The sequence below is a fragment of the Rhododendron vialii genome, chromosome 4a (genome assembly GCF_030253575.1).
Source record: "Rhododendron vialii isolate Sample 1 chromosome 4a, ASM3025357v1".
NCBI lineage: Eukaryota > Viridiplantae > Streptophyta > Magnoliopsida > Ericales > Ericaceae > Rhododendron > Rhododendron vialii.
This window is the reverse complement of record NC_080560.1, coordinates 18,036,091-18,144,235: the sequence shown is the minus strand read 5'-3', so window position 1 is coordinate 18,144,235 and position 108,145 is coordinate 18,036,091. Positions and strand designations below refer to the sequence as shown.

At 37.0% G+C, this 108,145-nt stretch overlaps 7 protein-coding genes, 4 long non-coding RNA genes and 1 other non-coding gene across 25 annotated transcripts; 4 read left to right on the top strand and 8 right to left on the bottom strand.

Annotated features, from left to right (window-relative positions):
- Positions 1–3,508: 3,508 nt before the first annotated feature.
- Positions 3,509–16,247, bottom strand: LOC131322751 (probable protein S-acyltransferase 1). 4 transcript variants are annotated; one of them, XR_009198943.1, is made up of 6 exons: positions 15,742–16,247; positions 13,243–13,425; positions 11,093–11,458; positions 7,659–7,880; positions 4,672–5,206; positions 3,509–3,965 (listed from the first exon to the last, which is right to left on the bottom strand). XR_009198943.1 is itself a non-coding variant. In XM_058354198.1 (6 exons), the coding sequence occupies exons 1-5, from the start codon at positions 15,856–15,858 to the stop codon at positions 4,727–4,729; spliced, it is 1,368 nt and encodes a 455-aa protein (XP_058210181.1). In that variant the 5' UTR covers positions 15,859–16,246; the 3' UTR covers positions 3,509–3,965; positions 4,725–4,726. The 4 variants fall into 4 exon arrangements, 3 of the variants coding, with proteins under 3 accessions (XP_058210181.1, XP_058210183.1, XP_058210182.1); XM_058354198.1 differs by having other exon boundaries at positions 4,725–5,206; positions 15,742–16,246; XM_058354199.1 differs by lacking the exon at positions 3,509–3,965 and adding an exon at positions 4,042–4,248 and having other exon boundaries at positions 4,725–5,206.
- On the bottom strand, positions 10,135–10,242 carry LOC131324914 (small nucleolar RNA snoR100). Its single transcript, XR_009199499.1, has one exon. It is a non-coding gene; the product is annotated as a small nucleolar RNA snoR100 (small nucleolar RNA).
- Positions 16,248–25,556: 9,309 nt separating the features above from the next.
- Positions 25,557–28,684, bottom strand: LOC131323760 (protein FAR-RED IMPAIRED RESPONSE 1-like). Its single transcript, XM_058355605.1, has 4 exons — positions 28,537–28,684; positions 27,263–28,446; positions 25,997–27,152; positions 25,557–25,589 (listed from the first exon to the last, which is right to left on the bottom strand). Exons 1-4 carry the CDS (start codon positions 28,651–28,653, stop codon positions 25,557–25,559), a joined length of 2,490 nt encoding a protein of 829 aa, XP_058211588.1. The 5' UTR covers positions 28,654–28,684.
- A 6,188-nt stretch (positions 28,685–34,872) lies between these two features.
- On the bottom strand, positions 34,873–40,030 carry LOC131322757 (uncharacterized). The gene is made up of 2 exons (XR_009198952.1): positions 39,777–40,030; positions 34,873–35,738 (listed from the first exon to the last, which is right to left on the bottom strand). It is a non-coding gene; the product is annotated as an uncharacterized LOC131322757 (long non-coding RNA).
- Positions 40,031–41,125: 1,095 nt separating this feature from the next.
- LOC131322758 (uncharacterized) lies at positions 41,126–42,438 on the top strand. The gene is made up of 2 exons (XR_009198953.1): positions 41,126–41,287; positions 41,860–42,438. It is a non-coding gene; the product is annotated as an uncharacterized LOC131322758 (long non-coding RNA).
- Positions 42,439–47,567: 5,129 nt separating this feature from the next.
- On the bottom strand, positions 47,568–56,004 carry LOC131322752 (probable protein S-acyltransferase 1). 4 transcript variants are annotated; one of them, XM_058354204.1, is made up of 6 exons: positions 55,561–55,999; positions 53,869–53,975; positions 53,470–53,778; positions 51,411–51,632; positions 49,900–50,382; positions 47,568–48,038 (listed from the first exon to the last, which is right to left on the bottom strand). In XM_058354204.1, the coding sequence occupies exons 2-5, from the start codon at positions 53,944–53,946 to the stop codon at positions 49,945–49,947; spliced, it is 1,047 nt and encodes a 348-aa protein (XP_058210187.1). In that variant the 5' UTR covers positions 53,947–53,975; positions 55,561–55,999; the 3' UTR covers positions 47,568–48,038; positions 49,900–49,944. The 4 variants fall into 4 exon arrangements, with proteins under 4 accessions (XP_058210187.1, XP_058210185.1, XP_058210184.1 ...); XM_058354202.1 differs by having other exon boundaries at positions 47,568–48,075; positions 53,869–54,048; positions 55,561–55,997; XM_058354201.1 differs by having other exon boundaries at positions 53,869–54,048; positions 55,561–55,995.
- Positions 56,005–61,037: 5,033 nt separating this feature from the next.
- Positions 61,038–72,651, top strand: LOC131322750 (alpha-L-arabinofuranosidase 1-like). 2 transcript variants are annotated; one of them, XM_058354197.1, is made up of 18 exons: positions 61,038–61,340; positions 61,983–62,152; positions 62,782–62,836; positions 63,030–63,241; positions 64,640–64,761; positions 64,868–65,015; positions 66,155–66,224; positions 67,753–67,898; positions 67,986–68,031; positions 68,139–68,191; positions 68,896–69,040; positions 69,388–69,506; positions 69,641–69,712; positions 69,822–69,925; positions 70,298–70,354; positions 70,454–70,652; positions 71,428–71,574; positions 72,178–72,651. In XM_058354197.1, exons 2-18 carry the CDS (start codon positions 61,985–61,987, stop codon positions 72,325–72,327), a joined length of 2,013 nt encoding a protein of 670 aa, XP_058210180.1. In that variant the 5' UTR covers positions 61,038–61,340; positions 61,983–61,984; the 3' UTR covers positions 72,328–72,651. The 2 variants fall into 2 exon arrangements, with proteins under 2 accessions (XP_058210180.1, XP_058210179.1); XM_058354196.1 differs by lacking the exon at positions 61,038–61,340 and adding an exon at positions 61,715–61,867.
- Positions 72,312–73,425, bottom strand: LOC131322756 (uncharacterized). Its single transcript, XR_009198951.1, has 2 exons — positions 72,519–73,425; positions 72,312–72,479 (listed from the first exon to the last, which is right to left on the bottom strand). It is a non-coding gene; the product is annotated as an uncharacterized LOC131322756 (long non-coding RNA).
- A 2,364-nt stretch (positions 73,426–75,789) lies between these two features.
- On the top strand, positions 75,790–82,461 carry LOC131322753 (E3 ubiquitin-protein ligase At1g12760-like). The gene is made up of 4 exons (XM_058354206.1): positions 75,790–76,418; positions 78,903–79,022; positions 80,772–81,072; positions 82,013–82,461. The coding sequence occupies exons 1-4, from the start codon at positions 75,979–75,981 to the stop codon at positions 82,172–82,174; spliced, it is 1,023 nt and encodes a 340-aa protein (XP_058210189.1). The 5' UTR covers positions 75,790–75,978; the 3' UTR covers positions 82,175–82,461.
- Positions 82,462–84,810: 2,349 nt separating this feature from the next.
- LOC131322754 (large ribosomal subunit protein cL37) lies at positions 84,811–91,604 on the bottom strand. Its single transcript, XM_058354208.1, has 2 exons — positions 91,444–91,604; positions 84,811–85,344 (listed from the first exon to the last, which is right to left on the bottom strand). Exons 1-2 carry the CDS (start codon positions 91,535–91,537, stop codon positions 84,989–84,991), a joined length of 450 nt encoding a protein of 149 aa, XP_058210191.1. The 5' UTR covers positions 91,538–91,604; the 3' UTR covers positions 84,811–84,988.
- A 3,975-nt stretch (positions 91,605–95,579) lies between these two features.
- Positions 95,580–100,575, top strand: LOC131322755 (uncharacterized). Of its 7 annotated transcripts, XR_009198950.1 has the most exons (4): positions 95,695–96,734; positions 97,010–97,062; positions 97,348–97,404; positions 97,535–100,575. It is a non-coding gene; the product is annotated as an uncharacterized LOC131322755 (long non-coding RNA). The 7 variants fall into 7 exon arrangements; XR_009198945.1 differs by adding an exon at positions 95,580–95,682 and having other exon boundaries at positions 96,417–97,404; XR_009198946.1 differs by having other exon boundaries at positions 95,695–96,579; positions 96,660–97,404.
- Positions 100,576–104,840: 4,265 nt separating this feature from the next.
- Positions 104,841–106,715, bottom strand: LOC131323759 (uncharacterized). Its single transcript, XM_058355604.1, has 2 exons — positions 106,587–106,715; positions 104,841–105,605 (listed from the first exon to the last, which is right to left on the bottom strand). The coding sequence occupies exons 1-2, from the start codon at positions 106,713–106,715 to the stop codon at positions 104,841–104,843; spliced, it is 894 nt and encodes a 297-aa protein (XP_058211587.1).
- Between the last annotated feature and the right edge of the window lie 1,430 nt (positions 106,716–108,145).

Sequence of the window (108,145 nt, the reverse complement as noted above, 5' to 3'; positions counted from 1 at the left end):
ATGTTTTGAATATGTATATATGTAGATATAGAGGTTATGGGAATGCTATTCGGAGGCAGAAAATCACAAATTTTGAAAGATTTGATGAAGGTTTTGATGAAGAAAACGGTGAAAAAATAAAGCTCGATCCCCTATGGCCTCATCAACATTCAACTTGGGATTCAAAGAGCGACTGAAAACAAGGATAATGGTAGCATGATATGTGAACATATAATGTTATTTTTTGAGATATATAATATTGTTGGAAAGATATGATGTTGTTTTGAGAACATATAATTTTATATGTCATATTTTGTGAGACTTAGAGCTACAGAAACTCATATATAATGTTATATATTCTGTTTTTTTGTGAGATTTAGAACTACAGAAGCTCACATATAATGTTATATGTTCTGTTCTATTTTTTTGTGAGATTCAGAGTTGCAGAAGCTCAAATATAATATATATGTTCTATTTTTTTTTTTTGCGATATTTAGATATTCAAAAACTCACATATAATGTAATATGTTTTGTATGAACCAGCATATAACATTAAAAACTAAAAACAAGAAAAACCAAAAAAGAAATGTTGTATGTTAGAAAATTTTTGCCACACATATAATGTTGTATGTTAGGAAATTTTTATCACTCATATAATGTTAAAAAATCAATACAAGAAAAATAGAAAAAATAAAAAGAGAAATTTATCACATATATAACGTTAAATGTTAAGTGTAGCAGGTTCAATAAAAAAATCAAGAAAAATGAAAAATACGTTTTTTGTTACACATATAACGTTATATGTGGTGTGAAGGCAATGACGACGGTGGCGGCGGCAGTGGTGGTGGCGGCGGCGGCTGCTTAATTGCAACAAAAACGAAAAAAAATAGAAAAAAATATATTTTCGGGTTAGCCAGACAAGACCCTTATTTCTTAAGTGGGGTATTTTAGTCATTAAAATTATTAGTGGACTTAATGGGTTATGAAATTTATAAGTGGACTAGATGGGTTTGGAAAGTGCTATAGTGGACTTATGAAAAATTCTCCCATTTTTAAAGATCCAATGCAAAAGCCAAAAAGAGGGCCTGATGTCCTTTTTTTTTTTGGAAGGGCAAGAGGGCCTGATGTCCTTTTCAATTTCTCTTTTCTTAACCATTTTTTGTAAAGACAATCTTGCCCTCCACATATTTGTGTAATACCCAAATTACCACTGAGTAATGTTATCCGTTTCTCTTCCAGATCTGTTATCCCCAACACACATTTATTGGAGAGAGAGAGAGAGAAGGGAAGAGAACTAGACGAAAGGGAGAAGCCGATCAATAAGCAAGTCGGAAATCCAACTAGTACCATCTCTAACCTCATCGGACGTCCTTTGTTCAGACCATAAATGGAAGTTTCTTAACCTTCGTACATTTTGAACCATAACTGGTACCATCTCTAAACCCCGTTTTTTCTTAACCTTCGTAAATTTCAGACTATAAATGGAAGTTTCTTGCAGTAAGAAATGCGTAACTTACCTAGAAATTTTACATCATCAATTCAACCATTATTTATACACATTATATCCTATAATAATCAAGGACATTATAGTAAAAAAATCAACTATTAATTTATTTTCATCACATATATTCCAAACACTACTCTTATTGCAAAATGCATTCTATACTATTATCCAAACATTTTACCAGATTCAAACATACATTCTAACCATAATCCAAAAATCCAAAAAATAAAAAGTCAAAAAATAGGCCTCCAAACACCCGTACTCTCCAATCACGAGTGCTAGTATTTTGCTACAAAATAACCAAAAGAATGCATATAATATATAAATATTCCAAACTAATTACTATACAAAAAGTAAAATTGTAAGTACCTTTTGATCTCCACTGTTTGATTGACCCCATGTTACTTCATTAGCTACGTTTACTTGTTGCTCATGGGCTATGGCACTATATGACTATTGACTACGAATAGGAAAATGGCTTACGTGATGCCAAAAGACAATGGAAGGTGAAAGGAAAAAGAAAAAGGGAAAAGAAAAAAAAAAAAACCCCGGCCCTTAATAGGGAGTAGCTATTTTTATAAGGGGTATTTTGGTCTCCACAAATAAATTTTACTCTTTATCCAATATTTCAACTACTTTCACTACTTTTCATAATAGTGGAGTTTAATTGATCTCATTTAATGAACATTATCATGCGCCTTAAGAACACATATTAAATTATTAGGTCTTGATAAGAACAAGAGAATGAAAAGTTAATATTTGAGTAATAATTTTCTAATGTTGCATTAATAGGAGGAATGCAAAAGATATTTAAAAAATCAAGAGTGATAACATAAAAGTAAATTTAAGTCATTCATCAACCGATTTCAAGCAAAAGCTAGATAATTGGCAAGCCAACAAAGCAACAACATTATTGAAGCCAAAAGATTTACGGGACAAAATCAAGTACTATTAGGCTCCGTTTAGTTGTCAAATATGATGTATGAGAGATATATTCTCAAAAAAAGTGAAGTGAAGTGAAATAAAAAAAATTATTTTTTCTGTGTGTGTTCTTTTGAAGAGAATCTTGTTGAAAAACTAAAATTTCTTTATTTTGGAAAGACCTATTTTGTAGAAAAATATTTTCTAGTGAAAAAGTAGAAATTATGAATCTTGCAATTTTTCTAGTAACTGAACAAACAGAAGTTACAAGAAAATTTATTTCATTATTTCCGTGCAATTGACCGGGACCTAAACGTGCATAGCTTCAAGGAATCATACAACCATCCAAAGCATTCCACCAAGAGTGTCCTATCAAGTTATTGTCAGGAGCATTTGATCTTCCAGTCTCAATCAATTTAGTTTAAGACGGCAGTGTCTGATAGACTATTATCACAATCACAAATTCTTTACTCTCTCTCTCTCTCCCTCTTTCTATTCATTTATTTATTTGAGTTGACCTATGACTTGGCATATTTTACAGTCAGCGGAGGTTAGCGGGATAGTTAGATTAGCAGAAGGAGAGTCTAGTAGCTATCCATAGTTCTGGGTCCCAACCGCCTCCAAGAGGGCCCGAACCTCTGCCTCCTGGATGGAGGAGAGGCAAGGTTACCAACTGCACAAGGCAGTGGAACCTGTTGACCTGCGACTTACCTTAGCTCGCTTGTTTAAAAACCTGTTTTTTAAACTCAGGAGGATGAACATTAAAAGTCTACCTGCAACAGGTAGAACACTGAATGGTTAGAATCCATCAATCCAAACAAGTATTTCGGCAACAGCTCTAGATCCTGAGAAGTTATGTTTCGAACTCCAGTACAAAAGCTAGCTTTTAGAACTAGTAATCTTTTGTTCAAGTGTAAGCTTTTTAAACCTTAAAATGTCGAATTCTACGTGATCAACAAGACATAGTACGGAAACCAAAAAGGTCGATTGGTATTATGACTTAGAGCTTAGTTTTTCTTTCTCCTTCTCGTAACTTTAGACACTTTTAGACAGGAAAGGCGGTAAAAACACGACAGGAAAAAGCCATGGGGATGAGAGAACGGATCATCGCAATATTTTCACAATTTTCCACTAAAGAGTAAAGAGAAAAACATGGTAATCAACACATGATTTCATCTAATATATCCTTCAAAGAACCATCAGTCTCTACATTATCCTACATTTTCTATAGAAACAGGAAAAGAAGAAGAAGAAGAAGAAGTGAAAGCAAAAGTTGGGGGAAGAACCCGTCGAGAAAAGAAAAAAAAGAGTTACACAGCATAATCAGTTAATCACCCTAACAAGATTGCTCACTTTTGTTGAACACGAGACGGCTATGTACAAGCAGCACGAGTCTTAAATACATGAACATAAGTTTTCTTCGAGAAATTACTTTGCATGCATTCATCTTCCATTTGAGAGCTGATAGAGCTTTACACACCGCCAAGTACAAAGAAGAGATCCTTCACATACCACAACACGGTATACCATTCCTAAAAGAGATGCCCAAACCAAACCAACCCTGTTCAAAAAGCAAAGGATTTCATTGTTGTTTCACAATGAATGAATAGTACTGTCATTTCAAGCCAGTTTATTTCCTTCACAAAAATCAGGAGGGTAAAAGCAACATAAGAACACAGCAATTGGAAAGAAAAGCCCATATCACAAAGATTGCTGAATAACCATGCTTACTAAAGGATTGAAAAACCACATTGAATGAAGGGTTGCCTTTCTCGTTCTCATATTACGTCTCATCATTTTCATAGAATTCAGAATGAGCCAATTGTCTTATAGAAGGGACGAGCCTGCATGCATACAGGGAATCACCATGAGACTCCACAGTCCATGCTAACCATTGGGACCACTCCATATACGCACTTGTTATGCACTTGTTATATACTGATCACACTAGCAAAATATGTTTACTTTCTCATCCTAATGATATGCAGATCATTTCTCGTAAGCCAACATATTAGTTATTCACATTAATAAAATCTACTCGTAGTTTTCTCCTATAATAAAACTCCAAGGCGTTATGCACAGTTACTACTTTTGAAATGTCCTATAGGAGATTGTTGTTGAACCTTCTGTCAGCTCTCCTATTCAAATAGTTAATCTTTGCATGATTATTTTCATCAAGATATTAAATATGCATCGTTAGACTCCACACAGTTAGGTCTAGGATCACAAAAATGAAAGAGGAAAAAACTGTATTGGAAGACACATACCAAATATGTACAGCCATGCTGGTATAACTTTTACAACTGAACAATAATAATACCTCTATATTCGATGAACCTCATTTTGAATAATTGAGCTCCCTTTGCTAGTTTTCCCATGAGCCTCATCTTCCGCATTGGAGCTCTGAATAAAGTCTATTGGTTCTTCTTCTATATCTATATTAAGGAAAAATAGGTCAGAATCTAGCCTTCCATTTCCCTCTCTACTTCTAACATTGTGATTGTCCTCTACGTCATTGTAATCCAAATTCCGCAAAATTTCAGGAAGTGAAAAGCCACTCATCTCAGCAAGCTTAGTTTCCATTTCAGTATCAATCTTGTCCTTCAAGCTACTATGACTTCCCTCAAGGTTTGGGTTCCTGAGCTCTATCCCCACGTTTTCGCATTCTTGCACTAACGCTCTGAAGTCAATCAATGAAGGTGGAATCTTAGAGAAAAAGGTTTCTCTGAGGTTGTCTAGAATCCCCTTGTTATATGGGTTCTCCTTCTTGTCATATCGATAACGGAAGTTCTCATAAGTCGTCTGTTCAATAGCAAAAGCCAAACCACTTCAATAGATATTGATGTACAAACCCAAACAATTATTCAGCTTAGATGTAATTCAATTTATACAAGAACAATGAACTAATTTCACAATGTAGTGCAAATTGGCAGGGCTAAAGATAATAGTAAAAGGCACGTTCTTTAGACTAATGTTCTTATATTTCATACAAACCTGAACACTTACAGCTAGAAAATAGTAATAGGAAAAGGCTAACGTCCTTTATGCTGACAGACTCGGGCACTTTTCTTAACATATTTAACTGTTACTCCCTCCGTCCCATAATCCTTGTCATGTATTGGGAATCCAACTTTTTAAGGGGACATGCAATTAATGCATGTCTCCCTAGAAAGTTTGATTAGATTTAATGTTACCCCTTATTCCCTTCCTGGAAAACTATTTTAATCGCTAATGAGGGGTGGTTTGTGTAAAATTTACACACTTATTGGTTTGACTTTTTAAAGAGGACAAACATTTTGGGACATTCCAAAATAGAATATATGACCAGCAATATGGGACGGAGGGAGTATAACTTATAACTCACAATCCATGGTGTCTTCAACTAGTCCATCTGTCCCATCTGGTGGTTCAAACAGGACATTTCGCAGTTGTTTATTGAATGAGATCCAAGTCACAATTAAACTTCCAAAGACATGGTCTAGGAAAAACATATCAATTCTACATGACTACTTTTGAAGAATCTATTTGCATGAAAACCATTTTAATCATAATTTTTGCCAACTATTAGAAGCTTTGAAATACTTGTTTTCAACCCAACACAGGTTCCATTTAGTATAATTTGATATCACTTTACAATATGCATATGCTGCAAGAACCATTACAAAAAATGAGTCTAGCAGAGAGTTGGATTGATCCAGGAATTTTCTGCTGCAAGTCATGGATCAGAGAAAAAGATGCTTCTCGCACAAACAGAAATTGATTTTTTGGGAATGCATATTTCTAAGGGTCAATATACAGGTTGAGATATGGGAGGATAAGTGGGAAAGCTTTGCTGGGAGGAAGAGATTATATCAAAGGAGCTTTGTGGCTGAGAATGTTGTTGCGCCTGAAGGAACTGATTTTTGAAAATTGATTTCTCCTTTTTCAAACGAGATAAAAAATCTGGAAGAATATTTGTTTTCCCGTTGATATGGACCGCATCAAAACTTCAATTTGAAAATCAATTTGCCCACCTAAGCAATTGTGCCTTTGGAAGATGCTTTTGCTTGAATTTGAGCATATTTGAAAAGCTCATCATGTCAGTTTCAATTAAAAAGTGATGACCAATTGAACTGGACCTCCAATCAAATACTACTTTCAACCATCTGGTCTTCCAGTATACTATTTTCTGCATTCCGAGACAGGTCATAAATATTTTGATATTTGTGACTGAGAAGAAACTTGAACTTAAATGTCAAGTGCAAAAGAAAGAGGATAAATATCTCTTGACATCCTAAACCTATATCCACGTGTAAAATAATGCTGACTTGCTTCAAATGGAGTCATGAGATTTGCCATGGATGGCATAAGGAATAATCTTCATCTAAAGCAGTGGGAAAGAGCTCCTTAGTCCTAACGTATAGCAGAAAGTATTGGACTCATTTCAAAATGGGATACTAATGATCAAAGAAATTACACAGTGGACCTAGTGGCAGTGCAGCCGTAAGACAAGTGATGGCAAGTGTGACCCTAATAAAAAGCACAAACCAAGCGTAGAAGAATTTTTTTCTAAATTTTTGGGCAACTGGACAGGGTTCAAATGATTGGGGAGACACTTGGCCGTCACTAATTTTATAAAGAGATTAATACTATCCATCATGTTTCAGACTTATAACTTTCAGATTCTAAATGCCAAAAGCTTGGATTAGTAATTCAACTAGGTCATGTAAGACATTTTCTTTACACATCTTTTCCTACATGTAGAATGTGGGAAATGATGTCTAACTGTATTGATATCGTGTAATATGAACGTTAATTATAACTGGCACATACACATTGTTTGGCGTAGCATCCATTAGGATAAAGAATAAAACTGAGTGTTGATACTTGATACTCCAATCATCTTGCAAACAACTTGTAGTAGTGCAAGAAGTAACTAGGATGGCCAATCCAGCAACATATGGATGCTAAACAAAAGCTAAATTCCCTACGTAATAAGATAATACATTTGCATGTACGCTACTAGACATAGCACCATTTAATTATATTATCAGTATTCTATCACCTGATCAGACATGTATTATACCAAGGAAAACTTCATTGACCAATGAGTTCACATGGTGATCTAAAACTGTAAAATCAACCCAAGACAATTGTACATGGACATAAAAATTCCCGACAGTGGACATTTGACATTGGGCACTTGCATGAATGCGTCCAGTAAGTAAAGAGATGTTAACATGAAGTACTACATCTTGAGGGAAAAGAAGGTCACCTGGTTTTTGCAAGTTAGATAAAGATGGAAAACTGTAAGGCCGCCCACGAACCAAACAGCAATGAAGCAGTACATTATTAGAAAATCTGATAAGATATCTTCCGACAAAGCCTCCATAACACTGGCTTCATGCCGGATAATGTTTATCCACGAAAACACGAAGACATACACACACAAGATGGTTGATGTTAATATGAACATGTAGAAGAACCGATAGTTGCGCTGCAATCACATCAACAGGAAATATTATGTCAGCTCTGGTAAGAAAAAAAAGAATATCTAATTTCCGGAGATGGCTCCTCTGCAGTAGCTAATCTGAACTGGATTGTCCAGTCCTTCTAGTGTGTCCACTTCAGGGCTCCTCTTTGATAGTCCGAGCCGCTCATATTTTAGGATTCTTTGAGTCCATTGACTATGCAAAAATCAAGTTGATCGGATGATAAGACACTTTTGGATACGCTTTTTGTGAAAGAAATGAATGGTAGAAAATAAAACCAAATTGGTTGTCTATAGTGTTTTGTACAATCAAAAGGGAATATATCTCAATTGTAAGTTTGTAACTGAATCAGATTTCCAAAAATTATAATACTAATTGGCTGAGGACTGTGAAAAAAAAGAAAAGAAAAAAGAATCACATGGTATAGGATAAAACCTTAGTCCTTTTCCCATTTTGTATGGAGACTAAAAATGGGTCTATGATATTGTGTTGGACAAAATACGACTACAGGAATACTTCCTGGGTACAGAAATGGACACCAACATCTGTGACTTGCTGTGTGAATCACATACTCAACCAGTTGGATGCCCAGAATGATGTGTCCTATCTAGAGCTTATCAAGGCTTGTTCAGTTGAGTTAACGAGTGGTATCTTTGTGGTGCACCATCGACAAGCACATAAACAAGAGTATGTGCAACCTTGTATTGGGAGTGCCATGAGAGAACTAAAATTTATTATCCTAATGCAGAGGATAATTTTTTCTTTGTTGCATTTTGATGCTTATACACCAACATTCAAAACCCGTACCTTGGCAATGCAACAGATTTCTATACCATTCTTATGATCCATGATTTTACGGAGTATTCAAGTATTCTTTCCAAAAGAGGAGTAAAAGGAAATAAAAGAAATCCTAGAAAATTCTTCATTGGGATAAAAACATACTCAACGGATTTGCATCAGTGAACAACATAGACAATTCCTGACCCATGTTTTCTTGGTCAGGGCATCCTAATCAAACAACTAAGAGATTGCTATTCGAATTTCAACTTCCACACACGTAACAGATAATCAAAATGGAGACTAAGATCCCAAAAAGTGCAATTTTAAAAATTACTGCAGCAAGTTGACAAAATCTACGAGAAGATAAATAGCACAATAAACAAAAATGGGACATAAAATGAAATGTTAAGACCATCAAGAAACCCAGTTTCTTTTGCTTCAGACCAATCCAGCCAACAGAAAACACATGGAGCCCCTAACTAGTTCCGCAAATGTGCTACAAACAACTGGTGGCATGTACAATACTACCGGCCTATACTTATCTACCTACAGCATCCGCAACACCCCATTTTTCTCACTCTTGGTTTATACAAACATGAGTGTTGATAAAATGAGGCACACATAAGGAAGGACAAATCGAAATTGGAGCCTGGCGCAAAAAAGCACAAAGCACAAAAAACGTAGAATGGCAAAGGATCTCTAATGCATAACAAAAATATATACAAAAACAAAATAGCAATATGTAAGCCTTTAACTATAGTGGTGAGAGTCATGCAATCATATTAAGATTAGAGGGAAAAACCTTACATATGCTTGTCCCATTTCTTGAAAATCTACGGGCAAAAATGATAAGTATTGTTAACGTACAATCAAGTGACCTACTAATGATATACCATTCAAAATAGCTTTTGCATAGTCTTTGGTGTGCTTTACGAGATAATTGCAACCATAATGTTGGATAGCCATGACCAACGTAAAGTACTAAAATCAAAAGGGCGGGGATAAACTTGCTTATTCACAAGCCCATTGCAACCCCCCCCCCCCCCCCCCCCCAAAAAAAAAAAAAAAAAAGTAGAAGAAGAAGAAGAAAAAGAAAAGAAAAAAAGACCCTATAGTGCTAGAATGCGAAGGTTCATGGTCCCTAGTCGTGTTTTTGCTGAGCCTAATTTTCAGTGGTATGGAAGTCATTGATGGGATGGAAACAGATTTATAGAAAGAGTGTAGCAAGGGGTATTTCGTTGTGGCCAGTCTTTGCTTAACTCCACCCACCTCGACAAACCCGGAACTCTAGTCAATAAATGAACCGAGGGATTAACCGGATTTGAATTCTAACCAAAGGACAACAACAACAACAGAACCCATGTAGTCCCCAATCATTGGGGGTATGGACGGGGGAGGATTGGAGACAGACCTAATCTTTGGCAATATGCACAAAGTGGTTGCTCTCAGAATACCACTGAAACAGTGGCCCCCTATACCTGTTTTGCTGTGGAATCATGCCCCTAAATCAAAGCCAAATGGCATCAGAGAGGGCAGGCCTGGAGACCCAATTCAATTTATGTGCATATTACCATGCTTCCTTCATTGATAATCAAGAGCATCGGTATGCACAATAATTCTAACCAAAGGACAAGAACAAAAAAACATTTTGGAAAGGGAAGTAGTGGCTTCAATGCCTAACATAGGGAATGCAATCCTAAAGTGTATTATCATCATCCATATAAAGCATATGACAATTACCAGATTGTCATAGGCTGTTCTGAGTCAGATAGGTCACAGTCCAGTAGGATAACTTGCAGGGAACGTTTTCAAAGGTATCTATTTTAATAAATAAGGGAGAAGGCTTTTTGGTGTGACCTATTTCTTGAAGCTGTGTCACAAAAGTGATTTCCGTAATTGTCCCCCAAAAGAAAGGATTTTACTGCTCTTTAAACACCGGAAGCATTAACTGTCAGGGTAATTCTGTAAAATCAGTCTCACCCAACTGCCATACCCACGTTCCCCTCAAATTTTCAATTAAGTCGGAATTCACTTTCCCAGTGGAACCAGACGCCTTTCTTCTCTCTTTCTATGAATTAATGGCGTACTCTGTGTATACCTACTAACTGAACGAATTGTGAATGTAATAAGAAGATGAAGTACCTGGGCCACATCTGTCTTCTACAAGGTTATCTTTTTCGCTCTTCCTTTATTTACGTTTTTAGTACTTTTTGTTTTCTTTTAACTTCACAAGTAGGACTGTAGGAGTAATTGGTTCTGGGTTTTGTTTGATGTTTTATTTTGCTGTTGTCTAATACCACATTACAGAAGAATTTAAAAACAAACTGAAAATTATTTGTGCACATCATAACAAAAAAAATTGACTTGCACACACATCGTGTGTGCCTCAACCTCTAGTTCTAATTATTGAGGATAATAACTTCTGCAGATTACTTACTCTTCCAATGCACTGACCGACCCATGGACAGTGATGGTCGAATCTCTGAATACAGTTGTTGCATGTGGCACAATGAGAAACACGAGGAGGACGATAAAGCAAGCAAGTGTCGCAGTACTTCACTTTAACTGCATGACCATTGACAATTACATCCTTCATTCGGGGTCCTTTTAAATGAGGGGTTGTACCATTGACCCATTCCATCGAAGGGGTACCCAAGCTATATGCTTCATCTGATTCAGGAGGCCTTGAGTTTCTAATAGAAGGGGTACCTACGCCATATCCTTCATCTGATTCAGGAGGCCTTGAGTTTCTAGGCACTATTCCAGGGTCTCTACTGGATGTCAAGAAGAGAAATGTTAAATCCTGCATCAAGATCTAGAAACATTAGATTTCATCTTTTGCTGACCGCAACAATCTATCAATTGACAAAAGTCAGTTCGGATGATGGGAACCTTGAGGAGGAACGGGAATGTGATGTTCCATCCCCATGATTCATACGTTCATAATATCCAACCCTGAATCACATTTCCAAGCTAAGTAGGAATATGATCCCTCCCTTCCCCCTGAAACCTTAGATTCTAGGCTCAATCCATATTTAAGGAAATTGTGACTCTAGTCTAATGAATTTCCTAGAAAATGTTTCCTATATAAGATTCCGGACCTAATCTAAATATTGAAATGGGATTATTGCTAATTTGCTATATGGTCTGTTTCTATAGTCCGACTCCCAACCTCCGATCCAGTTGGCCCTCAATGTGGCAAGCCACATAAGCTGAAATAAGCAAAAACATTGATAAATTAAGAATTAGGGATCAATCAAGAAGTGTTTTTAAAGAATGGTAATCGAACCTAAGAAATCCAGACTATGCGGCTCGTTATGGCATTGATTGAGGAATGAAACCTTACTTTAGAAGAGTTTGGAAGAGAAAACCCAATCAAAAATCAAACAAAAATTGAAGGTACTTCAAATCTTGTCAGTTAACAAAATATTTGGAGATAGAACTTGGAAGAACGTTTTGCACAAGTATCAAGAACAGAGAGCCGAGAATCAGAGAGATTAGCGATATATTTTCAGGCTTCTTTATTCCACCCAGATTTCTCAATGAAATGAAATGAGGTGAGAGAGAGGATACGGGATGACAGAATCATAGAGCTCAATAGGTTTTTCTGATTTCTTTCTTCGTTTTTGGATTCACATTTTCCATCATGAACTGATGGAGGGAGTGAGGGAGAAGATAAAAGGGTTTTATTCTTGAAAGAGAATATATATAAAGATTTCCTTTATCTATCTATCTATACAGGTGACATGACACGAAGCCCAGGCCAAACGGCAATCCACTTCAGTTGGATTTTAGAAAACCGGAGAGCTTGATCGGAGGATATAACATTTTGCTTGCCACAGGGATTAAATTACTAGATCATTGGTTTCTGGTAATCAAATCTTCCATTCTTACTCTAAAGTAGTTTATTCTTTTTATAATGCAAAGGGATGTTGAGAACTCTATAAACCACCATCCCGCGTGAAGAAAATCTTAGCAACCAGAAAAATAGAAAATTAAAATGGAAGCATTCCAACATGTTTCAACACCCTTTCAACAAGAGAGATAGGAACCTAGAGACGGAATATTTAACCAATGAAAAAAAAAAAAAGGCACCAGAGAAAGACACCATTTTTGACTCAACATCATCTTTGTTTTCTTTTCTTTTGGAGCACCAGAAACCATTGAAGACCTAAGTAGGAACCTATACGATCAACCAATGGATTACCTATTAGTTTATTGAAATTATACTTGTTATAAGTGCTGTTTAGGATAAGTGAGAACATTTCCAGGTAAGAGTTAAGTTGCATCCTCTTTAGCAATCTACATACTCACCCCTTCCATTTGTATCTCATACATGGTTTTTCCACCTACGAAAATCCACTCTCTTGGCTTTTTGATAATTTTCAACCTCTGAAAATTTCCCATTGTTTGAAATGAAAAGAGGTTGTGAAAGAGAGTGGTCTGGAAGTATGAAAAGCGCTGCATCTAGGAAACGTGTCTCAATCTTCATGAAAGCTTAACATGTTCTTTCTGCTTTATTGCTTTCTTTTGGCAAATGAGGACTAACTGAAATGCAAGAAGCCAGAATGACATTAATTTACTTACCAAAATAGTGAGGATAGATCCCACAACCATTACAACATACCCCCAACTGTCATCTTTGCCTTTATTGACATTGCAGTAGATTTTTGTGCAAAAAGCTATTGCAGGGCCAGCAATTAGGAATGTGGTTAAAAACAGGGACTCCGCATCAGGACCAAAGATCAATCTTCCCCCGCATAGAAATTTCTGACAACATTAAAAAAGGAGTAAAATAACCGAGAGAGAGCAGTATAATTCCACATGTCCAAGTACTTGAACGAAGAGCTTAACTCTTTCTATGTAAACCAACAAATTAACAGTTGTGTCCAGATGACATATCCCTATGTGTCAAAATGTGAACCTAGGACAGACCATAACAGTTCAACTCTTAACTCGCCCACATACATATCAAAAAAATACCAAAATGTTAACTTATGCATGCTAAACGCATAAGCATTTGATTGAGGTATTTATTTTCATTTTGGGGTGTAAGTATTTCAGTGTTCTAAAAGGCGGGATTAATTGCCGATTAATGGGCGATTAATCGGAAATTTGGGCTGACCGATGAGATTAATGGCTAAAAGGTTGAATTAGGCGGCTAGAAGATTAATCGGACTTTGGCGGCGATTAATCGCCGCTTAATTGGTTGGCGTGTAGGCGGCGATAGGCGATTAATCGATTCATGGGCGATTAGGCAAGGTAAATCTGAATTTTTAGAAAACGAAGGGGGTAACTGTTATACTCATACTAGGTTATTTAGGGCTTCGAATTACTGTGTTAGGGCTCTCATTCGATCAGCCTCTCATCGATTTGGGTCTGGGAAGAAACCCAGTCATCGCCTACTGCTGATGCCAGTACATTGATGATCGCCTCTCATCACCGACACCGGTCATCGCCGACGCTAGTCATCGCCCACGCCTTTCATCACCATTCACCGCCACTGCGCCTCATTGTTGACTGCTGTAACTCTCGATCCCTCTCTCTTGATCCCCCTCTCTCTTTGTAATCTCTCTGTCTCTCTCTCTCTCTCTCTCTCTCTCTCTCTCTCTCTGTAATTTCTTGATCCCCCCTCTTTGTAGTGAGTAGTATTTTTTTTTACAAAATTTAACACTTGAGTCTGAGTAGCAGAGTAGTGTAGTATTGTAAATTTATGGTTTGGACCGTTTGGTGTAGGCCGTAGCCGTGTAGTAACTAGTAAGTATTGATGGTAGAGAAGATATATCACATCAACTAGAAAAACTGTGATTATTGATGGTAGGGAGGTTGTAGAATATTTAAAAAAAAAAAACCGACTAATTGCTAAAAGGCGATTAATGGCCGATTAATAGGTCTCCAAGCTTGAAGGTGGTCGGCCGCCCGCCTAGCGCCGAGCGCTTTTTAGAACATTGAAGTATTTGCATACAATTAAACTTTTATGTTCATTGATATACTCAAGGCTTCGCCGTGCTTGAGAACTTCATAAGAAACAAGAGGGAGGGAGAGAGAGAGAGAGAGAGAGAGAGAGAGAGAGAGAGAGAATGATTCAAGCCAAGAGTGAAATATGAACAAAAGAAAAACATGAACACTACATATGAAGAGAGAGAGAGAGAGAGAGAGAGAGAGAGAGAGAGAGAGAGAGAGAGAGAATGATTCAAGCCAAGAGTGAAATATGAACAAAAGAAAAACATGAACACTACATATGATCATAACAAAAATCAACCAAACATACAATTCATTTCCAGCAAAACAGGCAACCAAGCAGCGTGTAGCAAAGTGAGTTGTATCGAGTAGTTATATAAAAGTAAAATCAAAACAAGTGTTAAATCATGGCAGTCAGGAAAACTCATTGTTGTTAACAAATCAATATCATATCATAAGATAGATTACAAACCAAACCGAGTCTTAAGTCCCAACCAATTGAGGTCGGCTACATGAATCCGTTGTTACTATTGAGCTCTATCGAGGTCATCATATTATCTGATATCATCACATCGTTCAAACAAACTAAAAAGGGTAGCCTTCAAACCACAAAGTTTAGTTTGACATGTTGAAAGTTTATTTGAAGAAATATGCTCACCACGTAAATGACCACAGCCGGAATTAGTAAACTAACTAGTTCGTCGTAACTACAGTCGTGAGAGTCATATATGTGCAATCTACAAAACCACTTATGAAGAAACTAATTGAGATGAGAAATTGCTTAAAAATTGTGACCACATTTGACGTACCAGTTAATATATAGTTTCAACTAAATAGATTAGGAATATATCTATTCATTCCATGATCAAACAATCAGATGAGGATATAAGGTTTAGAAGAATTAAAGAGAGAGATAACCCCGAGGGGTTGGCCTCTTGGCCTGGGATTTAGGCTTTTCCTATCTCCTAAGCTCTCAGATTTAATTTCTGTTGCCAACAACTCTTAAGGCCACCTCACCCCACGCAAAAACGTGAAACTGCTGTGCGAAAGGCTATAGCGCACAAATTGGCTCGAGATACACTGCATTACAAAAAAGGAAAAAATTGAACACAGAGAGAGACTTACGTTATTGCCCTTCCAGGCTTGATAGACCCTCTTTGATTCCAGTTTGATTTGGGCCATACCTTTGTTGGTAGAAGAAGATGGACCCCCAAAATCTGGAATATTGCTATCTCCAATCATAACTCCCTCCTTCTTCTTCTCTGGGTTTTTGTGTAACCATGGGACAAAAAAAAAAATCGAATAAAAAACCTAAACCAATTGTTATTATCCTTTGACTAATCTAAAGCTATACAAATATAGGTCCTATGGAATTTGTAGACTGAATGAGAATGTTGGTGGGTTTTGGCTCCTCTCTTGGAAATCAAAATCAAAACCAAACCCAAAGCTCTCTCTCTCACTCTCTCTCTCTCTCTCTCTCTCTCTCTCTCGTTTTATGCAGACGGATTAACCCAGAAAGGAGGAATTGTTCCTCTCTCTCTCTCTCTCTCTCTCTCTCTCTCTCTCCTTAATTCGTTCCAGAAAGGAGGAATTGTTCCTAGATATCTCTCTCCCCCTTCGTTGTATTTGTGTCTCTATAATCTATATTCCAATTTTGTAGCGGGATTTCCGCGGGTAGTTTAATAACAGAAGGAGGGCTGCTACTCCCCCCCCCCCCCCCCCCCCCCCGACACCCCCCCCCCCCCCCCGGCCCCGCCCGCCCCACACTCCATTCCCCATTTTACCCCCTCCCCTCCCCCTTCTCCTGTTCCTCCCACTTTCATTAAAAAAAAATTTTTCTTCTTTTTTCTTCTTTATTTCCTTTTGTTTCTTTTTTGTTAGAATTTTTTTTTTGTTTTTTTCTCTCTATTTCCTTTTGTTTCCTTCCACTTTGAACCTTTTTTTTATTATTTTAATAATCTTTTCTATTTTCTTTATTTGTTTCTTTTCCCATTTACATCCATTCTTTTTTTTTTTTTAGTCTTAACAATGAATAATAAAAATAACTTGTAATGAACAATAATAAATTGAAATAAAATTTCATTTTATTATAATTGAGTACATATTGTCAAAACATGAAAATACAAAAAAACACAAATTTTAATCAATATCTCCTCCAAATGCTGCTCCCGGCATGTTTATACCCATTGTTACCCAAATTATGCAACCTAGAGGGGGGGTGAATAGGATTGCTAGTAATAATTACCAATAAAAATTTATCTCTAACAATATATGCAAACAATAAGTATGCAATCAAAATAGAGAGATAGAGAGATAGAACCCGTTTATAGTGGTTCGGTCCGGATTTGTCCACGGTCCGGCCCTACTCCACTTCTCCTCAAGCAATTACTTGAAGGTTAGACTAATCTTTAAAAGATTACAACTTGTAAGTCTTGCGGGTGCTTACAAGAACCGAATGCCTCTAGCTTTCCCGAGGAGCTAGCACAACCGCAAGAATTTTCTCCGAAAACTTCTCAAAAACAATAACACCCAAATTCCAACCCGAATTTGGTCTTCTAAGCTTTCAAGTGTTTGACTCAAACACTCACTTAGGAAATACAAGTATGTGAAGAAGGTATGAAAATTATCGCTCACGACTTGTACAAATTTTCTCTCAAGAATAATATGAAAGTGGAAGAACAATGAGAATTTTTGGCTTTGATCTTTTGAGAATTTGCTCTTGCAATAATATGGAATGTTGTAGCTTGTGTATGTACTCATTAATGAGTTCTTGATGCCTTATATAGCCATCCATATGCTTCCTAGCCGTTGGAAACTAGCCGTTGGAACTAGCCGTTGGAAACTAGCCGTTGGAAACTAGCCGTTTGAAACTAGCCGTTGGAACTAGCCGTTGGAACTAGCCGTTGGGAACTAGCCGTTGGAAACTAGCCGTTGGAACTAGCCGTTGGCAGAGTGGTCATCCGGGTGGTCGTCCGGTGGTTTCCGGTTGTCACGGCTTTCTGTTCAGACAGCCGGCTTGTCAGCCGGTTGGTCAACCTGTGGCTCACAATTTCATCTAAATAAATCCGTTAAAGCATGTATTGAGCTCAATAAAGTCTTTGTAAATATAAATCATGAATCCAAGAGACTTTATGCTATATTTCAAGGTCACGAAAATATTTAATTCGGGAATCGACTTTTCGATAATTTTGTTTTTGCCGAATAAAAATATCATTGAATTAATCATCAAAATAATTAATAGAGATGCATATAAATTTTCACAAATTATAATGCATACATTTTTCAACAATCTCCCCCTTTTTGATGATGACACAAAATGATAGTTTTTATTCAAGTAGGAGTTATGCCAATCTCCCCCTTAATACATGCACCAAAGCAGTTATCTATGATCAACGAGTAATAGCAATAATCATCAGATCATAGCAAGCAATTTTTTAAATTTGCCCAAAATGGCAAGATAGATCAATTAAAACTTGGCTTTTTCTCCCCCTGTGACATCATAAAAAAAACTAAAAAGAGAAAAACAATAGGGCCATGGTTCCAGCACCATGCCGCTCTTGCCCTGTAGCACTCTATCTTCGTTCATTGAGAGCTTGGCGTCCTTGATTTTCGTATTCTCGAATAATGGCTGCTACAACGGCAGCTACAATGCCAATCCAATACCACAGAGTATCCACATTTACATTCCACCCGAACCATGGTGGTATTCTTATTGTAAGTAACGCACACAGCAGAATGAAGATAAAGAGTTGCATCCAAATGGTTTGGATAAACAACCTGAACTCTGCTCGTTCGGCATCTCTTTCGTAAAACTCAATCGGTAACCCTTGCGGTAAGTTTGCCATTGCTCGATTTGGAAGGATAGAGATTTGGAGAGATTTAGGCCGAGAGAGAAGGAGAGATAGATAGATGAGGAGATAGAGATTGTGTTGTTGAATTTATAGAGTATGAGATTGCCGAAATGTTTGAAATGCTGCGCCGAATTGTTTGAAATGGTGCGCCGAATTGATTGAATTGCTGCGCCGAAAGAGAGATAATAGGGGATGCGGCACCGAATAGAGATAGGATAGGGGATGCGGCGCCGAATAGGACAAGAATAGGGGAAGAAAATTGTGTTCGGGTGTTTATTGTTGTGTCCCCTTAATACATGCTCCCCCTAAAAGAGAGCTTTTTAAAGAATGCGAGGGGTATTACCGAGAATGATTATCCCTGCAAGCTTAGAGACAAGAAATTCATATCGGCGAAGTATATAAGAGACAATTTAAGCACTAAGCCATGAAGTTCATACAAACTAAGTGTAACAGACTTAATAAATCAGAGTTAGCAACGCAAAAGCTTGAATAAGTCTCAACCTCACGGTTGTCCGGTTGGACATCCGCTTGGACATCCGACTGACTGTCACGACCCTGACCCGCCCCTTGAGGTCTTAATCATGACAAATGCCAGTGATTTCTAGCAGAGGGCTCCCAAAAGACAGATTTCCAAAACCCACGAAATTATCAGCATATAACAGATTTGTTCAAGACTCAAAATAAATGATCAAACTTGATTCTTGTACATCTAACCAACACTTAAACATGTAAAGAAGGTAGGAGATCCCTACCTCGAGGGTTAGAAGCAAGCCCGAACATGGAGGAAACCTCAAAGTGCTCCGATCATGATTCTTCTTCGATCAATAGGAAGATCTCGTCGCGTAGAACAACTTTAGTACTTGGGATTTTTCTGAAATCTCATTCTAAGGCGATGAAATCGAAGAGAGAAGTTTGGAGGAGAGGTGAGAAAGAGAGAGAGTCGGTCGAGGGAGTAGAGAGAGAGAAACGTGTGTGTGTCTGCCCGGAAAAGAAAAGAAATATATGTGGGGGAGAATTATCCCCTACACACACCTTCACTTATACACCCATGCATATTACACTTGCATCCCGAACTTCTAAATTCTAGCACATTCGACATCCGAACTCATTCTCCATTTTATATCACAACTCATGCCTTAATAAAACATAAAGAATTATGGAAATAAAATACGGGTCTCTACACTGACAAATGCAGGTTAAGTCCAGAAAACGTTTAAGAGGAGTAGCATTAAAGACCATAAAACTGTTTTTCTGCATACCAAACACAGGAAAATGAATCATATGATAAAATGTTTGGAGGGTGATTTCTTTATCAAGATCATTTGTACTCTCCATCAAGTATGATATTTACGAATTCAATCAACTCAACATTGAATCCAAAAAAAAACTTTTGACATCAAGAACACAACTTTTTCATAAATGATTAGACATGCCGAGTTCTCGTCGAATGAAACAAAATTGTTCTTCACCAAGGGGTTTTGTGAAAATGTCTGCCAATTGCTTGTCGGTACTAATAAAGTTAAGTTCAATATCCCCTTTTTGAACATGATCTCTTATAAAATGATGTCTAATCTCAATATGTTTTGTTCGAGAATGTTGAATTGGATTCTTGGTTAAGCTAATTGCACTAGTATTATCACATTTAATAGGAATATGATCATATTGCAAATTGAAATCCTCCATTTGTTGTTTGATCCACAATATTTGGGCACAACAACTTCCGGCCGCTACATATTCCGCCTCGGCGGTAGATAGAGCTACGGAATTTTGTTTCTTGCTATGCCAAGACACTAGAGAGTGCCCTAGAAATTGGCAAGTCCCACTTGTACTTTTACGATCAACTTTGAAACCTCCAAAATCCGCATCCGAATAACCAATTAAATCAAATGCAACTCCACTTGGATAAAACAATCCTAAGTCATGAGAACCGCCAACATATTTAAAGATACGTTTAATAGCTTTTAAATGCGATTCTTTAGGACATGATTGAAATCTAGCACACATGCAAACACTAAACATTATATCCGGTCTACTTGCAGTGAGATAAAGTAATGAGCCGATCATACCTCGATACATCTTTTCATTGACGGCCTTACCATTCTCATCTTTGTCTAGCTTAGTTGATGTGCTCATTGGTGTGCTCGTTGGCTTTGATCCTTCCATGCCAAACTTCTTAATAAGTTCTTTCGCATACTTGGCTTGGTTGATTAGGATCCCCTCATTAGTTTGCTTGATTTGAAGTCCGAGGAAGAAGTTAAGCTCCCCCATCATACTCATTTCAAATTCACCTTGCATACACTTAGCAAACTCTTTGCACATATTATCATTAGTGGCACCAAAGACAATATCATCAACATATATTTGAATAATGAGCATATCTTTACCTTTGGCTTTAATGAAAAGAGTAGTATCAATTTTTCCACGAGTAAAGCCATTGTCAAGCAAGAATGAACTAAGTCTATCATACCATGCACGTGGTGCTTGCTTCAAACCATATAAAGCTTTTGAGAGTTTAAAAACATGATCGGGGTATACATGATCTTCAAAGCCGGGAGGTTGTTTGACATAAACTTCTTCATTTATGAACCCATTCAAAAATGCACTTTTCACATCCATTTGATAAAGCTTGAAATTTTTGAAAGATGCAAAGGCAAGTAATATGCGAATAGCCTCTAATCTAGCTACCGGTGCAAAAGTTTCTTCAAAATCAATACCTTCTTCTTGATTATAACCTTGAGCAACAAGTCTAGCTTTATTCCTAACAATATTTCCGGATTCATCTAGCTTGTTACGAAAAACCCATTTAGTACCTATAATAGTGTGATCAAGAGGCTTAGGTACTAATGCCCAAACTTTATTCCTTTCAAATTGATTTAACTCATCTTGCATGGCCAAAATCCAATTTTCATCATCTTGAGCTTCCGGAAAGTTTTTAGGCTCAATTTGAGAAACAAAAGCTTGATTTTCACAAAAATTTCTATGAGACGAGCGAGTGGTTACCCCTTTCGAAACTTCTCCAAGAATCAAGTCCTTTGGATGGTTTTGCACGAATCTCCAATCCTTGGAAAGATCTTGGTTGTCTCCCATGGCATCTTGAGGTTGATTAATAACTTCATCTTCTTTGATTTGAGAGCTTTCTACTTGAGTATCACCATCAACTTTTTCTTGAATTGTCAAGCCATGAATCTTATGTGTAATCTCTAAGTCATCATTATCAACAACATCCTTAGTAGCACAAGGATTAGATTCATCAAAGGAAACGTGAATAGATTCTTCAACAAGATTAGTGCGCTTATTATAAATTCTATATGCTTTGCTAGTAAGAGAGTAACCAATAAAGATGCCTTCATCCGATTTTGAATCAAATTTACCCAAGTTATCTTTTCCATTGTTTAATACATAACATTTACAACCGAAGGCATGAAAGTAATTAATGTTGGGTATTCTACCATTCCAAAGCTCATAAGGAGTTTTCTTGAGGATAGGCCTAATTAAAACTCGATTCAAAATATAGCATGAGGTATTAACGGCTTCCGCCCAAAAATATTTTGGCAAAGAGTTTTCACAAAGCATAGTGCGGGCCATTTCTTCCAGAGTACGATTTTTTCTCTCTACTACTCCATTTTGTTGAGGAGTACGAGGTACGGAAAAGTTATGACCAATACCATGTTCATCACAAAACTTTTCATATAAAGAATTGTCAAGTTCTTTTCCATGATCCGTACGAATGTTAGAAATAACAAATCCTTTTTCATTTTGAACTCTTCTACAAAGTTTAGTGAAATTAGGATAAGCCTCATTCTTATGAGCTAGGAACATCACCCATGTATATCTAGAGAAATCATCAACAACAACAAGACAATAATAGTTTCCACAAAGACTTGGAGAGCGAGTTGGTCCAAACAAATCCATATGAAGTAATTGCAAAGGTCTAGTAGTTGAAACAACATTTTTGGACTTAAAAGAAACCTTGGTTTGTTTTCCTTGTTGGCAAGGACCACAAAGTCTATCTTTTTCAAATTTGATTTTAGGAAGACCTTTTACCAAATTTTTTCTAGAGAGTTTTGAAATAGCATCCATACTTGCATGTCCTAGGCGCCTATGCCAAAGCCAACTATTTTCACTCAAAGCGGAAAAACATTTTATATCACAATTACTTAAATCATTGAGATTAAAAACATATACATTTTCAAGTCTTTGTCCAACGAAGAGTGTCTTGTTGCTTTTGACATTTTCAATGATACATTTAGATTTTTCAAAGATAACACGATTTCCTCTATCACATAATTGACTTATGCTAAGAAGATTGTGTTTTAAACCATTAACAAGTAAAACATCTTCAATAATAGGAGAATTACCTATATTGCCGATTCCTATGATTTCACCTTTGTTGTTGTCTCCAAATGTGACATGTCCACCATCTTTAGACGAAAGAGAATTGAAAGCCCTCTTGTCACCGGTCATGTGTCTTGAACATCCACTATCAAGGTACCAACTTCCTTCCTTGAGAGAACTTTTGAAGCATACCTACAATAGCACATCAATTCTTGACTTTTGGTACCCAAATCATCTTGGGTCCTTGAAGGTTAGCATTGATACGGTTCTTAGGAACCCAAACCTTTTTTGCATTAGAAGATGAGTATCCTTTCATAGGACATGTAGGAGAAATATGACCAATTTTACCACAATAATGACATGTCAATTTAGAATGGCTAGAAGGAGGAACATCTTTTTCAAAAAGATTTTTGTGTTGAGTGGGATTATAACCAATTCCGGCCTTGTGAAAAGAAACCATTTGTTTTCCAAGAAGAATGTCTAAACTTTCTTTTCCATTAGTGAGTTTTGAAAGAGAATTAGTTAAATCATCAATTTGTTTTTCTAAAGATTCGTTTTTGGAAGTATCCTTCAAATACTCTTTTTCTTTTTCCAAAGAGGTTCTTAAACTTTCATTTTCTTCCTCCAAAATATCTTTCTCTTCAATTAAATCATCTATTTCTAGTGAAAGATCTTTAGCAACCTTTTTAAGAAATTTGTTTTTAGAAACAACCTTTTCAAATTCTACTTTCAACTCTTTATAGGCAATAAATAATTCATCAAAGGAATAGGATGAGTCGAGATCTACCTCGTTTTCTTCGATGGCCATGAAACACAAGTTAGCGACCTCTTGTTGCTCATCGTCCTCATCGGAGCTACTATCGTCACTATTGTCCCATGCGGCCATCATAGCTCTCTTTTTGTCCTTCTTTGAATATTTTTTTTGCATATGGACATTCACTTTTGATGTGGCCGGGCTTTTTGCACTCGTAGCAAATGATTGGATCCTTTTTACTATTTTCTTCTTTGCCTCCATCTTTTCTTGAAAATCCTCTGCCTTGTGAGATGCTCTATTTTTGAGGAGTTTCTTGAACGTTTTTGTGATGAGCGCCATTTCATCATCCTCACTTTCGTTGCTTGAATCCTTCTTGCTTTTTGATTTGCTTGTTGTACTTTTGAAGGCAAGATCCTTAACTTTCTTCTCTTTTTCACCCTTGAGGTTGTGATGCATTTCCTCCGTCATGAGAGATCCCATGAGCTTGTCCATCGTGTATGTTGAGAAATCTTTGGATTGTAGGATGATGGAGGTGGTAGTGTCCCAATTGGTTGGCATGGAACGGAGCACCTTCCTTGTCATTTCGGATTGACTGTAAATCTTTCCAAGAGCTTTTAAACCGTTAGTAATACTAGCAAATCTAGCAAACATTTGAGATATAGATTCATCCGGTTTCATTTTGAAGAGCTCATAGCTATGCACAAGAATATCAATTTTGGACTCCTTAACTTGACTATCTCCTTCATGTGACATTTCTAACTTATCCCATATTTCTTTAGCCGATTCACATGCGGAAACACAATCATATTCATTGGGAGTAATAGCACAAAAAAGAAGGTTCATAGCTCTATAGTTCTTTTCTATTGAAGCCTTTTCCAAATGACTCCACTCATAATCTGGTTTAGGCATAGTCTCTTCTCCAATTTTCTTAGTAGGAATAATGGGACCATTTTTGATAATTTTCCATAGATCATAATCCGTGGATTGAATAAAGATCATCATTCTATTTTTCCAATGAGAGTAATTTTCTCCGGTGAACAAGGGAGGTCTATTGGACGATTGACCTTCGATACAAGAAACATTACTAGTGGTTGCCATGGATCTTAACTCTTAGATGGTTAAATCTACAAACAAGAGCCGAGGCTCTGATACCAATTGTTACCCAAATTATGCAACCTAGAGGGGGGGTGAATAGGATTGCTAGTAATAATTACCAATAAAAATTTATCTCTAACAATATATGCAAACAATAAGTATGCAATCAAAATAGAGAGATAGAGAGATAGAACCCGTTTAAAGTGGTTCGGTCCGGATTTGTCCACGGTCCGGCCCTACTCCACTTCTCCTCAAGCAATTACTTGAAGGTTAGACTAATCTTTAAAAGATTACAACTTGTAAGTCTTGCGGGTGCTTACAAGAACCGAATGCCTCTAGCTTTCCCGAGGAGCTAGCACAACCGCAAGAATTTTCTCCGAAAACTTCTCAAAAACAATAACACCCAAATTCCAACCCGAATTTGGTCTTCTAAGCTTTCAAGTGTTTGACTCAAACACTCACTTAGGAAATACAAGTATGTGAAGAAGGTATGAAAATTATCGCTCACGACTTGTACAAATTTTCTCTCAAGAATAATATGAAAGTGGAAGAACAATGAGAATTTTTGGCTTTGATCTTTTGAGAATTTGCTCTTGCAATAATATGGAATGTTGTAGCTTGTGTATGTACTCATTAATGAGTTCTTGATGCCTTATATAGCCATCCATATGCTTCCTAGCCGTTGGAAACTAGCCGTTGGAACTAGCCGTTGGAAACTAGCCGTTGGAAACTAGCCGTTTGAAACTAGCCGTTGGAAACTAGCCGTTTGAAACTAGCCGTTGGAACTAGCCGTTGGAACTAGCCGTTGGGAACTAGCCGTTGGAAACTAGCCGTTGGAACTAGCCGTTGGCAGAGTGGTCATCCGGGTGGTCGTCCGGTGGTTTCCGGTTGTCACGGCTTTCTGTTCAGACAGCCGGCTTGTCAGCCGGTTGGTCAACCTGTGACTCACAATTTCATCTAAATAAATCCGTTAAAGCATGTATTGAGCTCAATAAAGTCTTTGTAAATATAAATCATGAATCCAAGAGACTTTATGCTATATTTCAAGGTCACGAAAATATTTAATTCGGGAATCGACTTTTCGATAATTTTGTTTTTGCCGAATAAAAATATCATTGAATTAATCATCAAAATAATTAATAGAGATGCATATAAATTTTCACAAATTATAATGCATACATTTTTCAACAATACCCATTACTTCGTACCACAATAGCAAACGTGTTTCATAACTGGCAGCCCATCCTTTAGCTTCATCCGATGAATTCTTCTCCCACCATGTTGGGATGGGTGGTACAGGGTAATGAGGTTCTAAGAAAATTTGCACGAAGTGATTGTTGTGAACACGGGCAATAGCAATTTCCCGGCGGTATTCGACTGGAACTGGAGGGGACCTCAATGGCAAATGAGTAAAACAACCGTAAACATCCTCATCAAATGTATGCAGTACAAGGTTGTACCTTGTTGCGATGACAACTCCCAAAGTCATAGCCTCCATCCAATGATTTTGTGGTGCTGTAGGCTCGAACCAATTCAGTAAAATTAGTAGACGATTTGGCCAATCATTGACTGGATAAATCACACTGTATAGATAAAAATTTTGTCGAATCTCTTCAATAAGCTCCTCTCGTACTCGACTCCAATCATTTTCACCATACCCGATTAGTGCAGCTATCGCCCTGAATCCACAATGACCATCACCAAGCACGTCAACAGTGTGGGAAACATAACGCTGATAAGCCTGAGGTAATCGTTGAATGTAGCGATCAGTGATGGATGGAACTATAAATTGAGTGTTGCTAGCCCCAAAACCCCTCCCACGTCTCCCTCTCCCTCTCACTCGCGATGTTGCAGTCTTTGATCTTGAAGTGGATGCTTCTGAGAAAGAAGGTATGCGACGTGTTCTTTGCTCATCTCTACCTGTAGGTCGACCTCTATGTTCTGTGTTGTACGATGGAGGTCGAACTATGCTACAAGATGGATCTGCCATATCGATAATCCTGTCTATGATATGCTCTCGCATAGGTGGATCCATCCCATCTAATATCTCAACGACCTGAGATGTCCTGTCAGGTCGTGCTCCCTCTTCATTAAACTCGGTTGCGTGCATAGACAACCTAGTCCAATGAGCGTGAATACTCCATAGCGGAATTGGAGTGGAAATGGAACGATAATATGCAAGATCGTGCATGCATGGCAATCCGTGTGTGATTTTGATCGTACAGTTGCAATAGCCAACAATGTGGGGGGATACTTCTAAAGCGGTTTCTAGCTGATCATGTATGAACTCCATTGCCTCTAATGAAATGCGACACCTAACCTGATCAAAAATGTCGTCACGCAATTGTTTGTGGCGTGGAATGTTCAATGATTTCTCGAACGACTTCTTAATTTCCCCGAACTGATTTTTCAACATCTTTTCTATTTTATCAAAAGATGTTTGTAGCGATGACATAGTATCCCCCAAATATAGCTTTAGCCTCGCATGTGCAGACTCTGCCCTGTAATAGAATAATGTACTGTGTTTAAATAGGAAAGTATCAAAAAGTATTTCTTCGTGTAGTAGAGAAATGCACAAAATTTTAATAGTAAAGTCAAAAAGCGATTTTACCTTTGACTTGAATTGCTTCCGAGGTGCATACATGTATCTGTCCATGCTGAAACAAACCGCTCTTTGTACGACCTTAACCATGTTTGCCACAGGTAAGTTATGACATACGGGAACTGGCGAAAATCGTCGCACATGGCTTGCCACTTATGTTCGAAAGACGAAGGTGTAGATGAATTGATAAGCGAGTGCCATGACTTGATGAAGCGCTTCCATTCCGGACCAAGCACACGACTGCAGTTCTTCATGACGCACTGATTTATGTGCCAAATACACAAGATGTGACGTGCTGTAGGGAAACATGCTTCAATGGCGTTCATAAGCGCTAAATCCCGATCTGAAACAAACACCAATGACATCGACGCCCCCTTTTGAAGCATCCAGTTTTTTAAGTTATCCAATGCCCATGTCAATGTCTCTTCTCTCTCATTAATAAGATAAGCGAACATAAGCGAGTAAGTTCGCCATGTGGATGTGATACCAACAACCTCCAATAGTGGTTTTCGATACTCATTGGTCTTGTACGTGGCATCAATGATCAGTACAGACGGAAAGTTGACAGATAGCTCTAGACTCATAGGATGAACCCAAATAATATCTGTGATTTCGTTAGTATCCGGATTTGTAAGAAATTGATGGAGGTAATGTTTCTTAAGTAATTGACGTATGACATACTGAATAGGAGTTAGACCCTCCAGTTTGACTGCTTTGTTTGAAAAAATGGTGTTATAAATGCTCTTGATTCCCGTAGTGTTTGACGGGTCTTTTTGCTTCAAAATATTAAGAATCTCACGAGGCGCAGTGCTGTTGGCCATGTCGACCACAAATTGTTTCTCTATTGGTTTTAGCCTTGACGGGTACTCGTGGCCCTCAATATGTTTTGCTATTTCATGGTTATGGACACCACTAATAACCTCTAAACCCCACCTGATACCGTATGGATGTTGTGGTATACCTCGCAGTTGAAATGGGCAATCGCATTTTCTAGTCCCAGTGTTTCTTTGCAAGGATTGCCCTTCAACATGATTTCGTGGCGGTTCGTACTTTCCTCCTCTTTCACAACCAAGAATGCATTTCGGCAATTTGCCGCCTTTTAACTTAGCAGAATTTAAAATAACCACCACAATACCATATTTTAGACCAACGCTCCGTGCCCAAGCTAACATATCTTCTCTACTTTCAAAAATCTATATAAAAAAAAGAATATGTATAAATACAACATTAACTAGTCTTAACATAAATAACGAATATGCAAAACAATAACAGTAAAAACTAACCTGGTCGGTGGTAAATTCTAGTGTATAATCGCGACTATTGTGGGAGATACTCTCCTCACTACGAACATCATTCTCAAATGACCAACTATCTGAAATTGAAAAGTTGTAGTCATCCATTATTCCGTCCCGAATTCTCCGCTGCGGCGTTCCTAAAAAATTTGACAAATACACAGTCTGTGAAGAAAGCCTAAGTAACCATGCTAAATTTTCACCGAAAATCATTATTCTAAATTTTGTGGACTATGTTTGACATAGAAATAACCAGGAAAGTCCCAGGTCGGATGGTCGGACAAGTCCAGTTAGAATCACCATTCTTTCCTTAGTCGGTACGAAGCCAGACTTGTTGACAAACTTTCGAGGGTGTTAGCCTCGGGTTACTCCACAATTGTAAAAATGATCATAAAGCATAGTGTCACATGGACGGACACCTTTGGAGTGAAAACCACTTATGCTTTAGACTAGTAATTGTAGTAGAATAAGTTTGCTAGTTATCTTTAGTACTTTAACTTAATATGCATTTTTAAACACAAAAATAAAATATAACAGAAGGTTACGGTAGCTTACGGAAGATGAATGTGGCTATCGAACAAAGTGACTTCTTACGGTAAGCTTACGGTAGCTTTGAAAGAGAAAAGTAAATATTGACTAAACTACTAAATTTTTTGGATCAAGAGGCTGGTCGGGTAGTGGTTTGGTGGCGGCCTTGGGTTGAGTTTCTTGAAGAACTCAAGAAGAAATTCAATAATACCAAGAACAAAATAAGAACAAAGAGCAAACACAAAGTTTCTAGAGAGAAAATTTGGAGAGGTTCAAGATGTGAATTGAATGGTTTCACAAAGGGTTCTATTTATAGGAAAATGAGGACCTCTCTCCTCACCCCATATGGCCCCCCCCCCCCTATATTTGCTTTATGGTTGAAGTCTAATTCTAGGTTCAAGTCTAATAAAAATATAATTACAAAAATAAATGTTTCAATTTTCAATCTGTTTGAACCGGTGCAAAGATGTTATTTTTCTGATCATTTCATCCTAAATGGTCGTAATAAATTTTTGCCTCCAAGGCCTTTCAATGAACACCTTAAAAGAGTCTTGAAACTAAAAAATGAGTTTTAGGGTGTTTGTTGAAAGGTCTTAGAGCAAAAAATTCATTATGACCATTTAAAATAAAATGATAAAAAAAATACGATTTTTGACCCGGTGTATTTGTAGAAATTAAATAAATAAGATAAAATTAATTAAATAAAAATTAAATTTAAAAGGTGAAGGTGTTTTAAGAGGGGAGGGGGGGCCGGGGGATAATCCGGGTTTTAAGGAAGTCTGGGGTTTGATAAAATAAAAATTAAATTTAAAAAGTGAAGGTGTTTTAAGAGGGGAGGGGGGCCGGATGTTTTTTGGGTGGGGGGCCGGGGGATAATCCGGATTTTAAGGAAATTTGGGGTTTGATAAAAAAAAAAGAAAACAAAAAGGAATGGCTGGCTGGGGGGGGCCGGGGGTAAGGGGTAAAGAGGGAAATGGGGGGGGGGGGGGGGGGGGGGGGTGGGGTGTCAGGGGGGGGAGTAGCAATTTACTAACAGAAATGGAAAAATTAGACAAGCAATAATCACGCTGACACACTGTCATGGTCTCATGTTTTGAAATCACCGAAACATGGTAAGTGCCAGTGCAGCTAGTGCCTTATACTGTTACAGAAATGCTACTGGCACAGCAGTTGCTCACAGATCCTTTTTGTGTCCGTTTTGGGTCTCGCAAAGATAATCGGAGCCGCTCATTTTGTTCAAAATACTTCGTTTAAAGTCTCTGTAAAAAATCATCTCAATCCGATATCGGGAAGGGTGTTTACGAATCATCCAACTTTGCTTCAAAATGTAGGCTAAATTTTGAAGCAAAGTTGGATGATTCGTAAACACCCTTCCCGATATTGAATTGAGGTGATTTTTTACAGGGACCTTAAACGAAGTATTTTGAACAAAATGAGCGACTTCGATTATTTTTGCGAGACCCGAAACGGACACAAAAGGGATCTGTGCGCAGCTGCTGTGCCAATAGCACCGTTCATACTGTTATCAAAAAGTCTGTCCACACAGATATTACATGTACAGATTGTGCGTAAGTTTTTTTTGTAAGGCCTACCAAAGGTCCCATACAAACGATCCAAGTTGTTCATTGAATGTAAAACACTTTGTTCACACAGATATTACATGTACAAATTCTGCACAATTTTTTTTGTAGGGCCTACCAAAGGTCCCATACAAACGATCCAAGTTGTTCATTGAATGTAAAACACTTTTTAAAGGGTCATTGACAAAAATCAGGTTAATACGATACTTATAGGTGCTCGATCCAATTATTTAACTTTTCATTTTCTTGAAATCTCAATAAAAAGTTAGATAATTGGGTTGAGAACTTATATGTATAGGATTGGGCTACTTTTTCATAGGGACCCTTGAAAAAATGTTTTACATTTAATGAACGGCTCGGATCATTTTTGTGGGACCCGTAGTGGACCCACAAAAAAATCTGTGCACAATCTGTACACTTTTGTCTGTGTGGGTAGACTGGTTCTACTATTATGTATATGGGTAATGTTCGATTTTTGTAAATACCTATTCCCTTCAAAAATCTCTTAAAATAGAGTTGATTAAATTTAACGAATAGAAAAATAAAAAAATAAATCATCAAAACATGGAATAATTTTCTTCACCCTCTTTAATTACCCTTGAGTGAGTCACACACTACATACTAACTCATTATTACAAAAATTAATTTAGTAGGTCATACACAATTTCCATTAGTCATATGGAGGATAATATTGACCCTCTTTGAAAGCGGGTTGGTACTGGAAAAAAATTAGTGATTTTTTTTTTTTACTTTTGTGTAGCCTATTTTCGGATCTTATAAGAGCATTCCACAGTGGAATAAGCAAAACAAAAAATTGTTAAAGTTAACAATGTTGGATTAAAAAAGTGCTCACATTGGAATAACTAAACCTAGCAACCTCTTAACAACTCATCAAATTTTAGCTCTTCAATAATCAAAGCTAGTAATATTTTGTCAATAACCAAATTTTATCTCTCAATCAAGTACACCAACATTACACAAAAACAGTCTCTCTCTCTCTCTCTCTCTCTCTCTCTCTCTCAACAATGTTTTCAAAAAATAATTTAAAAAAATGTAACTTTCAGATTTTTTTTTCCTATTTTTTTCATAAACTCTTTTTTTTACAAAAAACATTTTTTTTCAAAATTTTTAAATAACTATAAGTAAATAAAGTGTGTTTTTCAAAAGGAAATTGACTTTTACACTCCTCATTTTATCACATACACTCTTTTTTTTGTCTTTATTTGGTATGAATTTACTCTATTGCCTTTAATGTATAAAAAAGTAAACTTATGAAAGGGTAAAAAGGTAAATTCAAAATATTTTTTTATAGAAAACTGTTTTAAAAAAACTGTATTTATAGTTTTTAAAATTTCAAAACTATTTGTGTAAATATAATTCTTTCAAAATTTCTCAAAATTGTATTTACAGTTTTTAAGTGACCAAAGTGTGTTTTTTGAAAAACTGTTTTTTGTTTCGAAAAACTTTGTTTTTAACTGTTTCTAACATAAACAGTTTTTTTTTCCTTCAAAAAATGCTTTTTCAAAAAATATGCATGAAATGAAGGAAAAAAGTTTGGAGAGCCCATTGGTTTTGATTATAGGCAAAGAATAACCAATGTGGGATTTGACATTGCTAACTTTAGTAACCTTTAAACGAATAATCAAAATCTGATGTGGTATGTTTTGATTATTCACATTTGATTATTCCACTGTTGATGCTCTAAAGATGATTCAAACAATTAGGTATCTTAAAATAAATTTTTATGAGTTCCTGAAAAAAATTAGCACAATCTGATATCGGTAAGAACATTTGTAGGGCGCCATACAAATTCTGAAACAGCCGTTACTAATATCAGGTTGAGCTAATTTTTTTCAGGAAGCCATAAAAATATTTTAAGATACCTTACGATTTGAATCATTTTAGTAGGACATGTAACAGGCCTCACAAAAATTTATGAATTTCTTGCATTTATGCCATGCCTATTACGGGTCCTACAAAAATAATTCAAACCACAAGTTAATCTTAAAATATTTTTTTATCGGTTCCTAAAAAAAATTAGCTCAATCGGATATCAGTAAGGGCTGCTTCAGAATTTGAAAGGTGTTTCAGAATTCGTAGGGTGCCCTACAAATTCTGAAACAACCCTTATCGATATTGGATTGAGCTAATTTTTTTTAGATTCACATAACAAAATATTTTAAGAATACCTTGCGGTTTGAATCATCTTTGTAGAACCCGTAATGGGTTCCACAAAATTTTAAAAAAAAAATCATTAATTTTTTGTCGGTACCAAACATGGCATAAAAGCGTAAAAGGGTGGAATAGAAGTGGACGCCAAAACTACGCCATTTTGGGTCACAACACCCAAGTGGTGACCCAAGTCACCACAAGCCCCCGCTTCTTTGAAAGAGCGTGAACAAAATTATTCTCCAAAATCTTGGTTGAACTATAGTGTTGTTCTCCTTAGCTTTTTGTGTTGGTTTTTAACTTTTTTGTGCTATTTGGATTTTGTAATTATCCAGGAAAAATCGCATTTATTAATAAAGTCAAAATTTTTAATTTTTACTCAATTTTTTTTTTATAAAAACATACAAGGAAAAGCCAAAAAGGCAAACTTTATATTGATGGAAAAAAGCACCACAAAAAAGAGAGGAAATGAGCTAATGAGCTGGAGTCATAGTAAAGCGTTTCTGTGATAACAAAGCCATAGTGATTAGAACAACAGTAAATTTAGGGTGGTAAATGAACCAAACCATTCGTGCGGTAAATGAACCAAACCATTCGTGAACGGCTCGGCATTTGGCTCGTTTTGGGCTCATTCGAGTTCGATTTGTTAAGTTTTTATTGAGTTTGAGCTCTCAAAAAAATTAATAAACAAGCATGAACATTAGCATGCTCAGCTTGGCTCGAGCTCACAAAAAATTACTTCCACCATCCCAAATTGGATATCAATTTTTGATATCCGTGCCAATTTCAATTCCTTATATCTTTCAATATGGATCTCAAAAAATATGCAATATGAATCTTGTTTAATAATTCTCGATTAGTTCTATTATACAAAGTTGCTTGGCTCAGCTTAGCTCCATAAGACTCTTTTTCTTTTAATGGGAGGAGATTACATTGGAGTACTTCTTATTAATTCAAAAGTAATATGTTATATGCAATACTCAAAACTTTATTAAATTGTATCACTAGCTATTTCAAACTATAGGCTTTTTTTTTTTTTTTTTGCAGTATAGATATAGATATAAAACAAATGCACATGCACAATAAAAAATTCCTCTACTATGCAAATATAAATATATGTTTGTGGTTGGCTCATTAAAACTTTTGAACAAGCTCAAACTCGAGTCAAGTTTCGACTGTCTCGGCTCGTTAAGTTTTCATTATGTTTGAGCTCGAGCTCGCCAAAAATTTAATAATCAAACTTGAACGTGGCACAACTCAACTCGGCTCGACTCATTTATAGTCCTAACATGAAATTATATGAAATTGGCCGAGCATGCTTCTTTAATTCTACCTAACGATTTTGTTAAGTATATTATTTGGGGAATGCTGGTACAAAGAAAATTTACCCCGAAAGTACTCCGAAAACAGCAATCAATGGTTGAGAATCACTTTGATGATTATGTCACACACATCAAAGTGAATCTCAACCACTAGTTGATCTTTTCGAGGTACTTTCGGGGTAAATTTTCTTTGTCCCTAGCATTTATGATATTATTTACTTTTCAAGTATACTAGTGTTGAGCTAAATACACTATCCGATCCTATTTTATTTAGAGAAACAATCATCAACCGGTTTTTATAGGAAGTTTTTATGCACGTACGCAGTTATTTTATAGTTTTTTGATGAAACATACAATTACTACCGATTTGTATATTATATTATTATTATATAATATGTTTGTCCAATAATTCATCAAATCTTCTTTATAAGTATTATAACTTTAGTATATCTTGTATATCTTCTATTTTATGGTATAGCTCGTATTTTTAATTTAACTAGTTGAGTAGCACGTGCGTTGCACGTGGAAAGGTACCAGGTAGGGGTAATATGGGGCCAGTACTTCATTGAAGTCTTGCGACTACATTGTCTAGCGGCAACAAATCAGGTAGCCCAATAACAAGGATGACGCATTGATTCCCAATATGACAAAAGTCAAGATTATTATTATTTTCTTGTAAAAAATAAGCTCATCCCATTAAACCAAAAATTTACATAAGACAACAAAGCTGCTTTATCAACATTGTGAGCACCCTTAAAATCATGTCTTGACACTTTACCAACTTTAACAAAATCCATCAGAACCATTTGACTATTTAAGTTAGTTACGATTGGGTTCCAAGCCGTTGCACAAAACTGCACAGCCCAAACACATATTCAATTGTCTTTGGCATCTCTGTACGTAGTGGACAACTCGGATTGATATCAATCTTCCTTCTCAACGGAGCATCCTTAACCACCAAAATGTGATGTATCACCTTCCAAATGAATAGTTGAAACTTTGGACGAAGACCTAAACCCCAACCTTTACCCCACAAATTAAAGCAAAACTTCTCATTCCTCAAAATCTCTCCACTCCTCTTCCACCATATGGGTTATCCACATTGAGAATCCATTTATCCTTAAAACACTAATCTTAGTTACATCCCCAATCCACCATATCATATATTTTTCCAGCAGATCCTTTCCCAACATAATGCTTCTCCAGATGCATTAGAAGGTGCAGTTGCATCAAGAAACTGCGGTCTCCAACAATATTTCCGTAGAAAAACAGAAGAAAGCAATGAACCCGGATTTTTGAGAATTCGCCAGGCTACTTTGGCCAGAAGAGCTTGATTTAAGCAAGCCACATCTCTCAAAGATCTCTTTGCTCTTTGGTGAACAACAGATGCTCTGATTTCATCGAACCAATCCGTTATCCTTCTCTCAAAACCATAAAAACTCTGTTAGCCTTTCTCCACGATCTCACATGCATCACAGATGTCCCAACTATTATCTCTTGTTGCTGCCTTTAGGCCCCTTACGGTTTAAGTTCATTTTGATCTCTTTCCAAAAACTTAGTTAGCAACTCATCCAGTCAAAAGAGTGTCCCAACCCTGCAACATGGCAATGAGGACAATGTACAAGAAGACAAATAGTTTAGAAAACCTTTATCAAACTATACTATTAGCCTCTCACACTCTCTTAACTGTCGAGAAAAGAATTGAGTATGAAACATTGAAAGTGGAGTGTCAAATCTTATACTGAACTCCTTCCATTAATGTCCAAACGGACTGTAATGAAATTAAACAGTAGTAAAACTTTTCATCCTAATCAACAAAATTCTGGAGATAGAAAATAGGAGTTTTTAAATATTCATCCTCAAACCTCATCCCACATAAGTATTCATCCAGGTCATTTTGAACAGTTATGTTTTCATCCTTTTAGACGGCGAATTACCTATCTTACCCTTTTAATAAGATATTCATATGTATATGTATATTGCCTTCCTAAATTAGTGGAATTCAACAATTTCCTAATTTGGTGGAATTTAACCATTTCCTAATTTAGTGGGATTCAATTACATTAATTACAAAATGATTACAAAAGAATCATCCCACAATTTTAAAAATTTGTAATAACCAAATTCTATCAATTTTTTTTATTAATTTAAATTATGAAACATATATTTTGGAATATGGTGGATAGTCAAATCAATCATGTTTTTTATGGATCATTTTTTCATTATAAAACATATTTCAAAACATGGTGGATATATCAAAATCAACCATGTTTTTATGAATTATTTATGCGAAATCTCCATGAAAATTGGGACTAAAATTAGAACATGACCTATTTCAAAAAATGGTGGATATATCAAAATCGACTATGTTTTTATGGATTATTTATGCGAAATCACCATGAAAATTGAGACTAAAATTAAAACATGACCTATTTAGAACACGACGTAATTCCAAACAATGAACCTGACAACTATTCCATTCTTGAACATGAAATCATGATTTATAGATCATGAAAATATGAACATCACCAATTTTGTGGAAACCCAGTAAGTTGCCATGTTAAAGACATGGCATATTTAGAACATGTTTTCATGATTTCATGAAAACTTGACTTCCCGATCTTATACCAAAAAAGAGGGATTTCCCACATCAATCTTCCACCACAGTGCATCGAAGAAGGGAGATTAAGCATAATAGGGATTGGAAAATGTTCATGAAGAATCTACAATTGTACTCAAACCCATGGTTGCATGTGAGATTGGTAAGCGAGAGGAAGGCGAGAGGAAGATCAGATTGACGACAGTGGGGCAACGATGCCATGACTGAATTGAATTGGCGATGAAAAATAGATCGTCGAAGGGTCGATCGATTTCGACGGCGGTGATGGCGACTAGTTGATCGGCGACGGTGAGACACATGTTACATATGGACGTTCTATTGGAGACCGGAGGGGACATTCCAAGGTTGCAAAGTGACAACAGAGGGACCTTTGGTACGTCTGTTGCAAATCGGAGTCCAAGGTTGCATATAGACAGCGGTATGTGCAACGGAGGGTGGTTGCACACGGAGGGGGCCACAGAAGGAGGGGGCGACGGCGATGGAATATCGAGAATCAGAGAGGAGAACTGGGTAGAGTTTAAGCATAGCAAGAAGTAGCAATTATGGTTGACAATGGACTGCAATGTTTTTCAAACATTTGGGACTGAAATGGTAGCGTAAATTAAGGGACTTAATTACGTAAATTAAGGAATTTAATTAGTAAGCTAAGGGATTTAGTTGTTTCGGGATTGGAAAGTTAAGTTGTCATCCCAAAATTCTGTTATATATATAATAGACATAGAGAAATGATGAAAACATAAGTGGAAAAAAAGTCAAGGATGAAAACTTACGAGAATTGGCACATGAGGATGATTATTTAAGTCTCCCGACAAGAAAAGATGTTAGTGACTCTCAAGATTAATGGGAAATGGCCATAAAAGCAAGGGAAATGATATTGGCACTCCAAAAATTGATGCAGTCACTCCAAAAACAAAAGAAAATGGCTTTGGAATTACATTGATTTTGGAGTGCCTGCATCAATTTTTGGAGTGCCAATATCATTTCCCAAAAGCAATCTCTCTTTTATTAGTTACTGTTTATTCTTGCTAACAAGGTGTTCCCACGCCAAGGGAGGTAAGAGGATCTTGCAAAAGAGTCTTCAACTTGGCCCATATGAACCTGAAAATGTAGGGATAATTGTCTTCGCAAGCCCACCAATACCAACTATTCTTCTCAATAAAGAGAACTGAAACACCAAACTCGATCAAAATGCAATGTCTGTCAGACAAAGTTATTAAAAATGGAAGTGCTAAAAGAAACTGAAACTGATCTATGGTTCCTACACTCTCTTAGACATATACCTCTACTGGAATAATCTACTACCAAAAATCCAACTGGCAATCATCAACATGGACAATTTACCTAGAAAGTGCAACCCTGAGGGGGCATCCATGCTTCAATCTCTTGATCACAAATCCAGTATATATGTCTTCTCCTCTAATAAGATTAATTTAAAGGATGACTTCAACATGAATACCAACAAACCATTACAACATTATATCCTCTTCAAAGGCCATGTAAACTTTTTATAACTGGGCCTTTTTGGCTAAATAAGCTAATTGGCTTATTTTTTTGTCATCATTTTTTTTTTCGCATTTGTTAGTTATAAGTCATTTTTTATGGATTATTGTTTTGTCATGACAAGAGAAATCTAAAAGTAAAAAATCACAATCGGAACCTAATTTTTTTGAATAAAGACAAAAATAAGCCATTTTTTGTCTTTATTCCAAAAAAAAAAAGGTTTGGACCATAAATTTTTACTTTTCTGATTCCTCTAGTTGAGTCAAACCAATAATTCACAAAAATTTGACGCGAAACTAACAAATGTGAAAAAATTTTGAGTACCAAAAAAAAAAGAAGCCAATTGGCTTATTTAGCCAAAAAAGACCAAGTCACCACCATCTATAGGTCTACAAGTTTTTAGTACTGGTATATTTGAAGAAATGCAGTTCACAACAGACATAGAATTGTTGAACCCCATTCATGTGTTATCCCCACAATTTATCCACATTTGTATAAACAGTACATCCCCACTTTCAATAAACTCAAGTACTCAAATAAGATTAAACCGTTGCAAAAATAACAAAGATCCCCCATTTGGCGCATCAAAACATCATTTCTTCTCCAAAAATCCTATGTATGATAGAGACTCAGAGAGAGGATTCTTAGTGTCACAATTTTGTACTGTACCGGTGAGTGTAATACAATGGCCTGAGCATTTTTCTTTACAAAAATAAGGATTGCGAAATTGTGTCGAACAATTTGCGCACACAATGTTTCATTGAAGACACTGAACCCAAGCCCTAACCCCTTGATCTTAAACCCTGAGCCATAGGTAAGTAGACGTTAGCAGGCAGTGCGACCCATATCTAAAGCTACGGAATGAGTTCATGTTCTGGCTAATAAGGATTTGTACTGTAATACGTGTACGTTTTGTAGAGGAATATACTCAGCAACTGGCGTATTAAATAGTTGCATTGTACAGGCAGGAACCATAAACAGTTTCGATTAAGTTGTAGACTTGTAGTACACATATAACTCATATATGGACGAGGAAGAAGCCAACGGAAGCAGTGAATATGTTAGTGAGAAGTGAGAACATACAAATGAAAAAAAACTGGTAAAAATGCTCCATAAGTTCTAGTATCATTTTAATCCATATATAGATGTTGCTATCGAAATCCACCATGATTGATCATGTAACTTTTGAAATGTGTCAATATGACTACATGTAGAACATAAGACATACAAAGAAGAAAAAGAATAGGAGAACCATGGTTCCTACAAAGCCACTGACATTCAATATGGAAAAGGCATTTTGTCGAACACGTTAAAAGCATTTCCACCAATACAAAACATGGGTGTGGCTGGGATATTTTGTGGGTTTTCCCACTCGGAAAAGATCCGCAATGTGGGAATATGAATATAGTATTATGAACAAATGTTCATCATGATTGGTATTAGTATTATCTCTGTTTCTTCCGGGAGGAGAGAGAGAGAGAGAGAGAGAGGAGGAGGAGGAGGTTGACTCACCTTCGCGGCCCTGCGAGGAAAAGTGTCATCCTCGTCATCCATCCTACCCTTTCCCGTCTCAAATTCTACGTTGAGTCACCTACACGAGAATGCCTTTGATTGGGAGGGGTGCCTACTGCGTGAATAGATTGCAAAGGGAACTCATATTCGAGAGAGAGTGTGGAGAAGAAGACAATTCCAAATCCTGTTGGGCAAATATGTTTTGCCATTGTATGCGGTTCAAACCGAAGGGACCTTAGGGACGTACCGGCAGTTGTGATCAATGTTATTAATACCGTTTCGTACCGGTAGGTACATACCGTTTTTGACAGAATCCGGTATTCTACGCCTCTAATTCCTTTCTAGCTCAAATACCGGTCGGTACCGGCCGGTGCCGGGCATACCGGTCAGTACCGGCCAATACCGGATAGTACCGGACTACTTTTAAATTTATTTTTTTCTTCAAGTACCGGACAATACCGGATGGTACCGGGCAAATACTAGATGGTACCGACACAAATACCGGATTTTTTATTTATTTTAAGAAAGTGTATATTATACTATAAATTCTTTTAAGTAGGAAAATAACACTAATATCAATCAATCCAAAACGGTACCCGTTATTTGATCGATACCGGTACGTATCGTACCAGTAGAAAAATCGGTACCCTGACCGGTACAATATTCAGAACATTAGTTGTGTGATAGATAACAAAGGGTGCCACCACGATCGGAGGATGGAGCACAACGGAAGATGGTTCAGATGGGGCAGGTATTAAGGGTATTTTTTGGGAAACAATAAGTAAAAAATACGTTGTTACATTTACATATAAAAAAAGCAGTATAGATTCACGACATGTCTTCTTTTATTTGAATGGTACTAAAAGTTGATACTCATCCATTTCGATTTGTTTACATTTTGTAATTTATGTTGTGTTCTCTTTCCATTTCAAAAAATTTCTCCAAGATTTTTTCTACTTTCAGCATTTTTCTCTTTATTTCTTTTTATTTATTATTCATACTATTTTTCAAAAAAAAATTCAAATACCAAACCAAACACAACATTAAACACTTGAGAATATAAATATCAAGGCCTTTTCGCTCACAAAATAAATTAATGGTCTTGCTATTGTCAGCCCAATGGGCTGACGATAAACACATTATAAGACAAGAAAAACACGCATTTCTATGTATTTTTTATACCCTTTAATACACATTCACACTCTCACTGTTATCAGCCCACTAAACTGATTTTAGAATTTTCCATAAATTAATAGGGCACTCAATCTTCGCCTTTGCTTTGTACGGCTGAGATTAGATCCACAACACTAAGTTGTCAACTCACGTGCTCTCTCCAAACTCAGACGTCGACCTCTGCTCTCTCCCTCTCTGTCCGTTCAGAGCTCCGGCGAGCAATCGAAGCCCTAAACGCCGGCGGACGAACACCTCCCTCACGCTGTGCCGGCGAACGAACGAAGCTTCAAGGGCCCGTTCTAGGGGTTTGCTGCACGTTCTGGGGTTTTGATTTCGAGGTGAATGAAGGGCTCGTTAGAACCAAGTCCGCCACTTTCCGCCGTCAACTGTTTGATAATATTACTCTAAAAGATTGCTGCTTCTTTTTCTTTCTCTTTTTGTGTGTGTCCCCTTACTGGGTTTTCTTAGTGTATTGTTTGCCTATTAAATGGGAATGTTCTCTGTGTGAAAGTATTTGTAGCTGCCCATGAAAATCTCTTGCTTTTAGTAATGAAAACCCACAGAAGCCCTCACTTGTGCAGTTGTGCTTGTGCTTGCAGCTTCACTGTAATGACAGTCAACTGTTTGATAATATTACTCTGAAAGATTGCTTCTTCTATTCCTTTTTCCCTTGATGGGTTTTGTTGGATAGGAAAATTGTTTGTTCGAAAATATATGATACTGTCCCTGAATATCTCTTGCTTTCAGTAATGGAAAACCCATAGAAGCCCTCACTTTTTCGTTAGTAAAACACCATCTTTCCCTCTGAAATTCAGATATTCATATGTTCCTTGTTAACTAACACTTTGACAATTCTAGAGCTGTTAATTTTTTGTTTTCTAAGTAAAACCACTGGTTAATTTTAGTACAGGTTAAACACTAAGGAAGTAGAAAATGCAAATCCAATGAAGTAGAAAATCTGCCTTGATGGAGCTGTCTTGATGGAACTGCTGCTGTTCTCAAAACAGAATTTCAGGAACAGAATTTTGGAAATTCACTAAAGCTTTTCAAGTGATGTTGTGAAATTGGTCTGCTGATGTTGGACACCTCTATTTTGAGCATCAAAAGGAACAAGATTGGTGCAGATCATCAAAAGGAACACCAATCTGATTGCTCGGGTTTAAGGCAATAAGGCTTTTACTAATCTGGTATAAGGCTGTTACTCCTTGATTCAATATCACTTCTTGGGGATGTTCTGGTGCTTCAGGACTTCTACTGGATTGATCACTTTTTTGGAAGTACACCAAATAGTAAGAGCTCTTTTTTCTGGACGGTTTGCTAGGCTGGTGTATTGTATACTGCTAAAACATTGCAGTGGTTGTAGTTTTTGTTCTTCTTCTTTGGGTTGGCTTCTGGCCAGCCCTCTTCTTCTTTGTATTTTTGTTCCCTTTAGTCTTTGTAATCCTTTTTCAAAGATTAATAAAATTTCTTTGCCGTTCAAAAAAAAAAAGATTAATAAAGGGTGAATGCAGTACTTTGAGTGCTACTTTGGGGCAGCTCTTTTCGAGCTTTTTTTTTTTTTACCGGTTGTACACTGTGGTGCTGATATTGGTCTTAGTTTCAAATACAGTTACGTGCATGGCGTGTCCCTTGTCATGTTTGTATCCCTGTTTTTTCAGAATTCTAGTGTCCATGTTTGTGTCCGTGTATGTGTCTCTGCTACTTGGGCCGCTACTCCCATGACCCGTACTTTTTTTTTGGGTACCTTTTATATATAAAGCCCAAACTAATGTACAACCAGTGCAACGAATGAAAAAATCAAGACAGTCTTAGCAGGTCACACTACCAGTACATAATGCAAAATCATGCAAAACAGCAGGCATAAGACTAACATCAAAACTCTAAGCTATGTACAGCAAACCGTACAGTAAGAACTAAAAGAATGCACTGGTGAAGATTCCAAGCTCTGCATCTCTCTTTGTTGTCTTGAGTGGCATTCACATTCCTCCAGGACCATGAGAATTGAAATGGACCTTCAGAATTTTTAAGTGGATAATTGGCTATTATAATTGCCTGCTCGAATCATATTTCCGTCAAGAGAATGGACCATGAGAATTGAAATGCACTTTCAGAATTTTTATCTCGTACAAACATTGTTTATTGAGATGACTATTGATATACATATATAACTTGATTTATTGTATAAATATTTTACACATCGCGACCTTCAAAATTAGCTATTTGGATAATCAACATACTACCATAATATAGATTTCATTTTCATTCCATGAGGATCGCTCGAAAGAATCCAATCTCGTAATATTCATATATGTTTGCATTTATATGCCGCAAATAAATGGATGTGTTTTTTTCCAAGTTATATTCTGCTTGGCAAGTATGAGCGACCCATACCAGTAATCACTCTATTTGATACTGGCGCAACAGCCTCTGTCTTAAATCCAGCCATCCTATCCAGGTTAGGGATGACAAAGTGAACTGAACCGATGGGTACCCGAACCGTAACCGAAGTTTTTCTCCGAACCATAACCGAAAAATTCCCTGTGGGTATGGGTATGGGTAAGGCATTAGATAACCGAACGGGTATCGGTTCAGTTATGGTTTAACTCTTACCCGAATTGAACCGAATATTGAAATTACAAAAATACCTTTTGTATATATATAAGTATAAGTGGCGTGTAGGGTTTTCAGAATTCTCTCACCTCTGGCACCCCCCCTCCCTCCCTCCCTCCCTCCCTCCCTCCCTCCCTCTCTCTCTCTCTCTCTCTCTCTCTCTCTCTCTCTCTCTTATAATCACCTCTCCGATCATCTTCTCTCTCTTCGTCGCTGTACCGATCCTCTCTCTCTAGCAACCAGGATTGTTTCTCTCTCTATATAGGTGTACATACATCTATCATCTGACCTCATCGTGGGTTTCCTCATTCAATCGTGGAGTTGACTAATAAAGTTGCTTCTCCGATTGGCGATTCCACAGCCCAAGCAGAAAGCTCCTGCTCAAGGAAAGGTTAAAATCAATTGTGATGCCTGGTGGAAGAAGGAAGTTGCTCAAGGTTCAGATTACTAGATCCTAGGTTAGGTCACAGATTGTTTCTTGATGCAAAAAAGTGAAGAATAAAAGCTACGTATGAACTAAGATTTGGGTTTTCTTTTTCCGATTTGGTAATCCTGTGAAGAATAATAGCCATGAACTTCTTGTTTTCACTTGTTCTTCGTTTGGTTCAGCTTGTTTCATTTGATTCGTAGCTTGTTTCATTTGATTCACAGTTTGTTTCGGTTATCCATTCGGTTCGGGGAATAACAAAAACCCGTTTGGTTTGGTTATGGTTCACCACTCCTCTCCCCGTTCGGGTTTCGGGGCGGATTTGGCCAGCCATTCAGTTTCGGGGATCGGGTACGGATTTGCCAATATCCACCCCGAATGCCATCCCTAATCTATGTCCTATTGGCAATCCTATTTTAGACCTTTCACTGCAGTCAGTGGAGAAACTTTCCTCATCGAGATTAAATTCTTTCCATCGGCGGTGGAAAACCCCACTTTTCCACCACCACCTTTTTCGGTCCTACCGTATGTTTTTTGTTGATCTGAACTGTTCATCTTGTAGACCCCACATAATAGTGTATCTATGCAAAAAATAAACTTGATCGGATATCGATAGGAGTATCAAAAATATAATTTTGTTTTGTAAAATGGACAATTTATCTTTATTATTATTGACAAAAATCAAATCATCCATTTTATAAACCAAAATTCACAAATTTTGATATATCTATCGACTTTCGATAAAGCTGATTTTTTGCATGGCAATACTATACCACGAGTCTTATAATATGAACGGTTTAGATTACATTAATAGACGCTCAATGGGGCCCATAATGAACGGTGGTGGAAAAGTGGGGTTTTTACACCGGCGGTGGAAAGAATTTATTTTCTTTGTCATAATCCTGATCAATATAAGTCTATTTCTATCCAACGTTTCCCAGGTCATACCATAATGTTTCCCAGGTTATACCATAATGTTCTACTGTTTGGATTATTGTGTGCAATAAGTATGAAATGAAATAAAGTTAAAGTGGCATGAATAATTGTTGTTTTACTTTCAGTCATTTCTCTTCTATAGAAAATATAACATTTGGTATTTGCCTGTAAGGAACTTTTCCAGGGAATCCATGTGTAATAATGAAGTATGCTTTCTAGGAAGATGGGTGTAGACACCCCAATTTGGAAATTCCGGACACCTTTTAATTCCCCAATGATGATAAACAAAGAATGATTTAAACCTTTGGATTGATATAAACCTTTTGAAGTGCTACCTTTCGAAAACCGTAAACAAGTGGCTGATAAGCTTCCCAATGATGAAAACGTGCCTTTAAAGCTTCAAACAATGCCCTTTGCACTCAAAGGAGTGAGGAAACACCTTAAGAATTAGGTATGAGAGTGCCAAGTGACACTTAGAGTGAGTGAGTACGTGTTTTGGCCATCGTGGCACCAACGATTTTCGGTTTAGTCTGCTTTTAGCCCATTTTTCATAAACCAAACTTTCTTATTTTTATATTTGGATTCCACCATCTTCTAGTACATTCAAAACCCTCTCTATCGTTATATAATAAGCCTTAATCCGATTTGAAATGAGGGAGATACAAGGATTTTGCCTAAACAACTTCTTTTTCGACCACCTGAGGGTAAAATCGTCATATCTTTTGATGTACAAAATTATTTTAGCCAAACCACTTGGGTTAGAAAGTAGACTTAACGAGCTTTCCAATGGTTCAGAGAACACCTAAAACCGAGTTCGGGAGTGTCCGGGGCGGCCTTTCGAAGTTTGGCCTGTTGAGCAGTCACTTGTACCGTACGGCGGTCAACTGTGCCGTATGGTGGTCAACTGTGCCGTACGGTAGACATATTTTTACCGTACGGTAGAGTTTTTAACCTCCTAAACTTAAGTTGGTTGCGATGTGCCGTACGGTGGACACAATGTCGGTCAAAAATGCGTGCAAACCAAGTTTGCTTCATTTCCAAGCCATTTTCACTCTATAAATACCTCCCCCTTCATTGGACAGGGTACAACGTTTTTTTGAAGGAAAAGAGAGTGAGAGAGGACATTTTTCTTTGGAGAAGAAAAAAGAAAATCAGTTTTATCAATCAAAAATAGTTCCAAAATGCTCTGAAAAATTCGTACTTCTTTTCATACTTCTTTCAAACACCAAAAGCATCATCCTCGTTCAAAAGCCAAGTCCAAAACCATTTTCAAAAAGCAACCCACAATCCAAAGACAAAGACCCACACCCTTTTTGCCGTAGTATACCAAAGCTTACGAACCCGGTCGTTCGAAACCGTGCCAAAGACATTGCTATATCTTCAATCGTCCAAAGAAGGCTTGCACTCCAAAAGGTATGATTTTCTGCTTTGTATTCTGAGGGGTACACCATTAATCTCAAGCTAGTTCCTCATACCAGTTCTCGGCATAAATGGTTCAAACAATGCTAGAAAATCAAAGTTAGTACCCCATACACCTCTATCGTGCGGCACATGAGACCACCGTACGGCCGAGGTCCGTTAGGGGACAGTTTTTGTTAAATCTCTCTTTTATGCTTCTTTGCATACGTAAAGTACTATTTTTCCTGTCATGCATCCAGAAGTTGTTTTTTGATTCAAATAATGATTTATGCCATGATAATCCATTTCTAGAATTACTTTGCATATTAGTCTTGTTTTTAACTTCAGACATGTATCATAGTGCATCTATTCCACAAGCATGAATGCCTGTTAAGATCATTGGATGTTAAAATAGCTTTATTTTTAAAAAAAAAACTGCATCCCAAAGCCCATGTACCGTACGGGACAAACATCTACCGTGCGGTGGAGTTGTTTTGCGTGGAATAGAATGTTGTTTTGTTATCTTCTGCGATTAAATGTTTGTATTCCTGTCATGCCTGTTTCCTATTTGTGCTTACATATTTCGGCAACTTAAGTTATGTATGTGATATAACTGTTTATGTGACAAAAAAGTTAAGCAATAAAATGATTTTAAATCCCACAAATATTAGTAGAGACCGATTTTATTAGGCAAAAGGGATGCTTTTTCAAACAAAACCTTCCCCCCTCGTAACCTGGCTCCCGAACCCAAAACTCTTTATTTTTTAGAACAAACCCCTTTTCAAAGGACGAAAAGAGTCATATTTTTCTCGAATACGGTTTCTCGCGGACAATCCTTTTCAAAACCCGGGTGGCGACTCTCAAAAGGAAAAAACCATTTTTCCGGACTGGTAGCCCACAATGGGTTGTTTGTCATCATGGTTATAAGATTCCTCCTATCAAAAGATATAGCCCCCTTTAAAGGCCTATAAAAGAGGAGGCCTTTCGTTGTATTGATCAGACTTGTGCAATAGGAGATTTGAATGTGCGGTGGTAAATATTGGTTTTTTTTTATTTTATAATCATAAATGATTGTTGTGCACAAAATTGATCGTAATTTTCGTAGTTCTTGTTTACTACACACAAATTATCCACTTCAATACTCAGAAACAAATTAAAAGAATATCCATTCCATCAATCATAGTACTGGTTAGGATTTTGCATAACTAGTTGTTGTCTAAACATTTGTTTAAACATTCACAACTGTATTTCCTCAAAACTACAGTACTTTTCATTTGCATTTTTCAACAGATAACAACATATGTACAAGAGTTGAATAAATAGTAGTATTACCAAACAAGCCCTCAACGTGCTTATTTGGGCAGGCCCTTCCACGATTAAAAATTCCCGGCATAGTGGTGGGTAATAATATTATCAAGGCTTGGGTCCGCTGTCGTGTACGTTCAAGTCCGCCCAATAAACTTTTTTTGGTTATGGCTCTTGAGTACACCCACTGCATACCTTTGAAAGTTTTGGTCAATTTGTGCTTAACTACCCAAAAAAAAAAAACCCCCGCAAAGTTCATAGCACGGTACAGAAACCATCACATCTTATCACTTGCTTGAAAAAATGTTATCTTACAAATACATTGTAGCCAAACAATTCCGATAGACAACTATTGATTAACCTTTGTTGAAGCCCAAACTGATTGTAGTAAGTGTTTCACATAATCACCTGACCTGCAGTGTAGAAATTGGCAAGGAGAGTGGCAAACATCTATAAGAAAAACAATAACAAAGAAGCAACACATCACAACATCCCCAAGTTCTTATCAAAAAACTGCAGTGTAAAAATTGGTAAGGAGAGTGGCAAGCATCTATAAGAAAAACAATAACAAAGAAGCAACACATCACAACATCCCCAAGTTCTTATCAAAAAAAATTCAATTAATAAGCATCTGTCTACTTGCAAACTAATAACATGTTTTGATTTTTAACATAAAGAAGGCAGCCATGATATTACACATGCACGCATCCATATATCATATATGTATCATTTAATCAGAGCTCTTATCCATTTTTCAGCAAATTCATAAAATTAAAAACATCGAGATTCGAGCGTCAATTCTACTCAACAATCAACTAATTTATATCATCAACAAATCAAATCCTATCCTACCACCCTCGATCTCAATCTGAAAAGAAGAAGTGATAGTACATATGATATATTTAAAAGACGACACAACTATATTAAAAAAAACAACACAACTCCATGCAAGGCATACTTCAAGTTGGGATAGGACCTAGATTGCCAATCGTGACCATCACGGAGGGCCTGTGACTTGGAGGCTAGAATTGAGGATTTCAACCCTGCTCAGGGGGTTGACTCCACGTTGCTAGTTAGTCTAAGGATAAAGGGGCGTATGACAAAAACTCCTGACACCTTCAAACTCGTATCATTGCATGACCGTGACATCGGACTATCACTGTCATCCCAACATACCACCTACAGGATAACAGGTAGACAACCATCCCTAAATGAGATGAACAAAGCGCAAATCACATGTTCAATTCGAGTTGTCCACCTTCCATGGTTCACCTTTATTGGTGAAGACACACCATTGCTTTAGTGTTCTCCCTCTCTGCAATAGGTATTACCACCCTCTTTCTCTTTAGAGTGCTCAACTCTTTCCTCCACCACTTTCAATGGTTTCAAGCGCTCACCATCTTTCAGACTACTCCATCCATCTCATCCACATACCTCCACAAAACATAGATACATATCTTCAAACTTCCAGGACTAGTCTTAGTGCTCTTGAGCTAACATACATAGGCAACCAAAACAAGAATGGAGCAAAAATGAAGAGGTCAAGAAAGAGATCAATTGCCTTTGAGCAAGTGTTTGACACGTCAAAACGTCTAGGATTAGAAGAAAGTTAAAGATAAAGAACAGAAAAATGATTGTCAAGCTTCAAGGGATGAGAAGAAAGATAATGTTGGAAAAGGAAGGTCCATAGGTTTAGAAAGGCTCATGAAAAAACTATAGTTAGTCTCTCCATAAGCCTAAGGAAGTCATCTGTTTGATCTACCATATATGCTCTTTATTGAGCAAAAGTAAAGCGACGGATGGCTCCCAAAAAGCACTCCTTGGTCTATAACTTTTCATTATGATACTAGTTCCTATCTAAAAAAAAAAGAAAAAGAGTACTAACCATAAGTGGTAGAAGTGTATGCATTCATTTAATACCTTTTTATGGTTAAATTATCCATTTTTTCCTGCTCCATCGCAGTATGTGGAATGTAGTGTGTGTTATGTTGTGTAGTGTAGTGGTACATCTTGAGTTTAGATTCTTTAGAATATGGTAGGATAAATATGAGTGATAGAGGGTAGAACAGAGACTGATTCTCTCTCTCTCTCTCTCTCTCTCTCTCTCTCTCTCTCTCTCTCTCTCTCTCTCTCTCTCATGGAACTAGCTATAAGCATTATGGGCCTCCACACAATACCAATTGATTTTGGTTGGATACTTTAACAGGCCATTTTTAAGTGAAAGCAAAATGTAATATGGTCAGAAACATAGAGAAATCATTGGAAAATTATCACCTTCACCAGTCAAGAATCACTGATTAACTTCAATGGGAGCTACCATCAATTTGTTTTGTCATTTGCAGTTGTGCTATGGCCGTTGTTACTGAATGTACAGTCTGAGTCGCTTTGTTCTTGTTTGGTAGGAAAGAAGAATGGATCGAGCATATTTTCGTCTCCCTCCTTCTTCTTCTTCAAATCATCATCGATCCCACCATAATCCAAATTTCGTAAAATATTTGGAAGTGGAATACCACCATCCTTGCTAAGCATACCTCCCATTTCTAAGTCGACGTTCTCTTTTGAGCCTCTCATACCTCTTCCAAATTTTTGGTTTATGGATTCTATGATTGGATCATCATCTTCCACCACCCACTCTCTGAAATTGATTGTCGAAGGAGCAGTTTTAGAGAATAAGATCTCTTTAAGGTTCTTCATTATCCCATCATTATAAGGGTTTTCTTTTTTGTCATAGCGGTACCGAAAGTTCTCATAAGTCGTCTGCAGATAAGCAAAGGCCAGCAAAGAATTTGCATTATGTAGGGAAAAATAATAAAACAACCCTGAAAATCATATACACTTATAGATATGTAAATCATACACACTTGTAGACATGTAGAACTAATAGACTAGAATATTACTTATAAAAAAAAATAGACTAGAATATCATGCACTTAGTGATTTTTAGAATGTCAAATCAAGTGATGTTAGCAGGTACTACCTTAGATGTTATCACAAACACTTTGCAGTTTGCACATCATGAACTCAACGACATCAGGTGGCAACCTCACTTACCTAGTTATCAGGATCAAAATGAGCTACAAAATCACTAGATGAGCACAAAAAAAGCATATTACAGCAAATGGATATTACTGTCAATGATCACTTCTGAAATAGCATCGTTTGGTCCGGTACTCTGTTTCATATCTTCTGTCTATTGCTTTGTTCCACAATCTGAGGTGATATAGTTTTAAAATTTGCAAATTCATCTCTTTTTGGTACATTAATCAAAACGTTAAAGATGTTTTTAATAGAGCAAGTTTAGTATCATGTTCAATATTTCCTGCCGAGCTATAGACAAATAGTTAAACATAGACCAACTAATACAAGAGCTACACCTATCAAAACCCAGAGATGGGCTAGAAGACATCATAAAGAAAGAGATAATAGCCAAGTTAGCACATAATACATTCAGGTTAAAGGGAATGTCTTTTGTTTTTCACTATTTGTGGGTAATTATACGAAATCATGTATCCCAAGTGCATCTTGAAAAGTTAATTCGCTAAAAACAACATAGTTGAGAGTGAGAAGACCGGATATATGTAAATATAGATGTGTATGTATGTGTGTATGTATTCTTTTTTCTCTTTGTCCAAATGTTGAACTACATAAACTTTGCATGGGGGACTTTCAGTGTTGGACAAAGCTATTTTGAACAGTATGGACATGGTTTATCAGCCCATTTGATATTGTGTTTCCCAAAGCTAATTTCGAATTACATAGATGCATTTTAAGAGTAAGACGATCACCTGGTTTGTGCACATAAGATAAAAATGGAAAACAGTGAGCCCTCCGACGAACCAGACCGCTATGAAGCAATATACAATTAGAGCAACTGATACAATATCTTGAGACATAATGTGCCATAAGTGGTTCTTCTGTTGTAGAAGATTCAACAATGAGAACGTGAAAACATAAATGCACAGCAAGGTTGAGGTTGATATAAACAAGATGAAGAATCGATAATTGCGCTGCAACCACAACAAAATGGAAGAGATGGGTTAGTCTAATGCCAACTATTTATAACATTTTCCTTTAGTGCAATTAAAATGTTGAGCATTACATAGGCCCAAAGAGTAGTTCATGTTTAATTGTGAGTGAAAGTATATACTTCGATGTTAGTGATTCTAGTGAATAGTGATGGCATGCATTATTCATTTGTTGGAATTCATTGTAAAATGGTTTAAAGCTTCAACAAGCATATCTAAACAGACTCTTGTCCAAGATAATATTTAAGTAGAAACAGTAGACTCGATCTGTTTTCTTCAGCCTAAGGTTTAGATTGGTAATCGTAAAATGAAAAAAACAAATTTCTTGTCCTCTAATATCAATAGAGAAGCATCATTAAATGCTTTCCAGATCACCATTGCAAACGTAATTCACCATCTTTTAAGGGGTGTTTGCATTGAAGATATCAAAGAAAGAATGCATAGTGTGAGCCCAACATTTAGCCTTTTAGGGTCCAATGATTCCATATGCAAAAAAGAAAAGCCTACCTGGTTATTAGATATGAGCAAACAATTTGATACTCCTACAAATTATACAAGTCCCCGTGTTTGAGATTTGAGAGGTCCTAGCAAATTGTTGACCCATAAAGCCTCGAAATGATTAGAACCTAGGTTTCATGTGCAGCACACCTTCAACCCCACTTTGGTTGCCACAAACAGGAGCCCAAGGCTCAAGCATTCACTAGTTTGGAAACAATGGTGAATCCTGTTTTGCTTCTTTATCTATACTTTTCACATAAGGCTCTTAACCTGGTTTAAGAATCATCTGAGAATTAAGATAATTATACCCCAATATGAATACAAATGGACTTTATCAAGTTAAGAGAACTGAACTTCAATGAGACAAAGAGGAATAATGAACCTACTCTGAGTTCAACCATGATTACAAATTGCATTACGCTCAAAGAGAATAAACTTCGTTTGACACAAGATGAGCAATTGTTTAACTTGGTTTATGAAACTTGTATAATATTTCCTAATGCCAAAGAGTATAAAATAGTTGAGCTACTTGTTTTGACGAATGTGGTTGAGTGTTTGAGATTTTTTTGATGACTAAGTGTTCGACACAGCTTGCGCGCATCTTGACTAATCCTGAGGCCCTAAAGTTAATGACCGGGCAAACCTCTAGTGGCCCCAAGGTTTGGAATATTTGGCTTTCAAGAGATTCAACCTTTCGACCTCTTAGCGACAGCAACTTTGGTTGCTGTTTCATTGCCACTCGGTCAAACCCCTTGGGGCTTTGAGTGATTAAGATCTGCACACAAGATATCTATAAATTTGTCATCATGCTTTCCACTAAATCAATTTTTCTAGTGTTAAGCCAATGTTTAGTCTTGAGGGGTGAGAGAAGTGTTAGCCAGCAGGGTGCTACTGACCGGTCATTGCATGTAGGGGTTGGGGTAGTGACACCTGTAGCCATCACCTCTTACCTTACCCCTGTACTTGACTTAAAGAAAAACATAAAAAGTCAAAAACTGCAATATTGAAACATTACAGTCACCATCGATCATTTAACAACTAGACATTTTAAGAGGAAGTGTGTGGATTTGGACTTCTTTGAGTAAGTAGGTTGAGTAAGCACTAATTTCCTTAAGAACAAAGGAATATACAAAGTATATCTATGTATATAACATAAATGTGCTCAGTTATTTACTGGTCATAAGTAGAATCATCATAGGCAAATGGGGGTGAACAAAAAAATGCATAATCAGCTCATTTGATCGCATCTGAAAACAAAAGTAGATTTTTTCAAAACTTTTGCAATAATGCTTAAACAAAAAACATGTGTATAATGACTTACTATTCCAATACACTGACCCACCCAGGGACAATGGTGATCAAACCTCTCTACGCAGTTGTTGCAAATGGAGCAGTGAGAAGCACGTGGCGGACGATACAACAAACAAGTGTCACAATACTTGACTTTAATTGTGTGGCCATTGACAATCAAATCCTTTGTTCTGGGTAGCTTCAAATTGAGAGTCGCACTGTGAACCCATTCCATAGATGGGGTATTGGAAATCGAGGCTTCATCGATTTCAGGCGGCCGTGAGTTTCTCATTACTATTCCAGGATTTCTTCCAGATGTCAGGAAAAGGAAAGTCAAATCCTAAATAAAAAACCAACAGATAGTATTCAATCATCAGTGATCAGTCAGTAACCCTTTTTTTTTAACCAACAAATAACTCACTTTACTTACCAAAACCGTGAGGACACATCCCAGTATCAGTATAGTATGTCCATACAAAGGTTCAGTTTCTGTAATCTTCAAAAGCATTTTTATGCAGAAAGTTATTGCCGGCCCCCCTATTAGGAATGTCGATAAAAACAGTGAAGCCGCATCAGGACCAAATATCAACCTCCCACCACACAGAAATTTCTGCCATAGATACAAGGAAAAAAGGTGTGTTCCATTAGTGTACTTATTACGTTTTCGTTTGGCATTTTCAGCACCCATACTTAAAATAAATCATGAGATAACAGGTTCACTAAATTGTTCCACTAGGAATGGAATGATTCATTCCACTTTGTCGATCAAAAACAGTATTAAAGTCTTTTGTTGAACCGGAAGGCCTGGGACTAGTGATGTCAAAAAGCATTGTAATATGGTTGAATGGAATTAACAGTGTATTATGTTGATTTCATTTTGTATCGTTCGAGATGAATGGAATTAAATTTTGCCTATCAAAAGAAAAGGCATTGTAATATGAATTTTGAATTTGCTTTCTTTACTTTTCATGCAAGCAAGGCAATACTTTAAAGGAGTTGACTTCAAATAACTCCAAAATGGTATTCCAAATAACTCAAAAGCTAAACATTGTGCACATTCAGTTGACTATCAAAGTGAGCCTACTGTTACATATGCTCAAAGTATAATTTCAATTCGCTGAAAATAATTGAATACATTTTACGTATGTTATTTTTTTGTCTGTCAGCTAGAAATAATTTGACATGTAAGAAGCACACTGTAACATTAATATGAAGACAAACTAAGAGTGTTGAGTCTAGGAAAAAAATTGCGATGTTTTTTAGGCATGCACTGTCATTTCATTTTGTAGGAGCAAACTGAAATTTCCACAATAATAAAAAATCTGCATTTTATTTTATTTAAAAGACACAAAGGGTACTATCTCCTACTTAGATCTTAAGCTCGTCCCAATCCTCACAAAGCAAGTAAATATAATTTCGCATTTTCAAAGGTGAAGATGCCTCCATCGAACTGGGCAGTACAGGCTTGAAACACCAGTATGATTTGCATGCATGAAGGGTAAGGTGGCATAAATCAAACCTTCACAGTAATGGGAGAGTCATGCACTAGGTTGCTCCTATTCATACAAATCCTATTTCAACATATACAGTATTTCTTTCCACCGAAAGTCAATCTAATCATTTTAGGAGTAATAAAAAGGGAAACCTAAAGAGAGCTTAAATTGTCACCCAACAAATCTGATCATCATGAGAAAATACAAACAAACAAAAAAAGTTCATTGGGACATTCGTATTTTTCCTCAAGCTTTCTTTAAAAATAATCTAAATTGGGCACTATAGATTTATCTGATAGTTAACTTCAGAAACCTAGATTATCATTCTCTCTAGAATTCAAATGGGCCGGAATTGGATAGTTGGCAAAATGGGGTAACTGGAGCTGCATACTTATCACGGAGAGAGAGAAAGAGATCATAATAGGCCAATGCTGAAAACTATAAAGTTAGGTTAAGCAAGGAAAATTAGTATTGAAAATGTAAGTCTTGATAAACTAAATCAAACCAAATCAAGCCTTAAGTCTCAATCAATTGAGTCGGCATTGTTTCAAATGAACAATGTGAGTGTTCCATGATATCTAAGAAACAGAAGGGCAAAATGAATTGATAAATTAGAAAAGAGAGCTTACATTACGTCCCTTCCAAACTTGATAGAGCCTCCTGGATTTGGGAAGATCAATGGTACCTTTGGAGGGAGGGTTACCCCAGTTCTGGTTCTTATTTTCACTCATAATTCTTTAACCCTTTTGTGTTTTCTGTTACCCAGATGTAATTAATTAATGTACTCTTTTGGAGAGAGAAGGAAAATGAAAGATGAATCAAAGAAAGAGAGGAAGAGAAGTCTCTCTCTCTCTATCCTTTTTGAATCAAAAAATCAAATTCCCTAGCCGCTATACATTCTCTTCCCCAAATTCAACCCCAAACCATTTTGCCCTTTTTGTTCTCCCTCCTCTCCCCACTTTTCTCTCTCACCGATTCTCACCCCTCAATAGATTTCTCTCTTTCTCTCTCTTGAAAAATGCTGACGAAAGTTTCCTACTCTCTCTCTCTCTCTCTGTCCACAGAAAAACTCCCCATGGAACTTCCAATGGTTAGCGCGTGATTTGAGCGGACTTTTCGCGGGGAAGATGGAAAGAGAAGGACATTTCACATGCTATTTTTTCTTCTGGTAATTTTAAGGGGGAAAAACCCAAGAGTTTTTTATATGCTCTTAAATTATGTTCCATTTGTCTAAAGTCATTCTTAAACTGTAAAAATCACCTAATTCATCCCTTAACTTTTTTATTGTAACCAATTTGGTCTGATAGTTTACAAAATTGACAAACGGATCATAGTTTAAGAATGAAATAATTACTAACACAATGTTTAGTACATTCCAGAGTAATTATTCACTGTGGCTGTGTCCCAGACCTTTCTCTACCACACATTGGAGTGGAGTTCATACATTTTCTAGTGAAGAAATGGCATGGGGCACCACGTGGCATTGTCCCATGGGTATAGAATAAATTTTCTACATTCTAGGGTACTTCTTGTTAGAGATGCAAATCAATCGAGTTGTTCATGAACTGAGACTTGATTCGGTAAAGGTTCGTTTGAGTTCGATTCAGGTACTAAATGAACTGAACCTGTACTTCAATTTTAAGCTCGTTTAATGCATGAGCTGAACTTGAACCTGATAGTATTTGGCTCGATTAAGCCCAGGAACCTAGAGTATATGTTTATATATCTCACGAAATTCTATGTATACAACGGTGCTATTGGTATAGATATGATTTCTTGTACTAGCGCACACAGACCTATTTTTGACTTGTTTCGGACCCCTAAAAATAATCGAAGCCGCTCATTTAATTTAAAATGCTTTAAAGTCTCTACCCAAAATCAGCCCAATCTGATATCGGTAAGAGCGTTTGCGAAACGTCCAACTTCGTCCTAGAATTCAGGCTTGAATTCTAAAGCAAAGTTGGATGTTTCCTAAACATCCTTAGCGATATCACATTGAGCTGATTTTTGGTAAGGACCATAAACAAACTATTTTGAATGTAATGAGCGGCTCCGGTTGTTTTTTGGGACCCGAAACGAGTCTAGAATGGGTCTGTGCGCTGGTACAGATCAAATCTGTACCAGTATCCTTTCTTCTATGTATAACCTTGAATATGGATGGAATTTTACATGTACATAATGAAAATTTTGCAACTTGTACATGTAGAAACTTTTTAAAAGTACTATAAACTTAAATTACATTATGTTTTTACAATTTTTTATATGTAAGAACTCATTTATGTTCAAAATAAGAATTCTATTTACAGTTCTAGACTTGTATGAGAGTATAAATATATATAATATTTCCGACTCGTACGTGAACGAGCTCGAGTTTGACTCAAACTTAGGGAAGCTCGGCTCAATAAATTCAATTGAGCTCGAGTTCCCTTAAAAACTTAATGAACAAACCTAAACATTTTGAAACTCGGCTCGATTTGGCTCGTTTTAGCCCTACTTCTTGCTATGTTTTTATGGGGTGTTTCCACTAACCAACAAAGTGTGGACCACAACTTTTTTGTTTTATCCTCATTCAAATTTTTTTTGAATTTATTAGTTTTGCGCCAAACTTTTATGTAATATTGATCGTCTCGATGAGAGGAATCGAAAAAGTAAAAAATTATGACTTTTATACAAGTATTTGGAGAAATATCCAAGCAAAAGCTGAAAAAGTCAATTTTTTGGACTTTTATTTTATACGAGGAAAAATGAAAATAAATTGTTAAGTTAAACCTGCATGTGCAAGTTAATGAAAACAGTTTTATCTCTACAAATGTTTTTATCATAAATTTTTGTTTTTACATTATTTTGGTCAAGAAAAAACTTGAGCAAAAATCAAAATAATGATGAGTTAAAGTTGATATCGTTCATCTAAGCCACCTAAACTGACTAAAATATATTCAAAAGCTACTCAACTAATAGCCAATTGATTTTAGGTTGGAATGCTTCAAGAAATTTAACATGGTATCAAAGTTAGTTTTGGGTGGTCACACCTCGCATGGTTATGTACCTTCCGTCACCCAAGTGAAATCTCCTCGTCTCTGCAATTTGAACCTTCACGTGAGGATGAGTGTTAGATTTTATCGCATGTCGCTCGTCTAAGTCACTCAAGCAAGCTTAGTTGTTATATTCTAGAGGTTATTCCACCTATTGCCAATTAATTTGAGGTTGGAACCCTTATCAAGTAAAATTTAAGTCGGACTCTGCATTGTAAATTTTGGTGAGTATTAAAAATTTGGGAAGGATGGAAGAGTAGTTTAGCGGTGATTTATATGGTTTATATGTATACTAAATAACATCGAACGCAAGCAGAGTGGCCGGAGTGCAGTTGGTGCCTCCTTTATATTCCGATACACATGGGCATGGTTTGATTCCAGTAAGCACCCATCTCCCTCCTCAAGTTCCCTAAAATAGAGTAGATTATATAAGTTTAACGAATGGCAAAAAAAAATCAAACACTCTATTAGAATAGTTTCCATACGGGATGGATGTATAGTTATATATTATAGAATTTAACAATATTACAACCACATAAAATTAGAACGAAATAGATTTATTTACTAGCATTTCCCTATTTACTAATATCATTGACTAAGCAATTTTTATACTAATAATACCCTCACCTACCTGACAATTCTTCCCCTACCTGAAAATTCATAAAGCTTCCCTGAATGTCCAATTTTAAATCTGTTAGGACCGTTACTGCCAAACAAAAGACTGAAAAAAGGGATATTCAAGTTAAAGAGCATACCCGTCATCAATGCATTTCTATCATTTTGCAAAAAAAAAAGTTAAAGAGCATACAAATAGTATTCTCAAATTACTAAGTCACGCACAATATAAAAAAGAAATGTCTAAAATATATATGATAGTAAAATCCGAAATGAAAGTATTATTTTGGGTATGAATCTCGAACAAAAAAAAAGTGAACAAAAATTGTATTAAAACAAGATATTGAGTGAGGGGTGCATATCACAAAAAAAAGTAGTCCAAAAACACGAACTAGAAATGCTTCTTCTCTTTCGAACCCTTTCAAATACCTAGTAAAATTCTTCTCTCCTAAAAAGAACGTCTCATATACTAAGATTTTAAAAATTAAAAAAAAAAAACCCCTCTGAAATTGTAAGAATTTTGATATCTCATGTTCTTGTTTCTTTTAATATTGGGTCATGAATTTTACTAACGAGATTTAGAATATTCAATTATAAATATATTTTATTTTGCACTTCGAACAACGAAATTTAGTTGTATTGGATCTAATTTTGCACGCCTTTGCAAGCAGCCCATTCACTAGTAGTCTATAAAATAGCGTAAGCATGATTTCATGCGTGGAAGCAAAAATGCACCAGATGTGACAGATAAACTACTTGGGTGGAAAGTTCAAAATATTCGATCAATAATGTACAAATCGTGACAGCTGATAAGCACTTTGATCTTGGAGTAAACGCAATGCAACACCATCTCATCTTCATTCAAAATGCAACAGCGGTTAATTAGTTATCGGTGTCGGATTAACTTGAATTTTTATGGGGCTATGCACTCAATAAACTAAACAAATAGGCCGATTTTGATCAAATAACGAGATACATAATGAGCCCCACGACGAGATATATGTTATTCACCAATGCACACCACACATCCTTGTCTCCATGTAAAGTGACTCTAGATGATGAGTAATATTTAATGGTACGTCTTGAAGTACTGAGACGTGGTACCCCAACACTCTTTTTCTCTACCAGACATTCTTGTGTTTTGGAGCCCACCACGTGCTCTCTTAGCACTCGTGGCGGTGCTCCAATGTCACCAGATAATCAAAACATTGGGGAAAATTTCAAAATATCCCCCAACCTTTATTCTAATTTCAATTAGACTCCTAACCTTTTAAAAAAATCAATTTTACTCCTAATGTCATCTTCCGTTAATCAAAACACCCCCTTCCGTCTGAATGACTAACGGATTTCGTTAAAGGCTCCGTTAAATAGCATCTCGATCGAATTTCGATGATCTTGCTGCTCAATGTGATTAGAATGCGATTTTAAGGGTATCCGCGAGTAATCAACAAAAAAAATGACCGGGAAGGGTTTCATCTGAACAATTTTTTATTGAATAGTTCAATAAAAAACTGCTCAAATCAAGCCATTTCCGGTTAATTTTTTTGCTGATTTCTCGCGGGTACCCTTAAAATCGCGTTTTAATCACATTGAGTGGCTCGAATAATTGAAATTCGATCGGAAAAGGGGAGGTGCGGACAGAAGCAAAATCCGAACGTCCTGACTTAAACAAAATCCGGATCGGTCTGCACCTCCCCTTTCTCAATCGAATTTCTACGATCTGAGTCGCTCAATGTGATTCGAACGTGATTTCAAAGATACCCGCGAGAAATCAGCAAAAAAAATGATCGGGAAGGGCTTGATTTGATCAGTTTTTTATTGAACTATTCAATAAAAAACTGTTTAGATGAAGCTCTTTTCGGTCATTTTTTTTGCTGATTTCTTGCGGATACCTGTGTTCGAATTATCGGAAGTTGATCGGAAAAGGGGAGGTGCGGACTGAAGCAAAATCTGGCGTCCTAACTTGAACAACATTCGGATCGGTCCGCACCTCCCCTTTGCCGATCGAATTTTTATAATTTGAGCCGCTTAATATGTTCAGAACGTGATTTTAAGGGTACCAAATGAGAAATCAGTAAAAAAAGACTGGGAAGTGCTTCATCTGTACAGTTTTTTATTGAATAGTTTACTAAAAAACTGCTCAAATCAAACCCTTTTCGATCATTTTTTTTTGGCTGATTTCTTCGATGTACCCTTAAAATCATGTTCTGAACACATTGAGCGGCTCGGATCATCGAAATTCGATCGGGACGCTATTTAACGGAGCCTTTAACGATATCCGTTAGTCATTCAAACTGAAGGAGGCGCTTTGATTAACGAAAGATAATGTTGGGAGTAAAATTGATCTTTTTAAAAGGTTATGAGTCTAATTGAAATTTAGAGTAAAGATTGGGAGTATTTTGAAATTTTTCATTTTTCATTAGATAAGAACACAGTCCAACAAGAAGTAGAAAAAAAAACAAGAAGTTGAAAAAGAAAGAAACTTTAAAGAAACAGTTCCCCCCAAGCTACAGCTGCTTCCGTGAAAGCAAGGTTAAAGCGGGATGAGGAGGTTCCGCCTCCTCGATTGGGAACATTATCTCGGCGCCAAGCAACAGAATTAACACACTTTATGGGCTTATGGAAATCTTGTATATATGTGTATATATATCTACTCAATTCAATCATAAATGCATATAAATAATAAACCCAGTTCACCAGCCACAACCCCAACTCTCTTCTCTCTCTAGCCGGTCGTCTCCGAAGACTATTGGGTCTTTCAGGTAAATGCTGTTCACTCAATTCCATTTTATAGTAGGAAAATTTGTGATCTTTGTATCAAATATCAAAACCCTTGCCGGCTTTTCTATGATGGGTATTTCTCTATAATCTAATGGTTAATTGATCCGAGTTGCTTTATAATCATATTGGGTTTGTGCTATTGATTGCATATATGGTCAACTTCTTAACAGTAATAGGGATACACACAGTTAGCATCCATAGAACTTTGCAAGACTTTACTCCCTCTTTGTCCCCCTATTTGACCAGTTTCAATACAAATTGGGCAATATTTTCCACAAGTTTTATGAACAGAAGCTCTTACTTTCGTATTGATCATTCCTTACCTTAATTTTGAAACTCCTTCTTGGAAAAAAAAAAAAACTAAAGTGAAATTTTGAATCTTGAATGGTCTTCTCTTCAAAGGAATGTCATGTTCACTCTCTATGCCATTATATTACAGTTCTCTCATCTTATTTGGATGGTTTCAGCTCACCTTATGAAGACTAAATTTTGATGATGATAATAGGAGGTTGTAACAGTTTGTGATGTTTGTGCTTTCTTCTTTGATCAGAATATTTCTGAATGGACTTTTTTTTGTTATATCAGCGAATTGACTTTTTTTGTCCCTCATTTGTTTTTTGAAGCAATGAGTTGTTTCAGTCGAGTCATCCCAGGGTTCATTATTGGGCTCTGTGTCTTGTATCAATGTTCTGCATTTGAGGTTGATACTAATCAGACAGCTTGGCTGTTCGTAAATGCTTCTGAAGCTTCTGGACGTAAGATACCCGAAACTCTGTTTGGCGTTTTCTTTGAGGTGAGATTACTAACTCATTCTGATCCGTCTTTTGTGCATATTACGTGTTTGTTACAATTACGGCTGTCTTTGGCACGTTGTTGATCTCCTAACTTTGTTAGTTATACTCAAATTCAGTATTGTTTTCAATACTGTTTCGACTGCTATTTGTACAACCCTCGATCCACCCTTTGTCTTCCCATCTTTGGTCAAGGTGTCACTCGGATTGATGCCCTGCAGTTTCCAGAATTATCTTTGCAGAAAACTTTTCAACAATTATTTCTGAAAATCTAAATGCTCATCATTCGCATTCGAGCTTGCCAGAGTTTTTATAAGTACACGTTATGAACAAGCTTCCCCCCATATCACCACTCACAAATCCATCTCACAGTTTCTATGAACATGTTAAGGAGAAAACATGTAAGTTTTAGATTTGAAGTTGCACAAATCAGATCTACTTAAACCATGTGAATGGTTTGAATGTATTAAACTATGAGGATTGTTAAATCATGTGAATGGGATTGGCAAGGTATGCATCCCTTGCAAAAGTACACGGCATCCATGCCAGATGTAGAGTTACTCACCAGATGTTATTTTGCTGTATATACATTTGATGGTGGACGACAACAGTTCTTTGAAATGCTATGCAGGAAATCAACCATGCTGGGGCTGGAGGGTTATGGGCTGAGCTCGTCAGCAACAGAGGTCAAATCTAATTCCTCTGGAGAATTCATTTGCATTCTTTTTCCCTTTCCTTCTTTGCAAAGGGGGAAGGTTCTCTAAAATTTTATTGTGCTTAAGCCCAAATTTTCTTTAGTTGAAAAAATGCGTGTCTCCATTTGACATCCTTGTGGATACATGGAAATAACAGATTCTTTTTGCGAAATTTGAGTTTCAGGTTTTGAAGCGGGGGGCCCTAATACTCCCTCCAATATTGATCCTTGGTCTATCATTGGGAATGAGTCATCTCTTGTTGTATCAACTGACCGTTCATCATGCTTTGATCGAAACAAAGTTGCTCTTCGAATGGATGTGCTTTGTGACAGAGACGGCTCCAATGTATGTCCAGATGGAGGGGTTGGTGTTTATAACCCTGGATTCTGGGGCATGGTAAGAACTTACCATCCATTTTAGAAGACTTCCAGTAACCCTTTTCCCCTCGGCGTATATGTAGCACGGAAACTTGTTAAGACTTCGATATCCATTTCTAACATGACTTTTTTTTTACATTTACTGATCGCTTGACATATATGTCTAGCAGGTCATAGTCACCTCAAAATATCTAAGTTCCTAAGAGTACATAGTTAAGAAATGAATAAGTAGCTATTGTGATATATAAGGTGTATGGATCTTATGCGTAGGATATCAGGCTGCATCTTCTATCGATCTCAGAAGCAAATAGTGTGGTGGAAATAAATTTGTTATCCTTTTTTTTTTGGGATAACTTAGGTGTTTGGGCCAGCTTACGTGCACCTCGACTAATCCTGGGGGACCAATTCCACCGTCCACTACTGGGACTCCAATTAAAGCCAAAGCAAAGCTTTATATGCACTAGCCAAAAGGAGTTGATAGCATGTGACAGGTTTCGAACATGAGACCTTAGGAAGGAGCAAACCCCTAAGTCCTAGGCTGCGAACGCAGCACCTGTCTTCTTTATGCTTTTTACAGCTATATTTTTTGATTTCGTCATGCTTTGTCCTGTAGTTCAGTCTCCCATTTCCCGTGCACAAATAAACATAATCTTGTTTTCTATCTTATGTGACATGGAATGGGTATCTGTTTTTTGCTTAGCTCGGAACATGGTCTGATGGGGTGGGCTTATAGAGATTGTGAGTCTTGTATAGATTTCTCAAGGAGAAGGTAGAATGTGATGTGTATTGAACTAGTTTTCGTAGAAACTGTACACAATGCACAAGTTTTACTTTTACTTTCAGATGTATGTTTGATAAGAATTCACCACCGCAAAAAGGCCAGAAAGTCCTGAATCGTATCATATCAGTTTTTGCCTCGTTATCACATCCAGTAAATGCATCTGTTATTCCTGAAACATACATTGTTTGTTGGATTTTTCTTTTAAGTGCCATGTTTTAGGGCCGCCAAAAGGGGCTTAGTCAATTGTGGATAATAGCCACATGCAAATCTTCAGCACTCCTGCAAATCCTCCAGTCTGAAACATGCAGCTCATCCTATATAAGCCTGTTGCCCCATTATAGACCATATAACCATACTAAACAAGCCCTTTTTCTTTTCTTTTTTTCTGTTGATAGATAATTGTCTAATCCAGTGCCGATAGCTCATAGAATTCAGTTTCATGCTACACTTAATAGTTCTTTTTTTGATAGGCTACACTTAATAGTTCTTAAGAAAGAGAACCATATTGATGACAGTTTTTGCTCTCATCCTACTATCTGGCCTGTTTTTTCTTTTAGTTTTGGTTTTGAAAATTTTCTCAACTGATAACTCACTGATTTGTTTCCATCTGGATCATTTTTCTTTCTGTTTTCTCAGAATGTTGAACAAGGGAAGAAGTACAAAGTCGTTCTGTATATCCGTTCATTACAGTCAGTTAATATATCGATATCATTGACCGGCTCCAGTGGGTTGCAAATGCTGGCTACTGCAAACATTATGTGAGCTACATTTGGGCAGTAACTACCTTTAGCAAATGTTTAATGTTTTGTCATGTATGTTTAACCTGCATTTTGGATAGTCAGAGTGCTTATGTTGTTCTGACAGAGCTGCTGATGTTTCAAACTGGACAAAGACTGAGATTCTTTTGGAAGCGAAAGAAACCAATCATAATGCAAGACTGCAATTAACTACAAGCAGAAGAGGAGTTGTATGGTTTGACCAAGTGTCAGCTATGCCCTTGGACACATACAAGGTTTGTGATTCTTGTATAAGTCATCTTGTTTCTAGTAGTTGAAAACTTGGAATACTTGTTCCTGAAAGAGGTTAGTAGTCGTAAATATGTTAGTGTTCTTTGTTTGCATATGCTTAATCTTTGTAATTAATTTCTCATATGATGTGTGGCTTTATATATTTTTCTTCCTATATCTTCAAGTAACAAATTAAAGAATTGTAGATGATCTATGCATCTCCTGAAATATTACGTTTTCTAATGATCAATTGGGAGTGACGTTTGGCAATATTATAGATTGCTTTTGTTGTTAGCTTTAGATTTTCCCTGGGATAAGGATTCTATCTGTACAATCTGGTTTAAGAAGGGGATTTTGCATTGAGAACTACCATTCTTTTCTCCCCAGAAACAGCCTATTTTACCCAATAAATACCCCTGCAATGTATTGAAGTGCGACATCCTGGAGTAATTGTTGATTATCATAATGTTGCATGGCTAAACAAAGAGTGCAGGGTGTCACTTACCTAAAGTGGTTTCCATGTGATTATTTAGTTTTCAGTCATTTCTATTTACCAATTGCGCGTCCACGGATTCCTTTCCCCCACCCACCACCACCCCCACACAAAAGGTCATTTTGCAGAAGATTAATCCTTGATAGGAGGAAACTATGTTGTCTAGTTTCTAAAATTCTGTGCATATGTGTTTTACTGATATTGACAACTAAAAGAAGTCGTTTGTATGAATGAGATGTGACCAATGTGCCGTTTGAAGTTTTCCGTGGAAGCTAATTCAATGGCTTTCCATACGTAAGCTTTATGCATATTTCATGTCTGCAACCATGGTAAACTATTCTTTGGATCTTTGAATTTATTTTCAATGTAACTGGAATTAGCTTTTCATCTTGTCATGTAATTCTATGACTTTTGGACTTCAAATTCTTTAATATTCAAGTCCAGTTCATTTACTTGAAAATTTCCCTATCTACAGAATCTACTTTTAGGTTTGGTTTCCATGGAGGAAGAATTAATTGGGGAAAGGATTAGAGGTCAAACATATAATTGTAGTACATTCTCTCTAAGGAATTAAGTTAATTTTTGGTAGCTATGGGGTTTAGTTCTCCATGACCTATTTTTATCCTTTTGACAACTTTTATCTTGCTACAGGGACATGGTTTCCGAGAAGATCTTTCTACCATGCTTGCAGATTTGAAACCCAGATTCATCAGATTCCCAGGTACTTGTGTCTTTTTGTTCTGAGGGCTGTGAAACTTGGGTTGTTTCGTGTACTTGTATAATTGGAGTTCATATTTTAGTTTATATGGTTTACCATTTGTGACCATAAGTTTCATTATTGCTCATCATGTTTTTGTTGTTATCTGTGAGGATCTTGTGAGGGTTTTAATGAGAGGGTGCCACCTATTAAGCGAAGATATCCAACGGAGCGAAACTTGAAAATGTGGGTTGCTTGCAATTTTGTGCTCAAATGATGTCAATTTTTATTTTTTATTTTAGAACAGCAAACGATGTCATTTAGATGGACGGAACCCAAACGGCCAGAAAATCTGAGTCTTCACTTTTGTTTCAGTTCCCATTTCAGCCCAAAACCTTGTTCTCAACCAGGACAGCTATGGCCATCCGCCAAAACTTCACCAAATTCACCCAACAAAAGTTTTTATCCATTTAAAAATTCATAAATTTCTACAAATGAGTTACAATAGGAAGACACGCACCATTCCATCGCCATCTTACAAAGTCCAAAGAATAACAGGGACTAAAACAGAGCTTGGCTTGTAGAGTCTCCCCTCGATGCCATGAGCCGTACAAATCGTCCAATGCATTAAAATATACCTTGATTTGGAGTTTGGCTTGTCATCTGGTTCTATTTCTATCAATACAATAGAAACATGAAAGAAAATGAGAAACTATTATCTAGGAATTTGCCAACCCCTAACTCAGCTATTTTATAGAAACATAACCCACATTTGATTAAATATCTCAACAAAAAATCGAAACAAAGAGAGGAGAGAGAGATACTACAAGATAATAGTGTACATTGAACCACCCATCATTGTCTCTGCCCACCGTTGTCAACCTCGGATGAATCAAAACGGGGAACTAACGGAGAAGACTCCGTTAAAGAAAGAGTGTTGTAACCAACAATTTTTATGAGCTGGCAGAATTTCTTTGTTCTGGACTGTTGGATATCTTGGCTTATTGGGTGGCACCCTCTCATTAAAATCCTCACAAGATCCTCACATAGGATTCGAATCCGTCTTAAATGCATCTTCTGATTTGCATATTAGACCTTTTCTACAAGTAGGTCATGATTATTGAGTTTCTTTTAGTTGTTTTAGAGCAATATGGAGCTCTACACACAGGCAAATTGTTCAGATCTGCCTCATGCACTGAATTTTCTTTTTGTGAGTATGCAAGAACTCAGAAGAGTTCCACTGCTTTTTTCGCTAGAAAAAAAGCAGTAAAATCTTGCCATCCGATAAAGTTAGTATAAAGTATTGGGCTTTGCAACCATTACAAGCTTGATGTCTTTTTTCATGAAATTGGGCCTTGCAACAATTGCATGTGTGGTAAACGTGATACGTAATAAGAATGGACATGCATTCAATGGAAGAACAATTAAACAGTCCAAACTTGATGTTGTCTCTTAACCTGAATTACATATATCTCAGTTGCTATGTTAGATCTTTTGATTTTCTCTCTGTGGGGACCTCGTAAGAAAATTGATCCAATTGATATTACATTAGGTGGGTGTTTCGTTGAAGGTGAATGGTTACGAAATGCATTCCGGTGGAAAGAAACTATTGGGCCATGGGAAGAGAGGCCCGGACACTTCGGTGATGTTTGGATGTACTGGACTGATGAGGGACTTGGTTACTTTGAGTTTCTTCAGGTATTATCTCATGCTGCTGTGCTGTTTAATTTGTGTTTTAAGTCTTGGTTAAGTCAATTGTGGTTTGTTTCCATTATGCCTCTGCAGCTGGCAGAAGACCTTGGTGCTGCCCCGGTTTGGGTTTTCAATAATGGTATCTACAACTACTTACGATGATCCAAATAGTTATTAGAACTTTTATCAACCGTGAATACTTTTTATTTGATCTTTGTTTTTCTTTGTTGGGGTTATGTTCCACAGGAATCAGCCATAATGATCAAGTAGATACCTCTAGCATTGTGCCTTTTTTGCAAGTATGTCTGACAGCTTGCTGCTTCATGTGCACATGATCTTGTGTTACTTTACTAAAAGTCATCTTAGCTATAGAGAATAATGTGAAATGAATCGTTATATTTTCATTTGCCATGGATGTTACTGAAATTTGCTATCAGGCATCGCACGAAGGCAAGGTAACTCAATACACCTGAGTGAAAGAAAGAAATACTCGGGGACTTATAAATATAGACTAAGAAATATATTTGTGAATTGTGATTGTATGAGTATTTTCCCTTCTATTTAAACTTACCTTTTTCGTACTTTCTTTGGGTAAAAGTGGTTTGGTGAAGAAAGCGTTAACCCATTGCGGAAACCCATTGACTCAAGTATATGCTATTGAACTTGGCATGATGTGTTGACTGGCCGTCTCTTTATAATGAGTCATGCAGCTTTCTTAACGTGGAGTGGCTAGATCTGTGAGTTATGTTTGATGTCTCAAATTCATCTATTTGACAAAGCTGCTATTCTGTCTTACCGTTAGGTAACTTGTACATATTCCGAATCTGTTAACATAATTTTAAGAAAATGTGTAGCGCTACTGGTAGTTATATGTTGTTTTCAACTTCGCAGTGTTTGGGTCTTCCAGAAGTAAGCCTTGTGCCCTTGGTGCCATTGTGCCAAATATATAGCAGTCTCTACTCTAAATTACTTCATTCATTGATATCATTCATTTTCATCGTAGGAAATCCTGGATAGTCTTGAGTTTGCTAAGGGTGCTCCTGACTCAGCATGGGGTTCTGTTCGAACTGCAATGGGACACCCTGAACCTTTCGACTTGAGATATGTTGCTGTTGGGAACGAAGACTGTGGGAAGAAGAATTACCGTGGTATGCAATTAATCTTGTCAATTATTTTTGTCTTTGTAACATATATTAGTTGTCAAATACCATCCAGTAATTATGGAATTATAGGGGATAAATGACTTTTTGAACTGAAGATATGTATTTTAGGAAGTTACTGCACTTATTCTATTGTTGGTATATCGGCTGCTCACCCCTTTTAGGCTTTTGCGTAGTTTTACCGTAGTGGGCTTTAATCATGTTATTGCAGTAGCGTGGTTCATAATCTACCCTAACGGTGAAGCTGCCATCACAAGATAGATATCAAAATCAAATAGTGCAAAGATATAGAATGTTTGTAAATCTTAACTTGCTTCTGTTTGGGCACATTGCAGGAAATTACCTCAGGTTTTATGATGCTATTAGACATGCCTATCCAGACATCAAATTTATCTCCAACTGTGATGGCTCTACTCAACAATTGGATCACCCTGCCCATTTCTATGATTATCATGTAAGATATGAATTGTCTCACTTTGCAGCATGTACATTTGAAATTTCTATTGTTCTCCAGGTAAAACTTTGGTTTTCGGTTTGTGGTTCAGCTACGTGACAACATACTATCTTATTCTTTGATTTGGTGGCCAGATTTATAGTGATGCAAACACGGTGTTTTCTTTGGCTCATAAATTCGATCACTCATCACGCAGTGGTCCAAAGGTGTGTTAATCTTCCTTTTGATAAAAATCAAACTGCTTTTGACAATATTTTGGAAAAAGAATTGAAAAAAGGGGGTCTGAAGAACGGGTCACTATTGATTGATTTCCAGGCTTTTGTGAGTGAGTATGCTGTGACTGGAAAAGATGCTGGTACAGGAAGTCTTTTAGCAGCACTGGCTGAGGCTGGTTTCCTTATTGGCTTAGAAAGGAACAGGTCCATTAAACTCTTCCAAGACTCCGTGCTCTTTACTATTTCTTGATGTGCATCTTTTTGGCTTAAACTGTGCACTTACTTCTTTTCTTCATTTTCTTGGCTGTAATTATCATGCTTGTATTAGTTTCTGGCATTTTCGTTATACAACACTAGATCGTATGGCATGCACTTTTGTTTTTTTCGCAATCAGTAAATATGCTTTCAAACAGTTGAACTGATGACTATATTAATAAAAAAATTATGAGAAATACATTCATGTTGGCTGGTTTATGTATAGTCATCTAGATCTTATCAACTTTATGCTAGCTTTTGTCTTACATTGTCATACACTGCTAAAGTTACTGAGGATTTGAATTGGATCCTCCAATGCAGCGACGTTGTTGAAATGGCAAGCTACGCACCTCTGTTTGTGAATGCCAATGACAGACGGTACATTTTCCCTTCTTTTTCTCTACAACTTTTTCATCTGATCTCTTAATGTGTTTCTGTAATAATTTAAACTAGTATGCTAATATATGTTCAATACAGGTGGAACCCAGATGCAATTGTTTTTAACTCCTACCAGCTGTATGGAACTCCTAGTTTCTGGATGCAACGCTTTTTTTCGGAGTCAAGTGGTGGCACTCTGCTTAATTCAACACTACAAGCAAATTCTTCAAGTTCCCTAATTGCTTCTGCTATTGCTTGGAAAAACTCTGAGGATAACAAGAATTACTTGAGAATAAAGGTTTAGTTTACATTTTCTCTTCTAATGTTCTTGCTTAGTCCCAAATACACATGAAGAATATGATCACAAATGTCAAATTGAAGTTGGGTACTAAGTTTTTCAAATATTTGGTGCCGATATCTTCTTTGACCATCAGAAAATGCTCTTCAAAGTTCAAACCCTACATGTGCCTATTTTGATGCATTGATGCCTATTCTTAGAATTGACCAACTGATCCGCAACTATTGGACTCCACTGCCTCAAATGCCCAAATCTGAGCCTGAAACTGCTAACTGAATGTATGTGTACCATGCTTCCAAATCTATCACTAATTTAGACAAACTGTAAATATTAAGGTGACAGCTTCAGTAGGTCGCAGTGCACCCGTATGATCAGTACCATAATATGTAGTTGGTCTTAATCCTCAAAATATGTTGTTAAGTTCCCATATTTTATCATCCATTGTTCCGAATACACCCTTTTGTTCTATTTAATTATGTCATTGTTATCAGGAAATACGATTTATCACGCTTGTCTTTTTTGTCCTTTTGCTGTCAATGGGTTGATTCACTGGATTGTGCTTGATAGCTGCGGATGACGTGTCATCATTTTTTGTGTTGTTATCAAATATGACATCCTAATGAAGTGTAGACAAAATATTTACTTGCCCTATTATGTTGGGAAGCTGTGATAATAAGTTCACAAGGCCTGCAGATTTTAGTTGCTGAGTGACTGTCTTTGGTTTGTCATCTCATTTACATCCTCGTTTATTTGGGCCGAATATCTTGTTTTCCAGATCGTGAACTTTGGGAGCAACATTGTGAATCTAAAGATTTCAATTAATGGAATGGAGCAGAACACATTCCAATCACTTGGATCAACAAAGACTGTTCTCACATCTAGCAACCTGATGGATGAGAACTCCTTCAAAGAGCCAAATAAGGTATCTGGGTCATCTTCAAATTCATTACTTTTCAATAAAGAAGAAAGCTAACAATTCGTCTATGTTATTAGTACTGTCCAGTGTCTTTTATCTCCTACATGTCTTGTTCAATTGTGAGGTTTCCCCAATGTGACCTGGCGGTCACGGGTTTGAGTAGTGTAAGACAGCGTACATCTAACCCTTCCCCATCCTCTGCAATAGCGGAAGCCTTGTGCATTGGGTTGCCCTTTTTTGTTTTGTTCAGGTGTTGCTGGCATCTGTTATCCTAATACTCGATTTTAGAAACTGCACATGTAGAACTGCGAAAGGCGCAAGTATGTGGAACCCCTTCTGCAAAGTCTTCTCCTACTTTGTGGTTCACTATATATGACATGAATCATTTCTTGACGATCCACTCTATACATTAGGAAAACAGGCAACTGATGATCCACTCTATACATTAACAAACAAGATTCAAATTTGTATAAAGATGGAGATAAATTCAAAAAAAATCGCCATCTTTTGCTGTATTACCATATTAACCTCCCCCCTGCGCGTTACATTTGGAAAGCAGGCAACTAAAAAGAATACATGGTTTTTTTGCTCTTTTCTATTCTTACGCAGGTGTCTCCTATCAAAAGTCTACTTGAAAATGCTGGTGTGAACGTGGAAGACGTACTCTCTCCACATTCTTTCACTTCTTTTGATTTGCCAATAGAATCGAGAACACTCTGGATCCCACGAACTGATTCTAACAGCAAATCTTCTATTTGAGAATCAATACGGTAAATGAATATGATAAGTGGAGGTTGGTTTGGCATCTCAGCCTACCAATTCTGTTGTTTAGCTATCTCAAAGATAATTCTCCAAACTTATGTTGGTGGCCTGATGTTGTAAATATTCTCTCTCTCTCTCTCTCTCTCTCTCTCTCTCTCTCTCTCTCTCATTTTGGTTTTTTCTTGTACTTCTTTTGTTAATTATGCTGGGGAAACTCTACTTGTATGATCAGCAATCTTACATAAATAAGTTTTGTTGTATTATTATTATTTTTTTGGAAATCAACTACAATAAAAGGAGTTATAATGTGGTTTACTACAACCCTCGATTCTCTACTGCCCACCACCATTAGTTGTGGTTTTTATTTTAATTTATATGATAATGAGGATCAGAGAATCAACCAGAAACATACCACCCATCCATGCTTAATGGAGGATGGAGCTACAAAGGGGCCTATTAATCCAGGTACAAGACCCCCCAGCCCCTTAGAAGCCAAACAATGAGCAACTTCAATGCCCATTCCACCAAATAAAAAGTGGAGTGCAAAACTCAAGTGAGCTCTGTAATTTGTAAAGCTAGAAGGCTTTTGTTCAAATCATATAAAAACCAGACTATGGTAATTCCCTTCCACTTAAATGTTGACCCAGTCTCCAATATTGTGATCCCCTTCCACCGTCGTACAATTTAGGGCTTTCTTTTCTTTCTATCAGAGTCTGGAGAGCTGAGATTGAGGTACATGGTTGGACTTTTGCCTTTGTAGTGAGTCCTTTCATTATGATAGTAACGATTAGCTCCGATCGATAATGATACAACCTTGGTTTGGTCGAACTTGCAAGTTGGCTCAGTTAGTTGGGTACTTCTTCCAACCTCACTAAGGTCTCGAGTTCGACTTAACGTCTACTAATTTACTAACCTTCTAACCTATATTGTATGACTTTCTTGCTATTCCCTAAAAAAAAAAAAAAACCTTTGGTTTGGTCCGCCAAAATTACTGACAAATCCAATTTCGTAAAGTAAGAATAAACAATAAGAATGGTAAATTAAGTAAAAACGCACTAAACCTCATATGGTGGTCACTAGTCTCACTAGCCTCAATAACCATGAGTAAAGTGCTGAAAGTATGTGAGAAGTGACTTACCAAAAAAAAAGTTTGTGAGAAGTGCTTGAAAAATACGTGGGAGGAATTACCGTGTGCAAAGTGGATTGGAAACTCTTTATACTCCGTATTTTGGGGATATTTATTCCAATCTTATTTGGCTAGACAATATGAGAGAAAAGAAAATAGAGTGTCACATATATTTTTACCAGTTTAACCTCTCCCTACTCTCTAAAATACTCTCTCTGTATATAGTTTAGGGTTTCCTGGTAAGGGCTTTCTTTGGGGAGGGACGTCTCTCTCTCTCTCTCTCTCTTTGGGGTGGGGTGTCTCTCTCTGTTTAGTTTCAGTTTGGTGTTCCCGTTTCTTTCAATGTCTTGGGATTGCATCGACAATTTGAGGGGGGTGGGTTGCAACCAGGGACGGAGCCAGTATTTCATAAATGTGGGGGCCGGACTATGAACTACGAGATTTTGAAATTTCAAGATTCGATAATTTAATAGTTTGTTTGGTTTAGATTTTGAGGGAGGTTTTTTGGATAATCAGTGGAGAGAGATAGAAAGATAAATGAGATTAATAATTAAAGAAAAAACTTATGGGAGACCATTAGTAGAGAGAGAAATTGGGTTTTGGGACCCAAAACGAATACATTCTTAAGCATTTAAATGTCTAAATAACATTCAATACAAACATAATTCTTAACAAATAAAAAATAACTAAAATTTAAATTTAAATTTAAAAAAAAACCCCGAAACAACATGGGGGCCGTGGCCCCCATATGCCCACAAGTAGCTCTGTCATTGGTTGCAACGATGATGGTGGGTTGAGGACATGAAGTGGTGGTGGGGTGGCGACGGTGACAGCATTTTATGCCTTGGGACAATTATGTATTTCAGTTAGATTAGCAGGGTAAAATTGACAATCTAAAAAGTTGATCTCCCCAAATAATCCATTCTCACGGAATCTCACAAAAAATACAAAAAAGCTATGAGCAAGGACAATCCGCAGGGACAAACGCGTTGGCCCCATTTGGATCCCGAAAAAATCTAGAAAAATATCCATAAATTTTTGAATATTATTTATGGGGCCCTGTAAAAAATCAGCTCCAGTGGATATCGGTAAGTATTACTTTTGGATAAGTAGGGGCGAAACTGCTTAGTTCGCCCCTACGAATCCAAAAGTAATACTTACCGATATCCACTGGAGCTGATTTTTTACAGGGCCCCATAAATAATATTCAAAAATTTATGGATATTTTTCTAGATTTTTTCGGGATCCAAATAGGGCCGAACGCGTTTGTCTTTGCGAATTGTCTGAGCAGATTGTCCCTGCTCATAGCAGGGCTGCAAAAAATAGTGATAAACAAAATGGGGGCATCTAAGAGGTTCTTGTATCTCACCTATTCTCACCCTCTCTCCCCAATTCTCATCTATTTATAGCAATCCAAACGCAGGAAAGAGTCTCCTCTCTCTCAGCTTCTTTTTTTTGCTCACAAACTCTCTCAATCCAAACGAGCTGTAAGTGGTCTCTCAGTTTTTTTTCTTTTCTCACAATCCAAACAAGCTGTAAGTAGTGTCAGAGTAATTTTACCCCAAAAAAGCTAAGGAGACCGATTGGGGAAACAAACCGGGGGAACCGATGGCCGCATGATCTATTCTGGGTCCCGTACGAATAATCTAAGACGTTCAATATTTTTTCTTAAAAAAACCGAGTTGGCCTCGTGAAAAATTAGCTTAATTCGATATGTGTAGGTGTTTGATCCAATCTTTAATTTTTTTATAAATCTGAAATCTGAATGAAAAGTATAAGATTGAATCGAACACCTATACATATTGGATTAAGTTGATTTTTTACGGGACCACCCGTTTTTTTAAATTATTCACACTTTTTTCACTTACAAGTTTTGGGATTTTTTTTCTCTGTGTACAATTCTTAATAAATTCCTCTATCTATCTCTCTCCACTTATTATATCAAAGTTTTTTCTCAAAAATCAAAACCAAACAAAGAGTTTCTGTTTCGAATTACCTTCTTAAAAAATAAGTACTTATTTGTAATTTTTAAGTTTGAAAATAATAAGTTTACTTAAATCAAAAAATATACAATATGTATCTAGTTTGATAGATCTCGATGAGATCTATCAAACTCTGTAAAAAAAATTAAAAATTTATTTTCGTAAATCTATTAGTATTTTTAAATTTAAAAATAAAACCTTAAAAAATAAGTATTTTTTTTAGAATCCGGAAGGAAAACAACTCGGATCATCCGTAGAAAATCCAAAATGGGCCATGCGGACCCGTCGGTTTCCGTGCAGAACTGTTTTACCCCGAACAAATAGTACTCCACTACTCCTTGAAACTGACGTGAAAATCCCATACCCGGCACCACCTGCTCCCCTCTCTTCCCACTGACATTGTGCCCACTAAAAAGCCTTCCCCCCCCCCCCCCCCCCCACTCTTCCTTCACCAGTTTTCACCACCCCCAAATCCCCCCCTCCCCCCCCTCTCTCTCGTAGGAGTATCACACACAAGAAAACTGAACCAATCAGAATCTCATGGAAGACCCACGTCCCTTTCTGGGCAGCAATGCAAACACAAGGGTCACACGAACCATTGCTCTCTCACTACCCATCATCACCCGCCTCTACTCCGCCCTTCACCGTATCTCAATCGGAGACCGCTTTGACCCTCAATTGGACTCAGAGGGCTATTATGACAGCGATGATGATCCACCGGCCGCCGATTACGGCGGCTACTCGAAGCCCTTTCTAGTGCTTGACGTTATATGGAACCTAGCCTTTGTCTTGGTGTCTGTGTTTGTGCTTTTGATTACTTTCCGAGAGAAACCCTCCACCCCTTTGAGGGTTTGGATCTTTGGGTATGCTTTACAGTGTTTGTTGCATGTGGGTTTTGTGTATCTTGAGTGCCTGAGGAGGCATCAGTCTCGTTTTAGCGTTGGGCTTGATGGGTTTCCATTGACTGACACTCGCAGCAGGTTCGTTGAATTTTCTATATCCGTTTCTTTTTTCTTTTCTTTTCTTTTTTTCTTTTCTTTTTCCTTTTTGGTAATGCAGAGCGTGCCGAGCCAGCTTGCGCACACCTCGGATTAATCCGAGGTGGATTAATCCCTCACCTCGGATTAATCCCTGCAACCCCTATCACAGCCTTTTCACAGTCTTATGCATGTGGGTGATGAGTCGCAAGAGTTGCTAGCAAGGAGAATTGGACTTGAGACCTAAGGAGAATTGGACTTGAGACCTTAGGTGGGAGTAAACTCCTAAATCACAGGCCAAGACCACCAGGCCAACCCCTTGGGTTATATCCGTTTCTTTAATAAGTTTGCTTGTTTATCTTTTATTGTCCGTGGTCATGATAAATATTTTGTTAGACTTGATAGGTGTCGATAAATATTTTGTTAGACTTGATATGTGTCGATAGTGTTCGACTGTGTTTTTGGTATGATGAAATGGGTATGGATTCTTTCTGTTGTTGCTGCTGTTGTTGTAGTAGTTGTGTTGTTGCTTCTACTACTAACTGAACTAACTTGCAAACACTCTTATAGCTAATATAAGTTGTCAGCAAGACTTTTGACAATTTGCTCTGCTTTGTATGAATTTGAGTGACATGTAATCACTCTTCTCAATAAGATGGCACTAAATACATTTGTCAAAAAGAGATGAAATTGAATCTAAACATTAGAATTTTGGGTTCCTCCTGAGACAGCGCATATACTGCAATATAGGAAGCAAGGGGGAAAGATTGACAGAAGATGGTAAAATGATGTCCTAAATTCGATTTTGGGTCTTGACTTCAGTGTTGGTGGAGGCAAGTGACGAAAGTAAAGGGTGGTTAACTCCTATCATGAATTGATAACCTATTGCTTATGAGGGTGGGGATTTTATCCCTCTAAATAATGCAAAATGTCAGGGTAAATCTGCATTAGGGTTCTAAATTTTCCCCAATTTATGGATTTGGTCCTTGTTCATTAATTACTTGAAGTCTTGAACATTCGAGTTCTCAACCTAGGATGCATTTTAGCAACGTATATGGGATGAAGGATAGCTTAAGAGGACAAAGAACTTATGTTCATTCTATACTCTTTACCTAGTGGAAGGTCAATAACATGTTATCAGGGGAAAAAAAGGACATGTGAACTGAAGACAAAAAAGAGAAAGCACAGCTTTCGTTGTTGGCCTTTTTACAGAGATCTCCTCCTGTTTTCATTCTTACTGAGCTGACGAGCATGGTAAAGTGTCAAGAAGTAAGTGGAACTGCTTGGAATTTGTCTAGGTAACGGTTTCTTGTTATTTTTTTCTTACCTTTATTTCTTCCCTAATTACACATTGGGAAAGTGAAACAATTTCTCGTAGTCGCAGATCTCGAAGCCATTAAACTTATCGAAGAGTTTACTTTGCAAAATGGATGATAATATATTTGCTTTCATATCTATATTTAGTATCCGCCTTCAGATTGTCTTACAACAGGCAAGGGCCTTCTTTTCCAAAATCTGCTTGTCCCCTTTAGATGTTTATGTTTGAAGCTATGTATACCTACGACAGGGATGAAGCCAAAAAGTTGGTTTCTGGTTGAGAATATGTTCTGGCATAATTTGCTCTGGCTTCAAGTGGGGCCTCCTGCTAGTGGACAGTGGGTTTATAGTTCCCAACAATAGTTGAGGTGCGCGTAAGCTAGCTCGGACACTCGGTTATCAAAAAAATGGCCTGACATAAGCGTCATAGAAAAAGACAAATAGGAGAATCCATAATTCAATACCATTCATTTCTTCTTACTGATTTCAATGGTTTATCCAATTTTTGAGCTATATCATAGAAGGATCTTAGATCATAAGTGATTATACATCTTTGTTAAAGGTGCTTTATTGTTTGTATTCTTGACAGAAATTTAAAAAAAAAATCTCTCCCTATGGTTTCTTTGTGAAATAATTGCCCGTGACATTATCTCTAAATCAAATAAATCAAATGGACGCTATCAGGTAATATGTAAATAGCTTCATTATATTTGTATACATTACAGAAGTACTGATGACATAGAGGACCAATAGAAGACTGGTACAAAACTTTGGGGAGACTCTCAATATTCACGGTAAAAGTATTCCTAAATTAAAGAGCTAACGAATTTTAGAAACCTTGGGGGTAAGGGGGGGTGCTCACCCCCTACTAGCTGTGTGACCTGTTCACTCTCTTCATTAGACTGGTTCTGTGTGAATTTTAAAATAAAGCGAATCAGTGATTCCAAAAAATGAAATTTGCATCATATTGCTGTAGTCAACAATACATCAATCCATGATCCATCAAGCAAACTGGGAACCAAACCAAACCAAACCGAGCCTCAAGTCTCAATCAATTGGGGTTGACTACATGAATTCTTTTTTCTATTGAACTCTGTTGAGGTGGGAAGCATTATAAACGATTCAAGAATTTGTATTTTAACCCTGTTTTATGTCTTTTGTTTTTTGCAGCATTGCGAAGAGGTTGGAGTCGATGAATACAGTGATTTCATCCATCTGGTGGGTGTTTGGATTCTATTGGATTGTTTTAGGTGGGCAAGCACTTCTGGAAGATTCTCCCCGTCTTTATTGGTAAGAGCCATGCGCTTAGATTTTGAAGGACCCATTACAAGTCCACATGTTTAACTAATATGTATCTCAATGTGTTTTTTCTAATGTTGAATGACCCATATTATTCAAGTTTTCCGAAGAAAAAATTTATTCGGGATATGAATTGTGCACATATAAGAGAGAAGTTATGACAACACGGTTCCACAACCACCTCCATTAACAAAGTGTTAACTAAGGGACTACAATCTGCCATTAATTCAAAGCCTTAGAAAAATATTATTTACATTTCTCCGAGAATAAATAAAACAACTTAGGCCTAAACTTCAAATCCCGTCTCGTGCTACCACTCTTGCATCAGTAGCCAACTTGCAACATAAACCCCCAGAAAGTATACAATACGATGAGAATAGATATGCTCGACAATAAATGAGACCAACCAATTAACGACACAGAGTCAACAACAATTCACATAATACGACCTCATATCAGGTCCTCCTCAGTATATGACCAGTGACCGGCCTCACTAGCCACGCCCAGCCTATTATGAGGCCTCTCGGGCCATTAGCACAATAGGCATATTCACTCGGTCACATACTAAACAGTTCCACGGCACTCAGCCCCAATATATTTTACATAACTCGACTCTTGCAATGAATTCGGATGATTCAATAAATTGCGCAGGCCACAGGGTATTCAAAAGGAATGCAAAATGGGACCACATAAAAAATACTCCGGAGATTTAGAGCATAGTATATACTTCCTGGCTTGGGTACCTTAATCTACCGTAGACATTCGATTCCAATTCTCACGTACTCGGCTGCTTCCCCTGTTCGGCCTTCTCTGTTTCTATCCCCCAAAACTTCAATCAAAACCGTCTTCTTTGTATAAAGAAGAACGACACCAAGAAGAATTCTTGGGTGGACACATGTCCATAAACTAACCTACTTTGTCTCTTATTAGATCCATTTCCAGCCTACACGTTTCCACACACATGCACATTTACTGCCAGTTTGAAATTTATCTTTATCTCAATAAAAGTATTCCAATCAAAGTAATTTGATTCCACTAAAATATAGAATGCACTTTCATGGGTGTTACAGAAGTAAAAAACTCTAAGCCACTATAATTGTCGGCCCAATCTGTTTTTCTTCTTTCTTTTCTTTTTCGCTGACGCTTCCTGGTTGCTTTAGAGGTTATGAAGAGGAGATCACTCTCCTAGAGGATCTAGAGAGTATCACTGTATCACAGGAGGATCCTGGTTCCTCCTCCCTGGGGGCCTTCTGTAATCATATCCCTCCGCACACAAGCACTAATCTGGATGATGATGATGAATTCGTTTGAAGGACTTTTTTGCAGATTTCCATGGTTCATCATTTCTCCTTTGGTCCTTGTTTCGGTACCACAGAGAGAATTCCACAAATGAGACTCATTGCCCATAAGTATAGGGTTTAGGAGGCGTATGGGTATCCAATTAAGTCTTCATACCATCGTATTGTTTTGTTCAATCCATTATGTTTGTGTTAACCTGTTCAGTTTGCTTTATCTTACTTGCACATGTTACATAATACTATATTTTAGGGGTTATCACTATGTGGTGTGGTATTGATGTATATTGTTAAAATGCTAAATGGTAAGCTGCAATCCAAATTATACATACTACTTATAAGCAAGTCATTCAGATGAATTTACAATGGTCGTGATGCTGAGTATAGTTTTGCTTTTCCTACTTTTATTTGACTAACAAGCATATGCTTTTCAACCAAACTGCAGGTTAGCAGTGGTTTTTCTGGCCTTCGACGTGTTCTTTATGGTCTTTTGCATTGTGATGGCTTGCGTTGTCTTCTTCGCTCTTTTTTGCTGCTTTCCAGTTTTGGCAACAATTGCCTATGCAATGAGAATTGCGGAAGGAGCATCTGAACATGATATCAGGACTCTTCCAAAGTTCAAGTATCGCTGGGCTAATTCTTTGAGGACACCTGGAAATAGTAGGATGCAAGAACCTGTTGAATTAACCACTGAGTCAGGAGGGAGTGATTCCACACCTGAACTTCCTCTTCATTCAGAGGATTCTGTAAGCATCTAATAGCCCTTCATTTTTCTCTTCCTTGCAGAACTGTTATACTCAAATGATCTTTATAATCATGCCAATCTTCCACTGTCTCCATTGTCAGTATTCATCCTAAGTAGTTTATTTTTCCTGCTTGTTTGAATTCGTACTTTGTCCTTCATGTCTTTCTATTTAATGTTTTTCATAGAGGAAGTTGATAGACATACCAGTCGTGCTATTAGGAGGCTCATGACAAAATCTACTGAAATTTTGTTCGGTACATATTTTCAAATTGTTTGATAACTTCAATCGATGAGGCCCCATTTTGGAAATTTTCCCCACCTCATGGTGTGACATCTTTTTAGTCCATTTTTAAAAGTGTTAAGATAAGAATCCTGTACTTCGGTAGGTGGGTGGAGGTTTGAACTCCAAATCTTTCACTTGGAAGAGTGGAACGGGTTGGTATCAAGGAATATCCATTCTACCTTTTACCATTCCGTGACCTGAACATCTGGCAATAGGGGAGTTTCAAATATCAACTGAAAGCTCCCAGTGTCTTGACTATAGATGTAATATCAACCCAGGTATGGGATTGTTGATCGGCTGAGTTTTACTACGTACATGGAAGGCTACAAATGAATCCAGTCGGATTGCCCCTGCAAGATCACCACTCTCTCCCTCTCCCTCCCAAACTAGTACTCAAATTAGCTTTCTAAGTTCATGTTGATATACATTGTGTGGTTTTTACTCTACTTGTGGAGGATGAATAGCCCATTATGTCCTTGTTGTGCATTTAATTGGTAGTATATGATTTTTATCACTATAAGTTGCGTTTGCGTTTTCCTCGAAAAAATTCTATATGATTTTCTCCCCCACATATTATGCTCCTCTAAGCAAAGGAGAATCAACTAAACATTGGATTAAGTAACTCATAGTTAAAAATGGTTGTCTTTTGCTTTTGTAGGAGTGCTGCATATGCCTTCACCAGTATGTAGATGGGGCAGAGCTGTGTGCCCTTCCCTGCAGACACCATTTTCACGTTGGATGCATCAGCAAATGGCTCCGAATAAATGCTACCTGCCCTCTATGCAAATTCAATATCCTCAGGGGGGATACCTTAGTCTGATCCAACTCCTCCTTCTGGGGTTTCAACTCTCATTTATTATATCCATATAGGGAGAAAAAAGCTGAGGGAAATAGAGATCAAGATCTTGCTGAACTGTCCATAAAGGATGGGAGAGAATTTCTTGGTATCAAATTCAGGGGTCCAGCTTAATGTAATTGTATATGTGGATTTTTCATCTCTTTTTGAACTTGGCCTTTACCCCTTCTGTGCATAGAGTTTTTATCTTTTTTCTTTAGCCGACTCTTGAATTGTTCTGCTTTGGTATCCCTAGTCACTGATTTCATGTTTCTCCAGCTTGTTTGATTCCACAATTCCCGGTTTTGTTCTCTGTCTTGGACAAGCTTACTGTTTTCAAGTATTGGTGGAACCTTCAAACATAAGTGTGCCGTTCGGGAAACTTAGGTTATGTCAGGATCTCGAGATAAGAAGTCAAAAGAAAATGATAGTGCTTCAAAGACGCTTCAAAGAACCAAAGATAAGGAAAACCTTGTCTGGTAGTCCAGTGGTTTAAGGCCGTCATTAAGATTAGCCCTAAGTGGAATGGTATTGTGTATGACTTCAATCGCATGGTGCGCGTGTCTTGCAGGTGGATCACGCGCACTTTGGTTGAGAAAACCAGGATAGTCCTTGCACAGGTGGGTTCCAGGTTCCACATTACAAAGGGAAAAAAGACACGGAGGGAGGGATGAGAAAAAACACAAAACAAAGGCCATTGACTTATCAACTAGTAAATAAAAGCAAACAGAACATCCACTCTAAGAGGGAGAGAAGCCATGGTTTTCCAGGACTTAGGTGCTCAAATTGAGTATTTGTTTTCTCATACCCAAAATGTGTGAGTCTGAATCTTACATTACATGTTAGTCACTAGCTGGTAAAACAAAACATCCACACAAGACATTACCTGATTACTGACAGCAAAATTTCGAATACCAGCCATGGACTTTTGAAATTTAGCATTCTTTAAGTTGGAAAATGAAAATTGGAGGTAATAGTAGGTACGAAAATACTTTTTTTTTTCTTTTTCTTTCTATCTTGGATTGCAAGTAACTTTTTCTACACTTGTAATCAGGGCCAGCCCAAGGGTTTTTAGTACCCAATGCCTAATAAAAAAAAGTGTGCCCTTAGAGCATCCACAGTGGATTAATTAAAAGTTGTCACATCACTTTTTGATTATCTATTTAAGGGGTTGCTAAGGTTAACAATATAGATGTGCACAATGGTATAATCGAACATTGAATAATCAAAACTTGCCACATTACCTTTTCAACCTATAAAAATCTAAAAAATTTCACCATATAAAACTTTTTTTTTAAATACTTTTCAAACTAATAAAAACATGTTATTAGAAATAGAAAATAATTTTTTGAAAAACACTTTTCCAAAAAAGTTTTAAAAAAAAACAGTTTTTGAAAAAAAGACAGTTTTTTTAAATAAAAGTTTTTGAAAAAAAAATACAGTTTAAAAAAAATAGTTTTAATAAAAAGTTTAACTGTTTTTGTAAAAAAAAAAAACTTCTTTTAAAAATACAGTATTTTTCTTAGAAACATTGTTGAGAGAGAGGGTTTTGGTTATTGGCAAAAAGTTGCTAGTTTTGATTATTCAATGACTAAAATTTGATGAGTTGCTAAGATAATTTAATTATGCCACTGTGAGCACTTTTTTGAGGGAACATTGCTAAGTTTAACAACTTTAAATTTTGGTTATTCCACTGTGAATGCTCTTAAAAAGTTAAACTTAACAATTTTTACATCAACCATCACAATACGAGAAAGCCAAACCAATATAACGTTCTATTAATCATTAAATACGAACACAAACCCAAGTAGTAAAAATATTTCATTCTATTGGGCTAACTCATCACCTCCAATTAGACATTTTTTTCTTCTATTGGACTTAAAAAGACTCTTACTCAAACACATGTAGTAAAATATTTGAGTGCCCCTAAAATTTGAGATTTTTAGAATGTCTAAGGCCCGAGCCTCTTGGGCCCTAGGGGATGAAGATGTGTCCCCCCGAGTGAATAAAGTGTATTTGGCTCTACACAATAACAAATTTATTGGATGCGTTCAGAAAAGTTTCATCAAGAGTCGGTATGACACAGATAAGCTACCATCTGAGGAGTGTTTGTGCTTCTCAAACACAGAGACAAGCCACCACACGAAGACTTTCTCCAAAATCCTCGGATACAGTGGACACTACAGCTGTATTTGGATTTATGGAGGGGAAAAAAGAGAGTAAGGAATTCTACTTCATTTTGTGTAACAATGTGATGAAGTCGAATCTCTTACCTTTTCTCTCCCTCCATAAATCCCCGCACAAATCCAAAGATCCAAACACAGCCTAAAGGTATATTAAACGAGTAAACTAAACTCTGTGCTGCAACCTGTCTACCCGCCATCCCTTCAAAGGAATGTGCAGGGTCCAAATCCAGAAGTGACATGAGTTTTGGGGTAAAGGAACACAGACAGAGGTCTAGACATTGAGAAAAATAGATGAAAGTGAGAATGGTCATGTGTGGCTTTGAACCAAAAAGACCACTGCAGCACAAATGGTATAAACAGCTTTAAAACCATACCATCTTCCATGTTCGAGTTGCAGGCAAAATGCTGTAATGTCTAACAAGAGGAGAAATCAACTTGCAAAACTATACCATCTAGATTCATATGAAACACTCTAATTGACACAACAAATTTAACTGAGAGATTCGATTCCTGCAAACAAAACCATAAACCTGAAATGCATACTGATTCAATCTTTCAAAAACAGCTTCAATCGACAGATTGAAAAACCTGGACTAGAAAATTGAGGTCAAGGTTATACATTTTTGTTCTTCTTCATCTTTGAAGGTGGCCATCGGCCCTTCTTCCTCAAGCGGCGCTTCATAACAAGTCTCTTTCTTCGAAGCCTAATCTTCTTAGCTAACTTCATCCTCAACCTCTGTTCAAGCAGTAATTGCTGCTTGGACTCCAAAGGAAGATCTTCAACTGGTATATCAGTCTTTTCACCTTCTGATGGAGGAGGCTCAACACCATCTGGGCCTGTCCCATCGGCCTCGGAGGATGCCTTTACAATCAATGCACTTCTTTCTTTGATGATAGAGGACGTCTTAATCTGAAGTCTGCAGACTGACTTTGGGTGCAAACCGGTGAAGTTCTTGCGCAACCTGTAGACTAAAAGAAAGTAACAAAATTCACATGTTCTTTACGAGTCAAATGACAGATTCGAAAGAGGGGCTGATAAAGATTCTCCAACAGCAAACCAATACATTGGTTGTAGGGATGGCCATCTCGGCCGACCCGTCCAAATCCGATCTGTTATCCGCTCCGAACGGATCGGATATTCGGGGATTTTTTCGGAGTTCGGATCGGATTCGGATTTTTTTTTATAAAAAAATTCGGAGTTCGGATGTAAGTTTGCATCCGATCCGATCCGCCCCGAATCCGATCCCCGATTCGTATCCGATCCGCCCCGAATGCCCGAGTATAAATACCTCTTATTACCTGTTAGGGTTATATTAAACACACATTCAGCACCACGCCCCCAGCTCTACTGCTGCTGTGTGCTGTCTGCCGACTTCCCAGTTCCCACGGTCCACCGTCCACCCCGACGATCTCGCTCCCCAGTCGACGTCGAGTGTCGACCAGGGTAAACAATCTCTCTCTCTCTCTCTCTCGTTCTCTCTCTTTTTTCTCTCTCAATCTATTTGCATTCTGTAATCTACTAATCTCTCTCTCTCTCTCTCTCTTGAGATTTGTTAGGGGTTATTTCTTAATGGCGATGCCCCCTCCTCGCTCGAGATCTCCGACTCCAACCGGACCAACCGTACGCTCGTCAAGGTAAACCGAATGGTCACGAAACAGGTAACTGGTTCATTGATCTATTTGGATTTTTTGAAGTGTCAAGCCTGCTAAGTCAATATATCTCACAGTCAAGTTATAAAAAAGCGAGGTGATTCTAAAAAGGATTGTTTCTGTAACAATTGATGTGTCGAATTGTCCAAGTCCTTAAATTCAAAATATAGTTTGAAGGTTATGACTGAATCTGATCATTGAATTGCGACTTTGCATGCACAATAATACCTTTTGAAATTCGCGAGAAAAACTATGTGCATTGTAAAAATCAACTGCTGATATGTGTTCATGTTAACAACACTTAACGTTCTTGTGCAGTTCATCCATAAATTGTCTCTCAATATTTATCTTCATTGTATTTGCTATTATTATTAGCATTTTCAGGTGTGTTTCGTTCTGGAATTTGAGTTGGTGATGGATACGATTTTGTTGGATAATCCTCCATAAAATGTTGTTAACAATTGCATTAAGCAGTTGATCTCTTTTTAGGGGCCACCTATAGGGCTACTGGAATATGTAGGAGACAAAGAACTGATGCATCCAGAATACCCTGAACAAAATGAAAATTCTGCCCATTTTTTAGTCATTTGTCCTAAATTAAGTGCATCATCTTTTTATTGTGAGTGTGTGTGAGCTCTTGTGATCTTATGTTTATAAAATCTTTTATGTTTTTTAATATGTAGTGTGCCTATTTGGGAAAGTAACTCTATGTCAACTGAAATTGAATCGAATGAGGCACAATTACCAACACTTGATAGTTCACAAGCAGAAACTGAGTCAAATCTCCCTACAAATGAACCGGAAGACCTTGGGTATACTTTTGATGGTGATAAAATATTGTCAAAAGCTAAATGTAGGAGTACAGTTTGGGAGCATTTTCAAAAAATAAAAATCAAGGACACTGGTGTAGAAAAAGCAAGGTGCTTGTATTGTAAAAGAAAGTTTGTTGGGGATGGTAAGAGTGGAACAACACATTTGAAAGATCATACTAGCTCTTGTTACATGAAAAAAGCAATTGATAGCAAGCAGAAGTTTATAACACCTAGTCTTTTGATGGGGGAGGGCAAAAAGGCGAACATTCAATCATATAGCTATGATCCAAAAGTTGCCAGGAAACAACTAGCTTACATGATAATAATGCATGAGTACCCTTTAAGCATGGTGGAACACGCTGGGTTTAGGAGATTTTGCCATGCTTTACAACCTGCCTTTCATGTGATTTCTCGGAACACTATGAAGAGGGACATTTTTAAGATATATGATGTTGAGAAGGTGAAGACAATGAGGCTTATTGAAAGAAACAAAAGTAGAGTTTCCTTGACTATGGATATGTGGACATCTATCAGTAAGAAAAGAGGGATCATGGTTATCACGGCGCACATCATCGATGATTCTTGGAAGTTACAAAGCCACATTCTAAGGTAATTTTAATTTTATGCAAGTTGAGTGTTGTTATTGTTATTGTACATTCATACTGAATAGTAACTATTTTATTTAGGTTCGTGTATGTGCCATGTCCACACACGGCGAAAGCATTGTGTCAAGTGTTGATGGATACCTTTTTGGAGTGGAATATTGATAGAAAATTGTCTACTTTGACTGTTGATAATTGTACTACCAATGATGCAATGATTGATTTGTTGTTAGAAAAACTTGGAGGTGATCATATAAGGTGTAAGAGTTTATTTCATGTGCGATGTGCTGCCCACATTCTTAACTTGATTGTGAAAGATGGTTTGGATGTCATTAAGTCTTCCATTGTGAAGGTTAGGGATAGTGTTGCTTATTGGACAGCAACTCAAAAGAGGGAGGAGACATTTGAAGGTGCAACTCGCCAATTAGGAATTACTTATGGTAAAAATTTGTCCCTTGATTGTCCTACAAGGTGGAATTCCACCTTTTTGATTCTTCAAACTGCCATAAAATATAGGAATGCTTTTGGTCGGTTAAAACTCAAGGATCCCCAATATAAAAGTTGCCCAAATGATGATGATTGGAACTTGGCTGAAGATATATGTGAGAGATTGGAAATATTCTACAAGGTCACTTTGTTATTTAGTGGGACTACCTATCCTACTTCCAATTTATTTTTTCCAGATGTGTGTGATATTAAAGTTAGATTGTCAGAGTGGGTCTGTTGTGGGATTGATGTAGTGGAGGAAATGACCTTAAATATGCTTGAGAAATATGACAAGTATTGGGATAATACGCATGGATTTTTGGCAGTCGCAGTCGTGCTGGACCCAAGGTTCAAGATGTCCTTGATTGAGTACTACTATAAAAGAATTTATGGAGACCATGGTGTTGGGATGGCGGAGGACATTCGAAGAAGGTGTTATGACTTGCTTACGTTGTACCAAGGTAAATCTTCAAGCAAGGACCGTAGTGAATCTTCAAGCAAGGCATCGCCCTCTACCTATCTGAGGGATAGGACTTCTCTCTCCGATTATCTTGATCAACAAAAGAGAACTAAAACTGTGCATGTAAAGTCAGAATTAGATCGTTATTTGGAGGAGGAGCAGTTACCAATGTGTGATGATTTTGATATATTGGCATGGTGGAAGTCTAATGGTTTAAAGTACCCTGTTTTGCAAGCCATAGCTAGGGATGTGTTGGCCGTGCTTGTGTCTATTGTTGCATCGGAGTCCTCTTTTAGCACTAGTGGTAGGGTGGTGAGTCCAAGTCGTAATAGACTTCACCCGAAGACTTTGGAAGCCTTAATGTGTACTCAAAGTTGGTTGGCGGCTTTGGAGAATGAAGGTAATTTTAATAATCTTCTCTTCTTTTTCATACTATATTTTTTTGTCTTTGCTAATATGCTATAACAATGATTGTTCTTAATTAAGTATTATTTTTCTTCTTCAAGTAGAGGTTCCAACTATCAATGATGAGGATGCGGATGTTGATGACTGTACGTCCGATGTGACAACTGTTGATGATTGATCAGGTTATGGGTAAGTTGTTTCATTTGTACTGTGAAAAGTTTTATGTACCACCTGTCAGAGTGTGGAGAAAATTAAATCAAATGCCTTGCATGTAGTACTTGTGGGAGCTAGGGGGTTCCCATTTGTTTTTACTACTGTAGTAGAGTAGTATTATATTAGTCTTCTTCAAATCAAACAGAAGAAGTGGGTGCATGATGAGTTAGTTCGATAAGTCCTGTTGGGGCTATAAGGTTTTTTTATATCACTGTTCTTTCCCCTGGTTTGTCAATAATATGCATCCTAGCAGATTCCTCAGTTGCTTTTGACATTCGTTGGTTTTGCAAATTCTGTTTGAAGGGGTCGCATGGGAAGTGAAAACTTAAATTGCACAATATAGGGCAGCATGCTAAAAGCTCATGGATTGCTTTTTCCGAATTTGGCTTTCTTTTTTCTGTCCAAATACTTTATTCTCTGTTCAAAATAATGGTAGGATAATACTAAAAATGTAGAATGATCTCAGTTCTATATTGTTTGAACCAATAAGAGAGGAAACAGTAAGCTTTAGAGCCCACTATTGCCCCTGTCGGATATCCAAAATATGAGATGGTGGCACTGCATATGACTTCTCTGAGTGAGAGTGTATCCCCACATCCAAAGAAAAGGAAGCAAGGTCAATGCTTTGTGAAAACTAGAAGGGCTTCATGATATTGTTCAAAATAATGTTGTTTGTGGTGCAAATGTTGCCTGATTTCTGTGATTGTTTTGATATCTGTTGATCATATGCAGTAAAGAGTGATATGTTTGCATTTTATGTGACAGGTGGTACTATGAAATTTTTGGAGTTTGGACTTTGGATGGATGCTTCCTATTAGAGAGTGATATGCTTTCAATGAATCAATGGTGTATCCATTTTTTTTGGAGGTTCAAGAACTTTAGAATTATGTAATTATGAAGTATGGAATTATGTAATTATGAAGTATGGAATTATGTAATTATGAAGTATGGAATTATGAACTTTAGTATTTTGTATTTGCTACTGTGGAATTATGTAATTATGAAGTATGGAAGCCCAACAATGTGTTGTTGGATGAACTATGGAACTCTAGTATTGTTGTTGGATGCAATGGTGTTGGTTTAACTTAATTGGCTAAGTTAATGCCTAATAGTTGTGGCTTAATTGGCAGATTGTGGCTTAATTTGCTAAGTCAAAGTCCAATTTTTTTTTTTCAAATTCGGATTCGGATATCCGATCGAATCTCCATTCCCCGTTCGGAGCGGGGATGGAGGACGCAGATAATATCCGTTCGGAGTTCGGGGCGGATTCGGGGGCGGGTGGAAGGTTCGGATTCGGATATTGCAATATCCGACTCCGATCCGCCCCGTTGCCATCCCTAATTGGTTGGACGCTTAAACACAATACAAGAAGGATGCATGTACGCAAATGGAAGGAGATCACCTGTTTGAAAGAATGCCAGAATGATAGAGTATGACACACCAAAACGCAAGAAAAATTCAACAAGTCAAAACTAAATACCCCAGTATACATGGTGAGTACAAGATGAACTCCCAAGGAGTAAACAATAACTTTACAGTTACATATAGGCTCCGTTTGTTTTGATGTAAAATGTTTTACATTGTAAAATATTTTCCATGTAAAATACTTTTTCCAAAACCAAACTTCAAACTTTTATTTTTCGGTGTTTGGTTGGCACTTGAAAATATTTTCAGAAATCAACAAAATAGTGTAGAGAGAGAGATGGGGAGCTTAAATGGTGGAGAGATATGAGATTATTGGAATTGAACGTGGGTCAGGATTGACGATCAAGAAAACTAATTAAGCAGTGTGAATTGCAGTAGAAGACAACGGGTTCATTTCGGAAAATAACTTACTGAATATTTAAGGGTAAGTCATTTTCATTCAATTGATGGAAAATATTTTACATGTAAAATGTTTTCCTTATTTTTTACACAACCAAACACCGGAAAGTAGGTAAAATTACATCTAACCAATCGGAGCCATAGTGGAAAATGATTGACAAATTCAAATGCGGTTAAAAACAACAGATAAATTACATTTACATGTTAACAAACACCCACATGGGCAAAACCATAACACACCAACAAATTTATCTTGCAATCCTATCAAAGCACAATGGAGAAAACAAACAGTTAATGAATGAGAATTAAGTAGGTTGTAGAAGGGGGATGAATGGGAATAACAGCCAATCAGTTTTCTAAATTGAAAAGGGCATTCAAGACAGGGAGAACCTCGATTTCATCAAGAACAGTTAACCCGCAAATCTCACCAACTGAAAGTAAGAAATTAGCTTGCGCCCACATACAAAAATGAAAGAAAAGATCCAAGATTTTGAACAAGATGTGTATGTATATATAAGTATGCACATGGGTAAAGACAGAAACACTCAAAAGAAGAATGTTATAGGCAATGAGAGAGAGAGAGAGAGAGAGAGAGAGAGAGAGAGAGATTTCTTACATGGGTATGCTGATACGTGTGACGATGATAGGGAAGAAGAAAGAAAGGCGATGGAGGGGTAGGTTGTGGTGCTACTGAAGACGAAAAGAGCCATATCTGACCAACTGAAGAAATGGAGTTGGAATTCTGGATAAGACTATCAATAAATTGGGGAAATATTATATTGTACAGTACTATGTAGGAGAGGAAAGAGACGTGATAATCTCACTGGAGTGCTACCGGATGTTATGTGAAAGCCCAATCACTTTGTTTTTCTGGTAAATCAGAAATATTTGTTTCTTTTTTAAAAAAAATTTGAAATTCAGAAATATTTGATTTTTTTTTACAAGAAATATTTGTTCAAGATAAAAGAAAATTACTGAGTATTTACAACTTCCAAAAAAACGAAGGAAGAAACAAATAAGGGCATGTCTTAATTGTCCCAAAGCTACATTTTATAGGATTAATTTTTTCTTTTGTTATATATAGGTATAGATGTTTTCAGTAATAACTCAAACAATCAATTAAATTTTTTTTTAAAAAAAATTTGAGTAAAATAAATAGACATTTATTAGACTTATTTAGGTGTCCATCTAGTGAGTTTGAATATTTATATTCTCATCAGGACCGACTTTGAGCTAAGCAGAACGTGGCCGCCGACTTAAACCTCCGAACTTTGGCTAAAAATTAGGACCCTAGATAGATATACTAAGGTATGTAATATATATCCAAATATTCAATATAGCACTTATATAATAGATATGAGCTATCTAGCCGAGTGAAAAATGCTTAGTTATGCTATCTAATAGATACATGGTTCAAGTCTTAAAGGCTTCTCTTTTCCTTCCTTCTGAGAATATTTTTTTTCCCCTCACAATTTCGTCATAGGCCTCGCAAAATTTTAGAGCCGGCCCTGGTTCTCATCCTCAAAATACATTGGTGCCCCATTATACCTCTATCAAGATATTAGGGGTGTACACGGTTCGGATTGGTCCGGCTCTCTAGAAAATCAGTAACTAGACCATTTCAAACGGTTCTAGAAAATTGGGAACCAGAACCTAACCAATATATGCATGGAACATAACCAAAACCAAACCGCAAGACCGGTCCGATTTTGGTTCGGTTCTGGTTCTATCCAATAAGCATCCAAACACTTATTCACAAAATATGAACTCATAAAATTAAAGAAAGAGGAAGATAATTTGCTGGAATAGGAAAGGAAGAAAGAAAATAAAAGCTTTCCTAACAAATGAGATTTCATCTCTAAATAAATTAAGTTTAGCAAGGAAAAGATTAACCTACCAAATTCAAATGCATATTTAATTACACACAAATATGTCTTTCTATATTTATCTTAGTTTTAAAAGGTATGTCTAAACACGGTTTATTAATTAAGAACCAGTAACAAAATCAAAATTAACGGTTCTTATTTTTTTGGAACCATAACATAATCGTAGAACCGGACCAAATAGGACGGTTCGGTCCGGATCGAACCTGTTTTACGGTTCGGACGATTTTCTTGAACACCCATAGTATATATATGTACGTCCTGAGCAGCTTTTAGCTTAGAATTAATGAACAGTTCAATTAAAAACTGCTCAAAATAAGCACTTCCCGGTTATATATTTTGCTAATTTCTTGCGGGCACCCTTAAAATCACATTTTGCACACATTGAATGGTTCGGATCATAAAAATTTGATCGAAAACTATGAAATTGAGATTTGGGGTATTTTTTTAGGTATTTTTTTTGGGTGTCCTTTGAACTGCCCCGTACATATATATAGCGCTAATTTGGGGGAATTGGTTGAGAAGATAAATTAGGAAAGATTAAGAGAGAGAAAAGGTGAAATCGGTACTCCTATTATTTAAATTCAGGATGACAACATAAGTTTTCAAACCTATTAGGATTACAATTTAAATATCTATATGGGACCAGACCCATAGTAATCTTAATTCAATTTAATTTTTTGGCTCAAAACACTTTTTTTAGCCGATCATGAAAGAAAAATATACTTAGCATCTTTTTTTTCAAAATTCTTCCTGGGCTCATGCTAGAGTTTAACGCAAAATAAAAGAATGAAGACAGGAGTTTTTAAAAAAGTGGTCATTGAGAAAAGTTAGAGAGAAGTCCCACAAAACCCAACACAGCGTACAAAGTAAGCAAGCGTTTCCCTCGGTGGGGGAGGCTGCCCCCAACCCCCCCCCCCCCCGGTTAACCTTTTCCTTTTCCAGAATAAGCAACACCCTCGTTCTTTTTGCCGTTCGCACCACCGATCAGTGCACAAGCGCCGCCGCCTCTGCCTTGTTTTCTACATCAGCCTGTTGTCCCGGCATTCCGATCCCCTCAGATTTCGGGCAATGCACGTTTTTCTGTCTCTCAAACCTAGTTGTTCGGACGGCCCTTCGCTCAGCTTATTTTTTCTCAAACCTGATCGGCCCCCCTTTTTTAGTCTTCCCTATCCTGTCCGATCGGCTTCTTTTTTTTATTTTTCCTCTTTTGATTGGATCTGACTTCCCCCTTCTTACTCCCCTTCCCTGTCGGATCCTATCAGGCTCCTCCAGTGTGGATGGGTTCTTGTTGTGGGTGTTTCCTTTATTTTCTTGCAGGTCTGTTGGTGTTTTGCGGAGCTTGTTTCGGTTTACTGGCTCCTCGATCTGTGTCAGTCGTTGTTAGTAATGGGCACGATCCGGCCAGCGGCATGGTCGCCTTTGGTTGATGTGTTGGGCTCTTTAGCTTGATTGCTTGTTGTTTGTGGACACCGATAAGCACCTAGATTGCTTGATCGTGGTACTTAAGTCCGTTAGTTAGAAGTGTTTTTAGTTATTATTTGTCGCTTTTATTCAATATTGCTCGTAAGGTAGTTTGTTAAGTGTTTCAGGCAAAACGCTCTTAAAAGGCGTATTTTGATTGTAAAGCCAACCCCCAAGTTAGTTCAAGTATCATCGCCTGGTGGAACTTGTGCCAAAGTGACCAAAGACCGAAGGCAAGAAGCGTCGGGCAAGCCAGTGGTGTCGGGTGTCAAGTTCTGGAGGCTAGCTTTCCTTTCTAAAGATAAGCTCTGCGTATCGATACGGATTAAGAGCCGTATCGATACGCATTGGTTAATTGGGCAGGCAGAGAGTTCCGTATCGATACAGGAGCGTTACGGGAAATTGCCCTTTTCAACTTAGCAGCGCGGTATCGATATGCAAACTTTGCATAATCTGTATCGATACGGGGAGTTCTCGGCCAGATATTTTGTTACTTTTTGAACTTTCCATTTATGGAATACTTGCTTTTAATGGTATATTTTTAGATATTTGATGAGAGAGAAACCCCTTGTGTATAAATAGGGGCTTCATCTCTTTCTTGGTAGCTAGCTCATTATTAACTTTAGTTTTTCCTCCATTAATGCTCTTTTAAGCTTTTCAAGAGTAATATCTATAGAACTCAAGTAAGTTTGTTCTCGTTTGTTAATTTCTCGTTAATTAAAGTTGTTCGTACGACTTGGATCCTTTATAATATCAAGTTTGTTTTCGTTTTTACCGGTTAAAAATCATGTCTCGTTTTTATGTTTTTTTTTATGCTTTAGCTATGTGTAAGTAGTCGATAGGCCAAGTCTCGGGGTAATCTTTCCCGAGTACTTAGGTGGTTATTTGGTTCTTAAGTCCTCGAGCTTAAAATCATGATTTTCGGAATAGAGCTTAACTTGCATTTTTGGTCTAAGCAAGGGGTGTTAACTACTTGGTAAGGCGTTTGTCAAGCGGTCTTGGCAAGCGGCTCACCGAGGGCTCGTGGCCTCCTATGTGTTCGACGAATATTAAAAACAAGTTGGTTCGTCTCCGTTTAATCACATCTTTCGTTAAACGAAGTCATTAAAGCTAAATTCTTTGGGCGTGAGCACGCGGTCGTGACTCTCGCCTGAGTTATAATCGAGAACCGGTAACGGCTTAAGTCAAGGGTTAGACGATCCCTAGACTTGCCTCCTTTAAGTTAATTAAGCATTTTTCCTAGTCTTTTGCCTTGGCAATTTTCACCGTTTCAAAGCATCACCAAGTTGGCCGTTAGGTCCATGCTTTGTGATAAGGAAAATGGTCGATTACAATTTTAATTTGATAGGTTTTTAGAATTGCAAAATTTGGGTAATGTATTTGCCCAATTTATGTCTAAAATAGTTGTCTAATATAGTTAAGTAACTGCAATTCTGTTGAATGACAGGTTATGGGTGATTTCGTATCCCTAACAGGGCGATGATGAAATAATTACAATGTTAATAAAGGTAGTGCTTGGCGGGGTACCTTTTGTTGCAGCCATGAGTACCCTCGTGCTTTTCCTAATACCTTTCTGAGCCCACTTGATGCTCATATGAAGAACCAAACAGGTGGCTATGATGTGTTATGAGCTGAGCCAAATTTGGTAAAATTTGTCTTATCATCGCGCACACAAATTGTTGTATTCGCAACTTGTTTAACGATGTCATTGGAACCGTTTGATTAATGGTTGTTTTGCCAAACTGGCTAAATGCTCATGTATAACCTCAAAAGTGCTGTTAATATTTGGTGTTAAAAGCACGGTGGGAAGTCATCGTGATTGCCATTACAGGTATTTCGCTGACCAAACACACAGCGACACATTTCAAAATTATGCAAATGGGTGCATTTTTTGTACAGTGACTCATAATTGAACTTTTCTTCAGTTGGGTTTTAAATTGTATTGTTGAATTAGGTACGGTAGCTATATAGATCTCTCTACATCTATTTACATGGTGTTCTGATTTTAGATTACAATAAAATCAAGAGTGTGAAGTATAGACCCCGTAATTAATGCTGCCTCCAATGCTTCTGTCAATTGGTTGCATGAATTCCTATCTTTATCACTTGGTCTTCTGTTATTATCTTGTGGTTGTGATGGTTGATCAATGAAAGAGTGAAAATTAGTATTATCAAATTGAAATTTGTTTTTGATTTTAGAGTTTCTCTGGAAAAGTATTCTTTGATGAGGCCTATTTCCCAGGTTGTTCATGAAATAGATTGATCACTGAGGGAAGCATACCAATCCTGGCTGCCTAATGTTCTCCAATTAACACGCTCAGTAATTGGGATCTCAGAAGTCTCTTTCCTCATACCAGCACTTTCCTGCCTTCCGCATTTGGTTCCTTAAAAACTATAAGGAGATCGTAAGTTCTAATTCCCTTCACCTCCTTGGAATAATTTAAACTTCCTCACGGTTGTGCTTGCCCCACAAGCATTTCTGCAGTTTTGGTTCAGTGCCCATACTTCTTGCTAAATGTGCTGCAAGCAATAGATACACCTTAGATGAAACTGTAGTCAGGTATCCAGGTTCTTATCATATGTATTCAACTGTTGGTTTCTTGCTAAATTACCAATTATGGTAGTTTCATAAACTTGTGAGGGCTGTCAATATACTTTCATACCAGCTATCACAAAGTTTTGTCTGAATGAGTTGTGTTAGAACCCACAGTAAACAAGTAAAATACAGATACTTAAATGTGCCTCCTAAGGTCTAATGGGTGTTTGATAATAATGTACCATTTGTTCAAATTTCCTGTTTAGTTTTGTCTAATAAGTCTTTCTTTTTCTCTAAAGCGATCATGAACTTCTTGGAACAAAGTGCAAATAGATCTATTTTACTGCTTTTGGTATGGCAATCAATAATCATCTTTTTAATGGAACTTGGCATTTGAACAAAGTGCAAGTTACAGAACTTGGACTATTATGTAGGGATCATGTCATTGCTTTTAAGATAAAAACAGAGAGATTACTTTTCCCAGTTTTACCATGTGGAGTGTCCTTGTGGAGTCGGATCTTTGTGTAGGGTTGATTCTTACTCATTGCCAAGTAAGTGTCCATAGTTTTGTAAATTACATTCCAAATACTACGGTATTGATCATTTTCCTCTTGCTCTAATAAATGTGCATTTTCAGATCTGTTACCATGTCCTTGAGCTATTACATGGAATTTGGACCCCTATTCTTTGATCTGTATGTAACTTGCTTTTCCTTTGTCCTGAGAATCTGAATTCATGTTTCATTTTGTTACTAATCACTATTCATTTTTGGTCCATTGATGTACTTATCAAAAAAAAATTTGGTCCATTGATGTCTGTTACAGATGAAAGATTATATTGCGACTCCAAAACCTAATGGTTATCAGAGTCTTCATACAACAATAATTCCATTTCTTTATGAGACCATGTTTCAGCTACAAGTTCAGGTTTGGTCTTTAATCTCCAACTTTTTTCTCATTATGCAATTTCTCTTTTTTGATTCTCTAAATGTTGTTTAATGTCATATCCTTATTACTCGTCACTTTTAGTCCTTTGAAAAACATTCAATTTGAGATGGGATGTACTATTAAAACCTTACAGTGATCTGTTGAATTTATGAAAAAATATAGCCCTTAACAGCGAAGAATAGTAAAGAAGGATTCATGTATCAGATGCCCTTTAATTGTAACATGGGGCTTAGTTTTGTTTGGATTTCCCTTCTGGTATTCAGTCATATTTTCCCTTTTTATGGTTGACACATAAGAACTAAAGAGGTGGATCTGATAGTAGAGAGAGGCATTGCTACCCCTTATAGTGGCAAGGTTTTGGTTAACGGTTTAGTTGGTCATGCAAGCATTGCCCTCAGGGTATTTCTCTTTGATCCTTGCTAATTTAATAGTCTTCCTTCATCCTTTAAGGAATTTTCTTTTTACATTTCTTTGGATTTTCATTCCTATTCTATTTCTTCATTCCCTCCTACATGAATTTATAAAACCCGTCTAACTGATGTGCGCAGTATCAATCCACTCAATCCAAAGGGCCGGGGATGTAAGTGTCCTATGGTTAGACACACCCCCTTTAGATGGAGGGGTTTCATGAGAAAAGAAAGCAAAAAATAGCTTTTTGACCTTTTCATTTCCATTTGAAGATTTTAAATAATGACTTTACTATACCCATGCTTATTAGCTTTTCTTTTTGGTTTTCTCACCAATGCTACAATAGGGAGATATGTTGGTGGTTGGGTTGAAGGACTAGGAATGGTATTAAATGTAATTGCTGGCTTATGTACTACGTTGATTAGCTATGAACATAACTTATTGTGTGGTTGTCACTTAATTTTGTTAAGTCTGCCTTTAATTTCTAAGTGAGTTGTCCTGCTTTTCTAGCTGATTGCGATCCAGTAGTGTAATGTGGAATAATGCATTTGTCATTTCGTTCAATCTGTATTTCATGGTTTTGGATAGGTCAACCCTTTCGAATTACTATGCAGTATATGAATTTTTGTAGCTTCCCATGTGAATTTAGCCTCTCTTGCATGAAGATAATATTGAAAAGACTAAGAAAAGTTGATAGTTCAATTTAAGGATGAGGAATGGGTTAAAGTGTTGTTGGCTCATGAGATACTATATTGATTAACAATGAATATAATTTTTTACACGGTCACATCTTATTTTTCTTGTTTAACTCTGCTTTTAATTGTTTCCTAATCTTCTTAGGCATTGTCAAGCATAATTTTATATGAGGTATGCGTCACATAATACAATTCCTGCCCGCTTACTTTGGATACCCAACAATCGCTTATTAAGTATCCAATGTGCTTTTAACATATAATGCAACAGTTGCTCATTTCCTTACTCGCACGTATAACTTTGAAAACGCATCACCTTTGGCGATGATTTTGTGGAAAGTGAAATGATTTAGATGAGCATGAGTCACTGTACAAGAAATATAAATATATCAAGGATCTTGTTCATACTATTCATGTTAATAGTCAATCAGTTTTTAAGATCACCGATTATGCTTATAATTTAGATGATAATATTTGCAGAAACTTGTTGATCAATCATGGAGATCTTTGATTGGTAACACGTTTTGGCTGCCACTCAAACACCAGGAGAAACAGGAAAGAAGCGATTCTAAAGAGCTGCAGATTATAATTTACGTGGGTATTTGAGGTATGTGCTAACCTTAGAATCATTCACTATCAATCTGTTTTTAATATTTAAAACTTTAAAAGGACTAATTCCAAACACTATGCTGGCTCGGTGGTTTTTGTGGGGCCTCGCCACTGCTGAGTTCGCTTCCTTTCTCGACTTTCTTCCGTTCGTTTCAATCTTCCCGCGTTTTCTGAACGCTGAGCGGTGGATGAGGTTCAGGTGGCCGATAAATATCCGCCTTACTCGACAAGTTTGTCTAATTTTTTCCTCCTGTTGACTGACTCTATTTGTGCATGTGTTGTGGTGTTCTAAGAATAAATGGATGTGGGTGTGCGTTTACACAAACTGCTGGTTTTAATTCAAAGGCAATACATTGTTAGTCCGTTATAGTATCCAGTTAAGAATATAGGTTTAGGTTCTGCGCCTTCTGCCTAAGCAATTGACTGTTAGTCCTAGAGCCACACACACTGTTTAAATTGTTCAATGCGGCATTTATAGGAAAATAGTAAGGTACGCCTGTTTCGTTGTACCTAAGGTTCCACGGTAATGAGTTGACTTGATTATTTCTCATGTTGTTACCTATCTGATGCAATGGATGATGATGAATTGTTAGTTTTTGGAAGAAATATAAATATTGGAACCACATTTTGATTTTCTGAAATGAATAAATGGCTGTGCCTCTTTATTTTGTTTCTCTAATCAGTAGTATCACGTGTTTTCTGAGTGTGCTTATTCAAACAAAATTTGGAGTATGATAATGGACAGATGCAATATTCAAACTTCAGAAGACCTCTTTTCTGGTCAGAGGAACTGGGATGGGCAAGTGGTTATCTTGGGGGAACCTCCTTCCATTCTGCTATTCTCAGGCTGCAGTTTGCCGCTGTTGTCTATGATTTTTGGTTGGAAAGAAATGCTAGAGTTTTTGCAGGAAAAGTCAGGTATTTCAGTTCTGTTCTCAATTGCATCAGTGGTGACATGAGGAACAGGATTTGTACATGGAAGAAAATAGGCAATAGTCATAAGAACTGGTCCTTATATTTAGTTGGAATGTCCCTACTAAGATTCTAAAAGACTGATTTGTAGCGTTTTGTTTTGGCTCTTTTTGCTTGCTGTGTATTCATGACTTTCCTATTTCCAACTTGTCCAAGACCGTCGTTGAACTCTTTCTTTTTTTTGATCGGACCGTCGTTGAACTTCAGACATGCATTTTGCGCAAATGTACTTTGTTCCTCATCTTTAAGAGCCTATGCTAATATTTGTTCTCATGCATTTTGGGCTTCCAAAGAACTTCAGACAAACAATGCAAAGTGCAGAATGATTGCCAACCAAAGCTTTTCCAGATAACCCCGAACAAAAAACATCCATTTCAGCCCCAAAACACAACAAGAAATCCTCTGCAATTGGCAAAAAAACATTCTCTTCAATGGGCATGATGCTCGTGTCTTGCACGAGGCAGGACCTAGTCTCCTATCTCTCTCTCCTAAATAAAAAGAACGGGTTTTTGGATGACAACTTTCAATTTTGGACCAATTTGCCCTTTAATTTCTGTCATATTACCAATGGCCCAACCAAAACTCAAACCATATCAGGCTGCCACGTATTTTCCCCGCTTTACTCTCCCTCCCTCCCCCCGAAAGAGAGCTGTTAATTGCGCCCCCCCTCCCCCCCTCCGTGTCGGGGGGTCTGACACTGGCCATCCGATTTTTCGGTTTTACCCATGCTCTCTCTCTCTCTCTCTCTCTCTCTCTCTCTCTCTCCGCATTCTCTCTCTCTTATTTTATTTGTTTATAAAATTATAAATGCTAATAACTTTTTTTTCACCTATTTTTTAAAAATAAATTATATATTTTTGAAAATCTACTCAATGAAACCTATCAAACGAGCCTAATATTGATGGTGAAATAATATAAAAGGGAAAAATTATATTTTTGTAGTAGTTTAAAATGTATAAAGAGGTTGAAAAATTAAGTGTTCTAAATTTCAATCTGTTTGAACCGATGGAAAGATTTTAGTTTTCTGATCATTTTATCCTAAATGGTCATAATTAAATTTTGACTATATGGCTCTCGTTGACTAACCCTAAGAAAGTTGAAGAATCAAATATCTCTTAGGATTAATCAACGAGAGCCTTAGAGTCAAAATTTAACTATGACTATTTAGGATAAAATGATTAGAACAATAAAATATTTCCACCGGTTTAAATGGATTGAAATTTAGAACACTTAATTTTTTAATCATATTTTTTAATATATAAACTGTCTGAAAATGTTGAAAACACGTATTTTTTTAAATAAATTTTATATATTTGAAATCTACTTAACGAAACGTATCAAACACGTCTAATATTGAATATGAAAAATTGAATAATTTTTTTGGGCCCAATATATTATCTCTTTGTTTTTTTTTTTTTGCCCTTCATTTTTTGAAACTTCTATATTTGAGTTTTCAAGTAAATTATGTATGTTGAATCCACTTAAATTTACTTTATATTTCTTTGAATAGTCAATAATGCAAATTGAAATCGAATTTCATTTAATTATAATTGAGTATATAGAACCAATACATGAACATAAATAAATACACAAATTTAGTCAATATTTTCGCCAAATTGTGGTTGTCGTCCCGGTGGATCTATTTGCATCACTTCGTACCACAATTGGAGGCGTGGTTCATAAGGATGAGCCCATCCGTGTGCTTCATTTGATGCATTTGGCCTCCACCATATGATGATGGGTGGTACAGGGTAATGACGGTATAGGGAAACTTGCACGAAGTGATTGCCATTAACACGACCAATAGCTATATGTGTGCCCATTTCTAATGGAACTGGATGGGAGCTCAACGGCAAGTGAGTGAAACAACTCGAAGCAATCATATCAAATGTATGTAGTACAACGTTGTATGTTGATGCAATGACAAGTCCCAATGATATAGAATCAATCCAATGATCCTCTGGTGCCGATGGGTGGAAGCAACAAAGTCTTTGAAGCACCTGGGGTATATAAATACGTTCTGGATAAAGCTGATCGTACAGGACCCTATTTTGTTCGATCTCTTGGATAAGGTCCTGTCGTACTTGAGCCCATTCATCTTCAGAACCATAGAGTTGCGCGGCTATCACCCTAAAGCCACAATGACCGTTGACTCGAACGTCAACACAGTGGAAAATATAATGTTGATACTGCTGAGGAAATTTCTGAACGAGGTGATCCCTCCCATTGCTCCTTTGCGATGTTGGAATACGTGAGGCCTGATGTTAAGTGCCAAAATATACATATTTTGGCCTTTCAATCTACATTTATTAGTCCTTTATTTTTGTTAACTGATTTTTATTCTGTGTTTTAATGTTTATAGGTTTCTCAAGCTCAGTTTCCAATAATTTGGGTAAAAAGAAGATTTTATAGAAGTTCTGGATCAAATGCAAAGTCCTTCGAAGTTGAATGACTAATGTTTTACTATGTGAAGTCTAAGGGCCTTTTATGTTATTAGGGGATTAAAAAAACCTACTCCTATATAAGTCAGTGGCCGAAGGGGGGCTGCAGAAAAGAAGAAGAAAAAAGGCTGCTGCTACCGTTCTTTGTTCTGCATATTGTTTACAGTATTTTTCTTCCGAGTTTTTCCTTTCAAGTTTTTATGTTTTGTTCAATTACTCGCATTCTAGTAACTAGTTTTAATTTCTGTTCTTTATAAAAGTTATTCATTGGAATTTATTTGGTTGATATCTTCGTTTGTTTTCCATTCTAAGCAATAGAAGCATGATACAATCTAGGATTTCTTCTGTTTCTTGCGCAATGTTTAGTGAGTAGTTATTTAGGTAGGGTCGCGGGGTGATTAGCACACCGTGGCCAGTTCGGGCATTGCTCCTATTTTCAAACAATGAAAAAGATAATTTTAGATTGAAAAAATACTTCCCGCAGATGAACCCATGTATTGTCGGAGCCCATGTGAACGGGAAAATGGGGGTCCAAAACTCATTCTCCACTGCGCATGTGTAAACGGCGACCATAGGGTCTCGCATCTTGCGGGGTATCTTTTTCAATCCAAAGTTGAACGTTTTTAAGAATACCGAATGGAGCAGGTTAGTCCGGTTTGGTTACGAGTGCTATAAACCCTACGAAAATACCTCTTTTTAATTATTTGTAAAGAACAATCACTTTCTTAGGTTTTAATTAATCTAAATCAAAACAAGGGGTGGCTACCTAAGAGCCAGTTTAATTAGTAACAACCCGAGTTTTTAGTCAGCACACATCACCGTCTTTGTGGATTCGACTCCGATCTTATCAGATATTATGTTGCGTCAGTCTCCGCTCTACGCTTGGGGCAACCCATTATTTTAGGTCTTGGAATCCGTCAAGCACCCGAGATTCTGAAGTGGATACTGTGAAGGAAGGTATACGACCTCTATGCTGCTCATCTCTGCATGTAGGTCGACCCCTGTGTTCTGTGTTGTATGCTGGAGGTCGAACTGTGCAACGAGATGGACCCGCCATATTGAGAAACCTATCCATCATAGACTCTCGATTGTCGGAATCCATTTCATTTAATCTTTCAATAAGCTGAGCTGCCCTGTCGGATCGTGCTCCCTCATCAGTATGCCTCTGGGCGTGCATAGACAATGTACTCCAGTGAGGGTGGATAGAGTTTAGCGGAATTAATCTGTCCACAGAACGATAAAGTGCAATATCGTGAAAGCATGGCAATCTGTGTGTCCTTTTGATCTTACAAAAGCAAAGGCCGGCTTCGTTATCAGTGTGTTATGTCTGCTTATGGATCAAGTTCATTGCCTATAATGAAATGCGACCTCTGATTTCACTATAAATGCCTTTATGTAGATGTATGTGTCGTGGAATATAAAGAGATTTTTGGAACGACCCCTGAATATCCCCGAACTGGCTGCTCAACGTCTTTTCTATTTTCTGAAAAGATGTTTGAAGCGAGGACATGGTATCTCCCAAGTATCGTTTGAGCCTCGCATGCGCAGACTCCGCCCTGCAATTTAATAATACACTATGTTAAATAGGAAAGTTACATAAAGTATTCTTTAGTGCAGGACAGTAAATGTACAATGACTAAATGAAAGTTACCTTTGGCTTGAATTGCTCTCGAGGTGCATAAACTGGTTTATATATACTGTAACAAATCGCTCTTTGTAAGGACCTAACCATGTATCCAAAAGGTATTGTATGGCATTAGAGTATTGCTCAAACTTTTCCCACATGACATTCCACCTCTGTTGTAAAGACATCGGTGTCGATGAATGAATAAGCAACTGCCATGCCTCGGAAAACTCGTCCCACCTCATACCAAGCATAGGGCTGCACTTCTTCATTACACACTGGTTTATGTGCCAAATACAAAGGATGTGTTGTGCGAAGGGGAAACATATTTCAATGGCGCCAAGAAGTGCCAGATCCTTATCCGAAACAACCACCGATTACAACGCTGCCCATTTTCCAACCATCCATCTCTTTAAAGTATCCAATACCCATATCAATCACTCTTTTGTCTCATTATTCAAATATGTAAACATAAGAGAGTAAGTTTTTATTGTGAATGTGATACCCACAACTTCCAAGAGTGGAATTCGATACTCATTACTCTTATATGTCGCATCAATAATCAACACGGACGAAAATTTGACAGATAGCTCTAGGCTTCTAGGATGAACCCAAAGAATATCTGTGATTTCGTTGGTATGTTCATTTGTAAGATAGTCGTAAATGTAATTTTTCTCGTTTAATTCATTCAAGATGTACTCAATAGGAGATACACCCCCCAGTTGCTCTTTCCTATACTGTGCCTTCACATTGTAAATACTCCTGGTTCCTGTACTAATTGATGAGTCTTGTTGTCTCAGGAAATTAAGAATTTCTCGAGGCGTGGTGCTACTAGACATGTCACGAACTAATTGCTGCTGGATTGGGGTCAATCTTGACGGGTACTCATGTCCCTCAAAACTTTCCGCTGGTTCATGGTTATGAAAACCTTTAACAACCTTCAAACTCCACATGACACCGTCTGGAGGTTGTGGTACACCTCGCAGCTTAAACGGGCAATCACATTTTTTAGTTTCAGTATTCCTTTGCATCAAATGCCCTTCTTGTGGCGGTTTGTACAATCCTCCCATTTCACAAATAAGAATGCACTTTGGCATCTTGTTGCCCTTTATACTAGCAGATTTACTTATGACAATCACAAAACTATTTTCCTTATCAACTTTCCGCGCCCAATCTACCATGGCAGCTCTAATTTCAAATATCTATAACAAAAAAAATGAATACGTATAAGCACAATGTAATATCCCGTAATATGACAAAAGATTAAAATTTCAAAGTTTTGGATTTTTCCTTAGAATTCCGAGAGTAAGATGATTCTTAAAATTTTCTAATTAGTCTACAACGCGAATTTGGTATTTTTCTGAGATCGAATCCCAGACAGTTTTTGTAGGCGCTCGCGCGCCTACACACGGGATTTTGCATGACTAAGTAGCCGGAATAGACAACATATGTCCAAACCAAGGACACTTGTCTTGACCCACTACCATTTCTCGTGTACATATAAAAGATTTGTTCTGCATGATTGTGGCATTTTACAAAACAAAAAGAAAACATATACAGAGGGCGAGAGCGAAGTCCGAGAGTGAGAGAGAGAGCTTAGGAGGAGAGAGAAAAACCCATTTGAGTTTAGGTATAGTTTACCTCTTCTGTCTTCTATCTTATTTTGTTGAATCTTAGTTGATTTGGTTTGCATGCAAGCCAAAAGGGATGCTAAGACATGTTGTAATTCTAGGACAGATTTTCTGAGCTTCAGTTTTTGCCATTTTTGACTCTTTTAAGCTACGAATTGTTACTGGGTTCCTTCAAGTAAGTTGTAGATCTTTTTGTTGGGAAGATTTAGCCGCCAAAATCAATTGAAACAGATTTAAAATGAATTAGTTATGATTTTTTTTCTGCAAGCTGTCCAGTGTAGGACGAATCTGGAAATACCCCTTTTGTTTTGTAAAGAGAGTCACTATATTATTTTTTCTAGAGTTACATATGTGGATTAGTTAACTTTGGGGATTTGTATTACTTTGATTGGATTAAAAATGAGTGAGTTATGCTCTTTTTGTTAAAAAAATAATAATAAGGCATTGTAAATTTGGCTGGTGAATCATAAACAGTAATATTACACACAACATTATGTAGCCTATTTTCAAAATAAGTCACAAATATGTATAATAACGACAGTAATAACTAACCTGGTCAGTCGTAAATTTAGCTCTGTAGTCACGGCCAACGTAATAGCTGCTCTCCCCACAAGGAACATCATTCGCAATATCGTTCCCAACTAACCAACTTTCTGAAAATGAAAAATTGTACTGATCCATAATGTTCTTTTATGAATTATGAAAATGAAATAAAAGTAGAGGAAATTGTGAAGATGTGGTAAATGAGAGTAAGTATGAATATATAGACCAAGGCATATACAAGTGAATATATAGGCAACTGAATATATAGGCCAATACTCTATCGAGGTGTTGCAACATTCAACAATCCTATCAATGTTGTAGGTTCAACTTTGAACCAAGCCCCTGCAACCTTGAACCATGCAACCTTGAACCATGCACCTGCAAGCAACTTTGAAGCAAGCACCTGCAACTTAGAACCAATTATCCGAATCTTTTTTTTTTTGCTTTATTTAATTAATAATGTTTATACTCTGTATTTTTTTCTTTTTTATTCATTTAAAATTATTTTAGTGTTCCGATTTTCAATCCGGTTGAATCGGTGGAAATATCTTTTTTTTTTTATCATTTTATCTTCAATGGTCATAATAAATTTTTGGCCTCGCAGAATCAAATATCTCTTAGGGCTAATCAACAAGAGCCCTATAGTCAAAATTTAATTATGACCATTTAGGATAAAATGATAAGGAAACTAAAATCTTTCCACCGGTTCAAACGGATTGAAATTTGGAACACTTAATTTTTTAAACCTTTTTAGACATTTATATATTAAAAATATAGTTAAAAAATTAAGTGTTCCAAATTTAAATCCATTTGAACCGGTGGAGAGATTTTAGTTTCTTGATTATTTTATACTAAATGGCCATAATTAAATTTTGACTTTAGGGCTCTCGTTGATTAACCCTAAGAGATATTTAATTCTACGACTTTCTTAGTGCTAATCAACGAGAGCCCTAGAGTCAAAATTTAATTATGACCATTTAGGATAAAATGATCAAAAAACTAAAATCTTTTCACCAGTTCAAACGGAATGAAATTTGGAACACTTAATTTTTTAAACCTTTTTTGACTGTTTATATATTTAAAAATATAGTTAAAAAATTAAGTGTTCCAAATTTCAATCCGTTTGAACATGTGGAAAGATTTTAGTTTCCTGATCATTTTATCCTAAATGGCCATAATTAAATTTTGACTCTAGGGCTCTCGTTGATTAGCCCTAAGAGATATTTGATTCTATGGGGCAAAAAATTCATTATGATCATTAAAGATAAAATGATAAAAAAAGATATTTTCACCAATTCAACCGGATTGAAAATCGGAACACTGAAATATTTTTAAGTAAATAAAAAAGAAAAAAGATACAGATTATAAACATTATTAATTAAATAAAAAACAAATAACAGACAATGGATTTGGATATTTTTGGGCCCAACGGGGGTATTTTCGATTTAAGAGGAGGTGGGGCCGGGGGTAAAAGGGAGAAACAGTGATCTGTGTCGGGGGGTTTTGACACGGGGGGCGATTAGTAATTGCCCCCCGAAATCCACACCAGGACGACTTGAAAACATGAG

Coding starts and splice junctions, on each gene's coding strand:
- LOC131322750 (XM_058354196.1), top strand. Junction 64,762..64,867: donor CTGGCTACTGCAAACATTAT/GTGAGCTACATT, acceptor TTGTTCTGACAG/AGCTGCTGATGTTTCAAACT. Junction 69,507..69,640: donor CCCATTTCTATGATTATCAT/GTAAGATATGAA, acceptor TTTGGTGGCCAG/ATTTATAGTGATGCAAACAC.
- LOC131322754 (XM_058354208.1), bottom strand. CDS start 91,537: ATGGCTCTTTTCGTCTTCAGTAGCACCACAACCTACCCCTCCATCGCC. Junction 85,345..91,443: donor ACACGTATCAGCATACCCAT/GTAAGAAATCTC, acceptor ACTTTCTTTTAG/TCTACAGGTTGCGCAAGAAC.
- LOC131323760 (XM_058355605.1), bottom strand. CDS start 28,653: ATGGATGACTACAACTTTTCAATTTCAGATAGTTGGTCATTTGAGAAT. Junction 27,153..27,262: donor GGAAGCAATTCAAGTCAAAG/GTAAAATCGCTT, acceptor ATTCTATTACAG/GGCAGAGTCTGCACATGCGA. Junction 25,590..25,996: donor GGGAAATTGCTATTGCCCGT/GTTCACAACAAT, acceptor TGTGAGTCACAG/GTTGACCAACCGGCTGACAA.
- LOC131322753 (XM_058354206.1), top strand. CDS start 75,979: ATGGAAGACCCACGTCCCTTTCTGGGCAGCAATGCAAACACAAGGGTC. Junction 76,419..78,902: donor TTGACTGACACTCGCAGCAG/GTTCGTTGAATT, acceptor TGTTTTTTGCAG/CATTGCGAAGAGGTTGGAGT. Junction 81,073..82,012: donor CTCTTCATTCAGAGGATTCT/GTAAGCATCTAA, acceptor TTGCTTTTGTAG/GAGTGCTGCATATGCCTTCA.
- LOC131323759 (XM_058355604.1), bottom strand. CDS start 106,715: ATGGATCAGTACAATTTTTCATTTTCAGAAAGTTGGTTAGTTGGGAAC. Junction 105,606..106,586: donor CTAAATTTACGACTGACCAG/GTTAGTTATTAC, acceptor TTTTTGTTATAG/ATATTTGAAATTAGAGCTGC.
- LOC131322752 (XM_058354202.1), bottom strand. CDS start 55,662: ATGAGTGAAAATAAGAACCAGAACTGGGGTAACCCTCCCTCCAAAGGT. Junction 53,779..53,868: donor GATGTGTCCTCACGGTTTTG/GTAAGTAAAGTG, acceptor TTTTTTATTTAG/GATTTGACTTTCCTTTTCCT. Junction 50,383..51,410: donor ATCTTATGTGCACAAACCAG/GTGATCGTCTTA, acceptor GCTTATCTGCAG/ACGACTTATGAGAACTTTCG.
- LOC131322751 (XM_058354199.1), bottom strand. CDS start 15,858: ATGATTGGAGATAGCAATATTCCAGATTTTGGGGGTCCATCTTCTTCT. Junction 13,426..15,741: donor AAGCCTGGAAGGGCAATAAC/GTAAGTCTCTCT, acceptor TAATGTTGTCAG/AAATTTCTATGCGGGGGAAG. Junction 5,207..7,658: donor ATCTAACTTGCAAAAACCAG/GTGACCTTCTTT, acceptor GCTATTGAACAG/ACGACTTATGAGAACTTCCG.